The following is a 144,179-nucleotide window of genomic DNA, read 5'->3' as shown; positions in this document are numbered from 1 at the left end:
TTGATCCATTTTGAACTTCTTCAAAATCTTGTCAAGGTATGTGCTTTGTGAAAGTCCAATTAAACGTCTTGATCTATCTCTATAGATCTTTATGCCTAATATGTAAGCAGCTTCACCGAGGTCTTTCATTGAAAAACTCTTATTCAAGTATCCCTTTATGCTATCCAGAAATTCTATATCATTTCCAATCAGTAATATGTCATCCACATATAATATCAGAAATGCTACAGAGCTCCCACTCACTTTCTTGTAAATACATGCTTCTCCAAAAGTTTGTATAAAACAAAATGCTTTGATCACACTATCAAAGCGCTAATTCCAACTCCGAGAGGCTTGCACCAGTCCATAAATGCATAATATCTGGAGCTTGCACACTTTGTTAGCTCCCTTTGGATCGACAAAACCTTCCAGTTGCATCATATACAACTCTTCTTCCAGAAATCCATTCAGGAATGTAGTTTTGACATCCATCTGCCAAATTTCATAATCATAAAATGCGGCAATTGCTAACATGATTCGGACAGACTTAAGCATCGCTACGGGTGAGAAGGTATCATCGTAGTCAATCCCTTGAACTTGCCGAAACCCTTTTGCGACAAGTCGAGCTTTGTAGACAGTAATATTACCGTCGGCGTCAGTCTTCTTCTTGAAGATCCATTTATTCTCAATTGCTTGCCGATCATTGGGAAAGTCAACCAAAGTCCATACTTTGTTCTCATACATGGATCCCATCTCAGATTTCATGGCTTCAAGCCATTTTGCGGAATTTGGGCTCACCATAGCTTCTTCATAGTTCGTTGGTTCATCATGATCTAGTAGCATGACTTCCAGAACAGGATTACCGTACCACTCTGGTGCGGATCTCACTCTGGTTGATCTACGAGGTTCAGTAGTATATTGTTCTGAAGTTTCATGATCATTATCATTAGCTTCCTCACTAATTGGTGTAGGTGTCACAGAAACAGTTTTCTGTGATGCACTACTTTCCAATAAGGGAGCAGGTACAGTTACCTCGTCAAGTTCTACTTTCCTCCCACTCACTTCTTTCGAGAGAAACTCCTTCTCCAGAAAGTTTCCGAACTTAGCAACAAAAGTCTTGCCTTCGGATCTGTGATAGAAGGTGTATCCAATAGTCTCCTTTGGATATCCTATGAAGACACATTTCTCCGATTTGGGTTCGAGCTTATCAGGTTGAAGCTTTTTCACATAAGCATCGCAGCCCCAAACTTTCAGAAACGACAACTTTGGTTTCTTGCCAAACCATAGTTCATAAGGTGTCGTCTCAACGAATTTTGATGGTGCCCTATTTAACGTGAATGCGGCCGTCTCCAAAGCATAACCCCAAAACGATAGCGGTAAATTAGTAAGAGACATCATAGATCGCACCATATCTAGTAAAGTACGATTACGACGTTCGGACACACCATTACGCTGAGGTGTTCCGGGTGGCGTGAGTTGCAAAACTATTCCGCATTGTTTCAAATGTACACCGAACTCGTAACTCAAATATTCTCCTCCACGATCAGATCGTAGAAACTTTTTTGTCTTGTTACGATGATTTTCAACTTCACTCTGAAATTCTTTGAACTTTTCAAATGTTTCAGACTTATGTTTCATTAAGTAGATATACCCATATCTGCTTAAGTCATCTGTGAAGGTGAGAAAATAACGATATCTGCCACGAGCCTCAATATTCATCGGACCACATACATCGGTATGTATGATTTCCAACAAATCTGTTGCTCTCTCCATAGTATCGGAGAACGGTGTTTCAGTCATCTTGCCCATGAGGCACGGTTCGCAAGTACCAAGTGATTCATAATCAAGTGGTTCCAAAAGTCCATCAGTATGGAGTTTCTTCATGCGCTTTACACCGATATGACCTAAACGACAGTGCCACAAATAAGTTGCACTATCATTATCAACTCTGTATCTTTTGGCTACAACATTATGAATATGTGTGTTACTACTATCGAGATTCAATAAGAATAGACCACTCTTCAAGGGTGCATGACCATAAAAGATATTACTCATATAAATAGAACAACCATTATTCTCTGATTTAAATGAATAACCGTCTCGCATCAAACAAGATCCAGATATAATGTTCATGCTTAACGCTGGCACCAAATAACAATTATTTAGGTCTAATATTAATCCCGAAGGTAGATGTAGAGGTAGCGTGCCGACCGCGATCACATCGACTTTGGAACCGTTTCCCACGCGCATCGTCACCTCGTCCTTAGCCAATCTTCGCTTAATCCGTAGTCCCTGTTTCGAGTTGCAAATATTAGCAACAGAACCAGTATCAAATACCCAGGTGCTACTGCGAGCATTAGTAAGGTACACATCAATAACATGTATATCACATATACCTTTGTTCACCTTGCCATCCTTCTTATCTGCCAAATACTTGGGGCAGTTCCGCTTCCAGTGACCAGTCTGCTTGCAGTAGAAGCACTCAGTTTCAGGCTTAGGTCCAGACTTGGGTTTCTTCTCTTGAGCAGCAACTTGCTTGCTGTTCTTCTTGAAGTTCCCCTTCTTCTTCCCTTTGCCCTTTTTCTTGAAACTAGTGGTCTTGTTGACCATCAACACTTGATGCTCCTTTTTGATTTCTACCTCCGCAGCTTTCAGCATTGCGAAGAGCTCGGGAATAGTCTTATTCATCCCTTGCATATTATAGTTCATCACGAAGCTCTTGTAGCTTGGTGGCAGTGATTGGAGAATTCTGTCAATGACGCAATCATCTGGAAGATTAACTCCCATTTGAATCAAGTGATTATTATACCCAGACATTTTGAGTATATGCTCACTGACAGAACTGTTCTCCTCCATCTTGCAGCTATAGAACTTATTGGAGACTTCATATCTCTCAATCCGGGCATTTGCTTGAAATATTAAATTCAACTCCTGGAACATCTCATATGCTCCATGACGTTCAAAACGTCGTTGAAGTCCCGGTTCTAAGCCGTAAAGCATGGCACACTGAACTATTGAGTAGTCATCAGCTTTGCTCTGCCAGACGTTCACAACATCTGGTGTTGCTCCAGCAGCAGGCCTGGCACCCAGCGGTGCTTCCAGGACGTAATTCTTCTGTGCAGCAATGAGGATAATCCTCAAGTTACGGACCCAGTCCGTGTAATTGCTACCATCATCTTTCAACTTTGCTTTCTCAAGGAACGCATTAAAATTCAACGGAACAACAACACGGGCCATTTATCTACAATCATACATAAACAAGCAAGATACTATCAGGTACTAAGTTCATGATAAATTTAGGTTCAATTAATCATATTACTTAAAGAACTCCCACTTAGATAGACATCCCTCTAATCCTCTAAGTGATTACGTGATCCAAATCAACTAAACCATGTCCGATCATCACGTGAGATGGAGTAGTTTCATTGGTGAACATCACTATGTTGATCATATCTACTATATGATTCACGCTCGACCTTTCGGTCTCCGTATTCCGAGGCCATATCTGTATATGCTTGGCTCGTCAAGTATAACCTGAGTATTCCGCGTGTGCAACTGTTTTGGACTCGTTATATTTGAATGTAGAGCCTATCACACCCGATCATCACGTGGTGTCTCAGCACGAAGAACTTTCGCAACGGTGCATACTCAGGTAGAACACTTCTTGATAATTTAGTGAGAGATCACCTTATAATGCTACCGTCAATCAAAGCAAGATAAGATGCATGAAAGATAAACATCACATGCAATCAATATAAGTGATATGATATGGCCATCATCATCTTGTGCTTGTGATCTCCATCTCCGAAGCACCATCATGATCACCATCGTCACCGGCGCGACACCTTGATCTCCATCGTAGCATCGTTGTCGTCTCGCCAATCTTATGCTTCCACGACTATCGCTACCGCTTAGTGATAAAGTAAAGCATTACAGCGCGATTGCATTGCATACAATAAGGCGACAACCATATGGCTCCTGCCGGTTGCCGATAACCCGGTTACAAAACATGATCATCTCATACAATAAAATTTAGCATCATGTCTTGACCATATCACATCACAACATGCCCTGCAAAAACAAGTTAGACATCCTCTACTTTGTTGTTGCATGTTTTACGTGGCTGCTACGGGCTTAAGCAAGAACCAATCTTACCTACGCATCAAAACCACAACGATAGTTTGTCAAGTTGGTGCTGTTTTAACCTTCGCAAGGACGGGCGTAGCCACACTCGGTTCAACTAAAGTTGGAGAAACTGTCACCCGCAAGCCACCTATGTGCAAAGCATGTCGGGAGAACCGGTCTCGCGTAAGCGTACGCGTAATGTCGGTCCGGGCCGCTTCGTCCAACAATACCGCCGAACCAAAGTATGACATGCTGGTAAGCAGTATGACTTATATCGCCCACAACTCACTTGTGTTCTACTCGTGCATATAACATCAACATATAAAACCTAGGCTCGGATGCCACCGTTGGGTTTCGTAGTAATTTCAAAAAAATTCCCACGCACACGCAAGATCATGGTGATGCATATCAACAAGAGGGGGAGAGTGTGATCTACGTACCCTTGTAGATCGACAACGGAAGCGTTTGGTTGATGTAGTCGTACGTCTCCACGACCCGACCGATCAAGTACCGAAACTACGACACCTCCAAGTTCTAGCACACGTTCAGCTCGATGACGATCCCCGGACTCCGATCCAGCAAAGTGTCGGGGAAGAGTTCTGTCAGCACGACAGCGTGGTGACGATCTTGATGTACTACCGTCGCAGGGCTTCGCCTAAGCACCGCTACAATATTATCGAGGACTATGGTGGAAGGGGCCGGCCGGAGTGCTAGTCCCTGGATCGAACTCGCTAGCATACACAGTATAGATGAATCCCAGAATAGCAAGTGCATCATTTATTACATCGTATGATCCAGAATATATAAAATAAAACAATCTGCATAGCACTTGGCTAGCTTTATTCAATCAAACAGCGGAAAGTAGCAGAAAATAACGATGAGTCCCATCATAGCCCACTGGCGATGCTGAGTGCAGACTCACGACCCTAACGGTACCTTACTCTTCGTCAGAATATCCTGCAACATGAGACGTTGCAGCCATATAGGTCAATACTTGGAATGTATTGGCAAGTTACACAGGAGTAATAATAAAGCAGACCTACATGTATATGCATAGTACAACAAAGGAAGGCTTGGGGGTTTATTTTGCGGAAAGCTGATTTTGTCCTAATAACTACCTAATAGTCAAATTTTTATTTAGTTCTTTTATTACTACAATTAAATGCACAAGGTTGAGTTGGCAAAATCAACTCCAACCTACCCTTTATTAAGTTGCCCAACAAATTTATTAAGTGTCACATCTGTCAAGATCATCCAACAACTGTAATGGCATAGTGGCTCAAAGTTACCCATAACCGGGGGCGCGGCTAATCATGATTAGTTTTAATACTCTGTAGAGTTTAGTACGCTTTACCCACTGGACCCAATCCGAAGATTGAGACGAAGTCTTTCAGAAGAGGTTCCCTTGACCACCTGACGGCCACATCCCACCTACATATGCTACATCTGTCGAGACTGTCTGGGCAAGGGTTCCAACAACTGATCAACTAAGAAGAGCCCATATAGCCAGTGGCCGCACATGGAAGCTACTAGTCACTAAGTCTGTCTGATCTTTTTGAACCTGGGCGGCATTCCACTTAGGGTGCACTCTCATGAGCGCATGGCCTTAGAAAAGGTGCAAGACCCCATGATGCCTTCCCTCAAACCAAGCAATACCACTTCCGCCCAGAGGTGAATTAAATCCTTAATTACTACTCAATTTAGTTATATATATAATCCTCACATAAACTCAATGAATACATGAACCACCCCGTCTACAAAGCATAGCAACCTACCACTACCACGATTTGCAAAGACGGGAAGATAGCTCATCAGCATAGCAAAAATAATATAGTATTCCTATACATGCATATATTCATAGTGTGATATAACTACATGCATAGAAAACAATAGGTAAAGGATGATCAACATGTAACTTGCCTTGGTTCTAGTTCAGAAAGTCACACTCCTGACAATAGCTCGCGTCGCACTCCGGACAATCTACACGTTTCACACAATTCAACAATCAATCACCGGAACACGAAAAGAACCAAAACAAAACCAACAGCCAGGAAATCATTTTTAAAACTCAACAACAGAATCTTAACATCACCTAAAATGCACTACGGTCACCATGCAAAAAGAATCACTCGATTCCGATAAACGGTTTGAAAGTTATGGCCTCCGGAAGATTTATTTCAAATTCAAACGAATTCAAATTTGAACAAAGCAAACATGTGCAAAGTTGCTACTGTGGTGATGTGCCGATTTTTGTGAGATCATAGGAAAAAGAATTACCTAATTTGGATATACAGATTAGGAGTTATAGCTAATGGAAGTTTTGGTGAAATCTGAAAATAAAACAAAAGGAAAACAGAAAACTCCTGGTACTGTAGCGACTCCTGCGGCGAACTCCTGTAGCGACATGCCACATGGCGGTTCTTGATTGGCCGGGCGCGTGTGCTCACCCAAAACAGAGAAAAAACGGCGGCGGTAGTCGGGCATCGGCGGCGGCGGCTCTCCGGTGGGTCTTCGGCGAAGGCGAGGTGACGGACGGGTGCGGAGGTGAGTGGCGGCGGCGCTGGTGGTGCTCAACAGCGACGGGGCATCCTCGAGTGGTGGTGGCGAAGACGTGAACTCCGGCGAACTCAGGTGAAGTCGGCTGGCTTGTTCCTCTCCCTCTGCTGCGTTTTCGGCAACACAAAGACGTCAGGCGAGGGCGGCTTCGAGCGAGGAAACGAGAGGAGCAGGCGGAGCGGATCTGCGAGTTCTTACGGCGACAGGAACAACCGGCGAACGACGGCGAACAGCGGAGCTCTGGACGAGATGCGTTCTGCCCTAGCTCGCGCGTGCGACAGCGAGAGGTGTCGAGGGAAAGAGGTTCGGCGCGTCGGGGCCTTGGGTATGCGCCAGACAGGTCGGGCTGCACCGGGGTGGCCCGGGTCGGCCTCGGTGTGCGTGCGTGCGTGCGGCGGCTGCAGTGTCCGGCTCGGGGTAGGGGACAGGTGCGTGGCGCTTCGCGTGGGCTGCGGTGCTGGGCTGCGGGCGGTGGCTGTTGCGCATTGGGCCACGGTTGCGCGACTGGGCCGGCTGGCTGCAGCGCTGCGGCGCTGCGCTGTTTTTTTAAACACAACAGCAGAAAACAAAATAAATAAAATAATATACACAATATAAAATCTAAATAAAAATACCTAGACACACAGTAAAAATAGCTCTACAGCTATAAACTACAGGAACACTAGTTCCTCACCTAATGAAATTTTAGAAATTCATTTTGATGCAATAGGCCACTCAAACAGCAATAAAACAATCAAATAAAATATTTTTAAGATCACAAAAAAATACCAGAACATATCAGATGAACTAGAAATAATATTCTACACATTATGAACATTTTTAAAATAGGGGAGAAGTCATGTTATCTCCAATCCAAATAAATTGCCTTTTGTTGCATAATGATTTGAATATTCTGAAAAAGCAAATAATGCAACAAAAAAATATGATATGCATATGAATGATCTATTAACATCCTAATTTAGGAAAATTGGGATGCTACAAGGATGATGTAGAAGCCCTCTGTGATGACGGCCCTCTTCCGGCGGAGCTCCGGAACAGGCCCCAAGATGGGATCTCGTGGATACAGAAAGTCGCGGCGGTGGAATTAGGTTTTTGGCTCCTGTTCTGATCGTTTGGGGGTACGTGTGTATATATAGGAGGAAGAAGTACGCCGGAGGAGCAATGAGGGGCCCACGAGGCAGGGGGGCGCGCCCCCACCCTCGTGGCCGCCTCTTTTGTTCCTTGGAGCAGGGTCCAAGTCTCCTGGATCACGTTCGGTGAGAAAATCACGTTCCCGAAGATTTTATTCCGTTTGGACTCCGTTTTATATTCCGTTTCTTCGAAACACTGAAATAGGCAAAAAACAACAATTTTGGGTTGGGCCTCCGGTTAATAGGTTAGTCCCAAAAATAATATAAAAGTGGAAAATAAAGCCCAATATAGTCCAAAACAGTAGATAATATAGCATGGAGCAATCAAAAATTATAGATACATTGGAGACGTATCAGTCACATTGAGCTCATTATGATGATGCATCACCGAGTGGGCCCAGAGATACCTCTCCGCCATACGGAGTGACAAATCCCAGTCTCGATTCGTGCCAACCCAACAGACACTTTCGGAGATACCTGTAGTGCACCTTTATAGCCACCCAATTACATTGTGATGTTTGGTACACCCAAAGCATTCCTACGGTATCCGGGAGTTGCACAATGATACTTGACATTAGAAAAGCTTTAGCAAACGAACTACACGATCTTGTGCTACGCTTAAGATTGGGTCTTGTCCATCACATCATTCTCCTAATGATGTGATCCCGTTATCAATGACATCCAATGTCCATGGTCAGGAAACCATGACCATCTATTGATCAACGAGCTAGTCAACTAGAGGCTTACTAGGGACATGTCGTGGTCTATGTATTCACACATGTATTACGGTTTCCGGTTAAGAAAATTATAGCATGAACAATAGACAATTATCATGAACAAGGAAATGCAATAATAACCATTTTATTATTGCCTCTAGGGCATATTTCCAACAGCCTCCCACTTGCACTAGAGTCAATAATCTAGTTCACATCACTATGTGATTGTAATGAATCCAACACCCATGGGGTTTGTTCATATCTCGCTTGTGAGAGAGGTTTATTAGTCAATGGGTCTGAACCTTTCAAATCCATGTGTGCTTTACAAATCTCTATGTCATCTTGTAGATGCAGCTACCACGCACTACTTGGAGCTATTCCAAATAACTCCTCTACTATACGAATCCGGTTTACTACTCTGAGTCATCCGGATTAGTGTCATAGTTTGCATCGACATAACCCTTTACGACGAACTCTTTTACCACCTCCATAATCGAGAAAATTCCTCAGTCCACTAGTTACTAAGGATAAGTTTGACCGTTGTCATGTGATCCATTCCTAGATCACTATTGTACCCCTTGACTGACTCATGGCAAGGCACACTTCGGGTGTGGTACACAGCATAGCATACTGTCGAGCCTACTTCTAAAGCATAGGGGACGACCTTCGTCCTTTCTCTCTCTTCTATCGTGGTCGGGTCTTGAGTCTTACGTAATACTCACACCTTGTAACACAGCCAAGAACTCCTTCTTTGTTGATCTATTTTGAACTCCTTCAAAATCTTGTCATGGTATGCATACATTTGAAAGTACTATTAAGTGTTTTTGATCTATCCTTTATAGATCTTGATGCTCAATTTTCAAGTAGCTTAATACAGGTTTTCTATTGAAAAACACTTTTCAAATAACCCTGTATGCTTTCCAAAAATTCTACATCATTTCTGATCAACAATATGTTAACAACATATACTCATAAAAAATTCTATAGTGCTCCCACTCACTTCTTTGGAAATACAAGTTTCTCATAACTTTGTGTAAACCCAAAATCTTTGATCATCTCATCAAAGTGTACATTCCAACTCCGAGATGCTTACTCCAGTCCTTAGAAGGACTGCTGGAGCTTTGCATACTTGTTAGCATCTTTTAGGATTGACAAAACCTTCTGGTTGCATCACATACAACCTTTCTTCAAGAAAATCGTCGAGGAAACAATGTTTTTACATCCTATCTGCAATATTTCATAAATTATGCAATAACTGCTAACATAATTCCAACAGACTCTTAGTATCGCTACGAGTGAGAAAGTCTCATCATAGTCAACTCCTTGAACTTGTCGAAAAACATCTTAACGACAAGTCAAGCTTTCTTAATGGTGACACTTACCATCATTGTCCATCTTCCTTTTAAAATCCATCTGCACCCAACAGCCTTACAACCATCAAGTAGTTCTTCCAAAGTCTATACTTTGTTTTTATACATGGACCCTCTCTCGGATTTTATGGCCTCGAGCCATTCGTCGGAATCCAGGCCCACCATCGCTTCTCCATAGCTTGTAGGTTCATTGTTGTCTAGCAACATGACTTCCAAGACAGGATTATGTACCACTCTGAAGTAGTACGCATCCTTGTCGACCTATGAGGTTTGGTAGTGACTTGATCCGAAGTTTCATGATCACTATCATAAGCTTCCACTTCAATTGGTGTAGGTGTCACAGGAACAACTTCCTGTGCCCTGCTACACACTAGTTGAAGTGACGGTTCAATAACCTCATCAAGTCTCCATCATCCTCCCACTCAATTCTTTCGAGAGAAACTTTTCCTCGAGAAAGGACCCATTTCTAGAAACAATCACTTTTGCTTCCGGATCTGAAATAGGAGGTATACCCAACTGTTTTGGGTATTCTATGAAGATGCATTTATCCGCTTTCGGTTCGAGCTTATCAGCCTGAAACTTTTTCACATAAGCGTCGCAGCCCCAAACTTTTAAGAAACGACAGCTTAGGTTTTTCTAAACCATAGTTCATACGGTGTCGTCTCAATGAAATTGCATGGTGCCCTATTTAAAGTGAATGCGGTTGTCTCTAATGCCTAACCCATAAATGATAGTGGTAATTCGATAAGAGACATCATGGTATGCACCATATCCAATAGGGTGCAGTTATGATGTTCGGACACACCATCACACTATGGTGTTCCAGGCAGTACTAGTTGTGGAACAATTTCCACAATGTCTTAATTGTGTGCCAAACTCGTAACTCAGATATTCATCTCTATGATCATATCATAGACATTTTATCCTCTTGTCACGACGATCTTCAACTTCACTCTGAAATTACTTAAACCTTTCAATAATTCAGACTTGTGTTTCATCAAGTAAATATACTCAACATCTACTCAAATCATCTCTGAAGTAAGAACATAACGATATCCACTGCGTGCCTCAGCACTCATTGGACGGCACACATCAAAGTGTATTACTTCCAACAAGTTGCTTTCTTGTTTCATCTTACTAAAAACGAGGCCTTTCAGTCATCTTGCCCATGTGGTATGATTTGCATGCCTCAAGTGATTCAAAATCAAGTGAGTCCAAACGATCCATCTGTATGGAGTTTCTTCATGCATATCTACCAATAGACATGGTTCGCATGTCTCAATCCTTTCAAAAACGAGTGAGTCCAAAGATCCATCAACATGGAGCTTCTTCATGCGTTTTATACCAACATGACTCAAATGGCAGTGCCACAAGTATGTGGTACTATCATTACTATCTTATATCTTTTGGTATGAACATGTGTATCACTACGATCGAGATTCAATAAACCATTCATTTTAGGTGCAAGACCATTGAAGGTACTTCCTCCATTCCGAATTACTTGTCTTGGATTTGTCTAGATACGGATGTATCTAGACTCATTTTAGTGCTAGATACCTCTGTATCTAGACAAATCCAAGACAAGTAATTTGGAACGGAGGGAGTATTATTCAAATAAACAGAGTAACCATTATTCTCCTTAAATGAATAACCGTATTGCGATAAACATAACCCAACAATGTCTATGCTCAACGCAAACACCAAATAACAATTATTTAGGTTTAACACCAATCCCGATGGTAGAGGGAGCGTGCGATGTTTGATCACATCAACCTTGGAAACGCTTCCAACACATATCGTCATCTCACCTTTAGCTAGTCTCCGCAGCCTTTTATTTTGAGTTACTAACACTTAGCAACTGAACCAATATTTATTACCCTGGTGCTACTAGGAGTACTAGTAAAGTACACAATATAACGTATATTCAAAATACTTCTGTCGACCTTGCCAGCCTTCTCATCTACCAAGCATCTAGGGTAGTTCTGCTTCAATGACCGTTCCCCTCATTACAAAAGCACTTAGTCTCGGGTTTGGGTTCAACCTTGGGTTTCTTCACTAGGGCAACAACTGATTTTCTGTTTCATGAAGTATCCCTTCTTTCCCTTGCCCTTCTTGAAACTAGTGGTTTAACCATCAACAATTGATGCTCCTACTTGATTTCTACTTTCACAGTGTCAAACATCGCGAGTTTCTTGAGGATCATCATGTCTATCCCTGATATGTTATAGTTCATCACGAAGTTCTAATAGCTTGTGGTAGTGACTATGGAGAACCATCACTATCTCATATGGAAGATTAACTCCCACTCGATTCAAGCGATCGTAGTACTCAGACAATCTGAGCACATGCTCAACGATTGAGCTTTTCTCCCTTAGTTTGCAGGCTTAAGAAACTTGTCAGAGGTCTCATACCTCTTGATGTGGGCACTAGTGTGAAATCCCAATTTCAGTCTTTGGAACATCTCATATGTTCTGCGACATTTCAAAAACGTCTTTGGTGCCACAATTCTAAACTGTTAGCACTACACACTGAACTATCACATAGTCATCAAAACATGATGTCAGATGTTTCCCAACATCTATAGACGACGCTCGAGGTTCAGCACACCGAGCGGTGCATTAAGGACATAAGCCTTCTGCGCAGCAATGATGATAATCCTTAGTTGACGGACCCAGTCCGCATAATTTCTACTATCAACTTTCAACTAAATTTTCTCTAGGAACATATCTTAAACAGTAGAACTTAAGTGTAAGGTACGACATAATTTGGAAAGACCTTTTGACTATGTTCATGATAATTAAGTTCATTTGATTATTTAATGAACTCCCACTTATATAGACATCCCTCTAGTCATCTAAGTGATACATGATCCGAGTCAACTAGGCCATGTCCGATCATCACGTGAGACGGACTAGTCATCATCGGTGAACATCTTTCATGTTGATCGTATCTACTATACGACTCATGTTCGACCTTTCGGTCTCTTGTGTTCCGAGGCCATGTCTGTACATGCTAGGCTCGTCAAGTCAACCTAAGTGTATCGCGTGTGTAAATCTGGCTTACACCCGTTGTATGCAAACGTTAGAACCTATCACACCCAATCATCACATGGTGCTTCGGAACAACGGACCTTAGCAACGGTGCACAGTTAGGGGGAACACTTTCTTGAAATTATTGTGAGGGATCATCTTATTTATGCTACAGTCGTTCTAAGCAAATAAGATGTAAACATGACAAACATCACATGCAAATCATAAAGTGACATGATATGGCCAATATCATCTTGCGCCTTTGATATCCATCTTCGAGGCGCGGCATGAACACCATCGTCACCGGCATGACACCATGATCTCTATCATCATGATCTCCATCATCGTGTCTTCATGAAGTTGCCTCGCCAACTATTACTTCTACTACTATGGCTAACAGTTAGCAATAAAGTAAAGTAATTACATGGCATTTTCGTTGACACGTAGGTCATAAATAAATTAAGACAACTCCTATGGCTCCTGCCGGTTGTCATACTCATCGACATGCAAGTCGTGATTCCTATTACAAGAACATGATCAATCTCATACATCACATATATCATTCATCACATCCTTTTGGCCATATCACATCACATAGCATACCCTGCAAAAACAAGTTAGACGTCCTCTAATTGTTGTTGCATGTTTTACGTGGCTGCTATGGGTTTCTAGCAAGAACGTTTCTTACCTACGCAAAACCATAACGGTGATATGCCAATTGCTATTTAACCTTCATAAGGACCCTTTTCATCGAATCCGATCCGACTAAAGTGGGAGAGACAGACACCCGCTAGCCACCTTATGCATCAAGTGCATGTTAGTCGGTGGAACCTGTCTCATGTAAGAGTACGTGTAAGGTCGGTCCGAGCCGCTTCATCCCACAATGCCGCCGAATCAAGATAAGACTAGTAACGGTAAGCAAATTGAACAAATCATCGCCCACAACTACTTTGTGTTCTACTCGTGCATAGAATCTACGCATAGGCCTAGCTCTGATACCATTGTTGGGGAATGTAGCAATAATTCAAAAAAAATCTACGTGTCACCAAGATCAATCTAGGAGATACTAGCAACGAGAAAGAGGGAGTGTATCTTCATACCCTTGAAGATCGCTAAGAGGAAGCGTTACAAGAACGCGGTTGGTGGAGTCGCACACGCAGCGATTCTGTAACATCCCACAATTCTAAATTTTGGAATGTTATATTAAATAATTAACTTGATTGATTGTTTCATTGCTGTGTGAATGGTTGTGTGAAATTGAGTGAAATTTGAAACTTTTTGAAAGTTAAATGAGAGGGAATGAAATGACTTCCCAAATTTTCATCCTTGCATTTGATCTCAATGAAATTCAAATTCATTTCATCACAATACCCTTGAGTGAAGAAAACATGACTTCTTCTAGAAACAAAAAGGGTTTTGAAAGATTTTTGAATTTCATTTTTGAAAGCATTTCAAATTTAGAAACTTTATGCAACTCAATGATTTTCATGAGAGGGGATAAAATGACTTCTTCAAAATATAGGAAATATGAGTTGGAAGTATGAAGAAAAGGTTTGAATTTTAAATTCAAAACCATTTGGAAGTTTTTGGGTTTTATTTTCAAATTATTTTTCTCCAAAAATAAAATATATGGAAAATAGGGTAAAATGATTCCCTATATTATAAAATGGAGAAAAATAAATTTTAAATAATTTTGGCATTTTAAAGAAATTTTATTTGAATTTTATTTGCAGCAGTACCACTATTTGTTTTATTAGAATTTGTGTGAATTTTATTTCATCTTGTAAAATAGTTCATATTGTTGGATTTCTTTTTCCGGTCATTTTGATATATAATACTCCTATATTTTATTTTCGTTTTATTTTTCTAAAATGATTTTTCTTCGGGGAATCTTTCAAAAAAAGGGAAAGGAATTTTCTTTTTTTGGGCCAAATCCGGCCCGATCCGATCTGAATCTTCTCCTTCCTCCAGCACAGGATATCATCGCGATCAACTGTAGCACCGCGCCGGACCTCGCCGGAATCGCGGGATTAGCGAATCCTGGCCGACCCCTCGCCCAAGCCGCACCCCAACCCTATAAATACCCCCTCCGCCGCCCCATTCCCGCCCCTAGCCCCTCCTCTCCTTGCCCCACATCACCGCGCCGCCTCGCCGGAGTTCGCCGGACCACCGCCGCCATTGCCGCCCCGCCCCGCCACCACCGGACGCCCCCGCCGCCATCCGCCCCCGCCGGACCCCTCGCCTCGCCGGAGGACCCACCGGAGGACCACGCCGGAGCTTCAGCAGAAGCTCCTCACCGGACTGCTACAGTAAACCCGATCTACTGTTCACCTTTTTTTCGTTCTGTTTTTTTCTTCAGAATAGTTCCAAATTTGTAAATTCAATAACTAATTATCTATAATGTATTTTTGAGTGATTCCAACTGTGTTGGATCACAAATTTGTTGAAGCTTCTGTTAGTGTTACTGGATTTCAAATTTGAGTAGTTTAAATTTGAATTTGATAAATTTTGTTCAAATTAGTATTTTGGCCATAACTTGAGTTTAAAAATAGATTTTAACTTGATTCTTTTTGCTACTGGTCACTTGTGGTATTTTTAACTGTAGGATTTAGTTTGGTAATTTTAGAGCATTTTAAATTAGGGTTTTATTAGAAACAGTACTGTTTTGCTTATATAGTTGTTTTGGTTATATAATTATTGTTTTTAATTATTTTAATTAATTCTTTTTGTAGATTTTTACTTGTTGTTCTATATTTCTGTTAGAATACAGTAGATAATTTTTTTATAGTTATTTATTAGAGTTTAGTTATTGTTTTGTTTTACTATTGTTTAGTTATGAAACTAGGATAAATAGAATAGTTTTATTAGTTTTAAAAGTAATTTCTTTTGCCACTTCAAGTTACGTTGTTATTGTTTCTGTTATTTGTAAATTAGTTGTTATATTTATTTAGTATAGTTTATTAATGTTTTAATGAATGCTTGGCCGTTATAGTTGTCTTAGTGTTTTGCTAGTCGTTATAGTATTAACTAGATGGTTATAGTAGTTTTATCTTAGTTCTTTTTGCTAGTTATTAAATTAGTAATTTATTTTCTGTTATTTTATTACAGTTATATATTTTTTGCTGTAGAAAAGTTATTAGAGTAATTTAGTGATGTTATGTAAGATTTGTGTGAATTGGTCTCCACTAGTTTTCCTTGAAGTTTTCTTTCGAAGTTTTCTTTTGGTTTTTATTTGGTTTTCTTCTTGCTTTTTGATTGTTATTCTGATTGCTAGTATTGTTTGCTAGGACAATTGCTTATATGATTACCATGTTTGACTATATAGATTTACATCAGAGTGACGAATAGTTTATCAAGTTTTTGAGAGCGTTTATATCTTCATCAACATATCAGGCAAGTTCACTTTGACCATATTTTCATACCAATGTTTTTATTGCATTTAGTGGCACCATTATTTTAATCCCTCCAGTAGTGATATTGAATTCTTGTAGTTGAGTAGAATGCATGAGGTAGGAACCCACCTCCCTGTTACCAAGCCCGGGACGTATATAGTTTTAATGCTACGCTGTAGTAGACGGGGTTTGGTATGAGTGCTCGGGAGTGGTGTGAGAATGAAGGACTTTACGTCAAAGACGACAACTTCATGATGGCATCTGCAAGGACTGCATCTTCAGGACTCCTCAAGATTTCGAGACTCGAGACAAGAATTCAATACACACTACTGGGTGAAGGACGGTTGACGGGCACCCTGGAGAAGCCAGTGGTTGGCCGGGATGCATGGAGAAGCGCCATGACATCTTGCAGAAAGCTTCACCCAGACTCAAAGAGACGGAAGAATACTTCATGCCCGGAAGCTTACCTGTGCAACCGCAAGTCACTATGGGCTCTGGCTTGGTTGACCTTAGTTGTGACTCTGGCTGGGACGGTGCTAGCAGATGTAGAACTACGGTAGGATTGGATGAGCACCGGACAGTGGTCAGAGGAACTCTTCGGAAGACCATGTTTCGGTCATCTTGTTCTCAAACACCCTGAAGTGCGAGAATGTAAAGAGAGGGATCGAATCTTGCGGGTAAAGTGTACAAACCTCTGCAGAGGGTTAAAACCTAATCGATTAGCCGTGTCCCCGGTTACGGACAATTTGAGCCTCTGGACTTGGATCTATCTCGAAACTCTCAGCACCGGACTGATAATTTAATTGTGGGCAACTTATGATGATTTGGGTATGAGACATCGGTTGGCGGAACCATGTCATGGTAGAAAACTCCGTAGTACAGACTCCTGATATTCCTTTGTTGTAGGGAAAATAAAACCAACTTTTATGCAAACAAAACTCAGATACAGAGCCACAAAGCATATTGCATATAGTATAGTTTATCATTTGTTTTCTCTTATTGTGATCTTGCCGGTACATTCAATGTACTGACCTACACGACTGCAACGTCTCATGTTGCAGATATGTTTCTTCCGATGAGTAAGAGTTATGTCATAGGGTTACGGTCTACACTCAACCTGCCGATGGCGTTGATGGGACTCCACACCCGATTATTTGTTTACGCTGAGACTTATGAGGTATATATCAGTTTTACTTTATTTATACATGTGATTGCACTTTGATATATACATTGATGTACTGTGTGTGCCAGCATACCGATCCAGGGATGGCACAGATACACAGAGGCTTGACCGTCTGAGGTCGGGTCGCTACAGATTCAGATCGCGGTCGATTCCGATATAAGCGCCGAACAACGGTGCCTCTGCGTTCAACACACGTATAGCCCGGGGACTGATACGTCTCCAACGTATCTATAATTTTTGATTGCTCCATGCTATATTATCTTCTGTTTTGGACTATATTGGGCTTTATTTTCCACTCTTATATTATTTTTGGGACTAACCTATTAACCGGAGGCCCAGCACAGAATTGCTGTTTTTTTTGCCTATTTCAGTGTTTCGGATAAACAAAATATCAAACGGAGTCCAAACAGAATAAAATCTTCGGAAACGTGATTTTCTCACCGAACGTGATCCAGGAGACTTGGACCCTACTGGAAGGGATCAAAGAGGTGGACACGAGGGTGGGGGGCGCCCCCCCTACGGCGCGCCCCCTGCCTCGTGGGCCCCTCGGTGCTCCACCGACGTACTCCTTCCTCCTATATATACACACGTACCCCAAAACGATCAGAACAGGAGCCAAAAACCTAATTCCACCACCGCAACTTTCTGTATCCACAAGATCCCATCTTGGGGCCTGTTCCGGAGCTCCGCCGGAAGAGGGCCGTCATCACGGAGGGCTTCTACATCATCATATCCCCTCCGATGAAGTGTGAGTAGTTTACCTCAGACCTTCGGGTCCATAGTTAGTAGCTAGATGGCTTCTTCTCTCTCTTTGAATCTCAATACAAAGTTCTCCCCCTCTCTTGTGGAGATCTATTCGATGTAATCTTATTTTTGCGATGTTTTTGTTGAGATCGATGAATTGTGGGTTTATGATCAAGTCTATCTATGAATAATATTTGAATCTTCTCTGAATTCTTTTATGCATGATTGGTTATCTTTGCAAGTCTCTTCGAATTATCCGTTTGGTTTGGCCAACTAGATTGGTAGTTCTTGCTATGGGAGAAGTGCTTAGCTTTGGGTTCGATCTTGTGGTGTCCTTACCCAGTGATAGAAGGGGCAGCAAGGCACGTATTGTATCGTTGCCATCGAGGATAACAAGATGGGGTTTATTTCATATTGCATGAATTTATCTCTCTACATCATGTCATCTTGCTTAAGGCGTTACTCTGTTTTTAACTTAATACTCTAGATGCATGCTGGATAGCGGTCGATGAGTGGAGTAATAGTAGTAGATGCAGAATCGTTTCGGTCTACTTTTTACGGACGTGATGCCTATATACATGATCATGCCTAGATATTCTCATAATTATGCACAATTCTATCAATTGCTCAACAGTAATTTGTTCACCCACCGTAGAATACTTATGCTCTTGAGAGAAGCCACTAGTGAAACCTATGGCCCCCGGGTCTATTCTCATCATATCAATCTCCATCACTTTTATATTGTTTTTCTTTTTTACTTTGCCTTTACTTTTTTACTTTGCATCTTTATATCAAAAATACCAAAAATATTCTATCTATCAGATCTCACTCTCGTAAGTGACCGTGAAAGGGCTTGACAACCCCTAATCGTGTTGGAAGAAGCTGTGAATTGATCAGCAGACGTTACATAGGATGTTATGTAAACCCCGAGATTGTGAAGAACGATAGATGTTTTATTCAGCTTGCAGAATCAATGGGTTTACCCGAACCCAGTTCGAGGACAAGAGAAATTTCTGCAAAGCTTGTGAGGATGCCCGACTGTTAGAAATACGAGATTCACTAAACCTTATACAGGGTAATGATCTGGGTGCGGAATGAATTGATCACCATACCGACTTACTCTTATCATTCACTCTTGATATTTGGGATGGTAAATTTGAGAGACTTACCCATAGTAAAGTGACGACGCTCGTTGAAGCCTTTCTTAAGCCTTAGAACGGCATGATGATAAACCCATGTACATGGCAGCTATTGCCAATCATAGATTATACGGTGAGAATGAAGCCAATGCCCTTTTTCTGCAGAAAACATTAATGGTAGGCCACCATGAGTATTTCGATAGTTGTCTAGAATGGACGCAGACCTATCAGCTAAGATCCAGTCTCGGACGAACTTCATCTTTGACGAAGCGACCAAAGATTTTGAGGAAAACACTATGCTTCTGACAGAAGAGCATTAATGAAGGAGCTATTGTAAGATATGTGAAGAGATAGATATTGTCGACACTCCGGAGGAAGTATGTGAGTTTATTGGAACTGTAACCTTGCTTTTAAGTGTGGTAGCACCCCTGACCCTTCCAGCCAAAATATTTGCTAGAAGACCCCCAACCCATAACCTTTTCTTGCTAGCCTCTTCGAATCTCGAGGACGAGATTCATTTTAAGTGTGGTAGTTTGTAACATCCCACAATTCTAAATTTTGGAATGTTATATTAAATAATTAACTTGATTGATTGTTTGATTGCTGTGTGAATGGTTGTGTGAAATTGAGTGAAATTTGAAACTTTTTGAAAGTTAAATGAGAGGGAATGAAATGACTTCCCAAACTTTCATCCTTGCATTTGATCTCAATGAAATTCAAATTCATTTCATCACAATACCCTTGAGTGAAGAAAACATGACTTCTTCTAGAAACAAAAAGGGTTTTGAAAGATTTTTGAATTTCATTTTTGAAAGAATTTCAAATTTAGAAACTTTATGCAACTCAATGATTTTCATGAGAGGGGATAAAATGACTTCTTCAAAATATAGGAAATATGAGTTGGAAGTATGAAGAAAAGGTTTGAATTTTAAATTCAAAACCATTTGGAAGTTTTTGGGTTTTATTTTCAAATTATTTTTCTCCAAAAATAAAATATATGGAAAATAGGGTAAAATGATTCCCTACATTATAAAAATGGAGAAAAATAAATTTTAAATCATTTTGGCATTTTAAAGAAATTTTATTTGAATTTTATTTGCAGCAGTACCACTATTTGTTTTATTAGAATTTGTGTGAATTTTATTTCATCTTGTAAAATAGTTCATATTGTAGGATTTCTTTTTCCGGTCATTTTGATATATAATACTCCTATATTTTATTTTCGTTTTATTTTTCTAAAATGATTTTTCTTCGGGGAATCTTTCAAAAAAAGGGAAAGGAATTTTCTTTTTTTGGGCCAAATCCGGCCCGATCCGATCTGAATCTTCTCCTTCCTCCAGCACAGGATATCATCCCGATCAACTGTAGCACCGCGCCGGACCTCGCCGGAATCGCGGGATTAGCGAATCCTGGCCGACCCCTCGCCCAAGCCGCACCCCAACCCTATAAATACCCCCTCCGCCGCCCCATTCCCACCCCTAGCCCCTCCTCTCCTCGCCCCACATCACCGCGCCGCCTCGCCGGAGTTCGCCGGACCACCGCCGCCATTGCCGCCCCGCCCCGCCACCACCGGACGCCCCCGCCGCCATCCGCCCCCGCCGGACCCCTCGCCTCGCTGGAGGACCCACCGGAGGACCACGCCGGAGCTTCAGCAGAAGCTCCTCACCGGACTGCTACAGTAAACCCGATCTACTGTTCACCTTTTTTTCGTTCTGTTTTTTTCTTCAGAATAGTTCCAAATTTGTAAATTCAATAACTAATTATCTATAATGTATTTTTGAGTGATTCCAACTGTGTTGGATCACAAATTTGTTGAAGCTTCTGTTAGTGTTACTGGATTTCAAATTTGAGTAGTTTAAATTTGAATTTGATAAATTTTGTTCAAATTAGTATTTTGGCCATAACTTGAGTTTAAAATAGATTTTAACTTGATTCTTTTTGCTACTGGTCACTTGTGGTATTTTTTAACTGTAGGATTTAGTTTGGTAATTTTAGAGCATTTTAAATTAGGGTTTTATTAGAAACATTACTGTTTTGCTTATATAGTTGTTTTGGTTATATAATTATTGTTTTTAGTTATTTTAGTTAATTCTTTTTGTAGATTTTTAATTTTTGTTCTATATTTCTGTTAGAATACAGTAGATAATTTTTTTATAGTTATTTATTAGAGTTTAGTTATTGTTTTGTTTTACTATTGTTTAGTTATGAAACTAGGATAAATAGAATAGTTTTATTAGTTTTAAAAGTAATTTCTTTTGCCACTTCAAGTTACGTTGTTATTGTTTCTGTTATTTGTAAATTAGTTGTTATATTTATTTAGTATAGTTTATTAATGTTTTAATGAATGCTTGGCCGTTATAGTTGTCTTAGTGTTTTGCTAGTTGTTATGGTATTAACTAGATAGTTATAGTAGTTTTTATCTTAGTTCTTTTTGCTAGTTATTAAATTAGTAATTTATTTTCTGTTATTTTATTAGAGTTATATTTTTTTTGCTGTAGAAAAGTTATTAGAGTAATTTAGTGATGTTATGTAAGATTTGTGTGAATTGGTCTCCACTAGTTTTCCTTGAAGTTTTCTTTCGAAGTTTTCTTTTGGTTTTCTTTCGAAGTTTTCTTCTTGCTTTTTGATTGTTATTCTGATTGCTAGTATTGTTTGCTAGGACGATTGCTTATATGATTACCATGTTTGACTATATAGATTTACATCGGAGTGACGAATAGTTTATCAAGTTTTCGAGAGCCTTTATATCTTCATCAACATACCAGGCATGTTCACTTTGACCATATTTTCATACCAATGTTTTTATTGCATTTAGTGGCACCATTATTTCAATCCCTCCAGTAGTGATATTGAATTCTTGTAGTTGAGTAGAATGCATGAGGTAGGAACCCACCTCCCTGTTACCAAGCCCGGGACGTATATAGTTTTAATGCTACGCTGTAGTAGACGGGGTTTGGTATGAGTGCTCGGGAGTGGTGTGAGAATGAAGGACTTTACGTCAAAGGCGACAACTTCATGATGGCATCTGCAAGGACTGCATCTTCAGGACTCCTCAAGATTTCGAGACTCGAGACAAGAATTCAATACACACTACTGGGTGAAGGACGGTTGACGGGCACCCTGGAGAAGCCAGTGGTTGGCCGGGATGCATGGAGAAGCGCCATGACATCTTGCAGAAAGCTTCACCCAGACTCAAAGAGACGGAAGAATACTTCATGCCCGGAAGCTTACCTATGCAACCTCAAGTCACTATGGGCTCTGGCTTGGTTGACCTTAGTTGTGACTCTGGCTGGGACGGTGCTAGCAGATGTAGAACTACGGTAGGATTGGATGAGCACCGGACAGTGGTCAGAGGAACTCTTCGGAAGACCATGTTTCGGTCATCTTGTTCTCAAACACCCTGAAGTGCGAGAATGTAAAGAGAGGGATCGAATCTTGCAGGTAAAGTGTACAAACCTCTGCAGAGGGTTAAAACCTAATCGATTAGCCGTGTCCCCGGTTATGGACAATTTGAGCCTCTGGACTTGGATCTATCTCGAAACTCTCAGCACCGGACTGATAATTTAATTGTGGGCAACTTATGATGATTTGGGTATGAGACATCGGTTGGCGGAACCATGTCATGGCAGAAAACTCCGTAGTACAGACTCCTGATATTCCTTTGTTGTAGGGAAAATAAAACCAACTTTTATGCAAACAAAACTTAGATACAGAGCCACAAAGCCATATTGCATATAGTATAGTTTATCATTTGTTTTCTCTTATTGTGATCTTGCTGCTACATTCAATGTACTGACCTACACGGCTGCAACGTCTCATGTTGCAGATATGTTTCTTCCGATGAGTAAGAGTTATGTCATAGGGTTACGGTCTACACTCAACCTGCCGATGGCGTTGATGGGACTCCACACCCGATTATTTGTTTCCGCTGAGACTTATGAGGTATATATCAGTTTTACTTTATTTATACATGTGATTGCACTTTGATATATACATTGATGTACTGTGTGTGCCAGCATACCGATCCAGGGATGGCACAGATACACAGAGGCTTGACCGTCTGAGGTCGGGTCGCTACAGATTCAGATCGCGGTCGATTCCGATATAAGCGCCGAACAACGGTGCCTCTGCGTTCAACACACGTATAGCCCGGGGACTGATACGTCTCCAACGTATCTATAATTTTTGATTGCTCCATGCTATATTATCTTCTGTTTTGGACTATATTGGGCTTTATTTTCCACTCTTATATTATTTTTGGGACTAACCTATTAACCGGAGGCCCAGCACAGAATTGCTGTTTTTTGCCTATTTCAGTGTTTCGGATAAACAAAATATCAAACGGAGTCCAAACAGAATAAAATCTTCGGAAACGTGATTTTCTCACCGAACGTGATCCAGGAGACTTGGACCCTACTGGAAGGGATCAAAGAGGTGGTCACGAGGGTGGGGGCGCCCCCCTAGGGCGCGCCCCCTGCCTCGTGGGCCCCTCGGTGCTCCACCGACGTACTCCTTCCTCCTATATATACACACGTACCCCAAAACGATCAGAACAGGAGCCAAAAACCTAATTCCACCGCCGCAACTTTCTGTATCCACGAGATCCCATCTTGGGGCCTGTTCCGGAGCTCCGCCGGAAGAGGGCCGTCATCACGGAGGGCTTCTACATCATCATATCCCCTCCGATGAAGTGTGAGTAGTTTACCTCAGACCTTCGGGTCCATAGTTAGTAGCTAGATGGCTTCTTCTCTCTCTTTGAATCTCAATACAAAGTTCTCCCCCTCTCTTGTGGAGATCTATTCGATGTAATCGTATTTTTGCGATGTGTTTGTTGAGATCGATGAATTGTGGGTTTATGATCAAGTCTATCTATGAATAATATTTGAATCTTCTCTGAATTCTTTTATGCATGATTGGTTATCTTTGCAAGTCTCTTCGAATTATCCGTTTGGTTTGGCCAACTAGATTGGTAGTTCTTGCCATGGGAGAAGTGCTTAGCTTTGGGTTCGATCTTGTGGTGTCCTTACCCAGTGATAGAAGGGGCAGAAAGGCACGTATTGTATCGTTGCCATCGAGGATAACAAGATGGGGTTTATTTCATATTGCATGAATTTATCTCTCTACATCATGTCATCTTGCTTAAGGCGTTACTCTGTTTTTAACTTAATACTCTAGATGCATGCTGGATAGCGGTCGATGAGTGGAGTAATAGTAGTAGATGCAGAATCGTTTCGGTCTACTTGTCACGGACGTGATGCCTATATACATGATCATGCCTAGATATTCTCATAATTATGCACAATTCTATCAATTGCTCAACAGTAATTTGTTCACCCACCGTAGAATACTTATGCTCTTGAGAGAAGCCACTAGTGAAACCTATGGCCCCCGGGTCTATTCTCATCATATCAATCTCCATCACTTTTATATTGTTTTTCTTTTTTACTTTGCCTTTACTTTTTTACTTTGCATCTTTATATCAAAAATACCAAAAATATTCTATCTATCAGATCTCACTCTCGTAAGTGACCGTGAAAGGGCTTGACAACCCCTAATCGTGTTGTATGCGATTAGCTATCGCTTTGTGCAGGTATGAGGGACTTGAGCGTGGGCTCCTACTGGATTGATACCTTGGTTCTCAAAAACTGAGGGAAATACTTACGCTACTCTGCTGCATCATCCCTTCCTCTTCGGGGAAAACCAACGCAAGCTCAAGACGTAGCAAGAAGGATTTCTGGCGCCGCTGCCGGGGAGTCTACGCAAAAAGTCAATATACCAAGTACCCATCACAATCCCTATCTCTCGCATTACATTATTTGCCATTTGTCTCTCGTTTTCCTCTCCCCCCAATTCACCCTTGCCGTTTTATTCGCCCTCTCTCTCTATCCTCCCTCTCTATTTGCCTCTTTTTGTCCGCTTGCTTTTTGTTTGCCCGTGTGTTAGATTGCTTGTTTGTCACGATGGCTCAAGATACTACAAATTGTGTGACTTCACCAATACCAATAATAATGATTTCCTTAGCACTTCGATTGCTCCTCTTACCGATGCTGAATCTTGTGAAATTAATACTAGTTTGTTGAATCTTGTTATGAAAGATCAATTCGCCGGCCTTCCTAGTGAAGATGCCGCTACTCATCTGAATAGCTTCGTCGATTTATGTGATATGCAAAATAAAAAATATGTCAATAATGATGTTGTTAAATTGAAGCTATTTCCTTTTTCGCTTAGAGATCGTGCTAAAGCTTGGTTTTCGTCTTTGCCTAAGAATAATATTGATTCATGGAACAAATGCAAAGATGCTTTTATCTCTAAGTATTTTCCTCCAGCTAAGATCATCTCTCTTAGAAACGATATAATGAACTTTAAACAACTTGATCATGAACATCTTGCACAAGCTTGGGAGAGAATGAAACTAATGATACGTAATTGCCGTACTCATGGTTTGAATTTGTGGATGATTATACAAAATTTTTATGCCGGATTGAATTTTGCTTCTAGAAATCTTTTAGATTCGGCCGCGGGAGGCACTTTTATGGAAATCACTTTAGGAGATGCTACTAAACTCCTAGATAATATTATGGTTAATTATTCTCAATGGCATACTAAAAGAACTTCTAATAAAAAGGTGCATGCGATAGAAGAAATTATTGTGTTGAGTGAAAAGATGGATGAACTTATGAAATTATTTGCTACTAAGAGTGTTTCTTCTGATCCTAATGATATGCCTTTGTCTACTTTGATTGAGAATAACAATGAATCTATGGATGTGAATTTTGTTGGTAGGAATAATTTTGGTAACAACGCTTATAGAGGGAATTTTAATCCTAGGCCATATCCTAGTAATCCTTCTAATAATTATGGGAATTCCTACAACAACTCTTATGGAAATCATAATAAGATTCCCTCTGATTTTGAATCTAATATTAAAGAATTTATTTCTTCGCAAAATAATTTTAATGCTATGATTGAAGAAAAATTGCTTAAGATTGATGATTTGGCTAGGAACGTTGATAGAATTGCCCTTGATGTTGATGCTTTGAAACTTAGATCTATTCCACCTAAGCATGATATTAATGAGTCTCTAAAAGCCATAAGAATTTCAATTGATGAGTGTAAAGAAAGAACCGCTAGGATGCGTGCTTCCAAAGATGCCTTTATTAAAGCGTGTTCTTCCAATTCCTATGAAAATCAAGATGAAGATATAAAAGTTATTGATGTGTCTCCAATTAAATATTTATTTTGCAATATGAATCTTGATGAAACTGAATATGATCTTCCTTTACCTAGAAGGCGTTCTAAAAATTCGGAGTGTTTAGATCTTAATGATGAAATTGATGAAAGTGGGATTGAAAGAAATAAAAATCTAGATGTTGCTAAACCCACTATATTGGATTTCAAGGAATTTAATTATGAAAATTGCTCTTTAATTTATTGTATTTCCTTGTTGAAATCCGTGCTAAATTCTCCACATGCTTATAGTCGAAATAAAGCCTTCACCGAACATATTGTTGATGCCTTGATGCAATCTTATGAAGAAAAACTTGAGTTGAAAGTTTCTATCCCTAGAAAACTCTATGATGAGTGGGTACCAACTATTAAAATTAAAATTAAAGATCATGAGTTTTATGCTTTGTGTGATTTGGGTGCTAGTGTCTCTACTATTCCCAAGACTTTGTGTGATTTACTAGATTTCCGTAATTTTGATGATTGCTCTCTAAACTTGCATCTTGCGGATTCCACTATTAAGAAACCTATGGGAAGAATTAATGATGTTCTTATTGTTGCAAATAGGAATTATGTGCCCGTAGGTTTCATTGTTCTTGATATAGATTGCAATCCTTCTTTCCCTATTATTCTTGGTAGACCTTTCCTTAGAACTGTTGGTGCGATTATTGATATGAAGGAAGGGAATATTAGATTTCAATTTCCATTAAAAAAGGGCATGGAACACTTTCCAAGAAAGAAAATAAAATTACCATATGAAACTATCATGAGAGCCACTTATGGATTGCCTACCAAAGATGGCAATACCTAGATCTATTCTTGCTCGTTATGCCTAGCTAGGGGCGTTAAACGATAGCGCTTGTTGGGAGGCAACCCAATTTTATTTTTATTCCTTGCTTTTTTCTCCTGTTTAGTAATAAATAAATTATTTAGCCTCTGTTTTGGTTGTGTTTTTTGTGTTTAATTAGTGTTTGTGCCAAGTAGAACCGTTGGGAAGACTTGGGGAAAGTCTTGTTGAACTTGCTGTAAAAAACAGAAACTTTTGCGCTCACGAGAACTGCTGTCATTTTTATTTGAAGAGTGATATTTAGTTAATTATTTTTGCAGATGATTAATAGATAAATTCCTCACGTCCAGCAATTTATTTTAGAATTTTTGGGGTTCCAGATCTGGCGCTAGCTACAGATTACTACAGACTGTTCTGTTTTTGACAGATTCTGTTTTTCGTCTGTTGTTTGCTTATTTTGATGAATCTATGGCTAGTAAAATAGTTTATAATCCATAGAGAAGTTGGAATACAGTAGGTTTAACACCAATATAAATAAAGAATGAGTTAATTACAGTACCTTGAAGTGGTCTTTTGTTTTCTTTCGCTAACGGAGCTCACGAGTTTTCTATTTTGAGTTTTGTGTTGTGAAGTTTTCAAGTTTTGGGTGAATTCTTTTGATGGATCATGGAACAAGGAGTGACAAGAGCCTAATCTTTGGGATGCCCATGGCACCCCCAAGATAATCCAAGGACACCAAAAAGTCAAAGCTTGGGGATGCCCCCGGAAGGCATCCCCTCTTTCGTCCACTTCCATCGGTAATTTACTTGGAGCTATATTTTTATTCACCAACATGATATGTGTTTTGCTTGGAGCGTCTTGTGTTATTTGTGTCTTTGTTTGTTAATATGCCACAATCATCCTTGCTGTACACACCTTTTGAGAGAGCTATACATGAATTAAAATTTGATAGAATACTCTATGTGCTTCACTTATATCTTTTGAGCTAGATAATTTTGCTCTATGTGCTTCACTTATATCTTTTGAGCTAGATAATTTTGCTCTATGTGCTTCACTTATATCTTTTGAGCTAGATAATTTTGCTCTATGTGCTTCACTTATATCTTTTGAGCTAGATAATTTTGCTCTATGTGCTTCACTTAGATCTTTTAGAGCACGGTGGTGGATTCGTTTTAAAGAAACTATTGATCTCTCATGCTTCACTTAAATTAATTTGAGAGTCTCTTAATAGCATGGTAATTTGCCTAATAATAATATGCTTGGTATTCAAGATTTGTGAAACTTTCTTTTGAGTGTGTTGAATACTAAGAAAGGATTGAAGCATGATAATTGTTTGGAGATATGGAGGTGATAATATTAAAGTCATGCTAGTTCAGTAGTTGTGAATTTAAAGAATACTTGTGTTGAAGTTTGTGATTCCCGTGGCATGCACGTATGGTGAACCGTTATGTGATGAAGTCGGAGCATGATTTATTTATTGATTGTATTCCTTATGAGTGGCGGTCGGGGATGAGCGATGGTCTTTTCCTACCAATCTATCCCCCTAGGAGCATGCGTGTAATACTTTGCTTTGATAACTTCTAATTTTTTGCAATAAGTATATGAGTTCTTTATGACTAATGTTGAGTCCATGGATTATACGCACTCTCACCCTTCCACCTTTGCTAGCCTCTCTCATACCGCGCAACTTTCGCCAGTATCATACACCTACCATATACCTTCCTCAAAACAGCCACCATACCTACCTATTATGGCATTTCCATAGCCATTCCGAGATATATTGCCATGCAACTTTCCACCATCTAGTTCATCATGACACATCCATCATTGTCATATTGCTTAGCATGATCATGTACTTGACATAGTATTTGTGGCAAAGCCACCGTTCATAATTCTTTCATACTTGTCACTCATGATTCATTGCATATCCCGGTACACCGCCGGAGGCATTCATATAGAGTCATACTTTGTTTTAGTATCGAGTTGTAATCATTGAGTTGTAAATAAATAGAAGTGTGATGATCATCATTCAATAGAGCATTGTCCCCCCAAAAAATAAAAAATAAAAAAGGGGCAATGCTACTATCTTTTTTCCACACTTGTGCTTCAAAGTAGCACCATGATATAGCAAGTCTCATATATTGTGCTTCAAAGTAGCACCATGTTCTTCATATAGAGAGTCTCATATGTTGTCACTTTCATATACTAGTGGGAATTTTACATTATAGAACTTGGCTTGTATATTCCAATGATGGGCTTCCTCAAATTACCCTAGGTCTTTGTGAGCAAGCAAGTTGGATGCACACCTACTAGTTTCTTTTGTTGAGCTTTCATACATTTATAGCTCTAGTGCATCCGTTGCATGGCAATCCCTACTCACTCACATTGATATCTATTGATGGGCATCTCCATAGCCCGTTGATACGCCTAGTCGATGTGAGACTATCTTCTCCTTTTTGTCTTCTACACAACCACCATTCTATTCCACCTATAGTGCTATATCCATGGCTCGTGCTCATGTATTGCGTGAAGATTGAAAAAGTTTTGAAAAAGTTAGAGTATGAAACAGTTGCTTGGCTTGTCATCGGGGTTGTGCATGATTTAAATACTTTGTGTGGGGAAGATGGAGCTTAGCCAGACTATATGATTTTGTAGGGATAACTTTCTTTAGCCATGTTATTTTGAGAAGACATAATTGCTTTGTTAGTATGCTTGAAGTATTATTATTTTCTATGTCAATATAAACTTTTGTCTTGAATCTTTCTAATCTGAATATTCATACCACAATTAAGAAGATTTGCATTGAAATTATGCCAAGTAACACTCCGCATCAAAAATTCTCTTTTTATCATTTACCTACTCGAGGACAAGCAGGAATTAAGCTTGGGGATGCCTGATACATCTCCAACGTATCTATAATTTTTGATTGCTCCATGCTATATTATCTACTGTTTTGGACTATATTGGGCTTTATTTTCCACTTTTATATTATTTTTGGGACTAACCTATTAACCGGAGGCCCAGCCCAGAATTGCTGTTTTTTTTGCCTATTTCAGTGTTTCAGATAAACAGAATATCAAACGGAGTCCAAAAGGAATAAAATCTTTGGAAACGTGATTTTCTCACCGAACGTGATCCAAGAGACTTGGACCCTACTGCAAGGGATCAAAGAGGTGGTCACGAGGGTGGGGGGTGCGCCCCCCCTAGGGCGCGCCCCTGCCTCGTGGGCCCCTTGGTGCTCCACCGACGTACTCCTTCCTCCTATATATACACACGTACCCCCAAACGATCAGAACAGGAGCCAAAAACCTAATTCCACCGCCGCAACTTTCTGTATCCACGAGATCCCATCTTGGGGCCTGTTCTGGAGCTCCACCAGAAGAGGGCCGTCATCACGGAGGGCTTCTACATCATCATATCCCCTCCGATGAAGTGTGAGTAGTTTACCTCAGACCTTCGGGTCCATAGTTAGTAGTTAGATGGCTTCTTCTCTCTCTTTGAATCTCAATACAAAGTTCTCCCCCTCTCTTGTGGAGATCTATTCGATGTAATCTTCTTTTTGCGGTGTGTTTGTTGAGATTGATGAATTGTGGGTTTATGATCAAGTCTATCTATGAATAATATTTGAATCTTCTCTGAATTCTTTTATGCATGATTGGTTATCTTTGCAAGTCTCTTCGAATTATCCGTTTGGTTTGGCCAACTAGATTGGTAGTTCTTGCCATGGGAGAAGTGCTTAGCTTTGGGTTCGATCTTGTGGTGCCCTTACCCAGTGATAGAAGGGGAAGCAAGGCACGTATTGTATCGTTGCCATCGAGGATAACAAGATGGGGTTTATTTCATATTGCATGAATTTATCTCTCTACATCATGTCATCTTGCTTAAGGCGTTACTCTGTTTTTAACTTAATACTCTAGATGCATGCTGGATAGCGGTCGATGAGTGGAGTAATAGTAGTAGATGCAGAATCGTTTCGGTCTACTTGTCATGGACGTGATGCCTATATACATGATCATGCCTAGATATTCTCATAATTATGCACAATTCTATCAATTGCTCAACAGTAATTTGTTCACCCACCGTAGAATACTTATGCTCTTGAGAGAAGCCACTAGTGAAACCTATGGCCCCCGGGTCTATTCTCATCATATCAATCTCCATCACTTTTATATTGTTTTGCTTTTTTTACTTTGCCTTTACTTTTTACTTTGCATCTTTATATCAAAAATACCAAAAATATTCTATCTATCAGATCTCACTCTCGTAAGTGACCATGAAAGGGCTTGAAAACCCCTAATCGCGTTGGTTGTGAGTAGCTATCGCTTTGTGCAGGTATGAGGGACTTGAGCGTGGGCTCCTACTGGATTGATACCTTGGTTCTCAAAAACTGAGGGAAATACTTACGCTACTCTGCTGCATCATCCCTTCCTCTTCGGGGAAAACCAATGCAAGCTCAAGACGTAGCAGGGACGTCTCCTCCTTCTTGATCCAGCAAGGGGAGAGGATAAGTTGAGGGAGAACTCCGATGTCGCACGATGACGTGGTGGTGATGGAGCTCGTGGTTCTCCGGCAGGGCTTCGCCAAGCGCTACGGAGGAGGAGGAGGGTAGGAGAGGGGAAGGGGTTGCGCCAGGGGAAGGGTCTAGCTCTTCTAGCAGCCCTCCCATCCCCACTATTTATAGGAGAAGGGGAGAGGGGGCCGGCCCCTTCAGATCCCATCTAGGGGAGGGGCGGCGGCCAGGGAGGGAACCCTAGATGGGTTTTGGGCGCCCCCACCCCTAGGAGACTTGCCCCCCAAGCCATGAGTGGATGCTGCCCTAGGGGAGGCGCCCCCACCTCTCTTGGTTACATGAGATGGGGTGGGAGGGGCGCACAACCCCTTAGTGGGCTGGTGTGCCCCTTCCCCTTGGCCCATAAGGCCCCCCAACACTTGCCGGGGCCTCCGAAACCACTTTCGGACACGCTGGTCGTCACCCGGTACCCCTGGAACAATTCTGGACTCCAATACCCTTCGTCCAATATATCGATCTTCACCTCCGGACCATTCCGAAACTCCTCGTCACGTCCGGGATCTCATCCGGGACTCTGAACAACCTTCGGTAACCACATACTATTTCCCATAACAACTCTACCGTCACCGAACCTTAAGAGTGTAGACCCTATGGGTTCGGGAACCATGCAGACATGACCGAGACATCTCTCCAGCCAATAACCAATAGCGGGATCTGGATACCCATATTGGCTCCCACATGTTCCACGATGATCTCATCGGATGAACCACGATGTCGGGGATTCAATCAATCCCGTATACAATTCCCTTTGTCTATCGGTATGTTACTTGCCCGAGATTCGATCGTCGGTATCCCCATACCTCGTTCAATCTGGTTACCGGCAAGTCTCTTTACTTGTTCCATAATGCATGATCCCATGGCTAACTCCGTAGTCACATTGAGCTCATTATGATGATGCATTACCAAGTGGGCCCAGAGATACCTCTCCGTCATACGGAGTGACAAATCCCAGTCTCGATTCGTGCCAACCCAACACACACTTTCAGAGATACCTGTAGTGCACCTTTATAGCCACCCAATTACGCTGTGACGTTTGGTACACCCAAAGCATTCCTAAGGTATCCCGGGAGTTGCACAATCTCATGGTCTAAGGAAATGATACTTGACATTAGAAAAGCTTTAGCAAACGAACTACACGATCTTGTGCTACGCTTAAGATTGGGTCTTGTCCATCACATCATTCTCCTAATGATGTGATCCCGTTATCAATGACATCCAATGTCCATGGTCAGGAAACCATGACCATCTATTGATCAACGAGCTAGTCAACTAGAGGCTTACTAGGGACATGTCGTGGTCTATGTATTCACACATGTATTACGGTTTCCGGTTAATACAATTATAGCATGAACAATTGACAATTATCATGAACAAGGAAATACAATAATAACCTTTTTATTATTGCCTCTAGGGCATATTTCCAACACTTTTTGTGTTTCAATTATTATCTTTCGTGTGAGCATTGTTGAAATCTCAAGCCTATCTTAATGGCAATAAAGAAGGAGCTTATTGGGAGACAACCCAATAGTTAACTTTTTCTGTTTTCTTGTGTGCACACAATTGTGCTACTATCATGGTTGTGTTTTTGTGTTTTAATTACTGTTTGTGCCAAGTAAAGCCATGGTGAAGCGTTGAATGTACTTGTGGAGGGTCTCTCCCGACTGCTGCTTGACGCGTCATAGGTCGTTGATGGTGAGGGCGCGGTCGCGAGTGCCCTGAAAGTTGGCGATGAAACGCTCGTGAAGCTCATCCCAAGAGGAAATCGACCCCTCCGGGAGGTGCAGGAGCCAAGAGCGCACGCCGTCCTTGAGATCCATGGGGAACCAATTTGCCATGACCTTGTCGTCGCTGTCCGCCGCCATGATGCTCAGCGAGTAGAGCTGGAGGAACTCTACAGGGCCGGGGTGTCATCGTAGCGCAGGTGAAGGTGTCCTGGACTAGTGGGTACTCACCATGTCATCTCCCGACCAGCTGGGTCGGGCCGAGGACCCCCATGGCGGTTCATTCATGGGCCACTTCGGGCAGCCCTTGCCGCATACAAGGAGGTTTCCACAAGACTTGGCGCACAAGACGAGGACTCTCCTAAACCCTAGGCCTCTGGTACATAATATAAACCAAGGCCAGGCTAGTCAATAGATGATCTCATATTCATTAGATCAATCTCGTGGTAGATGCATGTACTCTGTACTATCACCTCATCCGTTATCAGTATGGACGTTGTCGGATAAATCCTCAGGTGCTATTCTTGCTAATAATTACATACTGGTAGATGCATGTACTCTGTACTATCACCTCATCCGTTATCAGTATGGACATTGTCGGATAAATCCTAGGTGCTATTCTTGCTAATAATTACATACAGTACAAATTATTTGCGCCATTATGTTTTCTGTTAGGTTTGTACTGTTGTATGCATATAGATTGCAGTACAGCCTATGTTCGCGTCCACTGCTTGGCGATACATCGGATCTGGATACATCGGATCCGGACTCAATCTGACCAATGGGCGATCCAGCCGAAGAGTTAGTGCTAAAGCAGTACCCTAACAGGGACTTGGCTCCATGGCAGCACACAAATAGGGAGATTTAACCTTTTTCCCTTTTTAATTCAGCTCTTTGTCAGCCCCGGCAGTTCCTGGTAACCTTTTTGAAAAGTGCATAGACCTAGAGTATTTCTAACCTAATTAAATACTTGTTTTGCAAGCACTGTCCTTGTGATCTAATTTACAAACACTACTTCACATATTGATGAATGCTAGCAGTCCAGCTAGCACTACTTCGGGCAATGATCAAAGTTCGACCGATGTTTCTTTATTTGCTTCGGTCCTCCACAATCATCGTCGTCCAGGTTTTATTTTTCTTAGCTATTTGTTTATCACATAAATAATTATACAGAGAATATTTTCTGTTCTTTTGTGCTGCATTATTTTTGCAGAGAAATTTTTTCGACCCTCGTACATAGCGTTGATCTGGCCAGTCTCTCGCTGTCACCTCGGCATGTCGACCAATGTCGATATTGACCTCGCGCCAGATAATCAACCCTGATTACGTCACGCTGCCACCTCGGCAATCCAACATTGTCATCCAGCCTGCGCTGATCACACCAGACCAATATCAGCGCAGTCACAGGGAGATATGATTTTTATTTTCCCTATTATTTAATTAAGTTTGCAGGCCATCTACACTTTCACTAATGGTCTCACTTTCATGTGCTTCCCTGATGCAGTTAGCACTACCGGTTGCTTCATGTCCATCGAGATTGGATCGATGCAACAAGCATGTTATGTGGTACCTTCCATATGAAGTTGTATGAGTACTTTGGGGCGACTCTTTCACAACAATTGCTACATGCGGATCAGGCCGACAGCCACCACGCCGTCTGACACCTCCGTACAATGAGTTCGGATCATACCAGGCCGATGTTGTCGTCCCGCGCATGGCGGCTTGCATCGACATCTTAGGGTTGCCGCTTCGTCGAACTAATCTTGGCGCCCAGGCCAAACTTACCTGATTAATTATGCAAAAAATTTCTTTCTCAATTATTATTGTTTCTTGCTTGCACTATTTTATGTGTGCAGGTAATGGATTTCAACTATGTCACGTGGTCACTTCGGTGTGCCGATGTCATCATCCCGCCTCCGATGACCAAATTACTACGGGCTTCACCTCGCCATAGCGACCATGCTGTGTCACTACTTCAGAGTGCCGAGCTGGGTTGGGACTAGCTTGGGGGCTAGAACCTTGTCCCGCATCAAGCTCGGACCGTGTCATCAATGCCGAAAACATTAACCAGCTAAGTCGCTTTGATGCTCAAAGGCTTAAATTTTTAACTTGTGTTCGGTTCGATCATGCTCACATACATTGTTTGTTAAAAGAAACTCCCTTTACCCATGTTAATTGGGGGCTCTTAAAATTTATATGAGCCGTTTTATAGTAAATATGTTTTCTTCTTGGTCGTTGCAAAGTCTTTTTCTACCACTTCTTTTTCGACTCGAGTGTATGGTCAATAGCCGGATAGCCTCGCTTCTCTCTAAACCGCTCGAGTTTAGTTCGCTAAACTGACCTCAGAGAAGCGCTCCGCCTTCGGGATAAGGAGGTTGAAGCCGATGCTGACCTACTTGCAGTTTAGAGATCGGATGTGTCATGTTAAAGCACCACAGAAGCACAAAAAACTTTAAGACCAATTTTTGGATTGGCACCAAAAACTTGATTTAGTTCGGGCGTAAGGTTTTTACTGAAGTTTTTTGGTTTTCCAAGCCTATGGCACTTTTAACCTATTTGTGTGTTTCCAGCATAAGTCTCACAATGCAACGCCAGACACCTTTAGAGATTTGGGAATATCAACACTAGGCTGCAACTAGAGCCGAACCCATCAAAAGCCAAGGTAATTCATGGAGTCCTTGGCAAAAAAATTCTTGGATATTGCTATATATGCATCGGTTTCAAATTGTGTCTTCGGTCCATAGTTGGGTTGTCTGGCTCCTGTGCTTGCCTCCTATGTTCTGCTTTGTTCTGCTAGGTGTGCAAAGGAAGAACCACTGTGATTGTGCTTCAAGCTCAAATGGTTAAGCGCCTCAGTGGAGAAAGCCAAATACAGAATGTCACAATGAGCGTAAACCGGTCAGCAATCCGATGACTATGTCAAACTATAGATCGTCTGAAGTGTTAATGGCTTGACCTCATTTGACATCGAACAATAACCGGGGGCTAGTAACAGGCCTCCCAACTTTAAGCTCCTATGACTAAGTGAAAGTTATAAAGCCTAGATATCTGATTGCCTTGTTTTTGCTAACACAACCGCCTCCGGGCACCGAGATGTCGGGTAAGGGTTGTCTTGTTAGTACGAAAACACCCTGCGTAGTATCTACAAAGGGGTAGAAGCCGACGATGGGCCACTTCCAGATTATAAATGGTCGCAACGGAGTCAAATATATATATATATATATATATATATATATATAAGACAACACTATGCTAATCCTAGGATTAGAATAGTTACTTGGATCACAGCCAACCCTATAAGGGCCCGATGAGATCCTCCTGAGATCGCGACAAACCCACCGGACCGATTGAAAAAAAACCACCACAGCCCACCTGCTGCCCCAATCCCCACCTCCTCCCTCGATTCCCTCCCCCGAACGCCAGATCTCACCGCCGCCGCGCGCCTCTGGATCGCCGCCTCCTCCCCTGATCCAGCAGCGTCGAGCTCTTGCCCTCCTGCCATAAGCGCCGCCTGCTCCCTGGCTGCGCCGCCGCCCCTAACCCCGAGGTGCCTCCTGCCACCAGCCACCTCGGCCGCGCCACCGACCCCTGATGCGCCTCTCGCTGCCGATGCTGGCACACCTCCCGTCGCCGCGCCCTAACCCGCAACACACAAATGGTGGCGGCGACCACCACCTCCGGTGGCTGCACTTCGGCGGCTGCCGGCGGCCTTTCATCAGCACTGGATCCACCCCGCCCGACCCCTCCCCCATGCTTGGATCCGGCATCGGCGCCGCCCGTGCCTAGAAACGGCACCGGCTCCACCCCCTCGCCTGGATCCAGCACCGGCGCCACCGCACACCTGGATTCGGTAGCCGCACCATCCCCCATGACTGGATTTGGCCACCGCGCCGTTCTCGAGCCCGTTCAACAACTGTCCATTGCGACACACTGTACCACCACACTCTGTGGCGCTCCACTCGAACCACGTGCTCCTCTTCAACGTCAGTTATTGCCCCTCCCTCTCTACGTTGAACTCGTTCCACATGAGTATTTAAACTTCTTTGAATTTGCATGAAAATTGCCTGCAAAAATTGTCTCTGTAAATTTCGCTTATGAATACAATTGCATTCTAAAGATAAGTTTTTTCCCTATAGGTGAGGAGAGAAACTCAGTCGTTCTCTCTGCTTCTCTTCACGTTCTTGGCTCACCTGGATTGCTGCTCTTTTGCTCTGTGTGACATGCTCGTATTCCGGCTGGTGACCGGCCCACTTCTAATACCTAGCATGCTGTTGTTCCTTCTATAAACTAGTGCTCCCGCATGCTGTTGTTCTGTATTGGTAAATGCTAATGGTGCGGCGATGTTGCTGCTCTCTTTAGTAACTAATGTAGCTTCTTTCTCTAAGTGTAGGCTGCTGCTATTCTCTATCCATGTGCTACTCTCTCTCTCTGCTTCTCTCTATGTGTGCATGTCTGTTACAATTGCAGTAGCACCTAATTATTGTGGATCTTGTGGTCAAATGATCTTTGTCAAGTGTGATGATTCTTCGTACGTTTGTGCAAAAGTAAAATTACACTATTTATGGTTCTTCTTGGAATTTGATGTTCTCAAGGTTCTCGTTCTAATTCCAGTGAGACAAAATTCTCTAGCAGTACTATTGCAAAGATTGAAAAAGTTCAACGACAAAAGAAAAAAGATTGTTTTGTAGAAAAATAGATCAATCAATATATATATACATATATGCTGCAAAAATATGTTTAGTATCTATTCTATGTTCATGTATTATTGTTTGTTTATCAAAAAAGAAATGGAAAAGCAGGGAGATCATAAACGAAAGAACATACGGTAAACGAAAGTATGGAATTAATAGAGGAACATGGTTAGTTCACAAAAAGAAGATAGAATTACCAAACTTCAAAGATTATGGTCATTGAAGTTCGAAATGAGGAAAAATAAACATACTAAAAATAATAGAACAAGTCAACAAGATTATATAAAAAAGGGATTTTCCCTTTTCTAAAATAATTCTAGAAGTTCAGACATGCTAACAAGAGAAGTAGAGACAACATGTTAGAAGAAGAAAATGGTTAAACAAACACAACAAAAACATGGAATTAAGAAAAAAACACATCATAGGTGCACGCACAAAAAAGTATATATAATTTTGGTTGAAGCTCATTTGCTTTCGGATAAACATGCAACGTCTAGAAAAAAAACTAGAGGTTCAAATTTAAAAAATGAAGAAGTTCAATATTTATTACAATATCAAGAAGGTCAAATTGAAAAAATTGGGCAGTTCAAAAAGTTAATAAAAAAAGTTTTTTCTTCATTTAAAATTAAGACGTAGAAGTTCAACTTTAAAATAATTGAGCAGTTCGATATTTATTACATAACTAGGACTTTTCCCATTACTAATTAATAAAACCAAGAAGTCCAAAATTAGAAAAATATGAAGTTTTTTAATGTTAATAAAAACTCAGAATTTGCCCAATGCTAAAGATTAAAACCAAGAAGTTCAATTTTAAAAAAAAGGAGTAGTTCAATGTATATAAAAAACTCAGGTTTTCACATTACTAGCGAAAAAAACCAAGAAGTTCAATTGGAAAAGGCAGAGCAGTTTGATATTTATTTGAAAAAATCAGATTTTTCTAATTACGAAATAATAAAACCAATATTCTCAATTTCAAATAACAAAGAAGTTTGATGTTTCAAAAAAACTCCAATTTTCACATTTCTAAAAATACACAATGAAGTTCAAATAAAAAGGTGGAGCGGTTCAATATCTATAAAAAAACTCAGATATTTTCGCGTAACCGAGACAAGTTCAGATTGATAACTACCAAAAGTTCATGTACTACATGGTGTGCATTTGTATGAAAAAAGAATGAAAAAGCAAAGGCTAAGAGTTTTGTTGCCAGAAGTTCAAGTGCTCAGCCCGAGAAAAGTTCAAAAATTCTTGTGAGAGAGGTTGAACAAAAATATGTGACAGAAGTTCAGGGAGAAAACAGCGGGACGTTCAACTACTACACGGAATGCATTTCAGATAAGAATATAAGAATAGAAAACCAAAAGCTTAAAATGTTTGTTGCAAAAAGTTCACGTGGTCCTCCGTGCACGGTGCATAATTAATATTGCGGGACATCCGACCTCCAATTACATGTTTGACAATAGCAAAAAATGACACCCGACCTTCAATTGCGTGTAATTCAATGTATGCACAAAAATGTGACAGAAGTTCATAATGGAAACGATGAGAAGTTCAAGTACCACAAGGAATGCATTTCGGGTCAGAATAAAAAGTATAGAAAAATAAAAGCTTAAACGGTTTGTTGCTAGAAGTTCAAGTGCTTTGTCAGGGGAACTTCAAAAATTCTTGCGAGAGAAGTTCACCTTGTATTTCCATGTTCGATTTTTTCCGTATAAAAATCGAATACAATTCTTTACTCAAAATATAAAAAGGTGAAGTTCATATTGAAATAACAGAGAAGTTTGGAGTTTATTAAAACCTAGGATTTACCTGTTCAAAAAATAAATAAAAAACACAATGCCATTTTTTGCACTTTTAAAAACAACTCATAAACGAAAAAATGGTTGCTAGAAGTTCAAGTGCTCGGTGAGGAAAAGTTCAAAAAATTCTTGTGAGAGAGGTTCACCGTGTATTTAGATGTCCAAAATAGATAAAAATATGTTGTTTTTGTGTTTTAAAATAATTCTCTCAAACCAGAGAGAAGTTCAAAGTGATAATAACCAGAAGTTCACGTACTACATGGTGTGTATTTCATATAAGAAAAAAAAGTGAAATAGAGTGAAGTTCAAACAGACATGCCCCAGAAGTTCAACTACTTCACGCAGTGTAAAAAATAGCACGTCAAAAACAAAGTGAGGTTCAAACAGACATGCCCGAGAAGTTGAACTACTTCACATAGTGCGTTTCCATTCGCAATGAAGGCAGAAATCATGATCTCATCATTTCTCTAATTTACTTCAAAACGACAGGAATATCATTTGTGTAAGTTCAAGTCCTCGGTCGGAGAAAGTTAAAAAAAAATATTGCGAGCGAGGTTTGTACAAAAAGATATCATTTGTGTAACACTGACGAAATGGATGATAAAATTACAAACGAAAAATACGTCACAAAAGTTCAACGTGAAAACAACAGGAAGTTCGACTACTATAGTGAATAAATTTGAGATGAAAAACTTTTACAATCGCCGCGAGTATGAAAAAACGATCATCACGGGAAAGTTGCATGTTTACATCAGCTTTCCACCGGTATATTATTTGCTCAATTCCGGTGAGTGTTCCTGTGAGTCGATGGAGAGCTACGGGAAAAAAGCACGTGAAAAACAGAGTGAAGTTCAAGTAGACATGCCGAGAAGTTCAGGTTCTTCACGCGGTGCATTTTCGAAGAGTCTGTTTCGCGATAAAGGCAGAACGAATAATCTCTCCATTTTAGAAATTACTTGAAAACGTCCTGGAATCAGAGAAAATCATCAACATGAGAAAGTTTCGCATTTTCCTTAGCTTTTCAATGGTATATTATTTGCCCTATTCCGATAAAGTTTGTAGAAATTACAGGGAAAATACGTTTTTATCCATTTTCAAAATTGACTTAAAACAGTAAGTAATTGGGAGAAACAATATATAACAAAAAGTTTCGCCTTTCCTCAAGCTTTCCAACGCCATATCATTTGCTACATTCGAACGTACGGTTAAAAAATTATCTCGAAAATACGAACTCGGTGCAACTTAGACCGTTTTATAAATCACTTTTAAACCGTTCAAAATTAGAAATAACTTTCAACATGAAAAATTAGCGCATTTTCATAATCTTTACAATGCCATATTATTTGCCTCAATTGGATTAGCCGTTTAGAAATGATATCAAAAATACGAACTCGACTGTTCAGTTTGCGAAATTTTACGGTTTTCCAAATTACTCTTTAACCGTAGGGAATTAGAGAAAACTTTCAACATGTGGAAGGAGCGGTTTTGCAGCAGCTTTCCAACGCCATATTATTTGCTTCATTCCGATAAACTGTTTTAAAATGCTATCGAAAATACGATTCATGTTTTTTGTATGAAGAAAAAACGGTTTTCCAAACTGCTCTTAAACCGCTTACATTTTGCCAAAAATTTAACTTGGGTCATGATACTGGTGTCCATAGCTTTCCAATGGTATATCGCAAGCCCCATTTGGGCAATGTTGGCGGAAGTTCAACCTAGCACTGGGAGAAGTTCAGGTCGAACAACTCAGGTAGTAAAACTGCAAAAAAAAACACGCAATTTCATCATGTCCCGAGAGCAAAATCCGCCAACGAGCGAGATTCCTATTTAAAACCAGTATTTAGTTGCTAAAAAATGTTTGTAGATTACACTAACATCATATAGAACACGACTAACCTGAATAATTCGCGGGGGAAGCCATGGTTGCAAAGATAGCCCGAAGGTCGGGTTCGTACAGAGGGAAGTTCAGGCGCGTTACTCAGGCAGTTCAGATTGTGTCCAGATTTTGGCCAAGCTGGGTTGCCTGGCTCCTGTGCTTACCCCTACGTCCCCAATTGTCCGGCTAGGCGGTAAAGGGAGCACCTTTGCGATTGTTACTACCGGGTCATCCGAGTTAGTACCTCATACTGGGTGAAGCCGAAAGCTAGCCATCTTAAAGGATAATAATTGGTCGGCAACGACGGAAGTGAAAATTTCGGTTCATTAGACCATAGAGTTCGGGAACTTTCCCCAAACCAAATCCTCACTATTTTCCTCCCACATTCACCAGAGGTGAGGTTTCATGATCATGGTTAGCATGACAACCCAAAGAAAGGAACCGATAGCGGGACTACTTTCTCTGGAAGATGTTTCTTACATTAATAGTAATATAACATACCTCTCCGTGTACCTTTGTTTATAAAACCACATGACCGAATTGCCTTGTTTCCCGTAAATCTTTGCCCTCATAAAGGCTTTATAAACTAGGACAAACACTCCCCGACTACTGGCCGAGAAGGTTGAAGCCGATGGTCGGTCAACAAAGTTTTGTACAATGCGGATCCAAGCATTAATGATGTAGAGTACTTGGATACATATAATCATTACACATAATTTGTGATTTTACTCCGGATATCGATCCTTCATTCGCCCACTGATAAGTCTCCAACGTATCTATAATTTTTGATTGTTCCATGTTGTTATATGATAACCCACAAGTATAGGGGATCGCAACAGTTTTCGAGGGTAAAGTATTCAACCCAAATTTATTGATTTGACACAAGGGGAGCCAAAGAATACTATCAAGTATTAGCAGCTGTGTTGTCAATTCAACCACACCTGAAAACTTAATATCTGCAGCAAAGTATTTAGTAGCAAAGTAATATGATAGTAGTGGTAACGGTAGCAAAAGGTAACAGTAGTAAAAGTAATGTTTTTGGTATTTTGTAGTGATGATAGCAATAGCAACGGAAAAGTAAATAAGCAGAGAACAATATATGAAAGGCTCGTAGGCAATGGATTAGTGATGGAGAATTATGCCGGATGCGGTTCATCATGTAACAGTCATAACCTAGGGTGACACAGAACTAGCTCCAGTTCGTCAATGTAATGTAGGCATGTATTTCGAATATAGTCATACGTGCTTATGGAAAAGAACTTGCATGACATCTTTTGTCCTACCCTCCCGTGGCAGCGGGGTCCTTACGGAAACTAAGGGATATTAAGGCCTCCTTTTAATAGAGAACCGGAACAAAACATTAACACATGGTGAATACATGAACTCCTCAAACTACGGTCATCACCGGTAAGTATCCCGATTATTGTCACTTCGGGTTAACGGATCATAACACATAATAGGTGTCTATAGACTTGCAAGATAGGATCAAGAACACTCATATATTGATGAAAACATAATAGGTTCCGATCTGAAATCATGGCACTCGGGCCCTAGTGACAAGCATTAAGCATAGCAAAGTCATAGCAACTCAGAACATAGTGGATACTAGGGATCAAACCCTAACAAAACTAACTCGATTACATGATAGATCCCATCCAACCCATCACCGTCCAGCAAGCCTACGATGGAATTACTCATGCACGGCGGTGAGCATCATGAAATTGGTGATGGAGGAAGGTTGATGATGACGATGGCGACGGATTCCCCTCTCCGGAGCCCCGAACGGACTCCAGATCAGCCCTCCCGAGAGGTTTTAGGGCTTGGCGGCGGCTCCGTATCGTAAAACATGATGATTTCTTCTCTCTGATTTTCTCTCTCCCCGAAACTCAATATATGGAGTTGGAGTTGGAGTCGGAGAGGCAACAGGGGGCCCATGAGGTAGGGGGGCGCGCCCTAGGGGGGCAGGCGCGCCCCCCACCCTCGTGGAGAGGTGGTGGGCCCCCTGGCCTTCATCTTTTGCAGGTATTTTTCATATTTTCTGAAAAGTTGCTCCGTGAAGTTTCAGGTCATTCCGAGAACCTTTGTTTCTGCACATAAATAACACCATGGTAATTCTGCTGAAAACAACGTCAGTCCGGGTTAGTTCCATTCAAATCATGCAAGTTAGAGTCCAAAACAAGGGCAAAAGTGTTTGGAAAAGTAGATACGTTGGAGACGTATCAACTCCCCCAAGCTTAAACCTTTTCTTGTCCTCAAGCAATTCAGTTGACAAAATTAAAGTGATAAAGAAAAACTTTTACAAACTCTGTTTGCTCTTGTTGTTGTAAATATGTAAAGCCAGCATTCAAGTTTTCAGCAAAGATTATAACTAACCACATTTGCAATAACGCATAGGTCTCAAGTTTACTCATATCAATAGCATAATCAACTAGCGAGCAATAATAATAAATCTAGGATGACACCACTTTCTCAAAACAATGATAATATGATATGACAAGATGGTATCTCGCTAGCCCTTTCTAAGACCGCAAAACATAAATGCAGAGCACCTTTAAAGACCAAGGACTGACTAGACATTGTAATTCATGGTAAAAGAGATCCAGTCAAGTCATACTCAATTTAAACTAACAATAATGAATGCAAATGACAGCGGTGCTCTCCAACTGGTGCTTTTTAATAAGAGGATGATGGCTCAGCATAAAAGTAAATAGATAGGCCCTTCGCAGAGGGAAGCAGGGATTTGTAGAGGTGCCAGAGCTCGGTTTTGAAATAGAGGTGAATAATATTTTGAGCGGTATACTTTCATTGTCAACATAACAACCAAGAGATGGCGATATCTTCCATGCTACACACATTATAGGCGGTTCCCAAACAGAATGGTAAAGTTTATACCCCCCTTCCACCAACAAGCATCAATCCATGGCTTGCTCGAAACAACAAGTGCCTCCAACTAACAAGAGTCCCAGGGGGAGTTTTGTTTGCAATTATTTTCATTTAGTTTGCATAAAGCATGGGACTGGGCATCCCGGTGACCAGCCCTTTATCTCGTGAGTGAGGAGCGGAGTCCACTCCTCTTGAGAATAACCCGCCTAACATGGAAGATACAGACAGCCCTAGTTGATACATGAGCTATTCGAGCATACAAAACAGGATATTTATTTGAAGGTTTAGAGTTTGGCACATACAAATTTACTTGGAACGGCAGGTAGATACCGTATATAGGTAGGTATAGTGGACTCATATGGAATAACTTTGGGGTTTATGAGTTTGGATGCACAAGCAGTATTCCTGCTTAGTATAGGTGAAGGCTAGCAAAAGACTGGGAAGCGACCAGCTAGAGAGCGACAACAGTTATGAACATGCATTAAAATTAATCAACACCGAATGCAAGCATGAGTAGGATATAATCCACCATGAACATGAATATCGTGAAGGCTATGTTGATTTTGTTTCAACTACATGCGTGAATATGCGTGAAGTCAAGTCACTTAGATCATTCAGAGGAGGATACCACCCTATCATAGCAGATCATAACTATCTCAATAGCATGTTGGCACGCAAGGTAAACCATTATAATTCATAGCTAATCAAGCATGGCATAAGAAACTATGATCTCTAGTTGTCATTGCAAACATGTTTATTCATAATAGGCTGAATCAGGAATGATGAACTAATCATATTTACAAAAACAAAAGAGGTCGAGTTCATACCAGCTTTTCTCATCTCAGCCAGTCCATCATATATCATCATAATTGCCTTTCACTTGCACGACTGAATAGTGTGAAGAATAATAATAGTGCACGTGCATTGGACTAAGCTGGAATCTGCAAGCATTCAATAAACAGGAGAAGACAGGGCAATATGGGCTCTTTTGTCAGATAAACAGTAATGCATATAAGAGCCACTTTAACAATTTAATTATGGTCTTCTCCCATCGACCCCCCAAAGAAAAGAAAAAAAATAAAACTATTTACATGGGAAAGCTCCCAACAAGCAAAAGAAGAACAGGAAATATTTTTGGGTTTTCTTTTTAATTACTACTACAAGCATGGAAATTAAACTGATTAAAAGCTACAACTAATTTTTTGGTTTTTCTTAAGGTTTATTAAACACACAAGAAGAAAGCATAAAAAGGAAATTAAACTAGCATGGATGATACAATGAAAAATTATGAGCACCGACATCTAGCAATGAGTGTGTCAACATAAATGTAATGTCGGTGGGAAATACGTACTCCCCCAAGCTTAGGCTTTTGGCCTAAGCTGGTCTATGGCCACGACTGGCCTAGCGGATATCCATAATAATAGTTGGGGTCATACTGAGAAGAAGAAGAGAAAGACTCCGATTTCCACTGGCTGACAATCATCTCCGGATCCCACTGGTAATTAGAATGTCGTGAAGGATCAACTTGTGGTTCCGGCTCTGGCTCCTCGGCTGGTGCAGGGTTCCGGTAGGCGTGAATAGCCTTCAACGGAACAAGGTACGTGCCTGAAGATAAATCAAACAAAGAAGGAGTAGGTAGGGTAATAGTCTCAGGATGATGTTTATTAAAGAACAATTGATATTTATGTAGGGTTTCGTAGTAATTTCAAAAAAATTCCTACGCACACGCAAGATCATGTGATGCATAGCAACGAGAGGGGAGAGTATTGTCTACGTACCCACGCAGACCGACTGCGGAAGCGTTGACACAACGTAGAGGAAGTAGTCGTACGTCTTCACGATCCAACCGATCAAGCACCGAAACTACGGCACCTCCGAGTTCGAGCACACGTTCAGCTCGATGACGATCCCCGGACTCCGATCCAGCAAAGTGTCGGGGAAGAGTTCCGTCAGCACGACGGCGTGGTGACGATCTTGATGTACTACAGCAGTAGGGCTTCGCCTAAACTCCGCTACAGTATTATCGAGGACTATGGTGGCTGGGGGCACCGCACACGGCTAAGGAATAGATCACGTGGATCAACTTGTGTGTTTCTGGGGTGCCCCTGCCTCCGTATATAAAGGACTAGAGGGGGGAGGCTGGCCGGCCAAGTGTGGCGCGCCAGGAGAGTCCTACTCCCTTTGGGAGTAGGATCCCCCCCCCCCAATCCTAGTTGGAATAGGACTCCTTGAGGGGGGGGGAAGAGAGAGAGGGGGCCGGCCACCTCTCCTAGTCCTAATAGGACTAGGGGAAGGGGGAGGCGCACAGCCACCTTGGGCTGCCCCTTTCTCCTTTCCACTAAAGCCCACTAAGGCCCATATAGCTCCCGCGGGGTTCCGGTAACCTCCCGGTACTCCGGTAAAATCCCGATTTCACCCGGAACACTTCCGATGTCCAAATATAGGCTTCCAATATATCAATCTTTATGTCTCAACCATTTCGAGACTCCTCGTCATGTCCGTGATCACATCCGGGACTCCGAACAACCTTCGGTACATCAAAATGCATAAACTCATAATATAACTGTCATCGTAACCTTAAGCGCGCGGACCCTACGGGTTCGAGAACAATGTAGACATGACCGAGACACGTCTCCGGTCAATAACCAATAGCGGGACCTGGATGCCCATATTGGCTCCTACATATTCTACGAAGATCTTTATCGGTCAGACCGCATAACAACATACGTTGTTCCCTTTGTCATCGGTATGCTACTTGCCCGAGATTCGATCGTCGGTATCCAATACCTAGTTCAATCTCGTTACCGGCAAGTCTCTTTACTCGTTCTGTAATACATCATCCCGCAACTAACTCATTAGTTGCAATGCTTGGAAGGCTTATGTGATGTGCATTACCGAGAGGGCCCAGAGATACCTCTCCGACAATCGGAGTGACAAAACCTAATCTCGAAATACGCCAACCCAACATGTACCTTTGGAGACACCTGTAGTACTCCTTTATAATCACCCAGTTACGTTGTGACGTTTGGTAGTACCCAAAGTGTTCCTCCGCTAAACGGGAGTTGCATAATCTCATAGTTATAGGAACATGTATAAGTCATGAAGAAAGCAATAGCAACATACTAAACGATCGGGTGCTAAGCTAATGGAATGGGTCATGTCAATCAGATCATTCTCTTAATGATGTGATCCCGTTAATCAAATAACAACTCATTGTTCATGGTTAGGAAACATAACCATCTTTGATTAACGAGCTAGTCAAGTAGAGGCATACTAGTGACACTTTGTTTGTCTATGTATTCACACATGTATTATGTTTCCGATTAATACAATTCTAGCATGAATAATAAACCTTTATCATGATTATAAGGAAATAAATAATAACTTTATTATTGCCTCTAGGGCATATTTCCTTCAATTTAAGCCCTCCTTCCCTATTCTTAACAATAAAATCATGTGCCACCATACTCTTATAATCTAAATAAACACAATGCAGCACCTTTTCTTCCTTCTCAAAATGCCTAATAGGTATGTTAAAATGTGCAACTAGGTGTGAAGCATAGATGCCTCCAAAGATGGGGCCCTTGGTACGGTTCAGACTTAACCGTTTAGTAATAATGTCGCCCATACTAAAAGTGTTATACTGTATAAACCGTGGAGCAGAATAATAATATCAGGGATACTAAGGTTTCCACAGTTTCCGCAACCAATTAAGCAACGACTAGCAAATAATGCAAAATAACGTAAAACAGGAAAATGTATGCTAGTGATTCGTGCATCGGAAACCTTCCTTGTTTCCCCTATAGTGATAGTATCAATAAACCCCTCCACATCGTCACGATGTGGTTCTTCTGTCTTGCCCTCAAAAGGGACTAAAAAAATCCGACAAAAATCATAAAGTGACATCTCCTTATGCTCATCATATAAATGAAACTCCACCATAGGTGGCGAGTTCCTAGAATGGAAATGAAAGTTTTGCACAAAGGTATTTGTGAGTAAGAGATACTGATCACATTGGTCGTGGAGGAAAGCGGTGAGGCCTGCATTCTTAGCCATTTCATGAAAATCTTCATTAATACCGGCTGCTCTCAAGAAATCATCGGAAGGCCATTCACACGCCCGAACCTCCACGGTGCGCGACAAATTATACTTAGGCTTCGGTGCCTTTTCCTTCGAGCTTTGGCTCGATGAGCCCCTCAATAGTCTCCTCATCATTTTCTGAAAAATTCTGAAATTTTTAGTAACTTCAAAATAAAAGTAAACCAAACTCAATGATATTGATAGCAACTACTCCTACAAGTGCCTAGGGCCTATATCATGCATCAAAACTATTTTTGACCATATAAATTTGACATGCAAGCTCAAGAACAGGGTCACCTAAGCAGCAAAAATTTGCAATGAATAAAGCACTAGAACAAAAACTAATTGGACCAATGGAGGAGTCACATACCAAGGAACAATCTCCCCAAGCAGTTTTGTGAGAGGTGCTTTGAGCAAGGAGATCGAAAATGGCAGCAAAACGAGCTTGGACTCGGGTTTGAGCTGGTTATTCATGTTTGGGGGAGGAAGAAGGAGTGTGTGGGTGCAGGAATAAGTGGAGGAGGGCCACCGTGGGCCCACGAGGCAGGGGGCGCGCCCAGGGGCGTAGGGCACGCCCTCCACCCTCGTGGGCAGATGGTTGACCCCCTGCTGTGTTCTCAGTGCCAAATATTCTTAAATATTCTAGAAAAAATCATATTTAAATTTCAGGGTATTTGGAGAACTTTTATTTTCAGAGTATTTTTATATTGCATGGATAATCAAATAACAGACAGAAAAATATTTATTTTAATTTTATTTAATATAAATAACAGAAAGTAAAAGTGGGGTACAAAAGGTTGTACCTTCTAGTTTCATCCATCTCATGATTATCAAAAGGAATCCACTAACAAGGTTGATCAAGTCTTGTTAACGAACTCATTCCGAATAACATGGAACCAGAGAAATTTCGAATAACACTATGTTACCTCAACGGGGATATGCACATCCCCAATAATAAGAATATCATATTTCTTCACTACAACAAAACAGGTCAGTAGGCACGCTTTTTCTAAGACGTTTTTATATTCGTCCCTATACTAGAAAACATATAGTGTGTAGACACGCTTCTTGAGACGATAAATACAACATTACAAATCTTATTTTTGAGGTATATCCCATTTATTAGTTTTTACATGTGTAAATAGGTAGAGACGATTTTTGAGACGTTTTATAGGATAAAAAAGAGTTTAACAAATAAATAATAAAACCATGTAAAGTATGCAGAAATTGGAAATTACCTGGCCCGTTTGTGCAGTAAAGGAGCACACGAACCGAACTCCAGCTCCTTGACTCCTCCTTATCCGCCGCCACGTCTTGAGCTGCCCATCTATGGCGCCGCCGGGCTGGTTCGTCATCCACCCCTGCGCCTCCTAGTCCCCCCTGCCAATCTCCACCACCTCCAGCCTCATACTACTAGTCCTGCCAGTGCGCCGTCGCCCGCCGCCGGTGAACGCCCTCCGCAAGGACTGCCACCGGCCCCTCTGCTGCGGCGCTCCTCGGCTGTCCCCGGCCCTCTGCCTAGTCGCCAGGGACGTGGTGCTCCTCTGCTCCAGCCAGCCCCCCGTGCCGGCTCTGGCAGTCTGCTCCGATCTCTCCCGGTGGTGCTCGCCTGCTTGGCCGGATTCTGCCACCCAGGACTTCCCGTGAACAAATAGCAAGCTGGGACACAGGTAATTTCCTAAGAAAGCTCTGCCTGCCCCCTTTTGTTCTGCTGATCAGTGTATGATGAAAATTAAATTGAATTTGGACTGAAAAACTGTGTACTAGCGTATATGCAAGGGACTGTGTATATGTATAATGTATTGTTGATTTGAAAGGGAACACATTTTAATATCAATTTCATTTGATCTTTGTAGAAATAGAAGGGGAAGATATATTTCATTGGTGCCCTCAACGGAAGTGTGTACACCTGGTGTTTCAGTTGGTCTGAATCAACTCCAGAAATTCGAACAACCATAGATTGGACCACCACCTTTGATTTCAAATAACCCGCCTTCAATCTCAATCGAGAAAGTAACTCTGTTGTATCCCATACTGTTTTTTGAAGTTTTTAGCATCTTTTTATCAATTTTGTTGTATGATTAAGAATTTTGTGATCATTGGCCTTTTTTTACCTTCTGTTGTACCTTGATTTTTGTATATGGTGCTTATCTGAGATGCTCACAAGATCATCAGTAACATGATGATATAATGCAGGGAAGTTAACATAGTTGTTTATTAAAGCACCCTATAATATGGTTTTTATGCTCAGTTTGGATACTTAGATAGTCCAACAATCTTAGTAGTTGCAGAAGGAAATAAGTCCCTACAGCGATTAGAAAGAAAAAGTTTTTCTAGATAATTGAAGGTCTTGCATAGATAATATCAATCATGTGTCCTGTTTTATATTTTGTTTGTTCATGTGGTGTGTGTTTCCTTTCGATGTAGCCAGAGTTGGGATTAGGGGGAGAAAGATGGCAGCATATGTGCAACTGTATTGAACTGAGTGGCGCCTTTGCATACTAGTTAAACCTACCAATGCCACATTTATTTTGAAGTTTTTTAGTGCAATGTTAATGAAATATGTTTGGATCCAATCATTCAATTAAAATATCTATGTATTCCATGCTTTTCTTTCAAAGAGATTTAAATCAGCTTTCATCTCTTAAATAACACATGTAAAATTATATGCTAACATATGTTTTATTGTTTCATTACTTAGGCATATCAAAGGGCGATGGATCGAGGTTGGATGAGTCAACCAAGAGCTAGTGCTTCTTACAAAGATGGTGTCGAGCAATTTCTATCTTTTGCATTCCGTGATGTTCCGGCTGGTGATAGAATTCCTTGTCCTTGTGTAAATTGCCGAAATAAAGCTATGCAGAGTTATGATGGAGTGAAAGACTCACTTGAGATGTGATGGTATTCTTCAAGGTTACACTAAGTGGGTTTGCCATGGAGAGGATTACAGTGAACCATCATTTGCATTTGCTCATGTATTAGATAACAGTGGCAATCTTTCTATTCCTGGCATCCCAAGGAATGTTGTTGGAGAAAGCAGCCATGGAAGGTTGGATGATATGACAGGACTCTTAGAGCATCTCCAGCCGCGCCCCCAACAGCCCCCCCCCCCCCCCCCCGGCGAATTTCTAGCGCCGGTGGCCAAAAATCGGCCTAGTCGCACCCCCAGGATCTCATTTAGCGCCGGTTTGGGCGAAATACAGAACCGTCGATCCCGCCTCGAATGCAAGCGGCCGGGTGTCTCCTGGGCGCACTGGCGCAAGCGAAAAGCGGCGTGGGGCCGCTCTATCGGCGACGGAAGCCCGTTTCCCGCCGTTTTCTCCCGCTTTCCCTCCTAGGATCTCCTCTCTTCTCCATTCCTCCCGCCAAACGCTCGCCTCTTCCTACCCTTTCGCCCGACATGCCTCCGAAGAAGTACGTGATGCCGCGCGCCGTGACGGATCCCACAGCCGCCGCCACCCAGCCGAAGCAAAGGAAGCTGAGGGCGCCGCTATCCAAGCCTCCCGGCATGAGCAACGCCGAGTGGAAGGCGGATGTGTAGCGCCGGGAGGCCGTCACCGCCGACAGACGCGACAGGGCCAAGAAGGCCAGGGAGATAGCGGCACACGCTGCGGCTGCGGCTGAACAAGCGGAGGCGGCGTGCGCGGCGATGATGAATCCACCCGGTGGGCACTCGTACGCGGCCTGGAGCCAGCAAAGCGTCGGCTCTCTGGCCGGGTTCTCGTCGTCGCCGCACCCATGGAGCACGTCATCGCCGGGCTATGCCGATGGGGACGCCCATGGTGGCTTCAACACCAACATCACCTTCCCCCATCGGCGCCCTGTCCAGTGCACGCCCTCGCTCGCGTTCACTGGCATGCAGTACCCGCCGTACACGTACTCGCCGCCGGACTACGCAGCCTCACCAACGCCACCTCTTCGCCACGTCCTCTACTCGCAAGCCGCATCCTCGACGCATCTCGGCGACGTCGACGCGACGGAGGTCGACATGGAGGACATCATTGCAGCCGGCTCGGCTGCCGCCGCCGCTTCCCCGGGTTCACTACCCAGGACGACTCGATTGACCTCGGCGACATGGACGACGAGCTCGACTACGGCGAGGAAGAGCCGGAGGAGGAGGAAGAGGAGGAGGAGGAGGAACCGGCGCCGACGAGGAAAGGCAAGAAGAAGAAGAAGAAGAAGAAGAAGAAGAAGAAGAAGGCGGACAAGCCCGGCGAGCCACGCATCAAGTGGGCGTCCAAGGAAGAGGAGTGCCTCGCCGAAGCGTGGAAGGTCGTCTGCCTCGACCCGGTCACCGGCACGAACCAGAGCATCGAGACATATTGGGACCGCATCAAGGCTGAGTTCGACGAGTGGAAGCTAGCCGACCCCTACTTCAAAAGTATGCACATGAAGCTTGGGTCGAAGGCGATGGCGAACCATTGGGGGCTCATCCAAACAGCGTGCAACAAATGGCATGGGATCGTCGAGGAGGTCGCGGCTCGCCCGGAGAGCGGCACCAGCGTCGAGGATCAGGTATCGCATACTATTGCCTTCGTTGATGATCCAGCTGCCAAAAAATGAACCAAAAAAAGTGTCCAGATTTTGATGAAATTTTGACACAAGGATAACCATATGATTACTAGTATTCTGTGAAATTTTCATCAAATTTGGAGTCACCATTTGATAGATTCGTTCATTCTTCATTTTCAGCCAAAAGTTGGCCTAGAATTTGAACCGAAATACAAAGTGTCTAGAAAATTATAAATTTTTTACACAAGGACAACCATATGATGATCATTACTCTGGGAAATTTTCAACCGTTTGTGCCAAACCGATTGAAAATTTAAATTGAAAAACCAAATCAGCCCCTATTTGGCCAAAAAATGAACCGAAAAAAGTGTATGGAAAATTATGAAATTTTGACATAAGGACAACCACATGATGAGTAGTATTCTGGGAAGTTTTTAATCATTTTTTCTAAACCGGTTAAAAATTTAAATTGAAAAAGCCTGCTCTTTCAAGTCTAGCGGCTTGTTAGTGACAAGAGGAGTATGGACCCGCCCCTGTCATCCCGAGGTTGAGTACGTTCTCTTTTCCCTTAGTTTTATTGTTTTACATGTGGCATTGAATAAGGTCTATCTGACCTCTCCCTACCTTGGTGGCGTTTAATTTGTCACTGACGAGGGCATATGAGGGTAGGGGTTGTCAGAAATCCATCTGGAGCAGCAATCAATTGGTTTGGTAGTGGAATATCGGAGATTTAGCGAAAGGAGGATGATTTGAAGGTCACGGAGTTTAGGTATGGAGGCATGTCCATGGGTGCGTCGAGGGCGACGAGGCGATCAAAGACACCTTCTTGATTCCCATTTCAGCTAGCTCTACGTGTCGCCTTGCTCCATCCCCATGGCAATATGGTTGAAACCCTCCTCTCATTGCACACAACCTTCAAGGCGGAACCTAAATCGCCCACAACCTTCTGGGACGAGCAATTTGGATGCAATTCCCCATCCAGCAGGGTACCCCATCGGTCCACAGACCGGTCCAGTTATTCGTTTTCCCACAAAACGATCGCAAACCAGGCAGCGACCAAGAAGCCTACTCCAACAGTTGTGCCATATTGAAGCCGACTTCCCATGGATTCTCGTCCCTTCGTCTGGTCTGGCCGTGCCTATTTAAGTGTGGTTCAGCACCGTTCACACCGCACTGCATCACAAATGCTGAGTACGTCCACCAGATGGAACTCATGATGGAGCAGTTGCTCTGGGGTCGTGATCCGACGTGGCCTTTGCCACCACCAGCACACATGAAGGAGTCGCCCTCGCCACCGCGCTATCGAGCGCATGAACCAAGAGTCGGCATCGCCGCCTCTCTGTCACGTGAAGGCGGAGCTGGAGTCCTACACGCAACCACAGTGTCCAAATCGAACGCCATGTGAAGGACGAATTATCGTCGCCGCCGTAAAAAGCTACATTCGATCCACAAAGCCGCTACGACCTCATCGCCTAGACGACATCGCCACTACACCACGATTGGTGCAACAAGGTCGCCAAGGAGGTGTTGTCTGTGGTAGCAAAGGCCTACAACCGCCTCCTCCACTCCCCCGATGGCCATGGCGACCACGACTCCTCATCGCTGCGGGCCATTCTGTCAGTCGAGGAGAGAGCGGCCGGAGAGGCGGGAGCGACACAACGTGGTGCGTCGCTCCGCGTTCACCAAGTCCGACGAGGCACCGCCTTAGTTCTGCGTGGAGCCCGGCCTCGCTAAGGCCTGGGTCCGTGACCCGTCACTCACCATTGTGGAGGCGGAAGTGAAGCGGCTCCTCCGTGAGCACCAGATGGCGGCCAGACAGGACTGCCCCTTCCCTGCCCTTCCGTCATTGGAAGGGCTACTCCAACGACGACGATGACACGGACGGCGACGGAGGTGCGGCAGGTCAGGGCAGCACATGTATGCACAAGAATCGCATTGCACAATACGATACAATGGAATTCTATTTTTTAGCAAAAAAAATCATTTCACAATGTATGCAAAAAATAATAAATAGATCAAGTTACCACTGGCTCTTTTCTGTTTGGTTGTGTATATAACATAGAAAAAATATGCCTTTTCCAAACTAAGTTTCCCGTATTTTATTGGGAGCTAATTATTTTAGCATCTGGCGCTCATATTTTCCATCTACCGCCAAGAAATAGCGCGCCAGCGCTCTTATTATTGAGAAAAAAGATCCCCGTAATATACTCTGCCACGCCGCCCTCTCTCCACTTCTCCTCGCCCACACCACCATCTCTCCACTTCTCTTCTTCCACCTCCTAATCCATCCCAATCCATCTAATGGGATCCCTCCAATCCGTTCGCTGATGTGCATCGCCTCAATCACATGAACGGGGATCAATTGGCTTGGTGGGCGGACTGACGGAGACTCGGCGGGCGGGCGGTCGGGCGATTGGAGGCCGTGGAGGTCGGGACAGAGACCCGCCGCCGTGTGCGTTAGGGCCAACGGCGACGATTGGGCGGGAAGGTCGCAGGAATCGTCTGCTGCAACACGAGCAAGTTCGTCTCCAATCTATAGGTGGATTAAGCAGAGCAAGCACGAGTACAGCCATCCGGCCTACGGTAGCTGCGCCCCAGGTTCGTATTGGTCCTCACCATTGTGATGTGCTCTCTCAACTCTTGGTGCAGAAATTACTGAGATTCATTGATCTTTAGATTGATTACTTGTGGCTTAATCGGTGTGAAGGTTTGCTGTCCGGTTGTGCAACCTGCAGGAGCTCTGCTCCATGGTAGGAGGAGAGTAACTAGTAACACCCATTAAGCCACATCACGCATAGATACTAGTAGCACAAATATCCAAAAACTATGTTGGCAGAACCATTTGGGAAGAGTCCCATCCCAATTGTTTTTTTGTAAACTGTTTGGGTGAGCAGCTGTTTTAGTTTTGTAGTCTGTACTAGTGAAACCACTTAACTGTTGATTGTTCTTTCAGGTTGTTCATGTGCTGCTTTGCATTAACTTAACTTTTAGGCAGAATTAGATCTCATTGCATGCTTGATATTGGCGAAGTATCTAGTGAAAATAGGTATTCAGTGAAAATATGAAAATTCCTACGTGGACCCTCAGATCTGTAATGAACGCCACCGATTAAAGGTGGGATCCTTAACCATCCACTTAAGCGCAATTAGCAGATAATCCTCTATTCTCTAAGTGATTAGACAAAATCATCTTGGAATTCCCCAACTCCGACCTAAGTCTCCCCCGTCCCATGGCCTGCTGCCACAGGGAACCCCGAGACTTCCCGCAGCGACGAGGCCCGAGGCAAGGCGGCCACAACCTCTGTTATCTGAAGAATAGTACCTCAATTATCTAGTTGTCTGAAGAAACGTTCAGCACAACCTCTGTTCTCTGAAGAATTGTACAAATGCTGAAGCTTTTGCACTGAGATTTATTGTTCTGTTAGTGCTACAGCTATTCAACTCCCGTGTAGTTTTTGATGGTGATGAATTTACTGGAAAACCTGAAGCATCTCGCTGTAGATTCTGTCATGACCTCAAGAGACAACAATGCACTGTGTAGCCGGTTTCCTAATTGTATCTTCCATCTCTTGTTACAGGAAGTAACATAGTGCACTGATTTAGCTGTGCTAACTCGGTCATTGGGGCTTTGTAGTGTTTTGCTGAGGCTTGACCCTCTGTTTATTTCTAATCTTGCTAGAATCTTAACCTACGTGCAAGGACTTATCCAAATTTTTATCAATGATGACGATGACATCTCTTCCTATTAAATTGCAGAATGCCCATGCTGAAAATAATCTTGCAGTGCAGCAAGGTGGCCCTGAACCAAGTTTACGACTTCACCAAGTCACTAACCAGGTAAACATATGCTACATATCTAAATGACAATGATTGTACAAGAGGTTGTCTAATTTTTTATGTAAGTGCAAGGTAAATGACATTATTATGAAACACCAATCCCATTTTGGCAAGCTCGTTTCAAAAAATGCCATGACACCGCTAGCAGATCATAAGTCAGATTCAACCAAGTATTAAAAAATTGTATTGCATACAACAGCAACATGATTTGGCCCGATGGGACCAAAAGTTAGTCACACACATATCGTTGCTGCTCCAAGAGATCTCGTATTCAAAAAAACTAATTAATCAATTTTGAATTGATACATGAGTACTAATAAAACACCAAACTTGCATACATGGTCTTTTTGGTGGAAACCTTGCATAGATGTTGAGAAACACCCTGGCCCTTGAATATTATGTCAATTCTGTTTTTAGTGTATAAATTTACATGACTTGAACTTCATTTGTTTGCATGCTGCATTCTTGCAAAGTTTTCACAATAAATAATTTTCTACTCCCTCCGTCCCAAAATTCATGTCTTAGTTTTGTCTAGATACAGATGTATCAAATCACATTTTAGTATTAGATACATCCGTATCTAGACAAATCCAAGACTAGAATTTTGGGACGGAGGGAGTAATAAGACTATAATCTAATTTGAAAGCAAATTGTGCAACCGAAAGTGTGTGTGGAATAAGGCTGCATGTAACGGAACTCTTCAAAACTATAATTCTTGATTATAGTTGATCATGTGTCTCCCTTCACGTGTATTCCTATTTAATTGCAGAATGATCATGCTCAAAATAGCAATGCAACCAAGCCACATGGTCATCACCAAGTCACAAAGTAGGTACATATAGGCTAGATATCGAGATGACAATGATTATATAATGGATAGTTGGTCTAATTATTTGTGAAATTGTTTTTATTTGTGTAAAATGTAATCTTCTCAGGTTCATCAATAATTTTTTTTCATTTCTTGAAAAATAGGATAAAGTTGAAGTCGTGTTGTATTCGATGAACTTGAGAAACAAAGACAAACTCCTGGACAAAGGAACTTTAGAGAGTAAAGAGAAAACATATGTGGTTGGAGGAAACATGCTTGGAGTGCAATACGTTGCAGTTCTTGTTCGCGGATGTACATATCTAGGAGATGAGAAACTAGTTAGACCATATGAAAAATTCCAAACAGTAAGGGATGCTATGGGTTCTGTTATTGCTTGGCCTCGCTCACATGTAAGTAATCCCATTCAAGCAATGTGTATGCTTCAATCTGCACATGTGTGATATGTTATTTATCAGGAATCTTCCTTTTTTAGGTAAAAATAGTTAAGCCAACCCCTCTAGCACAACAACAGAGCATTGGTAATGATATATTTCTTATAATTTCATCAAAGAATCTCTTATCTTGCACTTCTCTATAAACATGTGTTCATGTAAATGTTGTTATTTCTCCCCTTCAGGGTGGTGAGGATTTGAAAAGTGAGTGCATTAAAGGAGCTAGGAGTGGCTGGGTAGCATTTGAAAATGGCATTAAAGGAGCTAGGAGTGGCTGGGGAGCATTTGAAAAGGGAGTGCACTGGAGGAGTCCGGAGTAGTTGATGAATTTATCTTTGAATGAACACATATTCTAGATTATGTATAGAATTTAGCTTCATAGACAAAAATAGTTTCAGTCTATAGGATCTTTTCTTATTTATTTGCATCATCACATGTTTCATATGAATGTTACATATTATTCAGCTGTGAACTCCAAGTACTTTCAGTGGAGACATTGTTCCTGCTAATTAATGCATTGGATGTTGTTACTGAGGTTGCCTTCGTATCACAAAATTATCGGACCAATTTCCATGTGCAACATTAAGAATAATTTTTTTTTGATACGATGAAACAAATTCGAAATTAATCAAATAATATTTTTCTGCAGGTAATCAAATAATATTTGAAGTAAAATATTTCATTTGTATAAATATTCTTCTGTATATTTAGAGACGAGTATAAGAGACGAATGAAACGTGTCTATGAGTAGAGACGTAATATGAGCATGCCTAACATAATGTCTCTACATGTACACACGATTTTTGAGTATGCCTAACACAACGTCTCTACATGTACACACGATTTTTGAGCATGCCTAACACAACGTCTTTACATAGACACGATTTTGAACGTCCCTAGAAAGCGTCTCATTCCATGTAAGACACGCTTGCCTAGCGTGTCTATTTATTTGAGACGGTCCATGTGAAGACGCTCCAAGGATACTTAAACGGCTCTATAGTTGGCTAGAGATGAAATAAGACGTCACTAGGTATGAAATTGGATGTGTCTACTGACTGTTTTTGTTGACAATAGTGTAACATCCCAAATTTCCAATCCGAAATGTTATACACTAGATCATCAATGCATATCATATTTTATTGCTTTTGGGCCTGATCTAGAAATTCTACGCAACTCAAGGACCCACGGAGAGAGTTGGAGATTTCGTTATTTTCATATTTGAGTTTTCTCAAATTTTGAAAATAGGATCATTTGATTTTATTTATTTTTGTCTTCAATTATTTCTATTATAAAATAAATGAGAGGGAATAAAATGACTTCCCAAAATTTAGAAATATTGAGGATTTAATAATAAAATTAAATAAGATTTTATTTTGGAGTTTTTCGTGGTTTTATTTGAATTTAGGAAAAAATGCACGTTTTTAAAAAACTGCATTTAGGGCCAAGAAAATGTTCATCCTGTTCTAAATATTTTATTTAGACGGTGAAAATTTGTTTTGGCATTTTTAGATCTTTATTTATTTTTTCTAGAATTTTTTTTCTTAGTTCGGCGAAATTATTTAAAAAAAACCCGCGCGCCCGACTGGGCCGAAGGCCCAGCCGAGCCGGCCCAGCCGCCGCCGCCTCCCGCAAGCCGGATCGGGACCGAAGTCCCGATCGCCGCTGCCGCCGCCGCCATGTCCGGGAGGGACTCACCTCCCGAGGGCGCCCCCTTTTTATAGCCACCGCCGCCGACGCCCTCTCCTCATCCCGCCCCGCCCCGCAGCCCGCCCCGCCGCCTTGCGCCTTGCCGCCGCAGCCGCTGCCCCGCCGCCGCAGCGTCGCCTCGCCGCCGCAGCCGCCGCCCCGCACCGCCGCCCGCCGCCCGGAGCCCCGCCGGAGCCTCGCCGGAGCTCGAGCCGAGGTAGCCGCCCGCCACCCCGGTTTTTCTGAGAAAAACCGATCCGGTTTTTTAGAAAAACCCTAGTTTTCATTTTTTTTAAATAGATCGGTTTTACCGGTTTATTTATTTAGCGAGCGTTCGCTCGCTCGTTCGTTATAACGAACGCGTTCTTCGTTTAGTTCCAGATAACGAACGTTCGTTTGTTAATCTGTTCGTCGTTTTTTCTTTTCTCGGATTTTCCGCGATTATTTCTGATCGTGATTTCTGATCCGATTTTCGTTCTAGTATAACTTTTCGCTCGTTTATCGGAATCAGGCGATTCAAGCGCCTGGAGTTTCGTCTCGAAACCCTCTTTCTGTTTAACCAACTCAAACAAGTTTTAGCCTCTGTAAAATTTTGACCTAGATCCAGATTAGTAATCGAAGCTTGTTTCTTTTGCCGTTTGACTTTTGTTGCTTCGTTCGATTTGATTCTTTTTGCAAACCGGAGTTCTTAAGTTGAACTATCTGGTTAGATCTCTTATTTGAGTTTTACCTGTGCATTAGATTAGTACTTATTGTATGCTTGTTTGTTTGCGATAGAGTACCCGGAGTGCGCCGCTTGCTACTTCGAATCTCTAGGTTTCACGGATCATCAACAAGGCAAGTAACACTTTGATCATACCTCCTACTACCATGTTTTTATTGCATTAGATCAATCCTCAAACATTGCATGATTAGGATCTAATTAAATTGTGGGTTTTGGGAAGTAGATGAGGTAGTACCTATTACTTGTTTTATTATCAAACCCTGGGAGTTACTTCTACGTTTGCTTATAATGCTATGCTATGCTAGTAGACGTGGATTGGGTGAGTGTATCCATGACAGATGTGAGATTGTTAAATTAATGGTTTATCTAAGGTGGCAACTTAAACACACATCTGGGTGGATTGAGGCACCTGGGTATTCCAGCGATTGCCTGTTTTTTTTCTTTTGGACCGCCACCTAGGCTCAAAGGGATCCTGAGATTATTCATACTAGAAACTTCCGTGTGCAACCACAAGCTACTATGAGCTCTAGCATAGTTGACTAAGTCGTGCGAACTCTTACAGTGGTAGACTAGCAGATGTAGGGGATGTAGGTTGGTACGGTCTACCCGATCGTAAGGTGCTAGCGCTTCTGAAAGACTATGTCTCGGTCATCCGTTTCTCAAACATCATGTAGTGCAAGAACCCCAACGGAGGAGATCGAGTCTTGTGGGCAAAAGTGCGCAAACCTCTGCAGAGTGTATAAACTAATCATGGTTAGCCGTGTCCCCGTTTATGGACATCTTGAGTATCTAGAACTTGGATTATCATGTGAATCTCATCATGTTACTCTAATTAATTTTGTTGGGTTTTAATGATGATGCTTAATTGGGATTGAGAGGGTGTCTACACTCTCAATGTTTAACAACTATCATGATAGTTAAAAAAATGTATTCCTTTGCAGTAGGGAAAATTTGGCTTTACGCAACATTGTAACCATAGAGCTTTCCACCAGCCAAATATGCATGTAGTATAGTATATTTCTTTCATTGCTCTCTATGCATTATTTTGCCAGCATATTCCATGTGCTGACCCATTTCGGGCTGCAACGTTCATGTTGCAGACTTTTCAGACGACGAGTAAGGTGCCTTAGGTCGTGGTTCTATACTCAGTGATGCCGTTGGAGTTGATGGACTCACTTATCTTCCAAGCCTTCCGCTGTTATCATTATTAGGTGGCCTTAAGCCATATTTATTGTAATAAGTTCTCTTTTGAGACACTCGTTGTAATAAGTGTGTGATTGCTACTCTGTTATAAATCCTTCAAGTACTGTGCGGTGTCAGCATTACTGATCCAGGGATGACACTGGAGCACAGAGATCAGACCGTTTGAGGTCTGGTCGCTACAAGATGGTATCAGAGCACACACTGACTGTAGGACACGACCACTAAGCTAAAGCCCTAGATCACTACTCACTCTTCCCATTCTGACTCCTCATCTTTTCTACTCTTTTAGGATGGTGGATGCAAGGAACAAGTTTACCCAACCGGATGAAGATACACCCTTTGGATGTCACTTGAAGGAAGTCACCAAGTACCTGAACATTCGAGTACCAAGCTTCACCGAAACCTACAACGCCACTTTACCTGCAGAGGAGCGCTGGATGATTCAAGTTCAAGTTCCAGGAAGAACGTTCATGCCAGTCACTGAGCCCATAGAGTTTTCCTTTGATGCCCCAACCTGGAGTCTAGGAAAGAGTATGGCAGCTCACATTGCCATGGGACGTATTGGAGAAGTTTACCGCAAGGATCTCAAGGATACTATCTACCAGATTTGTGGGTGCCGAGATGAGCACTAGGAGATGGTTAGTACCAAGAAGGATAGATCAATCGCAGCTTTTATCCAGGAGTTAAACCAGCACATTCGACGTCAGGAGAACCAGATGTGCGCAGACATGATAGATCTGAAGAATGCAAGGACAAGAATCACGGAGCTGGAGGAAGAACTCAAGGCTACACGTGAAGATTATGAAGAGGAAATCGAAGTACTAGTGGATAAGATGCCGACCTAACAATGAAGATCGGAATATTTATGGGAGACCCTACTGTTGGAAATATGCCCTAGAGGCAATAATAAATGGTTATTATTGTATTTCCTTGTTCATGATAATTGTCTATTGTTCATGCTATAATTGTATTAACCGGAAACTGTAATACAGGTGTGAATACATAGACCACAACATGTCCCTAGTAAGCCTCTAGTTGACCAACTCGTTGATCAATAGATGGTCATGGTTTCCTGACCATGGACATTGGATGTCATTGATAACGGGATCACATCATTAGGAGAATGATGTGATGGACAAGACCCAATCCTAAGCCTAGCACAAGATCGTATAGTTCGTCCGCTAAAGCTTTTCTAATGTCAAGTATCATTTCCTTAGACCATGAGATTGTGCAACTCCCGGATACCGTAGGAATGCTTTGGGTGTACCAAACATCACAACATAACTGGGTGGCTATAAAGGTGCACTGCGGGTATCTCCGAAAGTGTCTGTTGGGTTGGCATGAATCGAGACTGGGATTTGTCACTCCGTGTAAACGGAGAGGTATCTCTGGGCCCACTCGGTAGGACATCATTATAATGTGCACAATGTGACCAAGGAGTTGATCACGGGATGATGTGTTATGGAACGAGTAAAGAGACTTGCCGGTAACGAGATTGAACGAGGTATCGGGATACCGACGATCGAATCTCGGGCAAGTATCGTACCGATAGACAAAGGGAATTGAATACGGGATTGATTGAATCCTCGACATTATGGTTCATCCGATGAGATCATCGTGGAGCATGTGGGAGCCAACATGGGTATCCAGATCCTGCTGTTGGTTATTGACCGGAGAGTTGTCTCGGTCATGTCTACATGTCTCCCGAACCCGTAGGGTCTACACACTTAAGGTTCGGTGACGCTAGAGTTGTAGAGATATTAGTATGCGGTTAACCGAAAGTTGTTCGGAGTCCCGGATGAGATCCCGGACGTCACGAGGAGTTCCAGAATGGTCCGGAGGTAAAGATTTATATATAGGAAGTCCAGTTTCGGCCACCGGGAGAGTTTCAGGAGTCATCGGTATTGTACTGGGACCACCGGAAGGGTCCCGGGGGTCCACCGGGTGGGGCCACCTATCCCGGAGGGCCCCATGGGCTGAAGGGGCGTGGGAACCAGCCCCTGGTGGGCTGGTGCGCCCCCCTTTGGGCCTCCCATGCGCCTAGGGTTGGGAACCCTATGGGGTGGGGGCGCCTCCACTTGGCTTGGTAGGCCAAGCCACCCCTAGGGCTGCCGCTCCCTCCCTAGATGGGATCTACAAGGGCCCGGCGCCCCCCTAGGCCCCTATATATAGTGGAGGGGAGGGAGGGCGGCCGCACCTGAAGCCCTGGCGCCTCCCTCCCTCCCGTGACACCTCTTCCTCCCTGCTTGTGCTTGGCGAAGCCCTGCCGGGATCCCGCTACTTCCACCACCACGCCGTCGTGCTGCTGGATCTCCATCAACCTCTCCTTCCCTTGCTGGATCAAGAAGGAGGAGACGTCTCTCCCAACCGTATGTGTGTTGAACGCGGAGGTGCCGTCCGTTCGGCGCTAGGATCATCGGTGATTTGGATGACGACGAGTACGACTCCATTAACCCCGTTCACTTGAACGCTTCCGCTTAGTGATCTTCAAGGGTATGAAGATACACTCCCTCTCTCTCGTTGCTAGTTTACTCCATAGATTGATCTTGGTGATGCGTAGAAATTTTTGAATTATTGCTACGTTCCCCAACAGTGGCATCATGAGCTAGGTCTATGTGTAGATTCTATGCACGAGTAAAACACAAAGTAGTTCTGGGCGATGATTTGTTCAATTTGGTTGCCGTTACTAGTCTTATCTTGATTCGGCGGCATTGTGGGATGAAGCATCCCGGACCGACCTTACACGTACGCTTACGTGAGACTTGTTCCACCGACTGACATGCACTTGATGCATAAGGTGGCTGGCGGGTGTCTGTCTCTCCCACTTTAGTCGGATCGGATTCGATGAAAAGGGTCCTTATGAAGGGTAAATAGCAATTGGCATATCACCGTTGTGGTTTTGCGTAGGTAAGAAACGTTCTTGCTAGAAACCCATAGCAGCCATGTAAAACATGCAACAACAATTAGAGAACGTCTAACTTGTTTTTGCAGGGTATGCTATGTGATGTGATATGGCCAAAAGGATGTGATGAATGATATATTTGATGTATGAGATTGATCATGTTCTTGTAATAGGAATCACGACTTGCATGTCGATGAGTATGACAACCGGCAGGAGCCATAGGAGTTGTCTTAATTTATTTATGACCCGCATGTCAATGAAAACGCCATGTAATTACTTTACCGCTAACCGTTAGCCATAGTAGTAGAAGTAATAGTTGGCAAGGCAACTTCATGAAGAAACGATGATGGAGATCATGGTGTCATGTCGGTGACGAAGGTGATCATGCCGCGCCTCGAAGATGGAGATCAAAAGGCGCAAGATGATATTGGCCATATCATGTCACTTTATGATTTGCATGTGATGTTTGTCATGTTTACATCTTATTTGCTTAGAACCACGGTAGCATAAATAAGATGATCCCTTGCTGAAATTTCAAGAAAAGTGTTCCCCCTAACTATGCACCGTTGCGAAGGTTCCTTGTTTCGAAGCACCACGTGATGATCGGGTGTGATAGATTCTAACGTTCGCATACAACGGGTGTAAGCCAGATTTACACATGCGAAACACTTAGGTTGACTTGACGAGCCTAGCATGTATAGACATGGCCTCGGAACACGGAAGACCGAAAGGTCGAACATGAGTCGTATAGAAGATACGATCAACATGAAGATGTTCACCAATGATGACTAGTCCGTCTCACGTGATGATCGGACACGGACTAGTTGACTCGGATCATGTATCACTTAGATAACTAGAGGGATGCCTATCTAAGTGGGAGTTCATTGAATAATTTGATTAGATGAACTTAATTATCATGAACATAGTCAAAAGGTCTTTGCAAATTATGTTGTAGCTCACGCTTTGGTTCTACCGTTTTAGATATGTTCCTAGAGAAAATTTAGTTGAAAGTTGTTAGTAGCAATTATGCGGACTGGGTCCGTAAACTGAGGATTGTCCTCATTGCTGCGTAGAAGGATTATGTCCTTAATGCATCGCTCAGTGAGCTGAACCTCGAGCGTCGGTTGTGGATGTTGCGAACATCTGACAATACATGTTTTGATGACTACATGATAGTTCAGTGCGTAATGCTAAATGGTTTAGAATTGAGGCACCAAAGACGTTTTTTGAAACATCGCAGAACATATGAGATGTTCCAAGGACTGAAATTGGGATTTCAGGCTAGTGCCCACGTCAAGAGGTATGAGACCTCTGACAAGTTTCCTAAGCCTGCAAACTAAGGAGAAAAGCTCAATCGTTGAGCATGTGCTCAGATTGTATGAGTACTACAATCGCTTGAATCGAGTGGGAGTTGATCTTCCAGACAAGATAGTGATGGTTCTCCAAAGTCACTGCCACTAAGCTACTAGAGATTTGTGATGAACTATAACATATCAGGGATAGATATGATGATCCTTGAGCTATTCGCGACACCGCGAAAGTAGAAATCAAATAGGAGCATCAATTGTTGATGGTTAGTAAAACCACTAGTTTCAAGAAGGGCAAGGGAAAGGAAGGGATACTTCATGAGACGGCAAATCAGTTGTTGTTCTAGTGAAGAAACCCAAGGTTGAACCAAACCCGAGACTAAGTGCTTCTGTAATGAGGGGAACGGTCACTAAAGCAGAACCACCCTAGATACTTGGTAGATGAGAAGGCTGGCAAGGTTGACAAAAGTATGTATTGGACATATATATTAAATGTGTACTTTACTAGTACTCCTAGTAGCAGCAGGGTATTAGATACCGGTTCGGTTGCTAAGTGTTAGTAACTCGAAATAAAAGGCTACAGAATAAATGGAGACTAGCTGAAGGTGAGATGACGATATGTGTTGGAAGTGTTTCCAAGGTTGATATGATCAAGTATCGCATGCTCCCTCTACCATCGAGATTAGTGTTAAACCTAAATAATTGTTATTTGGTTTTTGCGTTGAGCATAGACATGATTGGATTATGTTTATCGCAATACGGTTATTCATTTAAAGAGAATAATGGTTACTCTGTTTATTTGAATAATACCTTCAATGGTCTTGCACCTAAAATGAATGGTTCATTGAATCTCGATCGTAGTTCTACACATGTTCATGCCAAAAGATATAAGATAGTAATGATAGTACCACATACTTGTGGCACTGCCATTTGAGTCATATTGGTATAAAACGCATGAAGAAGCTCCATGTTGATGGATCTTTGGACTCACTCGTCTTGAAAAGATTGAGACATACGAACCATGTCTATTGGTAGATATGCATGAAGAAACTCCATGTAGATGGATCGCTTGGACTCACTTGATTTTGAATCACTTGAGACATGCAAATCATACCACATGGGCAAGATGACTGAAAGGCCTCATTTTCAGTAAGATGGAACAAGAAAGCAACTTGTTGGAAGTAATACATTTTGATGTGTGCAGTCCAATGAGTGCTGAGGCACGCAGTGGATATCGTTATGTTCTTACTTCACAGATGATTTGAGTAGATGTTGAGTATATTTACTTGATGAAACACAAGTCTGAATTATTGAAAGGTTTAAGTAATTTCAGAGTGAAGTTGAAGATCGTTGTGACAAGATGATAAAATGTCTATGATATGATCATAGAGATGAATATCTGAGTTACGAGTTTGGCACACAATTAAGACATTGTGGAAATTGTTTCACAACTAATACCGCCTGGACCACCATAGTGTGATGGTGTGTCTGAACATCATAACTGCACCCTATTGGATATGGTGCATACCATGATGTCTCTTATCGAATTACCACTATCGTTTATGGGTTAGGCATTAGAGACAACCGCATTCACTTTAAATAAGGCACCACACAATTCCGTTGAGACGACACCGTATGAACTATGGTTTAGAGAAACCTAAGCTGTCGTTTCTTAAAAGTTTGGGGCTGCGACGCTTATGTGAAAAAGTTTCAGGCTGATAAGCTCGAACCCAAAGCGGATAAATGCATCTTAATAGAATACCCAAAAAAATAGTTGGGTATACCTCCTATTTCAGATCCGGAAGCAAAAGTGATTGTTTCTAGAAACGGGTGCTTTCCCGAGGAAAAGTTTCTCTCGAAAGAATTGAGTGGGAGGATGGTGGAGACTTGATGAGGTTATTGAACCGTCACTTCAACTAGTGTGTAGCAGGGCACATGAAGTTGTTCCTGTGGCACCTACACCAATTGAAGTGGAAGCTTATGATAGTGATCATGAAACTTCGGATCAAGTCACTACTAAACCTCATAGGTCGACAAGGATGTGTACTACATCAGAGTGGTACGTAATCCTGTCTTGGAAGTCATGTTGCTAGACAACAATGAACCTACGAGCTATGGCGAAGCGATGGTGGGCCCGAATTCCGACGAATGGCTCGAGGCCATAAAATCCGAGAGAGGATCCATGTATAAAACAAAGTATAGACTTTGAAAAGAGCTACTTGATGGTCGTAAGGCTGTTGGGTGCAGATGGATTTTAAAAGGAAGACAAACAATGATGGTAAGTGTCACCATTAAGAAAGCTCGACTTGTCATTAAGATGTTTCCCGACAAGTTCAAGGAGTTGACTACGATGAGACTTTCTCACTCATAGCGATGCTAAGAGTTTGTTGGAATTATGTTAGCAGTTACTGCATTATTTATGAAATCTTGCAGATAGGATGTCAAAAACATTGTTTCCTCGATGTTTTTCTTGAGGAAAGGTTGTATGTGATACAACCAGAAGGTTTTGTCAATCCTGAAAGATTCTAACAAGTATGCAAAGCTCCAACAATCCTTCTAAGGACTGGAGTAAGCATCTTGGAATTGGAATGTACGCTTTGATGAGATGACCAAAGATTTTGGGTTTATACAAAGTTTATGAGAAACTTGTATTTCCAAAGAAGTGAGTGGGAGCACTATAGAATTTTTGATGAGTATATGTTGTTAACATATTGTTGATAAAAAATGATGTAGAATTTATGGAAAGCATGCACGGTTATTTGAAAAGTGTTTTTCAATGGAAAACCTGGATTAAGCTACTTGAACATTGAGCATCAAGATCTATAAGGATAGATCAAAATCGCTTAATAGTACTTTCAAACGAAAACATACCATGACAAGATTTTGAAGGAGTTCAAAAATAGATCGGCAAAGAAGGAGTTCTTGGCTGTGTTATAAGGTATGAGTGTTGAGTAAGACTCAAGACCTGACAACGGCATAATAGAGAGAAAGGACGAAGGTCGTCCCCTATGCTTTAGGCGTAGGCTCTACAGTATGCTATGCTGTGTACCGCACCTGAAGTGTGCCTTGCCATGAGTCAGTCAAGGGGTACAAGAGTGATCCAGGAATGGATCACACGACAGCGGTCGAACTTATCCTTAGTAACTAGTGGACTAAGGAATTTTCTCGATTATGGAGGTGGTAAAAGAGTTCGTCGTAAAGGGTTACGTCGATGCAAACTTTGACACTAATCCGGATGACTCTGAGGAGTAAACCGGATTCGTATAGTAGAGAAGTTATTTGGAATAGCTCCAAGTAGCGTGTGGTAGCTGCATCTACAAGATGACATAGAGATTTGTAAAGCACACATGGATCTGAAAGGTTCAGACCCATTGACTGATAAACCTCTCTCACAAGCAAGATATGAACACACCCCATGGGTGTTGGATTCACTACAATCACATAGTGATGTGAACTAGATTATTGACTCTAGTGCAAGTGGGAGACTGTTGGAAATATGCCCTAGAGGCAATAATAAAATGGTTATTATTGTATTTCCTTGTTCATGATAATTGTCTATTGTTCATGCTATAATTGTATTAACCGGAAACCGTAATACATGTGTGAATACATAGACCACAACATGTCCCTAGTAAGCCTCTAGTTGACTAGCTCGTTGATCAATAGATGGTCATGGTTTCCTGACCATGGACATTGGATGTCATTGATAACGGGATCACATCATTAGGAGAATGATGTGATGGATAAGACCCAATCCTAAGCCTAGCACAAGATCGTATAGTTCGTCTGCTAAAGCTTTTCTAATGTCAAGTATCATTTCCTTAGGCCATGAGATTGTGCAACTCCCGGATATCGTAGGAATGCTTTGGGTGTACCAAACGTCACAATGTAACTGGGTGGCTATAAAGGTGCACTGCGGGTATCTCCGAAAGTGTCTGTTGGGTTGGCACAAATCGAGACTGGGATTTGTCACTCCGTGTAAACGAAGAGGTATCTCTGGGCCCACTCGGTAGGACATCATTATAATGTGCACAATGTGACCAAGGAGTTGATCACGGGATGATGTGTTACGGAACGAGTAAAGAGACTTGCCGGTAACGAGATTGAACGAGGTATCGGGATACCGACGATCGAATCTCGGGAAAGTATCGTACCGATAGAGAAAGGGAATTGAATACGGGATTGATTGAATCCTCGACATCGTGGTTCATCCGATGAGATCATCGTGGAGCATGTGGGAGACAACATGGGTATCCAGATCCCGCTATTGGTTATTGACCGGAGAGTTGTCTCGGTCATGTCTACATGTCTCCCGAACCCGTAGGGTCTACACACTTAAGGTTCAGTGACGCTAGAGTTGTAGAGATATTAGTATGCGGTTAACCGAAAGTTTTTCGGAGTCCCGAATGAGATCCCGGATGTCATGAGGAGTTCCGGAATGGTCCGGAGGTAAACATTTATATATAGGAAGTCCAGTTTCGGCCACCGGGAGAGTTTCGGGAGTCATCGGTATTGTACCGAGACCACCGGAAGGGTCCCGGGGGTCCACCGGGTGGGGCCACCTATCCCAGAGGGCCCCATGGGCTGAAGGGGTGTGGGAACCAGCCCCTGGTGGGTTGGTACGCCCCCCTTTGGGCCTCCCATGCACCTAGGGTTGGAAACCCTAAGGGATGGGGGCGCCTCCACTTGGCTTGGAGGCCAAGCCACCCCTATGGCTGCCGCCCCCTCCCTAAATGGGATCTACAAGGGGCCGGTGCCCCCTAGGCCCCTATATATAGTGGAGGGGAGGGAGGGAAGCCGCACCTGAAGCCCTGGCGCCTCCCTCCCTCCCGTGACACCTCTTCCTCCCCGCTTGTGCTTGGCGAAGCCCTGCCGGGATCCCGCTACTTCCACCACCACGCTGTCGTGCTGCTGGATCTCCAGCAACCTCTCTGTCGGTGTCAAAACCGGCGGATCTTGGGTAGGGGGTCCCGAACTGTGCGTCTAAGCCGGATGGTAACAGGAGGCAAGGGACACGAAGTTTTACCTAGGTTCGGGCCCTCTCGATGGAGGTAAAACCCTACGTCCTGCTTGATTAATATTGATGATATGGGTAGTACAAGAGTAGATCTACCACGAGATCGAGGAGGCTAAACCCTAGAACCTAGCCTATGGTATGATTGTTGATGTGCACGTTGTCCTATGGACTAAAAACCCTCCGGTTTATATAGACACCAGAGAGGGTTAGGGTTACACAAAGTCGGTTACAATGGTAGGAGATCTTCATATCCGTATCGCCAAGCTTGCCTTCCACGCCAAGGAAAGTCCCTTCCGGACATAGGACGGAGTCTTCAATCTTGTATCTTCATAGTCCAGGAGTCTAGCTGAAGGTATAGTCCGGCTATCCGAACCCCCTAATCCAGGATTCCCTCAGTAGCCCCTGAACCAGGGTTCAATGATGACGAGTCCGGCGCGCAGATTGTCTTCGGCATTGCAAGGCGGGTTCCTCCTCCAAGTACTTCATAGAAGGTTTTGAACACGAAGATAGTGTCCGGCTCTGCAAAATAAGTTTCCACATATTGCCATAGAGAGAATAATATTTACACCAATCTAATCCGCTGACGTATTCCGTAGCGTGTCACACCACGGCCAAGCCTTTATCCGAGTCGTTTTATTATCCCACCTCAGCGCGTTATGCGAGGCGGTTTCCTTGGCACGTCTTGTTAAAGCAGAGATCGTGTCCCCTTATCCCGGGATTCTCATCAATACGGGCGTGGGTAACCCAACCGCTTCTAGGACTCCTAGATTATAGGCAAGTCCAAGCGGACACGGAGAGGACGCTTGATATTCACCCTCTTTATAAAGGGGACAAGGCTTTTATTTTTCCCTCCGGTGCTCAATCGAATCCTTCCCCCACCTCAAGCCCAAACGCCCGAAGTTCAGGTCAGGTGCTCCGAACCTCCAGTCATGTCCAGATCTAGCCTTCAAGGCCGATGGATGCCTTCCTCCGTCACGGAAGAAGACATCAAGAAGTTGAGGGAGGCCAGATATCTGACCGCCGAGATTTTGCATCGGCTGCCTCCCCAAGGGCAGGCCGTTCCCACCCCCGAACCCAACAAGAACGTCGTGTTCGTCTCCCACTTCCTCCGAGTTCTAGGCCTTGCTTTGGATCCGTTCATCAGGGGTCTGATGTTTTATTACGGGCTAGACTTCCATGATCTAGCTCCAGACTCTTTTCTTCATATCACGACATTCATTGTCGTGTGCGAGGCCTTCCTCCGGGTCACCCCTCACTTTGGCCTCTGGCTCAAGACCTTTGAAGTGAAGCCAAAGATGATCGAGGGGCAACATGCAGCGTGTGGAGGTGCCTCAATACGCAAGATGACGGGAGCTCCGTGGCCCAAAGGTTCCATCCCAGAGGTGTCTGAATTGTGGCAACAGGAGTGGTTCTACATCACAGCTCCTAGAAGTGCCAAGTGGGCGGCCGCCCCTGTTTTCCGCTCGGGCCCTCCATCACAACTGATGTCATGGATCAGCAGAGGTCTGAGCTGGGGGCCAGCCAAGGATGCGCCTATACTGCAAAGCCGCATTCGATATCTCTTCAATGGAGATTTCAGTTTGGTCGCGTAATACAAGTTATGCTGGTTTGTCAAGTCCAGCCTTGCAAATGCCGGCCTCTTCGCCTATGGGAGTTCAATCCCGAGGGACCGCGCGTCATTCAAAATTTTCTCGGCCTGACGCACGAGGAGATGTACAAGTCATTCTTCGGACCTCAGGTGGAGTGTCCGGAAATCTCCGAGGACGTGGGCCTGAGTAGTAACCGCGTCACCGAACAGGTAGGGCATCTTCCAGCCGAACATACTATCTCTCCTTTGTTACGAAGTTATTTCTGAGAGTTTGCTTTTTGACCAGGACTGGGTAACAAAGGCGAAGTTGATTCGGTGTTCGGCCCCCCTCCCTGAGGGTTTGGAAAATCCGGTATTGGAAAAGATGCTCCAGACCGCACCTTTCCCGGAGCCCTTGAAGGAAGATAATGTGGAGGATAATGCGGGCGGACGCGGGCCCCCAACGCTGCCCATTCTAGCCGAGGGAGCGAGCGTCTCCATGAGGGAAGGCGGCTAGAAGAGGAAAAGAACTGCGCCCGGGGATTCGGAAGCCGAAGCTTCCAAACGGGAGAAGAAGTCTCCCACAGAGGGTCCTACTTTGGGGGGCGCAGTTGCCGCACAAAGTCCGCGGGGGGATCAATTCTCCCGCGAGTCGTAAGTGACCCGAAATACTTTAATAGTACAGATATGCCATATTTTTCTTCTGAGAAGATAACCACCACATATATTTTCGTAGTTCGGGCCTTAGCCCCTCTCAAATGAGCTCATCTTCGGGGGATCTTCTTCCAGAGGTGATGGAGAGCGAAACGCCTCCTCTGGACTCCTCCGCTCCGGAAGCGGGCGACCCTAAAGTGTCGTCGCGGAGGGCCTCTCTAAGTCTGGTGAGGCCAGAAGATAATCCCATTGACCCCCGAAGCTCCCAATGTCCGGCTCCCGGAGAGAGCAGACAAAAGAGTCCGGCCCCGTCTAGTGTGCGATCGGATGTTCTGAGGGAGTTGGTGGGGCGAGCGGCCATCTCAGATGAACACCGTGTGTACTGATGAATACAGTGATGGAGAGAATATCGTCCGCTGAAAGCGGATTGCATGAAGCTTTTATGAGTCTACTGACAGGCTTTGAGGTACGTACAAGAATGTATGATAGTCCTGCACATGCTAGGTGTGCCCTGTGTAGATAGTAGCCCCTGAGACTCTGGTTGTTGTCGGAAACGACGACGAACAAAGGATCATATTCCCAGGTAATAACCATACTGCCTCTATGTGCAGGTGATGGAAGCTCCGGTGGCTAGCCGGACTAGCGAGTTTGCCCATTTAGAACGGCAGTTGGATGCAGCAGACGCCGACATCGAGCTTGTTAACAAAAGGCTTGACGAGGCACAGGGTAAGTGTCATTATCTGGTAGACGCCACAATAGTAAGAGCAGCATGATGCCAATATCTTTAATATATTGTGACTGCAGATGGAGCTGCCACTGTTGAAGCCTTGCGGGCAGAACTTGCCCGAGCCAAGGAACAAGCGAGGTTGGGCAATGCGGCTGCTGTGAAGGCGGCCGAAGAGTTGCAAGCCAAGAAGGCCGCGCATGGCGAGACCCGAGACAAGATGGCCAAGATGGCTATAGAATTAAAAGCCGCCGCCGACCGTTGCCGGGTTCTTGAAAAAGAAAACCAAGCGAAGGCATCGGACCTTGAAAAGGCTGCTGCGACAAAAAAGGATCTCCGCTCTGCTATGAGGGCAAAGAAGGAGGAGCTGCGGGAAGCCGGGGATATAGTAGCTGGGAAATCCTTTATGTTGCGGAGGAAATTCGGAGATCCACGGTATGCCCCTCTGTATCGGCTGTGGAGTTCGGAGGATGTGTATATGGATTTGGCGGCGAGCACTGCCGATGCGGCCAAGTACTTCCAGGGTCAGACAGATCATGGAGTAGACCGGCTGTTTTGGGGACAATTCCATTCTCCCGAGCGTCCACTTTCATTGACTGACCAATTAGCCGAATGGGCCGAACTAAACAGGTTGTCCGGACTCTCTATGAGGTCTTTTGTGGATCAGCTGTGGCCGGGAAGGTCAAAACCAAATAGCTATTTCAGCTTGGTGCAGTAGGTCCTTGATGTGGTGCCGCACATTGATGCGATGAGGAGGTCGGCGTGCATAGAGGGCGCACGGATGGCCTTTGCCCGTGTTAAGGCATATTGGGCGGAGATGGATGCTACCAATGTTGCAACACGGGATTCGGCTATAGGTCGAAAGGCTGCCGAGCACTACTTTGAAGAAGTTCTTGAGGGTGCCCGTTTGATAGAGACCCAGTGCTCAAAAAATATTATGTTTGAGTGATATGTAATCTCATTGTAAGCAAAATGCTTTTATAAATTTTTATAAGGCTATTTTTATACTTTTGCCTGAAAGTAATATGATGCCTCCTGGGCGGCCGTTTATGTATACATGTGTATAACCTGAAAGATTGCAGCCGTCGGCTTGAACCCTCACGCATATAATGCGGAGGTGCTCGCAAAAACACGCATTCACACTTAACCCAACGTCTTGGTCCTATTAAGGTGGTGATAGCGGAGCGAGCGAGGCAATCGGACTATAATGCTTTAGCACTTTCACTTAGCCATAGGAGTTTGACAGTGGGGCTACTAGATAGCCCCTGGTGGCTCCGCACTCTCCTGATATCGGGGTGCGTACATGCCTGGCCGGGAAACGACCCTTCGTTAAGGCGGAGGAATTCTAACATTCCCACAGGTCATCGAGTGGTTAACCAGTCTCACGCTATATCATGACAGTTAGTTTTCGGCTTTCTCTACTGAGGTGCTCGTCCGGATGAACCAGGGAACAATCGCAGTAGTTCTCCTGGTGCTACCTTAGCCGGCAAGGCGGAACGTAAGGCACCAAAACACAGGAGCCGGGCAAACCCAACATTTGACCAAAGACAATGATTCGGAGCTGATGCATATAGGACCAAACTTGCGACGCCGAATACTCCCTAAGGTATTCGGTCTTTGTGGTATAAACCGGGCCTAAATAGTGGACTTTGTAAGAAGCCCCGTGTGTCCAAGTACGTGCATTGTTCTGGCGTGGCCACATGCCAAGACGTCAGCATCCTTCTCAACGGTGGATATGTATCAACAAGAGACAGTAAAAAAGGTTTACGCAGGGTCTTAATCTAAAAAGAATCCTTGGAGCGGGTCCCTGCTGCACGTCTGCGCCTGTGTCTCCGTTGTGCCGTATCCTGGACGGGTGTAGCACAATGACTAATAGCAGCTAGGCAGTAAAGATCAGGTAGGAAGATATTGTGAAGCCAATCAGAACAAGCAGTCACTCAGTGAAGACAAAAGATAAAGCAATCATACAATGACTTCACAAGGACCAACAGTAAGTAAAGGGAAGGGAAGGATGAAACCAATGACTCGTTGAAGACAATGATTTGTTGGACCAGTTCCAGTTGCTGTGACAACTGCACGTCTGGTTAGGGAGGATGAGATTCAACTCAGAAGACCTCGTCTTCACCTTATTCCCCTTGAGCTAAGGACACCCAGTCCTCGCTCAATCACTCTGGTAAGTCTTCAAGGTAGACTTCCAAACCTTGACAGACTTTGTTCACCGGCGATCCACAATGACTCTTGGATGCTCAGAACGCGACGCCTAACCGGCTGGAGGATTCACAGTCCTCAAGTGTAATAAGTCTTCAGATCACACAGACAGGATGACTTAAGTGATGCCTAACACTCTTTGGCTCTGGGTGTTTAGGGCTTTATCCTCGCAAGGAATTCTCTCTCAAAGGCTTCGAGGTGGGTTGCTCTCAAACGACAAAAGCCGTGCACTAACTCTGAGCAGCCAACCATTTATGGTTATAGGGGGTGGGCTATTTATAGCCACTAGGCAACCCGACCTGATTTGTCCGAAATGACCCTTGGTCACTAAGGAACTGACACGTGTTCCAACGGTCAGATTTCAAACACACACGACAACTTTACTTGAGCTACAAGCAAAGCTGACTTATCCAACTCTGGACAAGATTTGCTCTCATCGTCTTCACTCGAAGACATAGGATTTTGGTTAAGCATCACTTCAGTTATTCTGACTGGTTCACTTAGACCCCACTTAACAGTACTGTGGTTCCTATGACTCAACAAAGAAGAAAAAGAACGACGAAAGAACTAAGTCTTCGCGCTCCATAGTCTTCATGCGATGTCTTCTCTTGTCATAGTCTTCAATGTGAATGTCTTCACATACCACCTTTGACTTCAATGTCTTCTTACATTTTTAGGGGTCATCTCTGGTAGGAAAATCGAATCAATGAGGGACTTCTACCTGTGTTATCTTGCAATTCTCACAAACTCATTAGTCCCTCAACCAGGTTTGTCATCAATACTCCAAAACCAACTAGGGGTGGCACTAGATGCACTTACAATCTCCCCCTTTTTGGTGATTGATGACAAACTGGTTGAAGTTTTCAACGGGGAATAAAATATGTGAAATTGTAAAAGATAGGTTATTGTCTTCATAAGTGGCAAAGGCTCCCCCTGAAGATGTGCATATAAGTAATTTGCTTTTGGTATGCAAATGCACATGGCAGGTTGTACTTGTGGAGATCCTCTTCAACTTATGATGAAAATTCATCATGCATGAAAAGTATGTGAAGATAATGACATGCATAATGAAAAATGGACGTCTGCAAAATGATCTAAGTGCAGAATTTATCGTCGCACATGCGGAATTTATCATCGCATCACAGAATAGCAAATAAGTAGAAGACGACCATCGAGTTTAAGTGTTACAACTCAAAGAACCAAATGTATCAAAACGCGAGAGTTGTAAACACTAGGCAAAATATAAAACCACTGCCCATATGGACCCGCTTGAAGACTATCAAACTCATATGCTTCTCCCCCTTTTGTCAGTAAGGACCAAAAAGGTTTGAAGACATAGAGCACCTACTCGTTCCCATGAGGAGTTGGTGAAGCAGCAGGGTCGTCGGAGTTGGTTGGCGGTGCAGATGAACTCGGTGCAGTGGTGATTCGCGCCGAAGGTGGTGAAGTAGCATTGTCTTCATCATCAATGACACGTGCATTCACTGTTGCAGCAGAGGAGGAGAACTCAGAGTCTTCAAGAGATGGAGTACGCCGTAGCAAGGTCCTTCTTGGAGGTGTTGAGTCAAACTTGAAGCGTTCAGAGAAACCATCCTCTTGTAGATCATCTTCAAAACACATAAGCGTCAGCCCTTTCCATGTAAGCCGACAAGTTTCATGGGCGACAAAGGCATTCTTGGTGGCAAGGTTGCGAATACTGTTTACGTCCACCAAGAGGCTTTGCATTTGGCGCTTCAGCCAGTCATGATGCTTATCCTTTTTATGATGAAGAGCAACCAGAAGCTCTCGGTGATTGAGAACACGGGATCACTTCTTGGGACGTTGTGCAATGGTGCTTTCAGTGGCTTCAGTGAGGGCACGATGAGGTGCACGGGTAGTACCAGCCAGAGGATAAACACGAGTGACTGCTGGGTTGCCTTCAATGTGTTGAGAGAAACTTTGCTTATCAGCATTCTGAAGACTAAGGGGCTCCTTGGCAGGCTCTGGATAGATGGCTTCAACTGACATGTCGATGTCAGGCAGAAAAATCCGATGATTGCGAGCAGAGGGCTGATAGGTGACAGCTGAGTGTAGTTTGATCAGACGCATAATCCATGGGGCGTAAAACTTCAAGCCAAAGAGATCAGATCCGGATGCAGCAAGTTGGCGGATGAAGAAGTCTTGTGCATTGAAGCTTTTGTCGTGAAGAATATGAAAGACCAAAGTCTTCATTACACCTTCCAGCTTTGCATGTGGAGAATGTCCTTTGATGGGCCAGAGAGTTCGCCTTATGATGTGATAGATAGTGCGTGGCAGATACTCAAGGTCTTCAACAAAGAACTCCTTAGGATATTCAGCATCTGGAGGCAAAGGCTTCATCATGCTAAGCATCTGACTCATGTTGGGTTCAGGCTTGTGAAAAATGCTTTCCATAGCAGCACTGTGAAGCTGACAACCAGATTCATAAAGATCTCCTGGAGTGGGCAGGCCAGTGAGCTCAATGATATCAAAGGCTTTGGCTTCGTGATGAACATTGCCTGTCATCCACTCAAGGACCCAAGTCTTCGGATCCCTGTTGTAGCCACGAATATGAAGAGTGGCATAGAATTGGATCAGCAATTCTTCGTTCCAGTGCTCCTTGTCAGTGACGAACTGCAACAAACCAGATTCTCTGAAGCAATCCAGCGCTTCTTCCAAACAGGGCAGACCAGTTATGGCTTCAATGTCAAGACGCATATGGGGAAAAATGCGACCTTGATTGTACAAGATGCATGAGTAATAACTGCACTACTGATAGCTCCAGAACTGATCAGAAGATATTCTTGCCTTTGAGTAGGGGTTCTTAGCGCTATTAAAGAAGGTGTTGTGTGCTTTGAAGCCATTGATATTGAACGATCCAGATGCAGTGCCTGTAAACCTAGGCATCCTTGGCATTGGCTTCTGAACCTGAGGCCTGCGCTCGACGTGATAGTCAAATTGGGGACCAGCAGCAGGTGGAGGAACAAGAAGAGGACATTTGACAGTGATGAGCTGACCATAGTTGTATGCTTGCTCAATAGTATGTGGCCTTGGTGGCGGAACAGGAGCAGTGGCATCAATAGAGGCGTCAGGCTGCACATCTGTTGCAGGTGCATCATTGGCTTCATTGGCCTCTGGCACAGTGTTAGGTGCAGGCTCCACAGTGTCTTCAGCCATGACCACGTCATTGGATTCAGTGGTGTTAGTGGTGGCAGCCTCAGGATTCTCAACCTCCACTTGCGGAGCTAGAGGGTCGGGCACTGACACGTTCACTTCAGGAACAGCTTCTTCAGTGATGGGGGAAGTAGGGACACGTTCTTCTGCTTGTTTTTCTTCGGCTGATGTAGCCGGATTGTCTTCAGCAACTTTAGCTTCAGACTCGGAAACGTTCACAGTAGGAGTGGCTTCGGGGAACACCTGACGTGCAACAGATTGGTGGTGCACTTCTCCTTCTGAAATGCTCGAAAGAGGGACTTGGGGCCTTGGTCCTTTGCGAAGCCTGCATAATGCTGGCGACGCCTGTGAAGATGGAGTTGGCTGGGCCTCAAAGTCATCCTCTTCTTGCACTGATGGGGTTGCTTGCGGTTGGGGAGAGCTTGGAGTGTCTTGTCTCTGTGGGTGATCAGCCCATGATGCATCTTGAGCAGTTGGCGTCAGAGGACGACCAATGCTGATGAGTTCGCTGTGCGTAAGCACAGGCGATGATACCAATTGGTGCTCAATCTGAGGAAGGACTTCATCATCTTCAACATTGTCATGGTGACCAATGTCTTCAGCAGCGGTGGGGTCAACTGCTGGAATGTCTTCAGCTTCAGGAGCCTCTGTGGAAGCAGGCTCATGAACTATCATCCGTCATTCTTGATGCGAAGATTTAGGATGAGCAACCGAGATGGGCTCGACAATAAGGGGCTCTGTGGGAGCAGCCTGATCTTTCTTGGTTTTGTGCTTCTTCTTGGAGGGAGCGACATCATAAGCGTCAGGATGTTTCCTCTTTCTGGCTTCAGCCTCGACAACCCTTGTCTTCTTTAATTCTGAAGCCACTGTGGGGACCTTACGCTTCGAGCCTATCATACTGGCTGGGAAGACAATGGGATGTGCTTCCTGCCTTGTTGCTTCGGGTTCGGCCACAACTGTCTTCTTCTTCTTCGTTGCAGCCATCCTGGGATCGATGCCAGGACGCCCAAGAGCCTTGCGCTTCTCAGCTTCATTGTAGGCTTGCATGCACTTGTCAGCCAGAGTCTTCATGCGCTCACGAGACCCTTTAGCTTCTTCACGTTTCTTGAGAAAGGCTTCCTTGAGCTCGTGCAGCATAATCTTGAAGTTTTTCACATCTTGCACGTTGAGCTTGGCCATGTGCTTCTTGAACTAAGCTTTCTCATAGTCGATCTTTTGCTTCAGTTCAACGATGCACTGAGCTAGAGCTAGCTCAGAAGCAATGGCGCCAGTGAAGGCGACGTTGAGGCCAATTGGAAGTTGCAAATCATCAAAGCTGAGATTGGGGATTTCAAGCCACTCATCAATGAAGTTGTGGATGATTGCCACGTCAAAGAGAGGCAAATCATTGAAGATTTCTGCTTCTTCCTTGCTCTTAATCAGTTGCTTAAGAGCGTCATCTGCAAGATCTTCATCGCTGGACAGATCAATGGCGTCATTGCGCAGAATAGCAGCAGCAGTCAGTGCCTGATCAGTATTCTTTCTCATCTCAGTCTTCTTGGAGATACGTGATAGATCTTCAGACTGCACACTGTCTTCAGGAGGTGCAGTAGCCAGTGGCTTCGCCCGTGAGATTTTTGGTGCTGAGGCAGACTTTGAAGCTTTAGGCTTCTTCAGCTTCGTTGGCTTCGGTGGTGCAGGTGCTTCGTCAGATTCAGCATCATCTGCAGGTTGATCCACGACTGCCCCTTGAACCATAATATGAGTGATGAAACCTTCTAGTTTGTAGAAGGGCCCAACCAGATTGGGTTCAGCTTCTCATGTGCCATCAACACGTGGCGCAGAGGGGCCTGGGTTGAAGTCTAATCCCAATGACTTCTTGTTTTCCTTGGCAGAGTTCTGTGCAAACTGATAGTTGCGCTTGAAGAGATTGTCTTCACAACACCATAACAGAGAGGATGGGTCAGCATTAGCAGGCTGAGGTCCAGAAGCATGCAGGGGTAAAAGCATTGAGCAATAGCTTCGAACTGTGATTTGGGCTGAAGACCTTTGTATATGATATCTCCCCATGGGCCCTTGATGGCACTCTTCTCAGCATATTCGTCGGTGACGAATCTGTACTTGAACCATTCCTCTGCCCAATGTCTTCGAATCCATTGGATGCAGTTCTTGCGTTCTCCATAGGTTTCTTCTAGATCTGACTTGTATAGCTCATAGAGATCTGGTGGCAGGTCCTTAGCAGTGTTTCCACAGCGCTGTCTGCCTCCCTTCCTTGTAGATTTCTTTGTAGCCATGAACTTCAAACTGAATGGCTTCAACATGTTCAAAGGTTTCAAAGGCTTCCGCCTGCGGGTCAAACAGGAACTGGCTTCGGGAGAATTTATATGATGCTGTAAGAATTCTGCAAATGAATGCAGACTATGAGAACCAAGGGATTCTCCCACGGACATGTACCTATGACAACATTAAGGTGCGAGGGAAGGGGAAGAGGTCATATGCATTCTCAGAAGATTTTGAAGATAAATCAGTTTAGAAGACATTGACCTCATAGTGCGAAGACATTCACTCATAGATAGAGAGTTGGTTCCAGATTTGTACGAATCCACGGATCAGTACAAGTGAGGAATCTAACTACTTTGTGAAGCATAAGTGAACATACTAGGCATATTATGAGATGCAGTATGAAATAGATCCAACTTGTGTGAATAAAAACTTCTTGTGGTAGAAAGTGATGAATCTATAGGATCAAAGGGGCCATAAAAAGGAAGTTTTATTTACCACACGAAGAACTGCTAGACGTAGTGGGAGAGGAGGCCGAGCAGTTCGATCGTCCGTGCCCTAACTTGGCGACGGAGGACACCTACGGCGAAGGCGGAGAAGACGATGTCCGCGGCCGGCGTGAAGACGACGTCGGTGAGGTCACGGTAGCTAAGCGCTTCGTCGCTGGCTTCATCGAGGGCTAGCGGTGGCGCTAGGGTTTGTGCGAGAGTGGAAGAAAGGATAATGACTGTGGTGAGGCGTGTATTTATAGGGACAGGGACAGCACAGTGTTATTACACAGGTGCCCCTGGCGATTTACATCTGAAGGACACGTGGCTATCATGCAACATATCGGAGGTTGTTCCACGTTCCCACGCACGCCTGGATTGTCGGGTGGTCGTTCCCACTTCTCCGGGTTTCAGGTGAAGGAATTAGCATTGAAAACGGACTTAATGTTTGTCTCTGTATCTTCTGCTGACAAGGACACAGAGAAGACATCCGACAGTTTCAATAGAATGCATATGATTTGGACAGATAGAGTTTGAGATAGAAAGCATAGAGAGATTAGGGTCCGATCACATTCACTTAGTTCAAAAGATTCAACAAGGAAGACGTAGCTATAAGTGAATACTGTAGAGGACAAAACACTAGTATGTATATATCACAAGACAATCAAGTCAACATAGTGAAGATAATCATGAAGACAAGTTGAAAATGAAGACAAACAAAATGTGAAGACATAGCACATGTAACGCCATGGGTAAAACACTTCAAATAGAAGAATTTGGTGGTGGCGTTACCCACCGTATAGGAAGTATTAGACCCAGACACAGCGCACAATTATCGTGGCGCTCCGAAGTCAAATTCCACGTTAATGTATTCACACTCAGAATGTAAGTCTTCATTGATTGAATATATACTTTACTTCATGTGTTGCACATCTAAGTCATCAACATGCATAAGTGTTAGGATGTGTGCCTGATCACAGGACATTTGATGATTCCAAGATATTTAGCTCACACCGTAACTTGCAAAACCTCTTCTCATCCAAGGGCTTGGTGAAGATATCTGCCAATTGCTCTTCAGTGTTGACGTGTATGATATCAATATCTTCCTTCACAACATGATCTCTGAGAAAGTGATGACGAATTTCAATGTGCTTTGTCTTCGAGTGCTGAACTGGGTTGTTGGCAATCTTGATGGCGCTTTCGTTGTCGCAGTAGAGTGGTACTTGCTTCAGGTGAATGCCATAGTCTTTGAGTGTTTGCTTCATCCATAGAAGCTGAGCGCAGCAAGATCCAGCAGCAATGTATTCAGATTCAGCAGTGGAGAGAGATACATAGTTCTGCTTCTTTGAAGACCAACATACAAGTGATCGTCCCAGAAAATGACATGCGCCTGATGTAGACTTGCGATCCACCTTGTCACCAGCATAATCAGCATCCGAGAATCTAACTAGATCAAACTCTGAGCCCTTTGGATACCATAATCCTAGTGTTGGGGTGTGAGCCAAATATCTGAGAATTCGCTTCACAGCTAAGTGATGCGATTCCTTTGGTGCCGCTTGGAACCGGGCACACATGCAAACACTAAGCATGATATCTGGCCTAGATGCACATAAATAAAGTAAGGAACTAATCATGGAGCGGTATACCTTTTGATCGAACTCTTTACCATTGTCGTCGGGACCCAGATGATGTTTGGCTGACATTGGCGTCGTGTAGCCTTTGCAATCTTGCATTCCAAATTTCTTCAGGCAATCTTTGAGGTATTTCTCTTGAGATATAAAGATGCCGTTGCGTTGCTGACGTATTTGAAGACCAAGGAAGAACTTCAGCTCACCCATGATGGACATCTGATATTTCTCTTGCATCATATATCCAAACTCGTCAGTGTATTTCTGATTGGTGCAGCCGAAGATAATGTCATCCACATATATTTGGCACACAAACAGTTCACCATCATATGTCTTCTTGAAGAGAGTGGGGTCAAGGGAACCAGGTTTGAAGCCTTTGCTCTTCAGGAACTCTTTGAGTGTGTCATACCAAGCCCTAGGGGCTTGTTTGAGGCCATACAGTGCCTTGTTGAGCTTGTACACCATATCAGGATGTTTTGGATCTTCAAAGCCAGGCGGTTGTGCAACATACACTTCTTCGTCAATCTTGCCATTGAGAAAAGCGCTCTTCACATCCATTTGATGAAGAAGAATGTTATGATGATTTTCATAGGCCAGCAGTATGCGTATGGCTTCAAGTCTAGCCACAGGAGCAAATGTCTCATCAAAGTCAATCCCTTCAACTTGAGTATATCCTTGAGCAACGAGACGAGCTTTGTTTCTGACAACTTGACCATGCTCATCTTGCTTGTTGCGATATATCCATTTGGTGCCTATTATATTGTGCTTGCGAGGATCAGGACGCTTAACCAGTTCCCATACATTATTCAGCTCAAACTGTTGAAGCTCTTCTTGCATAGCTTGAATCCATTCAGGTTCCATGAAGGCTTCATCAACTTTCTTGGGTTCAGATATTGAGACAAACGTGAAGTGCCCACAGAAATTTGCTAGCAGTGTTGCCCTTGAACGAGTGAGTGGACCTGGTGCATTCATGCTATCAATTATTCTCTCAATCTGTACTTCATTTGCAACACGAGGATGTACAGGACGAAGATTTTGCTCTTACTGATCATTGTCATTGTTAGAAGGATTGTCTTCAGGCCGAGCATTGTCTTCAGGTTGATCATTGTCTGCAGGTTGATCAGGTGCGGAGATGATAAGTTCCTCTTCAGGCTGACCTTCAGAAGGTATGATTTGTCCAGTTCCCATAAGTTTGATTGATTCACTGGATGGAACTTCATCTAGCACATTTGGCAGGTGCTCTCTTTGCGAGCCGTTAGTCTCATCGAACCGCACATCCACAGTTTCAACCACTTTATAGTGAAAGAGGTTGAAGACTCTGTAGGAGTGCGAATCCTTTCCATATCCAAGCATAAAACCTTCATGTGCTTTTGGTGCAAATTTTGAAGTGTGATGTGGATCCTTGATCCATCACCTGGCACCAAATACTCTGAAGTAATTGACATTTGGCTTCTTGCCAGTAAGGAGCTCATAGGATGTCTTGTTCAGAAGCTTGTGAAGATAAACACGGTTGATGATATGGCATGCAGTATCAATGGCTTCAGGCCAGAATTTTCTTGGAGTCTTGTATTCATCAAGCATCGTCCGAGCCATCTCAATAAGTGTTCTGTTCTTGCGTTCGACGACGCCATTCTGCTGTGGCGTGTACGGAGCTGAGAATTCATGTGTGATTCCCAAAGTATCAAGATATGTATCTAGGCCAGTGTTCTTGAATTCAGTGTCATTGTCACATCTGATGTGCTTTATCTTGACGCCATAGTTGTTCATTGCTCGATTGGCGAAGCGTCTGAAGACATCCCGCACTTCAGTCTTGTAGAGGATTATATGCACCCAAGTATATCTTGAATAATCATCAACAATGACAAAGCCATAGAGACAAGCAGTAGTAGTAAGAGTTGAGTAATGAGTGGGACTGAAAAGATCCATGTGGAACAGTTCGAAGGGTTGAGTCGTTGTCATGATTGTCTTCGAGAGATGCTTGGCCCTCATCATCTTTCCTGCTTCACAGGCACCGCATAAGTGATCCTTCTTGAACTTGACGCCCTCGATGCCTATGACATGCTTCTTTCTTGCAAGAGTGTGCAAGTTCCTCATGCCAGCATGCCCTAGCCTCCGATGCCAGAGCCAACATTCTGAAGCTTTTGCTAGAAGACATACGGCAAGCTGTGGTCCTGCTGAGAAATCTACCACATACAAATCATGTTTCCGATACCCTTCAAACACTAGAGACTTGTCAGATTCCATTAGAACAAGGCAACGATATTTTCCAAACATCACAATCATGTTTAAATCGCAAAGCATTGAGACAAACATTAAGTTGAAACCAAGAGATTCAACAAGCATGACTTTATCCATGTGTTGATCCTTTGAGATTGCAACTCTACCTAGACCCAATACCTTACTTTTACCAGTGTCAGCAAATGTGATGTGACTTTTGTCAGATGGACATAAGGTTGAGTCCATAAGAAGGCTTCGCTTGCCAGTCATGTGATTGGTACACCCACTATCAATAATCCATTCTGAAGCAGCTGGTGTCGTACCCTACAGTGCAGTTAGGGGGATAGGCTTCACGAAGAGAATTGTGAAGCAAAAACATTTGACGAGCCAGTGGATTATGAAAGCTTAGATCGAGATTAGGATTGATAGGGAAAGTAGCAAGCGACTCAGGAACAAAGTACATAATAAGACCATTTGGGCATTTGATCTTGCGCCCTACAAGATGTTTAAGGTCCCCAGCAATAGCTTCAGACGATTTTGGTTTTCGGCTGGAGACCTTTCCCTGCAAAAGAGAGTTAAGCTTTCTTAGCCACCCACATCTTCAAGGGTGGCTTCGAAGCAATGAGTCTAAGTGCAGCATCTGAGAACTTTGGCTTTGGAGCCCTAGCAAAAAGTCTTGTAGGTGGACAATGGTACTCATAATAAAAAGCAGAATAGTTCTTGGTCTTATGAACATGGCGGTTTGATGAAACGCGTTCATATTCACAGGCCTGAGTATGGCTTCCCTGCAAAACATTTGCGTTAGTGCGACTCAGGTGAGTCCTCTGTCTATATGAAGCCTTTGGATCGTATGAAGCCTGTGGTCTAGGGTTTGTCTTCTTCACCTGTGGTGTCATGATGACATTCACAGGAAGATTCTCCAAACACCTTTTCAGTACCCAGACCTTCTTCATAGGCGGTCCATTCCTGCAGTTAGTACCAATATAGCTCGCAAACACTTCACCCTTTTGATTCTTAAACAGTTTATAGTTTGCATCAAAGGATTCATCAATAACAATGGGATTAGCACAAGTGAAGCCAGATAGGGTGGATGGATCCACTGAAGGTCCCTTTGCAGCAACCCATGTGGTTTTGGGGTACTGCTCAGGTTTCCAGTAAGAGCCATCAACATTCATTTTCCTTTTGAACCCAACACCCTCTTTCCTAGGGTTTCGGTTCAGGATTTGCCTTTTGAGGACATCACATAGTGTCTGATGCCCTTTGAGGCTTTTGAACATCCCTGTTTCAAGCAATGTCTTCAACCTAGCATTCTCATCAGCAATAGCAGTGGCATCCTCAGCAGAGGGGTTAGTTGGCACATCAACAGTTGAAGATATTGCAATAGTAGCAGCAGTAGAACAACCAGCAACAGAAGCAGTGTTGTCATGCTCAATACATTTAATACATGGTGGTTCAAATCCTTCCTGAGCTGAACTGATCTGTTTGGCACGAAGTGACTCGTTTTCCTTTTGAAGATCTTCATGAGCCGCTCTCAATTTATCAAGATCTTGCTTCCTTTGAAGATAATCATAGGAAAGCTTTTCATGAGTTGTTGAGAGCGTTTCATGACAACTTTCAAGTTCCTCATACTTCACGTGAAGATTTTTTATGTCTTCAATTAAGGACTGAGATCGAGTCATTTCAGCGTCTAACAGGTCATCGCTTTTGTCTAACAGTTTTTGAATATGTTCCATAGCTTTCTGTTGTTCAGTTGCAATTTTAGCAAGTGTTTTGTAGCTGGGTTTGGAACCACAATTAGAGTCATCTTCACTGGAAGTTTGATAGTGAGTAGTGCGTGTGTTTACCTTGGCACGGCGTGCCATGAAGCAGTAGGTAGGAGGGGAGTAGTCCTTGTCATTTGCATCGGTGTCGGTGACGGAGTCATTGTCTTCAGTGTTGAAGATGGACTTGGCAACGTATGATGTAGCCAGACTCGCAACGCTAGAATTGGACTCCTCCTCAGACTCCACCTCCGCCTCCTCAGATGCGGACTCCTCCTCTAAATCCATTTCCTTGCCAACAAACGCACGTGCCTTGCCAGATGAGCTCTTCTTGTGTGATGAAGACTTTGAGGAGGACTTGGAAGAAGACTTTGAGTATTTCTTCTTCTTCTTGTCGTCAGAATCATACTCCTTGCTCTTCTTTTTCTTCTTGTTCTCATTGTCCCACTGCGGACACTCAGAGATGTAGTGGCCAGGTTTCTTGCACTTGTGGCATGTTCTCTTCTTGTAGTCATGAGAAGAAGCTTCATCATTCCTTGAGCTTGATCGTGAGGACTTTCTGAAGCCTTTCTTCTTGGTGAATTTTTGGAACTTCTTCACAAGCATAGCAAGCTCCTTTCCAATGTCTTCAGGATCATTAGAACTGCTGTCAGACTCTTCTTCAGATGAGGAGACAGCTTTTGCCTTCAAGGCACGAGTTCACCCATAGTTGGGACCGTAGATGTCTCTTTTCTCAGAAAGCTGAAACTTGTGTGTGTTGAGCCTCTCAAGTATGTCAGACGGATCGAGTGTTTTGAAGTCAGAACATTCTTGAATCATCAGGGCTAGGGTGTCAAACGAGCTATCAAGTGATCTCAGGAGTGTCTTGACAACTTCATGTTTGGTGATCTCAATGGCGCCGAGGGCTTGAAGCTCATTTGTGATGTCAGTGAGTCGATCAAACGTGAGCTGAACATTCTCATTGTCATTTCTCTTGAAGCGGTTGAAGAGGTTGCCAAGGACACTGATTCTCTGATCTCTCTGGGTTGAGATGCCTTCGTTGACCTTGGAGAGCCAGTCCCAAACTAGCTTAGATGTTTCCAAAGCACTCACACGGCCATACTGTCCTTTGGTCAGATGACCATAGATGATGTTCTTGGCAGTGGAGTCCAGTTGAACGAACTTCTTGACATCAGCAGCGATGACACCTTCACCAGCCTTGGGAACGCCATTCTTGATGACATACCATAGGTCGACACCACTGGCTTCAAGATGCATGCGCATCTTATTCTTCCAGTAGGGATATTCAGTTCCATCGAAGACTGGGCACGCAGCGGAGACTTTGATTATCCCTGCAGTCGACATAGCTAAAACTCCAGGTGGTTAAACCGAATCACACAGAATAAGGGAGTACCTCGCTCTGATACCAATTGAAAGTGCTAGTGATCGACTAGAGGGGGGGTGAATAGGCGATTTTTATGGAAGTCTTCAAAACATGGAAATTTCAAAGACAAATGATAGAAATAAACCTATTACCATGCAGCGGAAGGTAGAATACACTAGGCAAACCATAGTCAAGTATTCAATGGGGTGAAAGCACAATGACTAATAGCAGCTAGGCAGTAAAGATCAGGTAGGAAGATATTGTGAAGCCAATCAGAACAAGCAGTCACTCAGTGAAGACAAAAGATAAAGCAATCATACAATGACTTCACAAGGACCGACAGTAAATAAAGGGAAGGGAAGGATGAAACCAGTAACTCGTTGAAGACAATGATTTGTTGGACCAGTTCCAGTTGCTGTGACAACTGTACGTCTGGTTAGGGAGGCTGAGATTCAACTCAGAAGACCTCGTCTTCACCTTATTCCTCTTGAGCTAAGGACACCCAGTCCTCGCCCAATCACTCTGGTAAGTCTTCAAGGTAGACTTCCAAACCTTCACAGACTTCGTTCACCGGCGATCCACAATGACTCTTGGATGCTCAGAACGCGACGCCTAACCGGCTGGAGGATTCACAGTCCTCAAGTGTAATAAGTCTTTAGATCACACAGACATGAAGACTTAAGTGATGCCTAACACTCTTTGGCTCTGGGTGTTTAGGGCTTTATCCTCGCAAGGAATTCTCTCTCAAAGGCTTCGAGGTGGGTTGCTCTCAAACGACAAAAGCCGTGCACTAACTCTGAGCAGCCAACCATTTATGGTTGTAGGGGGTGGGCTATTTATAGCCACTAGGCAACCCGACCTGATTTGTCCGAAATTACCCTTGGTCACTAAGGAACTGACACGTGTTCCAACGGTCAGATTTCAAATACACACAGCAACTTTACTTGAGCTACAAGCAAAGCTGACTTATCCAACTCTGGACAAGATTTGCTCTCATAGTCTTCACTCAAAGACATAGAATTTTGGTTAAGCATCACTTCAGTCATTCTGACTGGTTCACTTGGACCCCACTTAACAGTACGGTGGTTCCTATGACTCAACAAAGAAGAAAAAGAACGACGAAAGAACTAAGTCTTCGCGCTCCATAGTCTTCATGCGATGTCTTCTCTTGTCATAGTCTTCAATGTGAATGTCTTCACATACCACCTTTGACTTCAATGTCTTCTTACATTTTTAGGGGTCATCTCTGGTAGGAAAACCGAATCAATGAGGGACTTCTACCTGTGTTATCCTGCAATTTTCACAAACTCATTAGTCCCTCAATCAGGTTTGTCGTCAATACTCCAAAACCAACTAGGGGTGGCACTAGATGCACTTACATGGTCGATCCCGTGCGAGCCAGGGACATCACGCGCGAGCCCAGGACCCCGAAGAACCCTACCGCTCGCCTTTCCCCACCCCTCGTCTGACCGCACGCCTCTGTACCACGTTTTGGATATCGGGAGAAGCTCCGCCGCCGCCGCCGTTTCTTCGGTCGATTCCGTCGTCGTAAGAGACCGCAGAGCCGCGCTGCCTGCACCCCTCGAACCCCCACTCGACGAGGAACTCTTTTGACACCTCGAAGTACCTTGCAGAGCACCAGAACGCTGCTGTCACCAACGTCCGCCGCCGCTAGAGCACACCACCATTCCCGTCGCCGTTGCTGCCCGCAGAGGACGCCCGATCGCCGCCCGACCTCACCTATGCCTCCGCTGCTCGACGCCGCACCCACCCATCACTTCCCCTTCACCGGAGAATCACCGGAGGAGCGCCGCCGCCAATGCCCGAGACCGCCGCCGTTTTCTCTGTTTTGCTGGTGAGCACACGCGCATGCAATCTTGCAGCCAATCATGCGCTGGCACGTGGCAGTCCGCTACAGTTGTTCGCTACATGAGTTGCTACAATTGTTTTCTATTGCTTTCTGTTTTATTTCCAGATTTCAACTCTAACTTCAAATAGCTATAGCTTTTATTCTGTATATCCAATTTAGGTAATTCCTTTTCCTATGCACTCACAAAAATCACATTATCACAGTACCAACTTTGCACATGTTTGCACTGTTTAAATTTGAATTCATTTGAATTTGAATCAAATCTTCCGGAGGCTGTAACTTCCAAACCGTTTATCGGAATTGATTGTTTCTTTTTGCTTTGTGACCGTAGTGCAATTTAGGTGCTGTTATGCTACTGTTGTTGAGTTTCAAAAATGGTTTTCTTGCTGTTGGTTTTGGTTTTGGTTCTATTCGTGTTCCGGTGATTGATTTGTTGAATTGTGTGAAACGTGTAGATTGTCCGGAGCAACGCGAGCTATTGTCAGGAGTGTGACTTTCTGAACCAGAACCAAGGCAAGTTACACCTTGATCATCCTTTACCTATTGTTTTCTATGCACGTAGTTATATCACACTATGAATATATGCATGTATAGGAATATTATATATTTTGGTTATGCTGTTGAGCTATCTCCCGTCATTGCAGATCGTGGTAGTTGTAGTTTTGCTATGCTTTGTAGACGGGGTTGGTTCGTGTATTCATTGAGCTTATGTGAGGATTATATGTATAATAATTTGAGTAGTAACTCAGGATTTAATTCACCTTTGGGCGGAAGTGGTATTGCTAGGGTGGTTTCAAGAACACCATGGTTTATACCCTCTGAATGTAAGTGGACGGCCGCCCAGGCTCAAAAAGATCAGACAGACTTAGTGACTAGTAGCTTTCATGTGCGACCACTGGCTAAATGGGCTCTGGCTTAGTTGATCAGTTGTTGGACCCTTACCCGGATGTGCCAACAGATGTAGATATAATAGTTGGGATGGGCCTCCTGTTGGGACTAGGGGACTGCTTCTGAAAGACTTCGTCTCAATCTTCGGGTTGGGTCCAGTGGGTAAAGCGTACTAAACTCTGCAGAGTATTAAAACTAATCATGATTAGCCGTGCCCCCGGTTATGGGTAAATTTGAGCGACTAGGCCATTACAGTTGTTGGATGATCTTGACAGATGTGACACTTAATAAATTTGTTGGGCAACTTAATAAGGGGTAGGTTGGAGTTGATTTTGCCAACTCAACCTTGTGCATTTAATTGTAGTAATAAAAGAACTAAATAAAAATTTGACTATTAGGTAGTTATGAGGACAAAATCAGCTTTCCACGAAATAAACCATCAAGCCTTTCTTTTGATATACTATGCATATACATGTAGGTCTACTATATTATTACTCCTGTGTAACTTGCCAATACATTCAAAGTATTGACCTATATGGCTGCAACGTCTCATGTTGCAGGATATTCAAACGAAGAGTAAGGTACCGTTAGGGTCGCGAGTCTGCACTCAACATCGCTAGTGGGCTATGATGGGAGTCATCGTTATTTTTTTGCTACTTTCCGCTATTTGGTTGAATAAAGCTAGCCAAGTGCTATGAAGATTGTTTTATTTTATATATTCTGGATCATACGACGTAATAAATGATGCACTTGCTATTCTGGTATTCATCTATACTGTGTGTGCTAGCGAGTTTGATCGAGGGACTAGCACGGTAAGCACGGAGACTCAAATCCTTCGAGGTTTGGTCGTTACAGATGGTATCAGAGCAGTGTGTTGACTGTAGGACGTGACACTAGAAAATGGATTATAAAAGCCATAGGAGTGGAAATTATTTTATCAGCTAGTTATACTTCTTGCTATTTATTAGTAAATCCCTCAAGTATCTTGACCAGTTAAGTAGGAACTAGTGCTGAGACCACCATTCATGTTTGTTTTATATTGCAACGTTATCGTGTTAGTGTATCTGATTATGTCCACTTTTGTGGTATGAAGATACTAGATTGTTTGCTTGATTGGTAATTGTTTGTTAAATTGCTTAGTGTCGAAATTATTCGACTATATATATATAAAAAATATTACCATATTGTTTGTTGTTTGTTTGTTGGTGTTATTCGTTGTTGTGTTTTGTTGGCTTGATCATATTATGCATATGGGTAGAATATATTTATATATACATAGCTTTTGGCCCTATTATATCTATAACTCATCTATGCTTGCCCACCAGATGTCGCCGAGGCGTGATACTAGACGCAATACTGCAGGAGGAGACAACAATGGCAATGGAGTACCACCATACATACAACAGGTTATTGAGGGACAGGCCCAGTTGATCTAGTTGCTTACTCAGAACCAGAACAACAACAATAACAACAACAATCCGGCGCCACCGCCACCTGTGGATATGCTTACCAGGTTCTTGAGGTTGAATCCTTAGAGGTTCTCCAGTTCCCCTAAACCTATTGTGGCTGATGACTGGCTCCGTGCAGTCAATAGTAACCTAGAGACGGTTGGATGCACTGATGCAGAGAGGGTGAGGTTTGCCTCACATTTGTTGGAAGGTCCTGCTGCAGCTTGGTGGGACAACTACTTGGTCACTTATCCCATTGCTACTATCACATGGCCTCAGTTTCAGGATGCTTTCCGTGCTGCACATGTGTCTGCTGGTGCTATGAGTCTGAAAAATAAGGAGTTTCGCAGTTTGCGCCAGGGAGGTCGCACAGTTAATGCGTATGTGGAGGAATTTAATAGTCTTGCATGTTATGCTCCTAATGATGTTAACACTGATGCAGCTAGGCAGGAGAAATTCTTGGAGGTCCTTAATGATGAGTTGAGCCTTCAGTTGACAGTGGCCACTTTTAGGAATTGCCAGGACCTGATTGATAAGGCTATTGTGCTGGAGGGAAAGCAACAGGCCATAGAGAATCGCAAGAGGAAGTACAACAATAATAACAGGTATAATTCAGGACCACAACAGAAGCCACACACTTCATATCATGGTAATGGAGGTAATGGGCATAATCATCATGGAGGTAATGGTCATAATCATCATGGAGGGAATGGACACAACCATAATGGCCACCATCATCACAATGGGCACAAGAGTAACAATGGCAATGGTAGAGGTAATGGTAATGGTAATGGTAATGGAGGGAATAATAACCAGAGCCACCAGAGTATGCCTGTGCAGAGGGATATTAGCCAGGTTCAATGCTATAAGTGTAGGCAGATGGGCCACTACTCCAATGCTTGTCCAGGGAACAAGAACGGTAATGGGGATTCAGGAGTCAGCAAGCCAAACCCCTTCCAAAAGGGTCATGTCAACCATGTTAATGTTGAGGAGGTCTATAATGAACCTGATGCAGTGATTGGTAAGTTCTTGATTAACTCAGTACCCGCGCTTGTTCTTTTTGATACTGGTGCATCGCATTCATTTATTTCGAGGGTATTTGTTGATAAACATGGATTGCCAACCAAAACACTTAGTATGCCTTTTAGAGTGAGTTCCCCAGGAGCTGAGATGATAGCAGGTGTTGGTTGTCATCAGTTGACTTCGTATGTTGGAAAGCATGATTTTCCTACGGATTTGATTATATTGAAGTCACAAGGTCTGGATATTATTTTGGGTATGGATTGGTTGCAATTATATAAAGGTCGTATTGATTGTGCCAGTCGATCTATCACTCTCAGTGCACCAGGAGGGAAGAGGATCAAATATGTGTGTAAGTATAAGTGTAATCAGGTGCAGGTGAACTCTCTTAAGGGGGGTAGCCTAGAAGAGGTGTCAGTTGTGAGGGATTATCCAGATGTGTTTCCAGAGGAGTTGCCAGGTATGCCACCAGATAGAGATATTGAGTTTCTTATTGATTTAATACCGGGCACTGGACCTATTGCAAAGAGACCGCATAGAATGCCTCCTCAAGAGTTGGAAGAATTGAAGAATCAGATAAGAGAATTGCAGGCACAAGGATTTATTCGCCCAAGTTCATCACCTTGGGGAGCTCTAGTTTTGTTTGCGGAGAAGAAGGATGGGACCTTGAGGATGTGTGTTGATTATCGTTCTCTGAATGAGGTAACCATTAAGAATAAGTATCCTTTGCCTATGATAAATGATCTATTTGACTAGTTGGAGGGAGGTACTATGTTTTCTAAGATTGAACTTCGTTCTGGTTATCATCAATTGAAGATTCATGAGCAAGATATTCCAAAGACTGCTTTTACTACGAGGTACGGGTTGTATGAATATAATGTTATGTCATTTGGATTGACTAACGCCCCTGCATACTTCATGAATATGATGAACAAGGTGTTTATGGAGTTCTTGGATAAGTTTGTGGTTGTTTTCATTGATGATATATTGGTGTTCTCCAAGAATAAGCAAGAGCATGAGGTGCATCTGCGTTTGGTAATGGAGAAACTGAGGGAACATCAGCTATATGCCAAGTTCAGCAAATGTGAGTTTTGGTTGGATGAGGTAGCATTCCTTGGACATGTTGTGTCAAGTAATGGAGTTGCAGTTGATCCATCTAAGGTTGCTGCAGTTACAGAGTGGGAGACACCCATGGCAGTTGGAGATATTTGCAGCTTTTTGGGCCTTGCAGGTTATTATAGGAGGTTTATTGAGAACTTTTCCAAAATTGCAAAGCGTATGACTGAATTGTTGAAGAAGGAGAAGAAGTTTGTTTGGACTGATGAATGTGAAGCCAGCTTTCAGGAATTGAAGCAGCGTTTGGTTACAACACCAGTTTTAACTCTGCCAGACATACATAAGGACTTCCAGGTATATTGTGATGCTTCTCGTCAAGGACTTGGGAGTGTTTTGATGCAGGAAGGTAAAGTTGTTTCTTATGCTTCACGTCAGCTTAAGAATCATGAGCACAATTATCCTACCCATGATTTGGAGTTAGCCTCAGTTGTGCATGCATTGAAAACTTGGAGGCCATATGTTATTGGTAATCATTGTGATATATTTACTGACCATAAGAGCTTGAAGTATATTTTTACTCAAAAGGATTTGAACCTCAGGCAGAGGAGATGGTTGGAGCTTATTAAGGATTATGATTTGAATGTGCAGTATCATCCTGGTAAGGCTAATGTTGTTGCTGATGAATTGAGTCGTAGGAGCCATGCTAATGCAATTAATATTGATGATATGCCACCCGAGTTATGTGAACAATTCAGGAATCTCAGGTTGGAGATGGTTCCTAAGGGATATTTAACAACACTTGAGGTAAAGCCTACTTTGCTTGACAGGATCAGAGAAGCTCAAAAGAATGATAAGGAGATTTCTGAGATAAAAGAGAATATGGTTAAAGGTAAGGCAGAAGGTTTCCGTGAGGATGAACATGGAGCCATATGGTTTGAGAAGCGTATTTGTGTACCTCAAGATGCAGATATCAGGAAGTTGATTCTTCAGGAGGCACATGATTCACCTTATTCTGTTCACCTAGGTAATACTGAGATGTATTTGGATTTGAGGGAAAGAGTTTGGTGGCCTAGCCTAAAGAGGGAAATTGCTGGGTATATTGCAACATGTGATGTATGCCAAAGAGTTAAGGCGGAATAGCAGAGACCAGCAGGTTTGTTACAACCATTGCCTATACCTGATTGGAAGTGGGATGAGATTGGTATGGATTTCATTACAGGTCTACCCAGGACTCGATCAGGTTATGATTCTATTTGGGTAGGTGTTGATCGTCTGACTAAAGTTGCTCACTTCATCCCGGTAAAGACTACTTATACCTGTGCTCAGCTAGCAAAAATTTATATGTCTAAAATTGTTTGTATGCATGGAGTTCCAAGGAAGGTAGTGTATGATAGAGGTACTCATTTCACATCCAAATTTTGGCGTCAGTTGCATGAATCCTTGGGCATCAGGATGGAGTTCAGTACAGCTTTCCATCCACAGACACATGGGCAGACAGAGAGGGTAAATCAGATTTTGGAGGATATGTTGAGAGCTTGTGCTTTGGACTATGGGTCCAGTTGGGATGATAATTTACCTTATGCAGAGTTCTCATATAATAACAGTTACCAGGCTAGTCTGAAGATGGCACCATTTGAGGTATTGTATGGTAGGAAGTGAAGGACACCGTTGATGTGGGATGAGGTTGGAGAACGTCAATTCTTTGGACCAGACTTGATCAGAGATGCTGAGGAGAAGGTCAAGTTGATTCGTGACAGGCTGAAGATAGCACAGTCCAGGCAGAAGAGTTATGTTGATGCAAAACGTAAGGAGGTGACATATGAGGTAGGAGACCGTGCATACCTTAGAGTTTCACCACTTCATGGAATTAAGAGGTTTGGAATCAAGGGTAAGTTAGCACCACGTTTTGTGGGACCTTACAAGATCTTGGAGCGTAGAGGAGAGGTAGCTTATCAGATGGAGTTGCCAGAATCCTTGTCAGGAGTTCATAATGTGTTTCATGTATCTCAGTTGAAGAAGTGCCATGCAGAGATGATGGATGTTCCATTGAGGGACACAGTGCCACTTGAGGCAATTCAGTTGGAGAGTGATTTGACATATGAGGAGAAGCCTGTCAAGATTCTGGAGACAGCACAGAGAGTTACTCGCACCAAGACAATCAAGTTATGCAAGGTTCAGTGGGATCATCACACAGAGGAGGAAGCTACTTGGGAACGAGAGGATGATCTCAGGCAGGATCACCCACACCTATTTGCTAGCCAGCCCGAATCTCGAGGGCGAGATTCATCTTAAGGGGGTAGGTTTGTAACATCCCAGTTTTCCTAATTTAGGATGTTAATAGATCATACATATGCATATCATATTTTCCATGCATTATTTGCTTTTTCAGAATATTCTTTTCATTATGCAACAAAAAGGAAATTTATTGGAGCGGAGATAAAATGACTTCTCCCCTGTTTTTAAAAATGTTCATAATGTGCAGAATATTATTTCCAGTTCATCTGATATGTTTTGGTAATTTTTTTGCAATCACCAAAATATTTTATTTGAGTCTTTTGTTGCTGTTTTGTGTGGCCTATTGCATAAAATAATTTTTTCAAAAATTTAAAAAATGACTTCTCCCCTGCTTTATCCTCGCAAGGAATTCTCTCTCAAAGGCTTCGAGGTGGGTTGCTCTCAAACGACAAAAGCCGTGCACTAACTCTGAGCAGCCAACCATTTATGGTTGTAGGGGGTGGGCTATTTATAGCCACTAGGCAACCCGACCTGATTTGTCCGAAATGACCCTTGGTCACTAAGGAACTGACACGTGTTCCAACGGTCAGATTTCAAAAACACACAACAACTTTACTTGAGCTACAAGCAAAGCTGACTTATCCAACTCTGGACAAGATTTGCTCTCATAGTCTTCACTCGAAGACATATGATTTTGGTTAAGCATCACTTCAGTCATTCTGACTGGTTCACTTGGACCCCACTTAACAGTACGGTGGTTCCTATGACTCAACAAAGAAGAAAAAGAACGACGAAAGAACTAAGTCTTCGCGCTCCATAGTCTTCATGCAATGTCTTCTCTTGTCATAGTCTTCAATGTGAATGTCTTCACATACCACCTTTGACTTCAATGTCTTCTTACATTTTTAGGGTCCATCTCTGGTAGGAAAACCGAGTCAATGAGGGACTTCTACCTGTGTTTTCCTACAATTCTCACAAACTCATTAGTCCCTCAACCAGGTTTGTCGTCAATACTCCAAAACCAACTAGGGGTGGCACTAGATGCACTTACATGGTCGATCCTGTGCGAGCCAGGGACATTACGCGCGAGCCCAGGACCCCGAAGAACCCTACCGCTCGCCTTTCCCCAACCCTCGTCTGACCGCATGCCTCTGTACCGCATTTTGGATCTCGGGAGAAGCTCCGCCGCCGCCGCCGTTTCTTCGGTCGGTTCCGTCGTCGTAAGAGACCGCAGAGCCGCGCTGCCTGCACCCCTCGAACCCCCACTCGACGACGAACTCTTTTGACACCTCAAAGTACGCTGCAGAGCACCAGAACGCTGCCGTCACCGACGTCCGCCGCCGCTAGAGCACACCACCATTCCTGTCACCGTTGCTGCCCGCAGAGGACGCCCCATCGCCGCCCGACCTCACCTATGCCTCCGCTGCTCGACGCCGCACCCACCCATCACTTCCCCTTCACCGGAGAATCACCGAAGGAGCGCCTCCGCCAACGCCCGAGACCGCCGCCGTTTTCTCTGTTTTGCTGGTGAGCACACGCGCATGCAATCTTGCAGCCAATCATGCGCTGGCACGTGGCAGTCCGCTACAGTTGTTCGCTACATGAGTTGCTACAGTTGTTTTCTACTGCTTTCTGTTTTATTTCCAGATTTCAACTCTAACTTCAAATAGCTATAGCTTTTATTCTGTATATCCAATTTAGGTAATTCCTTTTCCTATGCACTCACAAAAATCATCACATTATCACAGTACCAACTTTGCACATGTTTGCACTGTTTAAATTTGAATTCATTTGAATTTGAATCAAATCTTCCGGAGGCTGTAACTTTCAAACCGTTTATCGGAATTGATTGTTTCTTTTTGCTTTGTGACCGTAGTGCAATTTAGGTGCTGTTATGCTGCTGTTGTTGAGTTTCAAAAATGGTTTTCTTGCTGTTGGTTTTGGTTCTATTCGTGTTTCGGTGATTGATTTGTCGAATTGTGTGAAACGTGTAGATTGTCGCGGAGTGCGACGCGAGCTATTGTCAGGAGTGTGACTTTCTGAACCAGAACCAAGGCAAGTTACACCTTGATCATCCTTTACCTATTGTTTTCTATGCATGTAGTTATATCACACTATGAATATATGCATGTATAGGAATACTATATATTTTGGTTATGCTGTTGAGCTATCTCCCGTCATTACAGATCGTGGTAGTTGTAGTTTTGCTATGCTTTGTAGACGGGGTTGGTTCGTGTATTCATTGAGCTTATGTGAGGCTTATATATATATAATAATTTGAGTAGTAACTCAGGATTTAATTCACCTCTGGGCGGAAGTGGTATTGCTAGGGTGGTTTCAAGAACACCATGGTTTATACCCTCTGAATGTAAGTGGACGGCCGCCCAGGCTCAAAAAGATCAGACAGACTTAGTGACTAGTAGCTTTCATGTGCGACCACTGGCTAAATGGGCTCTGGCTTAGTTGATCAGTTGTGGGACCCTTACCCGGATGTGCCAGCAGATGTAGATATAATAGTTGGGATGGGCCTCCTGTTGGGACTAGGGGACTGCTTCTGAAAGACTTCGTCTCAATCTTCGGGTTGGGTCCAGTGGGTAAAGCGTACTAAACTCTGCAGAGTATTAAAACTAATCATGATTAGCCGTGCCCCCGGTTATGGGTAAATTTGAGCGACTAGGCCATTACAGTTGTTGGATGATCTTGACAGATGTGACACTTAATAAATTTGTTGGGCAACTTAATAAGGGGTAAGTCGGAGTTGATTTTGCCAACTCAACCTTGTGCATTTAATTGTAGTAATAAAAGAACTAAATAAAAATTTGACTATTAGGTAGTTATGAGGACAAAATCAGCTTTCCACAAAATAAACCATCAAGCCTTTCTTTTGATATACTATGCATACACATGTAGGTCTACTATATTATTACTCCTGTGTAACTTGCCAATACATTCAAAGTATTGACCTATATGGCTGCAACGTCTCATGTTGCAGGATATTCAGACGAAGAGTAAGGTACCGTTAGGGTCGCGAGTCTGCACTCAGCATCGCTAGTGGGCTATGATGGGACTCATCGTTATTTTTTTTGCTACTTTCCGTTGTTTGGTTGAATAAAGCTAGCCAAGTGCTATGCAGACTGTTTTATTTTATATATTCTGGATCATACGATGTAATAAATGATGCACTTGCTATTCTGGTATTCATCTATACTGTGTGTGCTAGCGAGTTTGATCCAGGGACTAGCACGGTAAGCACAGAGACTCAAATCCTTCGAGGTTTGGTCATTACAGAGATAGATCAAGACGTGAAACTGAGTAAGACTCAAAGCCCGACCACGGCAGAAGATAGAAAGAGAATGAAACTCATTCCCTATGCCTTGGCCATAGGTTCTATAAAGTATGCCATGCTGTGTACCAGACCTATTGTATACGCTGCCCTGATTTTGGCAAGGGAGTACAATAGTGATCTAGGAGTAGATCACTGGACATTGGTCAAAATTATCCTTCGTGGAATAAGGATATGTTTCTCGATTATGGAGGTGACAAAAGGTTCGTCGTAAAGGGTTACGTCGATGCAAGTTTTGACACTGATCCAGATGACTCAAAATCTCAATCTGGATACATATTTAAAGTGGGAGCAATTAGCTAGAGTAGCTCCGTGCAGAGCATTGTTGACATAGAAATTTGCAAAATACTTATGGATCTGAATGTGGCAAACCCGTTGACTAAACTTCTCTCACAAGCAAAACATGATCACACCTTAGTACTCTTTGGGTGTTAATCACATAGCGATGTGAACTAGATTATTGACTCTAGTAAACCCTCTGGGTGTTGGTCACATGTCGATGTGAACTATAGGTGTTAATCACATGGTGATGTGAACTATTGGTGTTAAATCACATGGAGATGTGAACTAGATTATTGACTCTAGTGCAAGTGGGAGACTGAAGGAAATATGCCCTAGAGGCAATAATAAAGTTATTTATTTCCTTATATCATGATAAATGTTTATTATTCATGCTAGAATTGTATTAACCGGAAACATAATACATGTGTGAATACATAGACAAACAAAGTGTCACTAGTATGCCTCTACTTGACTAGCTCGTTGATCAAAGATGGTTATGTTTCCTAACCATAGACATGAGTTGTCATTTGATTAACGGGATCACATCATTAGGAGAATGATGTGATTGACTTGACCCATTCCATTAGCATAGCACTTGATCGTTTAGTTTGTCGCTATTGCTTTCTTCATGACTTGTACATGTTCCTATGACTATGAGATTATGCAACTCCCGTTTACTAGAGGAACACTTTGTGTGCTACCAAACGTCACAATGTAACTGGGTGATTATAAAGGTGCTCTACAGGTGTCTCCGAAGGTACTTGTTGGGTTGGCGTATTTTGAGATTAGGATTTGTCACTCCGATTGTCGGAGAGGTATCTCTGGGCCCACTCGGTAATGCACATCACTATAAGCCTTGCAAGCATTGCAACTAATGAGTTAGTTGCGGGATGATGTGTTACAAAATGAGTAAAGAGACTTGCCGGTAACGAGATTGAACTAGGTATTGAGATACCGATGATCGAATCTCGGGCAAGTAACATACCGGTGACAAAGGGAACAACGTATGTTGTTATGCGGTTTGACCGATAAAGATCTTCGTAGAATATGTGGGAGCCAATATGAGCATCCAGGTTCCGCTATTGGTTATTGACCGGAGACGTGTATCGGTCATGTCTACATAGTTCTCGAACCCGTAGGGTCCGCACGCTTAAAGTTCGGTGATGATCGTAATAAGAGTTTTTGTGTTTTGATGTACCGAAGGTTGTTCGGAGTCCCGGATGAGATCGGGGACATGACGAGGAGTCTCGAAATAGTCGAGACGTAAAGATTGATATATTGGATGACTATGTTTGGACATCGGAAGGGTTCCGAGTGGTTCAGGCATTTTTCCGGAGTACCGGGAGGTTACCGGACCCCCCCCCCCGTGAGAAGTTATGGGCCTTATGGGCCATAAGAAGGAAGCACACCAGCCCACAAGGGGCTGGTGCGCCCCCTTTGGGCAGGAGGCCGAATTGGAGAAGGTTTGGGGGATGCGGCCCCCCTTTCCTTCTCTCCTACTCCTCCTTCCCTTCCTCTCCTACTCCAACTAGGGAAGGGAGGAATCCTACTCCAGGTGGGAGTAGGACTCCTCCAGGGCGCGCCATAGGGGCCGGCCCTCTCCCCCTCCTCCACTCATTTATATACGGGGGTGGGGGGCACCCCATAGACACAACAATTGATCTCTTGATCTCTTAGCCGTGTGCGGTGCCCCTCTCCACCATAATCCACCTCGGTCATATCGTAGCGGTGCTTAGGCGAAGCCCTGCGTCGGTAGAACATCATCATCGTCACCACGCTGTCGTGCTGACGAAACTCTCCCTCAACACTCGGCTGGATCGGAGTTCGAGGGACGTCATGGAGTTGAACTTGTGCAGAACTCGGAGGTGCCGTGCATTCGGTACTTGATCCGTCGGATCATGAAGACGTACGACTACATCAACCGCGTTGTGCTAACGCTTCCGCTTTCAGTCTATGAGGGTACGTGGACACACTCTCCCCTCTTGTTGCTATGCATCACCATGATCTTGCGTGTGCGTAGGAATTTTTTTGAAATTACTACGTTCCCCAACAGGAGGAAGTACCAGTAGTGAAGGATTTCCCTGACGTATTTGCAGAGGAGTTGCCAGGCATGCTACCGGTTAGAGATATTGAGTTTTTGATTGAGCTTTTGCTAGGCACAGGGCCAATATCTAAGAGACCATACAGGATGCCCGCAAAGGATTTGGAAGAGATTAAGAAGTAGATTAAGGAGTTATTGGATAAAGGCTATATTCGCCCAAGTTCTTCACCTTGGGGATCACCAGTACTTCTAGTGGAGAAAAAGGATGGATCATTAAGAATGGTTGTTGATTATCGAGGATTGAATAAAGTAACCATCAAGAACAAATACCCACTACCGATGATCAATGATCTGTTTGATCGATTGCAAGGAGCTAAGGTATTTTCCAAGATCGATCTGCGATCAGGATACCATCAGTTGAAGATTCGAGAACAGGATATACCTAAGACAACTTTTACCACCAGGTATGGGCTGTACGAGTATACCGTTATGTCATTTGGGCTGACTAACGCACCTGCATATTTTATGAACATGATGAACAAAGTATTTATGGAGTTTTTGGATAAGTTCGTCGTAGTGTTCATTGATGATATTCTAGTTTACTCGAAGAATGAAGAGGAGCATAAGGAGCATTTGCGTTTGGTACTTGAGAAGCTCAGAGAACATCAATTATATGCCAAGTTCAGCAAATGTGAGTTTTGGTTGAAGGAAGTTGGATTCCTCGGACACGTTATATCCGGAGAAGGTATAGCAGTAGATCCCATCAAGGTTGACACTGTGACAAATTGGGAAGCACCAACAACAGTTGGAGAGATCCGGAGTTTTCTTGGACTCGCATGATACGACCGGAGATTCATTGAAATTTTTTCGAAGATTGCGAAGCCTATGACGGAGTTGTTGAAGAAGGATACCAAGTTCAAATGGACTGAGGAATGTGAGGCCAGTTTCCAGGAGTTGAAGAAACGTTTGGTTACCTCGCCAGTGTTGATTCTGCCAGATCAACGCAAAGATTACGAGGTGTATTGTGATGCTTCACGTCGAGGACTTGGAGCAGTGCTTATGCAGGAGGGAAGAGTTGTTTCATATGCCTCACGACAGCTTAAGCCTCATGAGTTGAATTATGCCACGCATGATTTGGAGTTAGCAGCCGTAGTGCACGCATTGAAGACTTGGAGACATTTTCTCATTCGAAACCATTGTGAAGTATACATGGATCACAAGAGTTTGAAGTATATTTTCACGCAGAAGGAGTTGAATCTTAGGCAAAGGAGATGGTTGGAACTCATCAAGGATTATGATATGAGATTTCATTATCATCCCGGAAAGGCTAACATAGTAGCTGACGCATTGAGCCGTAAAAGCCATGTCAATACCCTAATGACGGGAGATTTACCAAGGGAGTTAGCCGACAATCTTCATGAGCTATGTTTGGAGATAGTTCCGAGAGGCTATGTAGCAGCATTGGAGATTCAGTCTACTTTGATGGATAAGATCAGAGAAGCTCAAAGGATTGGCAAGGAGATTGCTTCTATTAAGGAGAAAATGAGCAAAGGAAAAGCTAAAGGATTTCGTGAGGATGAGCACAATACCTTGTGGTTTGAGGACCGTGTTTATGTGCCCAATGACCCGGAGATCAGGAAGTTGATTCTACAAGAGGACCATGATTCACCATATTCGATTCACCCAGGAAATACCAAGATGTATCTGTATTTGAAAGATACTTTCTGGTGGACCGAAATGAAGAAGGATATTGCGGAGTATGTAACAGTTTGTGATGTATGTCAAAGAGTAAAGGTAGAGCATCAGAAGCCAGCGGGATTGCTACAGCCATAGCCAATACCCGAATGGAAGTGGGATAAGCTAGGCATGGATTTTATCACGGGATTACCCAGAACTCGTTCAGGCTATGAATCAATTTGGGTAGTAGTCGATCGTTTGACAAAGGTAGCTCATTTCATCCCAGTGAAGACTACTTACAGCAGTGCCAAATTGGCTAAGATATACATGACCAGGATCGTATGTCTGCATGGAGTTCCAAGGAGCATTGTATCAGACAGAGGGACCCAGTTTACCTCAAAGTTTTGGAATCAGTTGCATGAAACTTTGGGTCAATCAGATGGACATACTGAGAGAGTCAATCAGATTTTGGAGGATATGTTGAGAGCGTGTGCGCTAGATTATGGATCTAGTTGGGATGACAATTTGCCGTACGCAGAGTTCTCTTACAACAACAGTTATCAATCCAGTTTGAAGATGGCCCCTTTCGAAGCCTTGTACGGAAGGAGGTGCAGAGCCCCATTGTAGTGGGATGAAGTTGGAGACTGAGGGAGTCCTGGATTAGGGGGTGTTCGGATAGCCGGACTCTACCTTCAGCCGGACTCCTGGACTATGAAGATACAAGATTGAAGACTTCATCCCGTGTCCGGGAGGGACTTTCCCTGGCGTGGAAGGCAAGCTTGGTGATACGGATATGTAGATCTCCTACCATTGTAACCGACTCTGTGTAACCCTAACCCTATCCGGTGTCTATATAAACCGGAGGGTTTTAGTCCGTAGGACAACATACACATCAACAATCATACCATAGACTAGCTTCTAGGGTTTAGCCTCCTCGATCTCGTGGTAGATCTACTCTTGTACTACCCATATCATCAATATTAATCAAGCAGGACGTAGGGTTTTAGCTCCATCGAGAGGGCCCGAACCTGGGTAAAACTTCGTGTCCCTTGCCTCCTGTTACCATCCGGCCTAGACGCACAGTTCGGGACCTCCTACCTGAGATCCGCCGGTTTTGACACCGACATTGGTGCTTTCATTGAGAGTTCCTCTGTGTCGTCGCCATCAGGAAGGATGCCTCGCCCCGTCTTTAAAGACGGCACCGTTGCTAAGGGAGCTTTGGCTGTCGGCCAAACCCTCCGGCTAGGTGGTTTTCTTATGACCGCCTGTTCGGCTTCTGCGTCGACAATGACCTCTCGAGCCATTGAAAGCAATCTTCATGTCAGCTCGGAACTTGCCGAGCAGTTAGATCCAATGGAGCTTTCCTCCATAAACGAGCTCTTGGATCGCTTCGCCGCCCTGGGAGTCGCTACGGATTACGACCAGATCGGGGCTAAAACCGATCTGAGAGAGATTAACTCTCCCCAAGTCACCCATCACGTTGCCGTGGTAGAGGGACAGTGCGGCGAACCTTCATCTATCTTAAGGACTCGCGATGTCCGGATTCCCGATCCCTCCAAGCCGGATACCCGCGGAGGGGAGGATATCACTCAAGACCTGAACTTAGAGTCAGTCTGGATTCATTAGACAACATCCAGGAATCCAAATTTTCGAGTTCGGGAATTCCTCGGCCTCTGAGCCTTAGATGGGGTGAGGCTTCAGATTTAATTCCACTCACCCACCCCAACATAAGCGATCTATCCAAAATCAGGCAAGAACCCAATGAAATAGTACATCATTACTAGGCCAGATTCCTCTTAGTTAAGAACAGGCTAAGGGACTGCCGTGAGGAAGACGCAATCTCAATCTTCTGTGATAATTGCACGGACAAGGGAATACTCAACGCCATAAGTCGCCGTGATATTACATGCTTCACTGACTTGGCGTTCATTGTACGAAAGTACTGTGCGATGGAAAGCGCCTGGAAAACCGAAATAAAATTTTGGGACAATCCGGCCCTGAATACAAACCCAGTCCGAAATAAAAGGGTGCATCATCACCAGTCACCCGGATCAAGCACTAAAAAGCAAAAAACCTCTACGGGGCATGGAACTGTACTGGAAGGATGGCTTAATGGACCCTGTAAAATTCATAGTACAGAGGACGCCACACCAACTCACAGCCTCAGAGCATGTTGGATACTCCGGCAGGTGGCCAAAATTGGCGAAAATCTCCTAATTCTGGAGGCCACAGAAAGCCACCCCAGAGACACCAATATGGTATTAACAGTCTTCAAGACTTTCGCATCAAATAATATGTGAAAAAGGACACTCCGCAGCCTTGCTGAAGTCTACCAAGTAGCAACGATAAACCCATGGAGTGACACAGCTATTACCTTTAATGCCAGTGATGAACCTAAATTCCGAACAGCCCGAGCACCAGCCGCATTGGTCCTCAGTCCAATAGTGGACGGCTTTCGTCTTACCAAGGTACTCATGGACGGCGGCGGCGGATTGAACCTCATTTATGAGGAGACCCTTCAAAAAATGGAAATAGACTGGAACCGCATTGAGCGAAGCAGCACAACCTTTAGAGGAATAATCCCCAGTCGAGAAGCGCGCTGTATAGGAAAAATCACACTAGATGTGGTGTTCGGCACGCCGGATAATTACAGGTCTGAAGAGGTCACGTTCTAGGTGGCTCCGTTCAGCAGCGGTTATCACGCTCTGCTAGGGCTAGAAGCGTTCACAATATTCCAAGTAATACCCCATTACGGGTACATGAAGCTCAAGATGCCCGGGCCTAACAGGATCATCACTCTCGCTAGTGATCCGGACATAGCACTCCGCGCCGAAAACAAGACAGTCGCACTGGCCCTCGAGGCACTATCCGAAGCCCTAGCGGCTGAGGAGCTAACTGCGCTGCGCTCTACAGTGAATAGGGACGATGTGGTACTCGACAAAAGATCCAATTCCACCTCCTTTAAACCGGCGGATGAAATAATCAAATTCCAAGTCCATTCAACAGACCCCAATAAAACAGCTTCCATCGGTGCACAGTTAAACCCTGATGTCGATGCCACATTGTGAGAGTTCCTACAAGAGAACTGGGACGTTTTCGCCTGGCACCCTTCAGACATGCCAGGAATCCCGCGCAGGCCGGCCGAGCACAGCTTAAATATCCAAACAGGATTCAAACCTGTCAAACAGGCTCTTCGGCGTTTTTCCGAACCTAACAGACAGGCCATGGGAGAGGAGCTAGCAAAGCTATTTGAGGCCGGATTCATCAGAGATATAAAACATCCGGACTGGCTAGCAAACCTGGTGATGGTACCAAAGAAGGACAAATCCTGGCGCCTGTGTGTCAATTTTAAAGACCTTAACAAGGCTTGCCCAAAGGATCCCTTCCCCCTCCCCCGCATCGATCAAATTATCGACGCTACCGCAGGACACGATTTGTTGTGTTTCCTCGACGCGTATTCTGGCTACCATCAAATCAAGATGGCAGAACCAGACCAAGCCACAACGGCATTTATCACACCATACGGGCCATTCTGCTTCAACACGATGCCCTTCGGGCTCAAAAACGCCGGCGCAACATATCAGCGCATGATTTAGACATGTCTGGCAAGCCAGATCAGCAAAACAGTGGAGGCATATGTAGATGATGGGGTCGTCAAAACAAGACATGTTGATTCTCTAGTAGACGACTTGAGGCTCACATTTGATAACCTCCGAACATACGACATCAAGCTCAACCCGGAAAAATGCGTTTTCGGCGTTCCAGCCGGAAAGCTCTTGGGCTTCATTGTATCCGGTAGAGGAATTGAAGCAAATCCAGCTAAGATCCGAGCTCTGTCACAACTGGATATCCCAAAGGACCTCAAACAAATACAAAAGTTAACCGGATGCGTGGCGGCTCTAAGTCGCTTTATCTCCCGCTTGGGAGAAAAGGCCCTACCCCTTTACCGCCTCCTTCGGCGCACCGAACACTTCAAATGGACGGATGCAGCCACAACCGGACTCGACGAAATAATAGCCATACTGGCAACAAATCCAGTCCTGGCCGCGCCAAACATCGGCGAACCAATGCTATTATACATTGCGGCAACACATCAGGTTGTAAGCACAGTGCTCGTCGTCGAACGAGAAGCGGACGGACACAAATTCCCCCTTCAAAAGCCGATCTATTATGTGTCCACTGTCCTCACTCCCTGCAAATCACGGTACCCGCATTATCAAAAGATTGCGTACGCGGTATTCATGGCATCCCGGAAGCTACGACACTACTTTTAAGAGTGTTCAATAATAATAGCCTCGGAAGTACCACTTAACGATATTATAAACAACCGTGACGCAACGGGCCGGATTGCAAAACGGGCCATTGAGCTCCTCCTGTTTGACATAACTTATAAGCCACGACGAGCCATCAAGTCGCAAGTCTTGGCCGACTTCGTCGCATAATGGACGGAGGCCGAACTCCCTAAAGAGTACGACACATGTTCAAGTTGGATCATGCATTTCGACGGCTCCAAGATGTTGGCTGGACTGGGGGCTGGCGTCGTTTTGACGTCCCCCACAGGAGACACAGTTCAATACGTACTACAGATTATGTACACGGACTCCAACAACGTAGCCGAATATGAGGCCCTTTTACATGGTATCCGGATGGCAGTATCCATGGGCATCCAACGCCTAGAGGTGCGCGGGGACTCGAACCTCGCAATATCCCAAATAAATGGAGACTTCAATGCCAAGGATCCAAAAATGGCAGCTTACCGCAATGTCGTCCTAAAAATGTCAGCTCGGTTCGAGGGGCTTGAATTTCACCATATAGCCCGGGAAAATAATCAGGCGGCAGATGTCCTGGCACGCATCGGCGCAAAACGCGATGTAGTCCCCCCAACATCTTCTTGGAAAGGCTGTTCAAGCCATCCGTAGTATGGGAAGGGGAGCCGAACAATAACAGCCCGGACTCAACCGCACTGCCCGACACCGAACATTCTGACACAATCGGAGGCTCTGCCAATGAAATAACACCTTCAACCCACATAATAATGGCCGTTATCGCCCCGTGGACAGAACCATTCCTCGCCTACCTTACTAGGCAGGAACTCCCCGAGGACCAAAATGAGGCATGCTGCATAGTGCAGCGATCCAAAGCCTACAAAGTCCACGAGGGAGAGCTTTATAAGAAAAGCACTACCGGAGTCCTTCAAAGGTGCATCTCTGAAGAGGAGGGGCGGAACCTCCTGGCTGAAATTCATGCCAGACTTGTCGGTCATCACGCTGCAGCCCGGTCCCTTGTAAGCAAGGCCTTCCATATAGGCTTTTATTGGCCGACGGCCCGGGCAGACGCTCAGGACTTAGTCCAACGATGCACCGGTTGCCAGCTCTTTGCAAACCAAAGCCATATGCCACCCACCGCCCTCCAAACTATCCCCATTACTTGGCCCTTCGCGGTCTGGGGGCTTGATATGGTTGGACCCCTTAAAGGCGGAACCCACAAGCAAAAATACTTACTGGTCATGGTGGATAAGTTCACCAAATGGATAGAAGCCAAGCCTGTTAAGACGGCCGAATCCGGACCGGTGATAGACTTTATATCCGGGTTTGTACACCGTTACGGCATCCCCCCACAGCATCATCACTGATAATGGCACAAACTTCACGGCTGACGAGGTAAAACTCTGGTGCAAAAACATGGGCATCAGGCTCGATTATGCTTCCGTCTATCACCCACAAACTAATGGCCAGGTCGAACATGCAAATGGTCTTATCATGAGCGGCATCAAACCTAGGTTAGTGCGGTCCCTCAAGGAATCTAACACGCACTGGGTAGAGGAGCTCAACTCCGTACTCTGGGGGCTGCGGACCATGCCGAATCGCACCACTGGATAGACACCGTTCTTTATGGTGTATGGCGCAGAGGCAGTTTTGCCTTGCGACATAATTCATGACTCACCTCGAGTGCGCATGTACGAAGAAAGAGAAGCCGAGCTCGATCGGCAGGACAGCTTGGACGCACTGGAGGAGGAGCGTGACGTGGCAAAAGCCCGTTCCACATTCTATCAACAGCAGGCTCAAAGATACCAAAGCAGAGAAGTACGGGCCAAAAATTACAACGTTGGCGAATTAGTTCTACGACTACCGGACAAGAAGAAGGACAAACTCAAGCCCAAGTGGGAAGGTCCCTTCATAATTGACCAAGTCCTGACTGGTGGAGCGTAACGTCTACGGGATGCATCGGATAACCGCCTCGAGCCAAACCCATGGAACGCAGCCCGTCTCCGAAGATTCTATGCCTAGTGTCGGACTCTGTGTTCGTCTCCTTCCTCTGTCCATCTTTTATATTTTCTGTCTTACATTTCTCTTCTTCTTCTTCTTCTCTCTCTCTCTTATAGCCTCTAAAGGCTCATAAAGTGATGCGCTATCCGCGCTCATTAAACCTGGGGGCTTCTTTAAACAGAAGCTTATTCATGCGGGCTTCATGCCCAACACATGTGTCACACTTCCGCATGTACCTTTTATTCACCATTATATGCATCGATATGACTTAAGTTTTGGCCAAGCTGGGTTGCCTGGCTCCTGTGCTTACCCCTACGTTCCCGATTGTTCGGCTAGGTGGTAAAGGGAGCACCTCTGCGATTGTTACTCCCGGGTCAGCCGGACGTGTACCTCAGACTGGGTGAAGCCGAAAGCTAGCGTTCTTAAGGGAATATTCGGTCGGTGAACTAAAGATGATCTTTTTTACTTTTATCTATACGCCCCCAGATGTTTTTCCTGTGTTTCTTTTTGCAGCATGGACATGCACCTTAGGGCATGCCTCCCAGGGAAAGGAACCCCTAATGGAACTATTCTCCCTGGAAGATGTTTCTTACTAACCATGTAATATAACATACCTAGTCGGGCACTTGTCTGTTCACGCCCTAATGACCCCTACGCCTGGTCTCCATGCATTCCCCGGTTCCTATATAACCGCATGGGAATTTGGACACACTCTGGACCGTCAGGTCCCGAGGCTGAAGCGAAAAGGTCGGCCATGACAAATGATCTACAATCCGCATAGAAGGCATTATAAATGTCAATTAAATTACATAGTCATTTTGACTGGTTGTATTCCTCTTCAATACCATCTAACAGGCTGTCTAATTTACAGTCCTTCTGGGAATACTTGGCGGCCAACTCTACTTGGCCGTATACTAAGCTTACAGGGATCTCCTTCCCATCGGGTCCTACAGGACCGACCTCGGCCATGTGGTTGGGGTCAGCCTTTGCGTACCGCATCTTCACCATGGCCCAGGCCTCCCTAGCGCCTTGACGGTAGGCTAATATCTTCCACAATTGGAAGCACCGCCGTGCTCCCTTTAGCTTCTCCGCAAGCTCTCCAAGACCTTCGGGCATGGAGACAGATGGCCACAGGGCCTGGGCGACGCCTCGCATCGCCTGCCGAACTCGATCGAGCAGTTGCGAGAGCTCGGGAAGAAGGTCACCCGTAGAACCGGGCATCTCCTCTGCAGGACGACCTGTTAGCACACCTATAGACATTTCTCTGTTAGTCGACTTCCCCGCCGAACTTTCTTTCAAAAGGTTCATTCAAGCACTTACTAAATATGCCGCGCCGAAGCCATGGATTCTCCTTCACGGAGTCTGACAGCTGGGCATGAACATCTTTCAGCTCGACGCCTAGCTTGGTGTTGGCATCTTGGAGATCGTTCTTCTCCCCCATCACCTTTATCAGCACCCTCTCACCAGCCTTTAGCTGGCGTAGGAGGTGTTTCCTTTCCGGATTCAATCCGGCGCCATCTGCAATTTCATTTGTCAGATTTGCACCAAAGCCGTGCTTCGCAAAATACTTATCTTTCGAAGTGAATATTACCAGAGGGGGTCTCCTTAGGATCCCCTGCCGCGGCTAGTGCGGCCTCAAGTTGGGCTTTGCACTCTTCCAGCTCCTTGGACAGTAGGGAATTCTTTTCCGTAAGAACCTGCATCACAAATGATCCTTAAATCAGTTATTCTAACTGTTTCAAGTCTCGGGGGCTACTAGTATATACATATAATTACCATAATTTTCTTACCCGTATGTCTTTTACATATTGCTCCGTGGCTCTGGCTAGACCATTTTGAGCAGCAGGGAGGTGTGCATCTCCCGAGTTTAAGGCATCTAATGCCCCTTGGGAGAAACAAGCATCGCGAAGAATTGTCCGGCGACGCCTGTGGTTCATGGCACTCTCCACCTCAGAGTTGGTGGCAGACAACCCGTCCACTTCCTCCGTCGGAGGAGCGTCTGGCGCGCGCCTTGCGTTCGCCTCCCTCTCCGGACCAGGCTTTGGAGCCTGGCTGGTGGAGGCGTGATTGGCAGCCTCTCCGAGTATAGTCCGGCGAGGTCTCTTTGTCCTGAAGAGAGCACGAGTGTCAATGTGCCTCGAAGGTATAACACTTGGGATAAGGGGGCGCGCCATACCTTTGCGCTGACGCCTCGGTTCGGACTGCACTTCTTTTCGGCCCACGGGGCCCCACGGCCCCTCGTTGGCTTGTCGCCGCAGGTTCGGCCTTCCGCCTTAAAAACCTCCCCTGCAAAGTTCGGTTGCAATCAGGAAACTGAACACGAGTGGGCGGACACCTATTCGGGGTACTGGGACTTCGATCTCAGGTACCTGGGGCGTCAGGATTAGCCCTGGGTAATCGGCCGTAATGGCCACCGAGGCGTTGTCCTCGCTCAATTGATGGAACACTCCATCAATCAGCTCCACAGATATGTCCGGATCCTCTTGAGAGGCCGGGTCAAGGGACCGTCCTAGGTCCTCGGGTTGTGGAGGAGGGATGCTCATTTCCTTAACAGCCCGACGCAGTTCCTGCGTTAAAGTCGTCAGACTGAATATTTCACACTGGGAATACAAAACGGATGGACAAGTAAGTACGGCCGCTTACCCAGCTCGGGGGATTGTGCATGGAGAATCCACCCTGAGGGTTGACGCGGAGAAATTCCTCCTCTTCTCCCTTATACAAAGTGGACAAGATCTTTAGTAGAGCGGCAGCTGAATCCGGCCCCTTACGGCCATAGCGGGTGGCGTCGTCCTCCCCGTTGAAGTCCCACATGGGGTGGCTTCTATACTGAAGCGGCTGCACCCCCCGCATAATGCATTCAGCCATAACCCCGATCATGGTTAGTCCGGAATTGGCTAACAATATTATTCGGCCCATCAGGTAAATAATGTCCCTGTCACTTTCCCTCTGAGGGCTCCGTGGGCACCAGCTTAGGCGCTTCTTTAAGGGAGCACTGTTGAATTCAGGGAGGCCGATCTGGACAGGATCCGGCAGCGGGACGTCTTCTATATAGAATCATTCCGAGGGCCAGTCTTCAGACGCCTTCTTTGGGGTTCCGGACAGATATCCGGTCCCGGCGATGTGCCACACTTCGGCTCCGCCCACTTGATACATCGACCCCTTCTTGGAACGAGGCACGAGGCAAAATAGCTCCTTCCACAGTCCGAAATGAGCTTCAACACCCAAGAACAGCTCGCAGAGGGCTACAAAGCCCGCGATATGCAATACTGAGGCAGGCGTGAGATGATGTAGCTGGAGGACGTAGAACTCCAGCAGACCCCGGAGAAATGGGTGGATTGGAAATCCGAGCCCCCTTATGAAGTAAGGGACAAGGCACACCCGCTCTCCTTTGGAGGGATTAGGGGCATTCTCTGCTTGCTCTCCGCCGTTGTAGACGGCAAGACCGGCTCGAACCGGGACCATATAGGCCGGGGGGAGAAATCCCTTGGTCTAGAGCGTCACTAGCTCGCTATGCGGGATGGAACATCTCTCCCAATATCCAGGCTTAGGGCTGGAAGGGCGAGGGGAGGAGTTGCGACGGTTGGCCATGGTGGAATGGACCTTTGTCGGATGCGCTCTTATGAATACTCGCGGAGTGGAGAAGGTGTGGATTGGATCTAAATCCTCATCCCCTTAAATAGGGCAGCTCATTTATGCGGCTAGGGGTGTGAATGTAAAAACACTCAGACTTTTCATATTCGTTTGACACGTGGGAAGCGACCATTATTGGGCGTAGAAGCCAAGAAGCACAACATATACAAGAAACCAGACTTTATTCAAACAGGTACACGGTATTTGGAGGAGAACCCGCCTTGCAATGCCGAAGACAATCTGCGCCGGACTCATCGTCATTGAAGCCTGGTTCGGGGGCTATTAAGGGAGTCCTGGATTAGGGGGTGTTCGGATAGCCGGACTCCTGGACTATGAAGATACAAGATTGAAGACTTCGTCCCGTGTCCGGGAGGGACTTTCCTTGGCGTGGAAGGCAAGCTTGGCGATACGGATATGTAGATCTCCTACCATTGTAACCGACTCTGTGTAACCCTAACCCTATCCGGTGTCTATATAAACCGGAGGGTTTTAGTCCGTAGGACAACATACACATCAACAATCATACCATAGGCTAGCTTCTAGGGTTTAGCCTCCTCGATCTCGTGGTAGATCTACTCTTGTACTACCCATATCATCAATATTAATCAAGCAGGACGTAGGGTTTTACCTCCATCGAGAGGGCCCAAACCTGGGTAAAACTTCGTGTCCCTTGCCTCCTGTTACCATCCGGCCTAGACGCACAGTTCGGGACCCCCTACCCGAGATCCGCCGGTTTTGACACCGACAGAGACCGCCAGTTGTTTGGACCGGATCTGATTAAGGAGTCTGAACAGAAGGTGAAATTGATTCGCGATAGGCTCAAGGTAGCCCAGTCCAGGCAGAAGAGCTACACAAATTCTAAATGCAAGGAGACAGTTTATGAAGTCGGAGACCGAGTTTATCTTCGAGTATCTCCACTTCGAGGGGTTAAGCGCTTTGGAGTTAAGGGAAAGTTAGCGCCACGTTTTGTAGTTCCATACAAGGTTTTGGAGCGTATGGGAGAAGTAGCCTACAAGTTGAAATTTCCCGAAGGATTGTCAGGAGTTCACCACATGTTCCATGTTTCCCAGTTGAAGAAGTGCCACGCAGAGATGGCTGATATACCGCTGAGAGATACAGTGCCGCTGGAAGCGATTTAGTTGGACAGTGATTTGACTTATGAGGAGAAACCAGTCAAGATTCTTGAGTATGCCAGCCGAGTCACCCGCAGCAAGGTTATCAAGTTTTGCAAAGTTCATTGGAGCCACCACACGGAGGATGAAGCCACCTGGGAGCGAGAGGAAGATTTGCTGAAGGACCACCCTCACCTATTTTCTAGCCAACCCGAATCTCGAGGGCGAGATTCATCTTAAGGGGGGTAGGTTTGTAACATCCCAAATTTACAATTCGGAATGTTATACACTAGATCATCAATGCATATCATATTTTATTGCTTTTGGGCCTGATCCAGAAATTCTACGCAACTCAAGGACCCACGGAGAGTGTTGGAGATTTCGTTATTTTCATATTTGAGTTTTCTCAAATTTTGAAAATAGGATCATTTGATTTTATTTATTTTTATCTTCAATTATTTCTATTATAAAATAAGTGAGAGGGAATAAAATGACTTTCCCAAAATTTAGAAATATTGAGGATTCTATACCTACTAATAAAGCAAGGTGTGTTTCTCCAATTTTTTCATCCGTTCACCACCGAAAATATTTTTCTTATATCCGAGTTGGTACTAAATTTTCATGGTCCATCTGTTAAAAAATAAAAAGTTTTGTCCAGAATTTCGTACGTGGGCCGCACGCTCTAAGGCCCAGAAAAGCCACTCATTTATATCCTGCACACACAGCTGGGGAACCTAATTTGTCGCACAACGCGGCATATAATTGGAGCTTCCCATCGGTCGCCCAATGTTGGGCCGGCCCATTTCTGATTTTTCTGTGTTCTTTTTCTATTTTTATTTTTCCCTTTCAATTTATTTTTTCCTTTTCCCATAAATTAATTTTATAAATTTTCCAAAATTTAGTTTTTTGTAGTAATTTTTGTTAAATCTTGGAATTTCAAAATTTCTTCCCACTTTAAAAAAGAATTGGAAATTTAAACTTTTATTTTCGTTCAAAATTTGTTTCAAAATTGAAAAAATGTTCGCATTTTTGAAAAAATTGAATTTTTTTCTAGATATCTAAAATAAATTTCATTTAAAAATAACAGAAATTCGTTAAAAAAATTCATTTTATTGAAATGTTCACAAATTCAAAAAAATATTCGTGATCAAAAAGACATTTTTGAAAATTGATTTTAATGTTCAAAACAAGTTTCCATTTTAAAAAATTGTTCACAAATTCAAAAAATGTTCATTTCTCCGCCTTAAAAATGGTCCTGTTTTCAAAAAGTGTTTGTAAATTTAAGAAAATCTTCCTATTTCAAGTTTTATTTTCCTTTTTCTAGAAATTAACGTTTTTCAGAAAAAAAAATGCTCACATGTTTAAGAACATGAGGACGTCACCATAAAACCTCGACAATGAGGCAGACCTGAAGGAAAAAATGCACGAATTGGGTAGTGGCCGCCACTCCCACCAACCCCACTACTATAAAGATCTTGCGGGCCAAACATGACCCGTGAGAACACCACAACTCTCTACTGTATCGCCCCACTATTGTGTGGAGACCATTTTGATGGACACATCAGCTATCTCTCCCGATGCTTCTCGCAAAAAATCTCTCCCGTTGCAACGCACGGGCATATGTGCTAGTTAATAATAAAATCAAATAAGATTTTATTTTCGAGTTTTTCATGGTTTTATTTGAATTTAGGAAACATTGCACGTTTTCAAAAAACTGCATTTAGGGCCAAGAAAATGTTCATCCTGTTCTAAATATTTTATTTAGACGGTGAAAATTTGTTTTGGCATTTTTAGATCTTGATTTATTTTTTCTAGAATTTGTTTTCTTAGTTCGACAAAATTATTTAAAAAAAAACCCGCGCGCCCGACTGGGCCGAAGGCCCAGCCGAGCCGGCCCAGCCGCCGCCGCCTCCCGCAAGCCGGATCGGGACCAAAGTCCCAATCGCCTCCCAAGGCCGCCCCCCTTTTTATAGCCACCGCCGCTGCCGCCCTCTCCTCACCCCGCCCCGCACCGCAGCCCGCCCCGCCGCCTTGCGCCCCGCCGCAGCAGCCGCCGCCCCGCCGCCACAGCGCCGCCTCACCGCCGCCCCGCACCGCCGCCCGCCGCCTGGAGCCCCGCCGGAGCCTCGCCGGAGCCCAAGCCAAGGTAGCCGCCCGCCGCCCCGGTTTTTCTAAGAAAAATCGATCCGTTTTTAGAAAAACCCTAGTTTTCGTTTTTTAAACAGATCGGTTTTACCGGTTTATTTATTTAGCGAGCGTTCGCTCGTTCGTTTGTTTGAACGAACGCTTTCTTTGTTTAGTTCCAAATAACGAACGTTCGTTTGTTAATCTGTTCGTCGTTTTTTCTTTTCTCGGATTTTTTGCGATTATTTCTGATCGTGATTTCTGATCCGATTTTTGTTCTAGTATAACTTTTCGCTCGTTTATCGGAATCAGGCGATTCAAGTGCCTGGAGTTTCGTCTCGAAACCCTCTTTGCGTTTAACCAACTCAAACAAGTTTTTGCCTCTGTAAAATCTTGACCTAGATCTATATTAGTAATCGAAGCTTGTTTCTTTTGCCGTTTGACTTTTGTTGTTTCGTTCGATTTGATTCTTTTTGCAAACCGGAGTTCTTAAGTTGAACTATCTGGTTAGATCTCTTATTTGAGTTTTACCTATGCATTAGATGAGTACTTATTGTATGCTTGTTTGTTTGCGATAGAGTACCCGGAGTGCGCCGCTTGCTACTTCGAATCTCTAGGCTTCACGGATCATCAGCAAGGCAGGTAACACTTTGATCATACCTTATACTACCCAGTTTTTATTGCATTAGATCAATCTTCAAACATTGCATGATTAGGATCTAATTAAATTGTGGGTTTTGGGAAGTAGATGAGGTAGTACCTATTACCTATTTTATTATCAAACCCTGGGAGTTACTTCTACGTTTGCCTATATTGCTATGCTATGTTAGTAGACGTGGATTGGGTTAGTGTATCCATGACACATGTGAGATTGTTAAATTAATGGTTTATCTAAGGTGGCAACTTAAACACACATCTGGGTGGATTGAGGCACCTGGGTATTCCAGCGATTGCCTATTTTTTTTCTTTTGGACCGCCACCCAGGCTCAAAGGGATCATGAGATTATTCATACTAGAAACTTCCGTGTGCAGCCACAAGCTACTATGGGCTCTAGCATAGTTGACTAAGTCGTGCGAACTCTTACAGTGGTAGACTAGCAGATGTAGGGGATGTAGGTTGGTACGGTCTACCCGATCGTAAGGTGCTAGCGCTTCTGAAAGACTATGTCTCGGTCATCCGTTTCTCAAACACCATGTAGTGCGAGAACCCCAATGGAGGAGACCGAGTCTTGTGGGGAAAAGTGCGCAAACCTCTGCAGAGTGTATAAACTAATCATGGTTAGCCATGTCCCCGGTTATGGACATCTTGAGTATCTAATACTTGGATTATCATGTGAATCTCATCATGTTACTCTAATTAATTTTGTTGGGTTTTAATGATAATGTTTAATTGGGATTGAGAGGGTGTCTACACTCTCAATGTTTAACAACTACCATGATAGTTAAATTTTTTTATTCCTTTGCAGTAGGGAAAAATTGGCTTTACGCAAAATTGTAACCATAGAGCTTTCCACCAGCCAAATATGCATGTAGTAGAGTCTATTTCTTTCATTGCTCTCTATGTGTTATTTTGCCAGCATATTCCATGTGCTGACCCGTTTTGGGCTGCAACGTTCATGCTGCAGACTTTTCAGACGACGAGTAAGGTGCCTTAGGTCGTGGTTCTATACTCAGTGATGCCGTTGGAGTTGATGGACTCACTTATCTTCCAAGCCTTCCGCTGTTATCGTTATTAGATGGCCTTAAGCCATATTTATTGTAATAAGTTCTCTTTTGAGACACTAGTTGTAATAAGTGTGTGATTGCTACTCTTTTATAAATCCTTCAAGTACCGTGCGGTGTCAGCATTACTGATCCAGGGATGACACTGGAGCACAGAGATCGTCTGTTTGTGGTCTGGTCGCTACAAGTAGGAAGAGGAAATTCAAAACCTCCAAATATAATCGATGGAATTTTTCCAATAGAGTTGATACTATGAACTTGAGGTTGTTTCCTCGGAAAGTGTATCGTATGCTCATTACCATTAACATGAAAAGTGACATTGCCTTTGGTGCAATCAATAACAGCCCCTGCAGTATTCAGAAAGGGTCTTCCAAGAATAATAGACATACTATCGTCCTCGGGAATATCAAGAATAACAAAGTCCGTTAAAATAGTAATGTTTGCAACTACAACAGGCACATCTTCACAAATACCGACAGGTATAGCAGTTGATTTATCAGCCATTTGCAAAGATATTTCAGTAGGTGTCAACTTATTCAAATCAAGTCTACGATATAAAGAGAGAGGCATAACACTAACACCGACTCCAAGATCACATAAAGCAGTTTTAACATAATTTCTTTTAATGGAGCATGGTATAGTTGGTACACCGGGGTCTCCAAGTTTCTTTGGTATTCCACCCTTAAAAGTATAATTAGCAAGCATGGTGGAAATTTCAGCTTCCGGTATCTTTCTTTTATTTGTAATGATATCTTTCATGTACTTAGCATAAGGATTGGTTTTGAGCATATCAGTTAATCGCATACGCAAAAAGATAGGTCTAATCATTTCAGCAAAGCGCTCAAAATCCTGGTCATCCTTTTTCTTGGATGGCTTGGGAGGAAAATGCATGGGTTTCTAAACCCAAGGCTCTCTTTCTTTTCCATGTTTCCTAGCAACAAAGTCTTTCTTATCATAACGTTGATTCTTTGATTGTGGATTATCAAGATCAACAGCAGGTTCAATTTCTACATCATTATCATTACTAGGTTGAGCATCATTATGAACATTATTATTGGCATTATCACTAGTTTCAGGTTCATTACCAGATTGAGTTTCAGCATCAGAAATAGAAATATCATTTGGATTCTTAGGTGTTTCAGTAATAGGTTCACTAGAAGCATGCAAAGTCCTATCATTTTTCTTTTTCTTCTTTTTAGAAGAACTAGGTACATCTATATTATTTGTTTGAGAATCTTGCTCAATTCTCTTAGGGTGGCCTTCAGGATACAAAGGTTCCTGAGTCATTCTACCAGTTCTAGTAGCCACCCTAACAACATTATCATTATCTTTACTATTCAATTCATTGAGCAAATCATTTTGAGCTTTAAGTACTTGTTCTACTTGAGTGGTAACCATAGAAGCATGTTTACTAATAAGTTTAAGTTCACCTTTGACATTAGCCATATAATCACCCAAGTGTTCAACCATATTTGAATTGTATTTCAATTGTCTACCAAAATAAGCATTAAAGTCTTCTTGCTTAGCCATAAATTTATCAAACTCATCTAAGCATGGTGTAGCAAATTTAGTAAATGGGATTTCAGCTTTATCATATCTATAGAGAGAATTTACCTTTACTACCTGTGTTGGGTTATCAAGATCATGAGTTTCTTCAATAGGAGAAGGATTTGGATTATATGTTTCTTCAACAGGCGGTAAATTAAGACCATGTATTTCTTCAATAGGAGGTAAATTCTTAACATATTCAGCTTTAATACCTTTTTCTTTCATAGATTTCTTTGCCTCTTGCGTATCTTCAGGACTGAGAAATAGAATACCCCTCTTCTTTGGAGTTGGTTTAGGAATAGGCTCAGGAATTGGCTCCAGAGGTGTCCAATTATTTTCATTTGTTAACATATTGTTTAATAGAATTTCAGCTTCATCCGGTGTTCTTTCCCTGAAAACAGAACCAGCACAACTATCCAGGTAATCTCTGGAGGCATCAGTTAGTCCATTATAAAAGATATCAAGTATTTCATTTTTCTTAAGAGGATGATCAGGCAAAGCAGTAAGTAATTGGAGAAGCCTCCCCCAAGCTTGTGGGAGACTCTCTTCTTCAATTTGCACAAAATTATATATATCCCTTAAAGCAGCTTGTTTCTTATGAGCAGGGAAATATTTAGCAGAGAAGTAATAAATCATATCCTGGGGACTACGCACACAACCAGGATCAAGAGAATTAAACCATATCTTAGCACCACCCTTTAATGAGAACAGAAATATTTTAAGGATATAAAAGTAGCGAGTTCTCTCATCTTTAGTGAACAGGGTAGCTATATCATTTAATTTAGTAAGATGTGCCACAACAGTTTCAGATTCATAGCCATGAAAAGGATCAGAATCAGCCAAAGTAATTATATCAGGATCAACAGAGAATCCATAATCCTTATCAGTAACACAGATAGGTGAAGTAGGAAAAGCAGGGTCAGGTTTCATTCCAGTATTTAGAGATTGCTTACTCATTTAGCTAATAACCTTTTGAGTTCATTTCTATTTTTGCAAGCTAAAATAGCGAAAGAAGCTTCTTGATCAAAAACATAACCCTTAGGAATAACAAGTGATTCTTCATCATCAGTATCATCAGATTCAATATTTTCAATCTCTCTAGCCCTAGCAAGTTGTTCATCAAGGAAATCACTAAGTGGCACAGTAGTATCAGGCATAGAGGTAGTTTCATCATAAGTATCATGCATAGCATAAGTGGCATCATCAATAACATGCGACATATCATAACGAATAGCAGAAGCAGGTGTAGGTGTCGCAATCTTACTCAAAACAAAAGGCGAATCAAGTGCAGAGCTAGATGGCAGTTCCTTACCTCCCCTCGTAGTTGAGGGATAGATCTTGGTTTTTGGATCTCTTAAGTTCTTCATACTGATAAACAGATATATATCCCAAGTGACTCAAAGAATAGAGCTATGCTCCCCGGCAACGGTGCCAGAAAATAGTCTTGATAACCCACAAGTATAGGGGATTGCAAAAGTTTTCGAGGGTAAAGTATTCAACCCAAATTTATTGATTTGACACAAGGGGAGCCAAAGAATACTCTCAAGTATTAGCAGCTGAGTTGTCAATTCAACCACACCTGGAAACTTAATATCTGTAGCAAAGTATTTAGTAGCAAAGTAATATGATAGTAGTGATAACGGTAGCAAAAGGTAACAGTAGTAAAAGTAATGTTTTTGGTATTTTGTAGTGATGATAGCAATAGCAACGGAAAAGTAAAAAAGCAGAGAACAATATATGAAAAGCTCGTAGGCAATGGATCAGTGATGGAGAATTATGCCGGATGCGGTTCATCATGTAACAGTCATAACCTAGGGTGACACAGAACTAGCTCCAGTTCGTTAATGTAATGTAGGCATGTATTCCGAATATAGTCATACATGCTTATGGAAAAGAACTTGCATGACATCTTTTGTCCTACCCTCCCATGGAAGCAGGGTCCTTACGGAAACTAAGGGATATTAAGGCCTCCTTTTAACAAAGAACCGGAACAACGCATTAACACATAGTGCATACATGAACTCCTCAAACTACGGTCATCACCGGTAAGTATCCCGATTATTGTCACTTCGGGGTTAACGGATCATAACACATAATAGGTGACTATAGACTTGCAAGATAGGATCAAGAACACTCATATATTGATGAAAACATAATAGGTTCAGATCTGTAATCATGGCACTCGGGCCCTGGTGACAAGAATTAAGCATAGCAAAGTCATAGCAACATCAATCTCAGAACATAGTGCATACTAGTGATCAAACCCTAACAAAACTAACTCGATTACATGATAGATCCCATACAACCCATCACCGTCCAGCAAGCCTATGATGGAATTACTCACGCACGGCGGTGAGCATCATGAAATTGGTGATGGAGGATGGTTGATGATGATGATGGCGACGGATTCCCCTCTATGGAGCCCCGAACGGACTCCAGATCAGCCCTCCTGAGAGGTTTTAGGGCTTGGCGGCGGCTCCGTATCGTAAAACGTGATGATTTCTTCTCTCTGATTTTTTTCTCCCCGAAACACAATATATGGAGTTGGAGTTGGAATCGGAGAGGCAACAGGGGGCCCACGAGGTAGGGGGCACGCCCTAGGGGGCAGGCGCGCCCCCCACTCTTGTGGAGAGGTGGTGGGCCCCCTGGCCTTCATCTTTTGCAGGTATTTTTCATATTTTCTGAAAAGTTGCTCCGTGAAGTTTCAGGTCATTCCGAGAACGTTTGTTTATGCACATAAATAACACCATGGTAATTCTGCTGAAAACAGCGTCAGTCCGGGTTAGTTCCATTCAAATCATGCAAGTTAGAGTCCAAAACAAGGGCAAAAGTGTTTGGAAAAGTAGATACGTTGGAGACGTATCAATATATTATCAATCTTGGATGTTTTATAATCATTTTATATCATTTTTTGGTACTAACCTATTGACATAGTGCAAGTACCAGTTGCTATTTTTGCATGTTTTTTACATCGCAGAAAATCAGTACCAAACGGAGTCCAAATGCAGTGAAACTTTATAGAGATTTTTTATGGACCAGAAGACACCTAATGGGCCAAGGCAGCGCCTGGGGGGTGCTCCGAGGAGGCCCAGGCACGCCCTGGTGGGTTGTGCCCACCTCGGGTGCCCCCCTGGCCGCCTCTTTGCTCTATAAATACCCCAATATTCCAGAAACCCTAGGGGAGTCGACGAAAATCAATTTCAGCCGCCGCAGAGTCCAGAACCACCAGATCCAATCTAGACACCGTCACGGATGGGGTTCACCACCTCCATAGGTGCCTCTCCGATGATGCGTGAGTAGTTCTTTGTAGACCTTTAGGTCCTTAGTTAGTAGCTAGATGGCGTCCTCTCTCTCGTTTGATTCTCAATACAATGGTCTCTTGGAGATCCATATGATGTAACTCTTTTTGCGGTGTGTTTGTTGGGAGCGGATGAACTTTGAGTTTATGATCAGATCTATCTTTTTATATCCATGAAAGTATTTGAGTTTCTTTGATCTCTTTTATGCATGATTGCTTATAGCCTCATATTTCTTCTCCGATATTTGGGCTTTGTTTGGCCAACTTGATCTATTTATCTTGCAATGGGAAGAGGTGCTTTGTAGTCGGTTCGATCTTATAGTGCTTGATCCCAGTGATAGAAGGGGAATCGATCGACACATATGTATCGTTGCTGCTAAGGATATAATGATGGGGTCTATCTCTACATAGATAGATCTTGTCTACATCATGTCATCGTTCTTATTGCATTACTCCTTTTCTCCATGAACTTAATACACTAGATGCATGCTGGATAGCGGTCGATGTGTGGAGTAATAGTAGTATATGCAGGCAGGAGTCGGTCTACTATTCTTGGACGTGATGCCTATATAATGATCATTGCCTGGATATCGTCATGAGTATTCGAAGTTCTATAAATTTCCCAACAGTAATTTGTTTACCCACTGTTTGCTATTTTTTCTCGAGAGAAGCCACTAGTGAAACCTACGCCCCCCGGGTCTCTTCCTCATATTATTTGCCTTCGCGATCGATTTTATTTGCCTTTTATTTTCAGATCTACTAAACCAAAAATACAAAAATACCTTGCTGCCATTTATTTTATTTGGCGTTCGATCTATCAATATTCACAACTTTCTCCCATCCACGTGCCAATTTCTGGCGCCGTTACCCGAAAGGGATTGACAACCCCTTTTACATGTCGGGTTGTGAGTATTTGTTATTTGTTTGCAGGTGATGTTTATGTTGTGTTGCTTGGTTCTCCTACTGGTTCGATAACCTTGATTTCACATCTGAGGGAAGTACCTACCGCCACCGTGCTGCATCATCCCTTCCTCTTTGGGGAAATACCGACGTAGCTTCAAGCGACATCAAAAGGAATTTCTGGCGCCGTTGCCGGGGAGGATCTTCAACATATACCAGGTTCCTAATCACAAATCTCATCTCCTCTCAATTTACATTATTTGCCATTTGCCTCTTGTTTTCCTCTCCCCCATTTCACAAAAATTTGTCGTTTTTATTCGCCCCTCTTTTTCGTTCGCCGTTTTCTTGTCGGATCTGTTTTTGAGTGCAATCTTGTTGTGTAGTCATCATGACTGAAGAGAACGCCAAGTTGTGTGATTTCTCAAATACCAACAACTATGATTTTATTGGCACTCCGCTTGCTCCTCCCGCCACTAGTGCGGAGTCTTGTGATATTAATACTGTTTTGCTGAATCTTGCTATGAAAGATCAATTTTCCGATACTCCTAATGAGGATGTCGCGTCCCATCTTAATACCTTCATGGAATTATGCGACATGCAAAAGAAAAAAGATGTGGACAATGATGTTGTGAAGATGAAATTATTTCCGTTTTCTTTGCGTGATTTTGCAAAAATTTGGTTCTCTTCTTTGCCTCACAATAGTATCGATTCTTGGAATATGTGCAAAGATGCTTTTATCACTAAGTATTTTCCGCCCACAAAAATTATTTCCCTTAGAACCCAGATCATGAATTTCAAGAAACTTGAACATGAGCATGTTGCACAATCTTGGGAAAGGATGAAAATTATGCTAAGGAATTGCCCAACTCATGGGTTAAATCTTTGGATGATCATACAAAAATTTTATGCGGGGTTGAATTTTTTTTCTCATAATCTTTTAGATTTCGCCGCTGGTGGTACTTTAATGGAAATTACTTTGGGAGAAGCCACCAAATTTCTTGATAATATTATAGCAAATTATTCACAATGGCATACCAAAAGAGCTCCTACTAGTAAAAAAGTTAATTTGGTTGAAGAAATTTCTTCGTTGAGTGAAAAAGTTGGTGCTCTTATGAAATTGGTTGCTAGTAAAAGTGCTCCTATTAATTTTAATGATATGCCTTTGTCTACCTTGATTGAGAAAAAACTAGTGATGCCGTAGATGTGAATTTTATGTCTCGAAATAATTTCAACAACAATGCTTGTAGAGGTAACTTTAATCCTAGGCCTTTTCCTAGTAATTACTCTAATAATTATGGTAATTCCTATGGAAATCCTTCTTACAATAATAATAGGAACACCTCTGATCTTGAGAATAATATTAAAGAATTTATCAACATGCAAAAAGTTTTCAACACTACCATAGAAGAAAAGTTGAATAAGATTGATGATTTGTCTAGAAGTGTTGATATAATTTCTCATGATGTGGAAAGTCTCAAGATGTAATTTTTTGTGCCTAAGGTAGAAGAATCAATTAAAGCTCTTTACATTTCCATGGATGAAAGTAAGAAAAGAACCTCTATGCTTAGAGGTAAAAGAGAATGTTTAGAAAAAGCATTTTCTAGTGATTACTTTCGCAAAAGTGATGAAGATCTTAAAATGATTGGTGTTTCTTCTTTTGATTCCTTGTTTAGTAAAGTTAAGATTGATGAAAAAGGGACTGGAGAAGAGTCAACTTTAGCTAGAAGGCATCCCGATAATTCGGAGGGTGAAAATCTTGTTGAGAAAATTGATAAAAGTGGGTTTGAAGAGGTCAAAACTTTAGCTAGTGATGTGCCCACTCTTTTGGATTACAAAGACTTCAATTATGATAGTTTCTATTTGATTGATTGTATTTCTTTGTTGCAATCCCTGATAAATTCACCCCATTCTTATGAACAAAATAAAGCTTTTACTAAACATATTGTTGATGCTATGATGAAAGCTCTTGAAGAAAAATTGGAATTAGAAGCTTCAATTCCTAGAAATTTGCATGATGAATGGGAACCTACTATCAAAGTCAAAATTAAAAATTATGAGTGTTTTGCTTTGTGTGACTTGGGTGCTAGTGTTTCTACTATTCCGAAATCTTTATGTGATGTGCTTGGTCTTACCGATATTGAATCATGTTCTTTGAATTTGCACTTCGCGGATTCTACTATTAAAAATCCTATGGGAAGAATTAATGATGTTCTTATTCTGCAAATAGGAATTATGTGCCCATAGATTTTTATTGTTCTTGATAGTGATTGCAATCCGTCTTGTCCAATTATTCTTGGTAGACCATTTTTATGCACTACCGGTGCCGTGATTGATATGAAAGAAGGAAATATTAAGTTCCAATTTCCTTTGAGGAAGGGTATGGAACACTTCCCTAGAACAATAATTAGGCCACCATATGAATCAATCATGAGGGCATCTTATGGATCTTGAACCAGAGATGACAAACATAGATCCTTGCTTTATGCCTAGCTAAGGGCGTAAAACTATAGCGCTTGTTGGGAGGCAACCCAATGAATAAAATTTATTTTTGCTTTTTGCTTCCTGTTTTTGAGTGTTCGCACAATTATGCTACTGTTATGATTGTGTTTTTTATGTTTTAATTAGTGTTTGTGCCACGTAAAGCCTTTAGGATCTTCTTGGGTGATAGTTGTTTGATCTTGCTGAAAAAACAAAAACTTTTGCACTCACGGAAATAATTCTCATTTTTAACTAGAGACTGATAAAATACCCATCACTTTTGCAGTAGATCAATATATAAATTGCTCAGTTCGTTGATGTCTACTACACAACCTTCTTCTTGTAGACGTTGTTGGGCCTCCAAGTGCAGAGGTTTGTTGGACAGTAGAAAATTTCCCTCAAGTGGATGACCTAAGGTTTACCAATCCGTAGGAGGCGTAGGATGAAGATGGTCTCTCTCAAGAAACCCTGCAACCAAATAACAAAGAGTCTCTTGTGTCCCCAACACACCCAATACAATGGTAAATTGTATAGGTGCACTAGCTCGGCGAAGAGATGGTGATACAAGTGGTATATGGATAGTAGATAAAGGTATTTGTAATCTGAAATTATAAAAACAGCAAGGTAACTAATGATAAAAGTGAGCGTAAACGGTATTGCAATGCGTTGAAACAAGGCCTAGGGTTCATACTTTCACTAGTGCAAGTCCTCTCAACAATAATAACATAATTGGATCACATAACTATCCCTCAACATGCAACAAAGAGTCACTCCAAAGTCACTAATAGCGGAGAACGAACGAAGAGATTATGGTAGGGTACGAAACCACCTCAAAGTTATTCTTTCCAATCAATCCGTTGGGCTATTCCTATAAGTGTCACAAACAGCCCTAGAGTTCGTACTAGAATAACACCTTAAGACACAAATCAACCAAAACCCTAATGTCACCTAGATACTCCAATGTCACCTCAATTATCCGTGGGTATGATTATACGATATGCATCACACAATCTCAGATTCATCTATTCAACCAACACATAGAACCTCAAAGAGTGCCCCAAAGTTTCTACCGGAGAATCACGACGAAAACGTGTGCCAACCCCTATGCATAGGTTCATGGGCGAAACCTGCAAGTTGATCACCAAAACATACATCAAGTGAATCACGTGATATCCCATTGTCACCACAGATATCCACGGCAAGACATACATCAAGTGTTCTCAAATCTTTAAAGACTCAATCCGATAATATAACTTCAAAGGGGAAACTCAATCCATTACAAGAGAGTAGAGGGGGGAAGAAACATCATAGGATCCAAATATAATAGCAAAGCTCGCGATACATCAAGATCGTATCACCTCAAGAACACAAGAGAGAGAGAGAGATCAAACACATAGCTACTGGTACATACCCTCAGCACCAAGGGAGAACTACTCCCTCCTCGTCATGGAGAGCACCGGGATGATGAAGATGGCCATTGGAGAAGGATCCCCCCTCCGACAGGGTGCCGGAACGGGTCTAGATTGGCTTTCGGTGGCTACGGAGGCTTCTGACGGCAGAACTCCCGATCTATTGTCTGTTCTATACGTTTTAGGGTACGTGAGTATATATGGGTGCAGGAAGTACGTCGGTGGAGCTTCGGGGGCCCCACGAGGCAGGGGGCGCGCCCTAGGGGGGTCGCCCCCCACCCTCGTGAGCACCTCCCTTGGCTCCTGACGTGGGGTCCAAGTCCATCCGGTAGCTTTCCTTCCAAAAATAACTTCTCCAGTTGATTTCGTTCCGTTTCGACTCTGGTTGATATTCCTTTTCTTCGAAACACCGAAATAGGCAAAAAAACAGCAATTCTGGGCTGGGCCTCCCGTTAATAGGTTAGTCCCAAAAATGATATAAAAGCGTATAATAAAGCCCATTATTGCCCGAAACAGTAGATAACATAGCATGGAGCAATCAAAAATTATAGATACGTTGGAGACGTATCAAGCATCCCCAAGCTTAATTCCTGCTCGTCCTCGAGTAGGTAAATGATAAAAACAGAATTTTTTATGTGGAGTGCTACTTGGCATAATTTCAATGTAATTCTTCTTAATTGTGGTATGAATATTCAGATCCGAAAGATTCAAGACAAAAGTTCATATTGACATAAAAATGATAATACTTCAAGCATACTAACTAAGCAATTATGTCTTCTCAAAATAACATGGCCAAAGAAAGTTCATCCCTACAAAATCATATAGTTTAGTCATGCTCCATTTTCGTCACACAAGAATGCTCTCATCATGCACAACCCCGATGACAAGCCAAGCAATTGTTTCATACTTTAGTAATCTCAAACCTATAAACTTTCGCGCAATATATGAGCGCGAGCCATGGACATAGCACTATGGGTGGAATAGAATAATGAGGGGGTTATGTGGAGAAGACAAAAAAGGAGAAAGTCTCACATCAACGAGGCTAATCAATGGGCTATGGAGATGCCCACCGATTGATGTTAATGCAAGGAGTAGGGATTGCCATGCAACGAATGCACTAGAGCTATAAATGTATGAAAGCTCAACAAAAGAAACTAAGTGGGTGTGCACCCAACTTGCTTGCTCACGAAGACCAAGGGCACTTGAGGAGGCGCATTGTTGGAATATACAAGCCAAGTTCTATAATGAAAAATTCCCACTAGTAAATGAAAGTAACAAAACAAGACTCTCTATCATGAAGATCATGGTGCTACTTTGAAGCACAAGTGTGGCAAAGGATAGTAACATTGTCCCTTCTCTCTTTTTCTCTCATTTTTTAAATATTTTTTTGGGCCTTCTCTTTTTTATGGCCTTTCTCTTTTTTTGGGCCTTCTCTTTTTTTATGGCCTTTCTCTTTTTTTATTCCTCACTTGGGACGATGCTCTAGAAAATGATGATCATCACACTTCTATTTATTTACAACTCAATGATTACAACTCGATACTAGAACAAAGTATGACTCTATATGATTGCCTCTGGCGGTGTACCGGGATGTGTAATGATTCATGAGTGACATGTGATACGTCTCCGTCGTATCTATAATTTTTGATTGTTCCATGCCAATATTATTCAACTTTCATATACTTTTGGCAACTTTTTATACTATTTTTGGGACTAACATATTGATCCAGTGCCCAGTGCCAGTTCCTGTTTGTTGCATGTTTTTTGTTTCGCAGAATATCCATATCAAACGGAGTCCAAACGGAATAAAAACTGACGGAGATTTTTTTTGGAATATATATGATTTCTGGGAAGAAGAATCCACGCGAGATGATGCTCGAGGGGCCCATGAGGTAGGGGGGCGCACCCCTGACCCTCGTGGCCACCCCATAAGGCGGTCGGTGCCCTTCTTTCGCCGCAAGAAAGCTAATTTCCAGATAGAGATCGTGTCAACATTTCAGCCCAATCGGAGTTACGGATCTCCGGTAATATAAGAAACGGTGAAAGGGAAGAATCTGAGAACGCAGAAACAGAGAGAGACAGAGAGACAGATCCAATCTCGGAGGGGCTCTCGCCCCTCCCATGCCATGGAGGCCATGGACCAGAGGGGAAACCCTTCTCCCATCTAGGGAGGAGGTCAAGGAAGAAGAAGAAGGAGGGGGGCTCTCCCCCCTCGCTTCCGGTGGCACCGGAGTGCCACCGGGGGCCATCATCATCACCGCGATCTACACCAACATCTCCATCACCTTCCCCCCTCTATCTACAGCGGTCCACTCTCCCGCAACCCGCTGTGCCCTCTATTTGAACATGGTGCTTTATGCTTCATATTATTATCCAATGATGTGTTGCCATCCTATGATGTCTGAGTAGATTTTCGTTGTCCTATCGGTGGTTGATGAATTGCTACGATTGATTTAATTTGCTTGTGGTTATGTTGCTGTCCTTTGGTGCCCATCATATGATTGCGCGCGTGGATCACACCCTAGGGTTAGTTGTATGTTGATAGGACTATGTATTGGAGGGCAAGAGTGACAGAAGCTTCAACCTAGCATAGAAATTGATGCATACGGGATTGAAGGGGGACCAATATATATTAATGCTATGGTTGGGTTTTACCTTAATGAACATTAGTAGTTGCGGATGCTTGCTAATAGTTCCAATCATAAGTGCATAGAATCCCAAGTCAAGGATGACATGCTAGCAGTGGCCTCTCCCACATAATACTTGCTATCGGTCTAGTAAATTAGTTAATTGCTTAGGGGCAATTTTGCAATTCCTACCACCACTTTTCCACACTCGCTATATTTACTTTATTGTTTCTTTATCTAAACAGCCCCTACTTTTTATTTATGTGCTCTTTATTATCTTGCAAACCTATCCAACAACACCTACAAAGTACTTCTAGTTTCATACTTGTTCTAGGTAAAGCGAACGTCAAGCGTGCGTAGAGTTGTATCGGTGGTTGATATAACTTGAGGGAATATTTGTTCTACCTTTAGCTCCTCGTTGGGTTTGACAATCTTACTTATCGAAAACTGTTGCGATCCCCTATACTTGTGGGTTATCAAGACCTTTTTCTGGCGCCGTTGCCGGGGAGCAATAGTGTGGGGTGAATATTCTCGTGTGTGCTTGTTTGCTTTATCACTAAGTAATTTTTATTTTCTGTTCTTAGTTGTTCTTTATCTTTAGTTATGGATATGGAACACGAAATACCAAAAAAATTAGGTGTACTTTCTGCTCGTGGAGATGGGGAACCTCCTAAAACCCTCGATGCTGGTTATGTGAAAGATATTTTGTACTACTTTGATAATCCCGAGAAAACCCCATTTAATTATGTAACGGGAGTAACGTTGGATCAACGTGAATACTTTAGGGATTATCGTTTGACACAAAAAGGGAAACTATTATGGGATCAAATTTATATATTGAAGTGGTATGCTAGACAACTATGCTCGGAATATGATTATACTTGTTGCTCTAGGATGAATTCTCCACATATCCCCTTTTCATGCATATTTAATGATAATGAAACCTTGGCTTCTTATGCTAGAGGTATATATGATTACTATGATGTGGAACAAATAGAAGAATTTGTTTCTTTTATGGGTGCTTATGAAATTGAATCTATGTTTAAAGAGTTTGATGATATTGATGATGCTTGTTATGGATCTGAAAATTTAGCAATCCTCAAATATTGCTACGAGAATTATGAATAAAATTATGAAATTAATGCACTTATTAAGAAAGTCTCCGCTGTCCAAGAAGAGACTAATATTTTGCAGGAATCTATGGAAGAAGAAGTTGATGACACTGTGAGCTCATTGGATGAAAAAGATGAGGAGGAGAGCGAAGAACAAAAGGAGGAAGAGCGGATTGATCACCCGTGCCCACCTTCTAATGAGAGTAACTCTTCAACTCATACATTGTTTAATTCCCCTTCGTGCTTACCGAAGGATGATTGCTATGATGACTGTTATGATCCCTATGATTCTTTTGAAATATCCCTTTTTGATGATGCTTGCTATGCTTATGGCCAAGATGCCAATATGAATTATGCGTATGGAGATGAACTTGCTATAGTTCCTTATGTTAAACATGAAATTGTTGCTATTGCACCCACACATGATAGTCCTATTATCTTTTTGAATTCTCCAAACTACACTATATCTGAGAATTTTGCTCTTATTAAGGAATATATTGATGGGTTACCTTTTACCATTGCACATGATGATTTTGATGAATATAATATGCATGTGCTTGCTGCTCCTACTTGCAATTATTATGAGAGAGGAACTATATCTCCACCTCTCTATGTTTCCAACATGATAAAATTGCAAGAAACTGTTTATACTATGCATTGGCCTTTACTATGTGTGCATGAATTGTTCTTTTATGACATGCCGATGCATAGGAAGAGAGTTAGACTTCGTCATTGCTTGCTATATGTTTCTTTGTGCTCACTACTAAATTATAAATCATTGTTAATTAAAATTGGTTTTGATATACCTTGGGATCCGGGTGGATTCACTATTTGAGCACTATATGCCTAGCTTAATGGCTTTAAAGAAAGCGCTGCCAGGGAGACAACCCGGAAGTTTTAGATAGTCATTTATTTCTGTTGAGTGCTTTCATATAGTTAAAAAACAATAATAAAGAGGGGAACCCAAAACTTTTCAAAAAGAAAAGTGAAAGTGAGAAAGACAAGCATTGTTGAAGTGGGAGAGCTCCTTGAACTTTGTTCATGCTCACGGCAACTTTGCGAATCTTGATTACAGAAAATTTTCAGAAAAAATAGTTATCCCCTTGTACAATTCCATTGTATTATAAAAATAAGGTGCCAAGGTGTGCCTTTAGGATGTTTACATTTGCTTGATGGTTTGTACGGTGCAGGAAAGAAACTTTGGCTGTAGTGTGCGATTTTACATTTTTAGCTGGAACGTCAAATGGTTCTGATTCTTTTTGCACTGTTTTCCTATACAAATTATTTATTTTTCCTAATTTTGGTAGAATTGTTCAAGTAACATAAGTATGTTGAATGTTCAGATTATTACAGACTGTTCTGTTTTAGACAGATTATGTTTTTGATGCATAGTTTGCTTGTTTTGATGAAACTATCGATTCATATCAGTGGATTAAGCCATGAAAAAGTTATATTACAGTAGACACAATGCAAAAACAAAATATGAATTGGTTTGCAACAGTACTTAGAGTAGTGATTTGCTTTATTATACTAACGGATCTTACCGAGTTTTCTGTTGAAGTTTTGTGTGGATGAAGTGTTCGATGATCGAGAAGGTCTCGATGTGAGAAGAAGGAAGAGAGGCAAGAGCTCAAGCTTGGGGATGCCCGAGGCACCCCAAGTAAATACTCAAGGAGACTCAAGCGTCTAAGCTTGGGGATGCTAGGAAGGCATCCCCTCTTTCTTCAACAAGTATCGGTATGTTTTCGGATTCGTTTCGTTCATGCGATATGTGCAGCCTTGGAGCGTCTTTTGCATTTAGTTTTCATTTTTATTTTATGCACCATGCTGGTATGAGATAGTCCTTGGTTGATTTATAGAATGCTCATTGCACTTCACTTATATCTTTTGAGTATGGCTTTATAGAATGCTTCATGTGCTTCACTTATATCATTTGAAGTTTGGATTGCCTGTTTCTCTTTACATAGACAACCACCATTTGTAGAATGCTCTTTTGCTTCACTTATACTTGTTAGAGCTTGGGCACATCTTTTGTAGAAATAATTAAACTCTCTTGCTTCACTTATATCTATTTAGAGAGATGACAGGAACCGGTCATTCACATGGTTAGTCATAAAATCCTACATAAACTTGTAGATCGCTGAATATGATATGTTTGATTCCTTGCAATAGTTTTGCGATATAAAGATGGTGCTATTAGAGTCATGCTAGTAGAGTAATTTTGAAATTGAGAAATACTTATGTTGAGGTTTGCAAGTCCCGTAGCATGCACGTATGGTGAACCGTTATGTAACGAAGTCGGAGCATGAGGTGTTTATTGATTGTCTTCCTTATGAGTGGCGGTCGGGGACGAGCAATGGTCTTTTCCTACCAATCTATCCCCCTAGGAGCATGCGCGTAGTACTTTGTTTCGATGACTTATAGATTTTTGCAATAAGTATGTGAGTTCTTTATGACTAATGTTGAGTCCATGGATTATACGCACTCTCACCCTTCCACCATTGCTAGCCTCTCTAGTACCGCGCAACTTTCGCCGGTACCTTAAACCCACCATATACCTTCCTCAAAACAGCCACCATACCTACCTATTATGGCATTTCCATAGCCATTCTGAGATATATTGCCATGCAACTTTCCACCGTTCCGTTCATCATGACACATTCATCATTGTCATATTGCTTAGCATGATCATGTAGTTGACATAGTATTTGTGGCAAAGCCACCATTCATAATTCTTTCATACTTGTCACTCTTGATTCATTGCATATCCTGGTACACCGCCAGAGGCATTCATATAGAGTCATATCTTGTTCTAAGTATCGAGTTGTAATTCTTGAGTTGTAAGTAAATAGAAGTGTTATGATCATCATTCAATAGAGCATTGTCCCAAAAAAAAGGCCAAATAAAAAAAGAAAAGCCAAATAAAAAAATAAGAAGGGGCAATGCTACTATTCCCTTTTCCACACTTGTGCTTCAAAGTAGCACCATGTTCTTCATATAGAGAGTCTCTTGAGTTATCACTTTCATATACTAGTGAGAATCTTTCATTATAGAACTTGGCTTGTATATTCCAATGATGGGCTTCCTCAAAATGCCCTAGGTCTTCGTGAGCAAGCGAGTTGGATGCACACCCACTTAGTTTCTTTTTGAGCTTTCATACACTTATAGCTCTAGTGCATCCGTTGCATGGCAATCCCTACTCACTCACATTGATATCTATTGATGGGCATCTCCATAGCCCGTTGATACGCCTAGTTGATGTGAGACTATATTCTCCTTTTTGTCTTCTCCACCATCATATTCCATTCCACCTATAGTGCTATGTCCATGGCTCACGCTCATGTATTGCGTGAAAGTTGAAAAGGTTTGAGAACATCAAAAGTATGAAACAATTGCTTGGCTTGTCATCAGGGTTGTGCATGATTTGAATATTTTGTGTGGTGAAGATGGAGCATAGCCAGACTATATGATTTTGTAGGGATAACTTTCTTTGGCCATGTTATTTTGAAAATACATGATTGCTTTATTAGTATGCTTGAAGTATTATTGTTTTTATGTCAAATGATAGACTATTGCTTTGAATCACTCGTATCTTAATATTCATGCCATGATTAGACATATGATCAAGATTATGCTAGGTAGCATTCCACATCAAAAATAATATTTTTTATCATTTACCTACTCGAGGACGAGCAGGAATTAAGCTTGGGGATGCTGATACGTCTCCGTCGTATCTATAATTTTTGATTGTTCCATGCCAATATTATTCAACTTTCATATACTTTTGGCAACTTTTTATACTATTTATGGGACTAACATATTGATCCAGTGCCCAGTGCCAGTTCCTGTTTGTTGCATGTTTTTGTTTCGCAGAATATCCATATCAAACGGAGTCCAAATGTAATAAAAACTGACGGAGATTTTTTTGGAATATATATGATTTCTAGGAAGAAGAATCCACGCGAGACGATGCTCGAGGGGCCCATGAGGTAGGGGGGCGCGCCCCTGACCCTCGTGGCCACCCCGTAAGGCGGTTGGTGCCCTTCTTTCGCCGCAAGAAAGCTAATTTCCGGATAGAGATCGTGTCAACATTTCAGCCCAATCGGAGTTACGGATCTCCGGTAATATAAGAAACGGTGAAAGGGAAGAATCTGAGAACGCAGAAACAGAGAGAGATAGATCCAATCTCGGAGGGGTTCTCGCCCCTCCCGTGCCATGGAGGCCATGGACCAGAGGGGAAACCCTTCTCCCATCTAGGGAGGAGGTCAAGGAAGAAGAAGATGGAGGGGGGCTCTCTCCCCCTCGCTTCCGGTGGCACCGGAGTGCCACCGGGGGCCATCATCATCACCGCGATCTACACCAACATCTCCATCATCTTCCCCCCTCTATCTACAGCGGCCCACTCTCCCGCAACCCGCTGTACCCTCTACTTGAACATGGTGCTTTATGCTTCATATTATTATCCAATGATGTGTTGCCATCCTATGATGTCTGAGTAGATTTTCGTTGTCCTATCGGTGGTTGATGAATTGCTATGATTGATTTAATTTGCTTGTGGTTATGTTGCTGTCCTTTGGTGCCCATCATATGATTGCGCGCGTGGATCACACCCTAGGGTTAGTTGTATGTTGATAGGACTATGTATTGGAGGGCAAGAGTGACAGAAGCTTCAACCTAGCATAGAAATTGATGCATACGGGATTGAAGGGGGACCAATATATATTAATGCTATGGTTGGGTTTTACCTTAATGAACATTAGTAGTTGCGGATGCTTTCTAATAGTTCCAATCATAAGTGCATAGAATCCCAAGTCAGGGATGACATGCTAGCAGTGGCCTCTCCCACATAATACTTGCTATCGGTCTAGTAAAGTAGTCAATTGCTTAGGGGCAATTTCACAATTCCTACCACCACTTTTCCACACTCGCTATATTTACTTTATTGTTTCTTTATCTAAACAGCCCCTACTTTTTATTTACGTACTCTTTATTATCTTGCAAAGCTATCCAAGAACACCTACAAAGTACTTCTAGTTTCATACTTGTTCTAGGTAAAGTGAACGTCAAGCGTGCGTAGAGTTGTATCGGTGGTCGATAGAACTTGAGGGAATATTTTTTCTACCTTTAGCTCCTCGTTGGGTTCGACAATCCTACTTATCGAAAACTGTTGCGATCCCCTATACTTGTGGGTTATCAACATGTATGAAAGAATTATGAACGGTGGCTTTGCCACAAATACGATGTCAACTACATGATCATGCAAAGCAATATGACAATGATGAATGTGTCATGATAAACGGAATGATTGAAAGTTGCATGGCAATATATCTCGGAATGACTATGGAAATGCCATAATAGGTAGGTATGGTGGCTGTTTTGAGGAAGATATAAGGAGGTTTATGTGTGAAAGAGAGTATCATATCACGGGGTTTGGATGCACCGGTGAAGTTTGCACCAACTCTCAATGTGAGAAAGGGCAATGCACGGTACCGAAGAGGCTAGCAATGATGGAAGGGTGAGAGTGCGTATAATCCATGGACTCAACATTAGTCATAAAGAACTCACATACTTATTGCAAAAATCTACAATTCATCAAAAACCTCGGTACTACGCGCATGCTCCTAGGGGGATAGATTGGTAGGAAAAGACCATCGCTCGTCCCCGACCACCACTCGTAAGGAGGAGAATCAAATAACACCTCATGTTTCAAATTTGTTACACAACGTTTACCATACGTGCATGCTACAGGACTTGCAAACTTCAACACAAGCATTTCTAAATTTCACAACTACCCAACTAGCACGACTTTGATATTATTACCTCAATATCTCAAAACAATCATCAAGCATCAAACTTCTCTTAGTATTCAATACTCTATATGAAAGTTTTTACTATTTTTGGATGCCTAGCATATTAGGATTATTTAAGAAAATTACCATGCTATTTAAAACTCTCAAAATAATATAAGTGAAGCATGATAGTTCATATATTTCTACTAAATAAAACCACCACCATGCTCTAAAAAGATATAAGTGAAGCACTAGAGCAACAACAAACTACTCCGAAAGATATAAGTGAAGATCAATGAGTAGTCGAACAATTATGAAACTATGTGAAGACTCTCTAGCATTTAATAATTTCAGATCTTGGTATTTTCTTCCAACAGCAAGAAAAACAAAATAAAATAAAATGACGCTCCAAGCAAAACACATATCATGTGGCGAATAAAAATATAGCTCCAAGTAAAGTTACCGATGAATGAAGACGAAAGAGGGGATGCCTTCCAGGGCATCCCCAAGCTTAGGCTTTTGGTTGTCCTTGAATATTACCTTGGTGTGCCTTTGGCATCCCCAAGCTTAGGCTCTTGCCACTCCTTATTCCATAGTCAATCGAATCTTTACCCAAAACTTGAAAACTTCACAACACAAAACTTAAAGTAGAAAACTCGTGAGCTCCGTTAGCGAAAGAAAACAAAACACCACTTCAAGGTACTGTAATGAACTCATTCTTTATTTATATTTGTGTTAAACCTAATGTATTCCGAATTCTCTATGGTTTATAAACTATTTTACTAGCCATAGATTCATCAAAATAAGCAAACAACACACAAAAAACGAAATCTGTCAAAAACAGAACAGTCTGTAGTAATCTGTAACTAAAGCAAACTTCTGGAACCCCAAAAATTCTAGAATAAATTGCTGGACCTGATTAATTTATCTATTAATCATCTGCAAAAATAATTAACTAAATATCACTATCCAAATAAAAATGGCAGCAATTCTCATGAGCGCTAAAGTTTCTGTTATTTACAGCATGATCGCAAAGACTTTCCCCAAGTCTTCCCAATTGTTCTACTTGGGACAAACACTAATTAAAACATAAAAACTCAATCATAACAGAGTCTAGATAAATTATTTATTAATAAACAGGAGCAAAAAGCAATGAACAAAAATAAAGTTGGGTTTCCTCCCAACAAGCGCTATCGTTTAACGCCCCTAGCTAGGCATGATGATTTCAATGATGCTCACATAAAAGATAAGTTGTAACATAAAGAGAGCATCATGAAGAATATAATTAGCACATTTAAGTCTAACCCTCTTCCTATGTATATGGATTTTGTGAGCAAACAACTTATGGGAACAATAATCAACTAGCATAGGAAGGCAAAACAAGCATAACTTCAAAACTTTAAGCACATAGAGAGGAAACTTGATATTATTGCAATTCCTACAAGCATATGTTCCTCCCTCATAATAATTTTCAGTAGCATCATGAATGAATTCAACAATATAACCAGCACCTAAAGCATTTTTTTCATGATCTACAAGCATATAAATTTTATTACTCTCCACACAAGCAAAATTCTTCTTATGAATAATAGTGGGAGCAAACTCAACAAAATAATTATCATGTGAGGCATAATCCAATTGTAAACTAAAATCATGATGACAAGTTTCATGGATATCATTTTTATTTATAGCATACAAGTCATCGCAATAATCATCATAGATAGCAACTTTGTTCTCATAATCAATTGGAACCTCTTTCGAAATAGTGGATTCATCACTAAATAAAGTCATGACCTCTCCAAATCCACTTTCATCAATATAATCATCATAAATAAGAGGCGTGCTTTCATCATAATAAATTTTCTCATCAAAACTTGGGGGACAAAAAATATCATCTTCATCAACATAGCTTCCCCAAGCTTGTGGCTTTGCATATCATTAGCATCATGGATATTCAAGGAATTCATACTAACAACATTGCAATCATGCTCATCATTCAAATATTTAGTGCCAAACATTCTAATGCATTCTTCTTGTATCACTTTGGCACAATTTCCTTTCCATCATACTCACGAAAGATATTAAAAAGATAAAGCGTGTGAGACAAACTTAATTCCATTCTTTTTTGTAATTTTCTTTTTATAAACTAGACTAGTGCTAAAACAAGAAACTAAAAGACTCCATTGCAAGATCTAAAGATATATCTTCAAGCACTCACCTCCCCGGCAATGGCGCCAGTAAAGAGCTTGATGTCTACTACACAACCTTCTTCTTGTAGACGTTGTTGGGCCTCCAGGTGCAGAGGTTTGTAGGACAGTAGCAAATTTCCCTCAAGTGGATGACCTAAGGTTTATCAATCCATAGGAGGCGTAGGATGAAGATGGTCTCTCTCAAGCAACCCTGCAACCAAATAACAAAGAGTCTCTTGTGTCCCCAACACACCCAATACAATGGTAAATTGTATAGGTGCACTAGTTCGGCGAAGAGATGGTGATACAAGTGGTATATGGATAGTAGATAAAGGTATTTGTAATCTGAAATTATAAAAACAGCAAGGTAACTAATGATAAATGTGAGCGTAAACGGTATTGCAATGCGTTGAAACAAGGCCTAGGGTTCATACTTTCACTAGTGCAAGTCCTCTCAACAATAATAACATAATTGGATCATATAGCGGAGAATGAACGAAGAGATTATGGTAGGGTACGAAACCACCTCAAAGTTATTCTTTCCAATCAATCCGTTGGGCTATTCCTATAAGTGTCACAAACAACCCTAGAGTTCATACTAGAATAACACCTTAAGACACAAATCAACCAAAACCCTAATGTCACCTAGATACTCCAATGTCACCTCAAGTATCCGTGGGTATGATTATACGATATGCATCACACAATCTTAGATTCATCTATTCAACCAACACATAGAACCTCAAAGATTTCCCCAAAGTTTCTACCGGAGAATCACGACAAAAATGTGTGCCAACCCCTATGCATAGGTTCATGGGTGGAACTCGCAAGTTGATCACCAAAACATACATCAAGTGAATCACGTGATATCCCATTGTCACCATAGATATCCATGACAAGACATACATCAAGTGTTCTCAAATCTTTAAAGACTCAACCCAATAATATAACTTCAAAGGGGAAACTCAATCCATTACAAGAGAGTAGAGGGGGGAAGAAACATCATAGGATCCAAATATAATAGCAAATCTCGCGGTACATCAAGATCGTATCACCTCAAGAACACGAGAGAGAGAGAGAGATCAAACACATAGCTACTGGTACATACCCTCAGCCCCAAGGGAGAACTACTCCCTCCTCGTCATGGAGAGCACCGGGATGATGAAGATGGCCATCGGAGAAGGATTCCCCCTCCGGCAGGGTGCCGGAACGGGTCTAGATTGGCTTTCAGTGGCTACGGAGGCTTCTGGCGGCGGAACTCCCGATCTATTGTCTATGCTGGAAGTTTTAGGGTACATGAGTATATATGGGTGCAGGAAGTACCTCGGTGGAGCTTCGGGGCCCCACGAGGCAGGGGGCACGCCCTAGGGGGGGGGTGCCCCCACCCTCGTGAGCACCTCCCTTGGCTCCTGACGTGGGGTCCAAGTCCATCCGGTAGCTTTCCTTGCAAAAATAACTTCCCCCGTTGATTTCATTCCGTCTCGACTCCGTTTGATATTCCTTTTCTTCGAAACACTGAAATAGGCAAAAAAACAACAATTCTGGGCTGGGCCTCTGGTTAATAGGTCAGTCCCAAAAATGATATAAAAGTGTATAATAAAGACCATTATTGCCCAAAACAGTAGATAACATAGCATGGAGTAATCAAAAATTATAGATACGTTGGAGACGTATCATTCGTCATATTTTTCAGAATTTTTGGAGTTACATAAGTATTCGAAATAGTCAGATTGCGATAGACTCTTCTGTTTTTGACAGATTCTATTTCTTTGCGTTCTGTGCTTGTTTTGATGGCTCTATGGTTTTCTTTGATGAGTTTTCGCCATAGAAAAGTTGGAATATAGTAGACATAGTGCAAGAAAAAAATATATGAATTGGTTTGATACAGTACTTATAGTAGTGATTTATCTTCTCATACTAACGGATCTCACAAAGGTTTTGTTGAGTTTTGTGTGATTGATGTTTTCAAGTTTTGGGTTATCTTACGATGGATGAAGGAATGAGTTGTAAGAAGAGCCTAAGCTTGGGGATGCCCCGGCATCCCAAGCTATTATCCAAAAGAGAGCAAGCAACTAAGCTTGGGGATGCCCGAGTGGCATCCCCTCTTTCTTCTAATGGCCATCGATATTTTACTCGAAGCTATATTTTTATTCGTCACATACTATGTGTTTTGCTTGGAGCGTCCTGTATGATATGAGACTTTGCTTTTTTTAATTTGTGTTTTAAATCTTGATTCTTTGTTGGACACACCTATTTGAGAGAGCCAAAATTATGTCATGACTTGTTAGAATTGCTCTCTATGCTTCACTTAATTTTTTTATGAGCTATGGACTTGCTCTAGTGCTTCACTTATATCTTTTTGAGCACGGTGTGCTTTAGTATTTTTGAAGAAATGCTCTCTTGCTTCACTTAGATTTATTTGAGAGTTAGTAAAATTTTCAAGAATTCTCTCTTGCTTCACTTAAATTTATTTGAGAGAAAGAAATATTATGCTCATGATCTTCACTTATATTTGTTTGACCTTATCAAAAGCAACATATGAAAATTAGTCCCAAAGTGATAGATATCCAAGAAGGATATAATAAAAACTTTCATGAAGATCATTGGACAAAATAAACTTGATTCTTAGTAATAGTTT

General features: G+C 43.0%; 1 long non-coding RNA gene and 2 pseudogenes across 1 annotated transcript; all 3 read left to right on the top strand.

Annotated features, from left to right (window-relative positions):
• Positions 1–50,248: 50,248 nt before the first annotated feature.
• LOC125549038 (uncharacterized) lies at positions 50,249–51,965 on the top strand. The gene is made up of 3 exons (XR_007301224.2): positions 50,249–50,661; positions 50,848–51,004; positions 51,693–51,965. It is a non-coding gene; the product is annotated as an uncharacterized LOC125549038 (long non-coding RNA).
• Positions 51,966–52,083: 118 nt separating this feature from the next.
• LOC147981130 (uncharacterized) lies at positions 52,084–79,590 on the top strand (annotated as a pseudogene).
• Positions 79,591–93,560: 13,970 nt separating this feature from the next.
• LOC147981129 (uncharacterized) lies at positions 93,561–101,006 on the top strand (annotated as a pseudogene).
• The last annotated feature ends 43,173 nt before the right edge of the window (positions 101,007–144,179 follow it).

This window comes from Triticum urartu, chromosome 3A (assembly GCF_056163025.1).
Source record: "Triticum urartu cultivar PI428250 chromosome 3A, HENAU_Tu73, whole genome shotgun sequence".
In the NCBI taxonomy this organism is placed as follows: domain Eukaryota; kingdom Viridiplantae; phylum Streptophyta; class Magnoliopsida; order Poales; family Poaceae; genus Triticum; species Triticum urartu.
Note: the sequence above shows the minus strand (reverse complement) of the source record. Positions and strands in the feature narration are given on the sequence as shown.